A 144,179-nucleotide genomic window follows, 5' to 3' on the forward strand; every position below is an offset into this window, starting at 1 on the left:
GGAGTATAATTGGTTTACAATGGTTTTTTAGTTTCTGCTCTACAACAAAATGAATCAGTTATATATATATATATATATATATATATATATATACACATATGTTCCCATATCTCTTCCCTCTTGTGTCTCCCTCGCTCCCACCCTCCCTAGCCCACTCCTCCAGGCGACTCCAGGCGATCAGCACCGAGCTGATCTCCCTGTGCTATACGGCTGCAATGAACATTTTGGTACATGACTCTTTCTGAATTATGGTTTTCTAAGGGTATATGCCCAGTAGTGGGATTGCTGGGTCATATGGTATTTCTATTTGTCGTTTTATAAGGAACCTCCATACCGTGCTCCATAGTGGCTGTACCAATTCACATTCCCAGCAGCAGTGCAAGAGTGTTCCCTTTTCTCCACACCCTGTCCAGCATTTTTTGTTTCTAGTTTTTTTTGACGGCCATTCTGACTGGGGTGAGATGACATCACACTGTAGTTTTGATTGGCATTTCTCTCATGATTAATGATGTTGCGCATGCTTTCACGTGTTTGTTCGCAGTCTGTATGTCTTCTTTGTGGAAATGTCTATTTAGGTCTTCTGCCCATTTTTGGATTGGGTCGTTATTTTGTAATTGAGCTGCATGAGCTGCTTATAAATTTTGGAGATCAATCCTTTGTCAGTTGCTTCATTTGTAAATATTTTCTCCCCTTCTGAGGGTTGTACTTTGGTCTTGTTTATGGTTTCCTTTGCTGTGCAAAAGCTTTGAAGTTTCATTATGTCCCATTTGTTTATTTTTGGTTTTATTTCCATTTCTTTAGGAGGGGGTTCAAAAAGGATCTTGCTGTGATTTATGTCATAGAGTGTTCTGCCTATGTTTTCCTCTAAGAGTTTGATACTTTCTGTCCTTGCCTTTAGGTCTCTAAGCCAGTTTGAGCTTATTTTTGTGTGTGGTGTTAGAGAGTGATCTAATCTCGTACTTTTACACGTACCTGTCCAGTTTTCCCAGCACCACTTATTGAAGAGGCTGTCCTTTCTCCACTGTACATTCCTGCCTCCTTTATCAAAGAGAAGGTGACCGTATGTGTGTGGGTTTATCTCTGGGCTTTCTATCCTGTTCCATTGATCTATCTTTCTGTTTTTGTGCCAGTACCATACTGTTTTGATTACTGTAGCTTTGTAGTATGGTCTGAAGTCAGGGAGCCTGATTCCTCCAGTTCCGTTTTTCATTCTCAGGATTGCTTAGGCTATTCGGGGTCTTTTGTGTTTCCATACAAATTGTGAAATTTTTTGTTCTAGTTCTCTGAGAAATGCCAGTGGTAGTTTGAGGGGGATTGCATTGAATCTGAAGATTGCTTTGGGTAGTGGAGTCATTTTCACCACGTTGATTCTTCCAACCCAAGAACATGGTGTGTCTCTCCATCTATTTGTATCATCTTTAATTTCTTTCAGCAGTGTCATGATTTTCTGCATACAGGTCTTTTGTCTCCTTAGGTAGGTTTATTCCTAGATAGTTTATTCTTTTCGTTGCAGTGGTAAATGGGAGTGTTTTCCTGGTTTCCCTTTCAGATTTTTCATCATTAGGGTATAGGAATGCCAGAGATTTCTGTGCATTAATTTTCTATTCTGCTACTTGACCAAATTCATTGATTAGCTCTAGTAGTTTTCTGGTAGCATCTTTAGGATTCTCTATGTATAGTGTCATGTCATCTGCAAACAGTGACAGCTTTACTTCTTCATTTCCGATTTGGCTTCCTTTTATTTCCTTTTCTTCTCTGATTGCTGTGGCTATAACTTCCAAAACTGTGTTGACTAAGGGTGGTGAGGTTGGGCAACCTTGTCTTGCTCCTGATCTTAGTGGAAATGCTTTCAGTTTTTCACCGTTGAGGACGATGTTGGCTGTGGATTTGTCATATATGGCCTTTATCATGTTGAGGAAAGTTCCCTCTATGCCTACTTTCTGCAGGGTTTTTATCATACATGGATGTTGAATTTTGTCCAAAGCTTTCTCTGCATCTATTGAGATGATCCTATGGCTTTCCTCCTTCAGTTCATTAATATGGTGTATCACGTTGATTGATTTGCGTATATTGAAGAATTCTTGCATTCCTGGAATAAACCCCGCTTGATCATGGTGTATGATCCTTTTAATGTGCTGTTGGGTTGTCTTTGCTAGTATTCTGTTGAGGATTTTTGCATCTATGTTCACCAGTGATATTGGCCTGCAGTTTTCTTCCTTTGTGACATCCTTGTCTGGTTTCGGTATCAAGGTGATGGTGGCCTCGTAGAATGAGTTTGGGAGTGTTCCTCCCTCTGCTATATTTTGGAAGAGCTTGAGAAGGATAGGAGTTAGCTCTTCTCTAGGTGTTTGATAGAATTCGCCTGTGAAGCCGTCTGCTCCTGGGCTTTTGTTTGTTGGAAGATTTTTTAATCACAGTTTCAATTTCAGTGCTTGTGATTGGTCTGTTCATATTTTCTATTTCTTCCTCATTCAGTCTTGGCAGGCTGTGCATTTCTAAGAATTTGTCCGTTTCCTCCAGGTTGTCCATTTTATTGGCATAGAATTGCTTGTAGTAATCTCCCATGATCTTTTGTGTTTCTGCAGTGTCAGCTGTTACTTCTTTTTCATTTCTAATTCTATTGAGTTGAGTCTTCTCCCTTTTTTCCTTGATGAGTCTGGCTAATGGTTTATCAATTTTGTTTATCTTCTCAAAGAACCAGCTTTTAGCTTTTTTGATCTTTGCTATCGTTTCCTTCATTTCTTTTTCACGTATTTCTGATCTGATTTTTATGATCTCTTTCCTTCTGCTAACGTTGGGGCTTTTTTGTGTTTCTTTCTCTAATTGCTTTAGGTGCAAGGTGAGGCTGTTTATTCGAGATGTTTCCTGTTTCTTAAGGTTGGATTGTATGGCTATAAACTTCCCTCTTAGAACTGCTTTGGCTGCATCCCATAGGTTTTGGGTCGTCGTGTCTCCATTGTCATTTGTTTCTAGGTATTTTTTCATTTCCTCTTTGATTTCCTCAGTGATCACTTCGTTATTACGTAGTGTATTGTTTAGCCTCCGTGTGTTTGTATTTTGTACAGATCTTTTCCTGTAATTGATGTCTAGTCTCATAGCGTTGTGGTCGGAAAAGACACTTGATACAATTTCAATTTTCTTAAATTTACCAAGGCTTGATTTGTGACCCCAGCTATGATCTATCCCAGAGAATCTTCCATGAGCACATGAGAAAAATGTGTATTGTGTTGTTTTTGGATGGAATGTCCTATAAATATCAATTAAGTCCATCTTGTTTAATGTGTCATTTAAAGCTTGTGTTTCCTTATTTATTTTCACTTTGGATGATCTGTCCATTGGTGAAAGTGGCGTGTTGAAGTCCCCTACTATGAATGTGTTACTGTCGATTTCCCCTTTTATGGCTGTTAGTATTTGCCTTATGTTTTGAGGTGCTCCTATGTTGGGTGCATAAATAGTTACAATTTTATATCTTCTTCTTGGATCAATCCCTTGATCATTACGTAGTGTCCTTCTTTGTCGCATGCAACAGTCTTTATTTTAGAGTCTATTTTGTCTGATATGAGAATTGCTACTCCAGCTTTCTTTTGGTTTCCATTTGCATGGAATATCTTTTTCCATCCCCTTACTTTCAGTCTGTATGTGCCCCTCGGTCAGAAGTGGGTCTCTTGTAGACAGCATGTGTATGGGTCTTGTTTCGGTATCCATTCAGCCAATCTGTGTCTTTTGGTGGGAGCATTTAATCCATTTACATTTAAGGTAATTATCGATGTGTATGTCCCTGTTCCCATTTTCTTAATTGTTCGGGGTTCGTCATGGTAGGTCTTTTCCTTCTCTTTTGTTTCTTACCTAGAGAAGTTCCTTTAGCCTTTGTCGTAAAGCTGGGTTTTTGTTTTTCTTTTTTGCCTTTGAAATGGAAGTCTTTTATTCTTTAGGACTTTTGTTTTAAACATCTTTATTGGAGTATAATTGGTTTACAATGGTTTTTTAGTTTCTGCTCTACAACAAAATGAATCAGTTATATATATATATATATATATATATATATATATATATACACATATGTTCCCATATCTCTTCCCTCTTGTGTCTCCCTCGCTCCCACCCTCCCTAGCCCACTCCTCCAGGCGACTCCAGGCGATCAGCACCGAGCTGATCTCCCTGTGCTATACGGCTGCAATGAACATTTTGGTACATGACTCTTTGTGAATTATGGTTTTCTAAGGGTATATGCCCAGTAGTGGGATTGCTGGGTCATATGGTATTTCTATTTGTCGTTTTATAAGGAACCTCCATACCGTGCTCCATAGTGGCTGTACCAATTCACATTCCCAGCAGCAGTGCAAGAGTGTTCCCTTTTCTCCACACCCTGTCCAGCATTTTTTGTTTCTAGTTTTTTTTGACGACGGCCATTCTGACTGGGGTGAGATGACATCACACTGTAGTTTTGATTGGCATTTCTCTCATGATTAATGATGTTGCGCATGCTTTCACGTGTTTGTTCGCAGTCTGTATGTCTTCTTTGTGGAAATGTCTATTTAGGTCTTCTGCCCATTTTTGGATTGGGTCGTTATTTTGTAATTGAGCTGCATGAGCTGCTTATAAATTTTGGAGATCAATCCTTTGTCAGTTGCTTCATTTGTAAATATTTTCTCCCCTTCTGAGGGTTGTACTTTGGTCTTGTTTATGGTTTCCTTTGCTGTGCAAAAGCTTTGAAGTTTCATTATGTCCCATTTGTTTATTTTTGGTTTTATTTCCATTTCTTTAGGAGGGGGTTCAAAAAGGATCTTGCTGTGATTTATGTCATAGAGTGTTCTGCCTATGTTTTCCTCTAAGAGTTTGATACTTTCTGTCCTTGCCTTTAGGTCTCTAAGCCAGTTTGAGCTTATTTTTGTGTGTGGTGTTAGAGAGTGATCTAATCTCGTACTTTTACACGTACCTGTCCAGTTTTCCCAGCACCACTTATTGAAGAGGCTGTCCTTTCTCCACTGTACATTCCTGCCTCCTTTATCAAAGAGAAGGTGACCGTATGTGTGTGGGTTTATCTCTGGGCTTTCTATCCTGTTCCATTGATCTATCTTTCTGTTTTTGTGCCAGTACCATACTGTTTTGATTACTGTAGCTTTGTAGTATGGTCTGAAGTCAGGGAGCCTGATTCCTCCAGTTCCGTTTTTCATTCTCAGGATTGCTTAGGCTATTCGGGGTCTTTTGTGTTTCCATACAAATTGTGAAATTTTTTGTTCTAGTTCTCTGAGAAATGCCAGTGGTAGTTTGAGGGGGATTGCATTGAATCTGAAGATTGCTTTGGGTAGTAGAGTCATTTTCACCACGTTGATTCTTCCAACCCAAGAACATGGTGTGTCTCTCCATCTATTTGTATCATCTTTAATTTCTTTCAGCAGTGTCATGATTTTCTGCATACAGGTCTTTTGTCTCCTTAGGTAGGTTTATTCCTAGATAGTTTATTCTTTTTGTTGCAGTGGTAAATGGGAGTGTTTTCCTGGTTTCCCTTTCAGATTTTTCATCATTAGGGTATAGGAATGCCAGAGATTTCTGTGCATTAATTTTCTATTCTGCTACTTGACCAAATTCATTGATTAGCTCTAGTAGTTTTCTGGTAGCATCTTTAGGATTCTCTATGTATAGTGTCATGTCATCTGCAAACAGTGACAGCTTTACTTCTTCATTTCCGATTTGGCTTCCTTTTATTTCCTTTTCTTCTCTGATTGCTGTGGCTATAACTTCCAAAACTGTGTTGACTAAGGGTGGTGAGGTTGGGCAACCTTGTCTTGCTCCTGATCTTAGTGGAAATGCTTTCAGTTTTTCACCGTTGAGGACGATGTTGGCTGTGGATTTGTCATATATGGCCTTTATCATGTTGAGGAAAGTTCCCTCTATGCCTACTTTCTGCAGGGTTTTTATCATACATGGATGTTGAATTTTGTCCAAAGCTTTCTCTGCATCTATTGAGATGATCCTATGGCTTTCCTCCTTCAGTTCATTAATATGGTGTATCACGTTGATTGATTTGCGTATATTGAAGAATTCTTGCATTCCTGGAATAAACCCCGCTTGATCATGGTGTATGATCCTTTTAATGTGCTGTTGGGTTGTCTTTGCTAGTATTCTGTTGAGGATTTTTGCATCTATGTTCACCAGTGATATTGGCCTGCAGTTTTCTTCCTTTGTGACATCCTTGTCTGGTTTCGGTATCAAGGTGATGGTGGCCTCGTAGAATGAGTTTGGGAGTGTTCCTCCCTCTGCTATATTTTGGAAGAGCTTGAGAAGGATAGGAGTTAGCTCTTCTCTAGGTGTTTGATAGAATTCGCCTGTGAAGCCGTCTGCTCCTGGGCTTTTGTTTGTTGGAAGATTTTTTAATCACAGTTTCAATTTCAGTGCTTGTGATTGGTCTGTTCATATTTTCTATTTCTTCCTCATTCAGTCTTGGCAGGCTGTGCATTTCTAAGAATTTGTCCGTTTCCTCCAGGTTGTCCATTTTATTGGCATAGAATTGCTTGTAGTAATCTCCCATGATCTTTTGTGTTTCTGCAGTGTCAGCTGTTACTTCTTTTTCATTTCTAATTCTATTGAGTTGAGTCTTCTCCCTTTTTTCCTTGATGAGTCTGGCTAATGGTTTATCAATTTTGTTTATCTTCTCAAAGAACCAGCTTTTAGCTTTTTTGATCTTTGCTATCGTTTCCTTCATTTCTTTTTCACTTATTTCTGATCTGATTTTTATGATCTCTTTCCTTCTGCTAACGTTGGGGCTTTTTTGTGTTTCTTTCTCTAATTGCTTTAGGTGCAAGGTGAGGCTGTTTATTCGAGATGTTTCCTGTTTCTTAAGGTTGGATTGTATGGCTATAAACTTCCCTCTTAGAACTGCTTTGGCTGCATCCCATAGGTTTTGGGTCGTCGTGTCTCCATTGTCATTTGTTTCTAGGTATTTTTTCATTTCCTCTTTGATTTCCTCAGTGATCACTTCGTTATTACGTAGTGTATTGTTTAGCCTCCGTGTGTTTGTATTTTGTACAGATCTTTTCCTGTAATTGATGTCTAGTCTCATAGCGTTGTGGTCGGAAAAGACACTTGATACAATTTCAATTTTCTTAAATTTACCAAGGCTTGATTTGTAACTCAAGATACAGTCTGTCCTGGAGAATGTTCCATGAGCACTTGAGAAGAAAGTGTGTTCTGTTGTTTTTGGATGGCATGTCCTATAAATATCAATTAAGTCCATCTTGTTTAATGTGTCATTTATAGCTTGTGTTTCCTTATTTATTTTCATTTTGGATGACCTGTCCATTGGTGAAAGTGGCGTGTTGAAGTCCCCTACTATGAATGTGTTACTGTCGATTTCCCCTTTTATGGCTGTATTTGCCTTATGTTTTGAGGTGCTCCTATGTTGGGTGCATAGTTACAATTTTATATCTTCTTCTTGGATCAATCCCTTGATCATTACGTAGTGTCCTTCTTTGTCTCTTGTAATAGTCTATTTTAAAGTCTATTTTGTCTGATATGAGAATTGCTACTCCAGCTTTCTTTTGATTTCCATTTGCATGGAATGTTTTTCCATCCCCTCACTTTCAGTCTGTATGTGTCCCTAAGTCTATAGTGGGTCTCTGTAGACAGCATATATACAGGTTTTATTTTTGTATCCATTCTGGCAGTCTATGTCTTTTGGTTGGAGCATTTAACCCATTTACATTTAACGTAATTATTGATATCTGTGTTCCTATTAGCGTTTTCTTAATTGTTTTGGGTTTTTGTAGATCTTTTCCTTCTCTTGTGTTTCCTACCTAGAGAAGTTCCTTTAGCGTTTGTTGTAAAGCTAGCTTGGTGTTGCTGAATTCTCGTAACTTTTGCTTGTCTGTAAAGGTTATTATTTCTCTGTCAAGTCTGAATGAGATCCTTGCTGTGTAGTCTTGGTTGTAGGTTTTTCCCTTTCATCACTTTAAATTATGTCCCGCCATTCCCTTCTGGCTTGCAGAGTTTCTGCTGAAAGATCAGCTATTAAGCTTATGGGGATTCCCTTGTATGTTATTTGTTGCTTTTCCCTTGCTGCTTTTAGTATTCTTTCTTTATATTTAATTTTTGATAGTTTGATTAATATGTCTTTTGTTTCTCCTTGGATTTATCCTGTATGGGACTCTCTATGCTTCCTGGACTTGATTATTTCCTTTCCCATATTAGGGAAGTTTTCAACTATAATCTCTTCGAATATTTTCTCAGGCCCTTTCTTTTTCTTCTTCTTCTGGGATCCCTATAATTGGAATGATGGTGCGTTTAATGTTGTCCCAGCGGCCTCTGAGACTGTCCTCAATTCTTTTCATTCTTTTTTCTTTATTCTGCTCTGTGGTAGTTATTTCCACTATTTTTATCTTCCAGGTCACTTTTCCATTCTTCTCCCTCAGTTATTCTGCTATTGATTCCTTATAGAGAATTTTTAATTTCATCTATTGTGTTGTCATCGTTGTTTGTTTGCTCTTCAGTTCTTCTGGGTCCTTGTTGAACATTTCTTGTATTTTCTCCATTCTATTTCCAAGATTTTGGATCATCTTTACTATCATTACTCTGAATTCTTTTTAAGGTAGACTGCCTATTTCCTCTTTGTTAGGTCTGGTGGGTTTTTCCTTGCTCCTTCATCTGCTGCAACCCGATTTTAAATATTCTCTTTGCCTAGAGGCCCTGGGGATTTTTACCCCCTCTTCATATGTAAAGTCTAATGGTTTTACTAGGATATGTCTTGAAACTGACCAATCTGGATCCAAGCCTACTCAGACTTTTATTTCTGGAAACATTTCTGGGATTATAGGTTTAGGTATTTGTCCTGTTCCATTATTTTGTTTTTCTTCTTCAGGGACTCTGATTATTCATATATTGGTTCTTCTCTGAGTGTCCTCTATGTCCATCACTTTCTCTCTCATCCTTTTTGCTTACTATTTTTATTTTCACTCTTAGCCTTTCATACTTTTTGTCAACGTTTTTAAATAAATCTTCAGTTGAACCTATTCTCGAGTAATTTCACCTTCACGATGACTTTGTCTTTATTCCTCAAATTCGTTCCTGAGTTCATTTAACTGTTTTCTACCTTCCTGTTTCATTTTTGGTTATTTCTGTTGTGGTTTTTCTTATTTCTCATTTGAGGTTTTTTTCCATATCATATACAGAAATTTTGTTTAAGGGTATTTATTCCTTTTGGAATGTGTGTTAGAGTTTTATTTTGCTTAACATTTCATTTATTGGGGGATAATTTTCATCAGCTGAAATATTTCCTCATTTTAATTTTATAGCTTTGCATAGATACTATTTTCTGTTCACTTTGTGCTTTTGAATTTTTAAAAAATAATTTTAAACTTACAAATACGTTTTCAGTCTTTCCTTTTCCTCTATAAGCTCCATAATTTACAGGAATACAGACTTATTTGGTAGAATGTCCCTCAATTTAAAGTTTGCGTGATGTTTCCTCATAATTAGATTCAGGTTGTGCTTTTTGTTTTTTGCAAAAAATGCCATAAAAGTGATGCCGTGTTCTCAGTGGATCCTATCAGAAGGCACATGATGTTGATTTGTTCCATTACTAGTGATGTTAATTATGTTTGGATTAGGTTGGTATCTACCAGGTTCCTTCACTGTAAAGTTAACTGTTTTCCTCTTTGTAACTGGTAAGTATTTTATGGAAAGATACTTTGAGACTATATGGTTTTGCTCACAAACTTTCACCTGCTAGTTTTAGCATCCACTGACAGTGATTCCCTAAATCGGTTATTACTAGCGACTAAACAGTGATTTTCTAATGTCATCATTCTTTCTATATTTTATAGCTGGCATTCTACCCTAAGGAGGAGCTTTGCCTTTTCCCTCATTGATTTATTCATATCAATACATACTGAACAAATAACACGTGTAATATATACTCCTAATTCTTGGGAGATATAGGTGCAAAGTATTTAGGTGGAAGGGTCATGATGTCTGCAGCTTACCCTCAAATGTTTCAGCAAAATAATAGTAATCATACATACACACACTCAAGGGTGTTAAAGCAAATGTGAAAAATGTTATGCTGTTCACCTAGATTGAATATTTAAGGAATATCACTGTACTATTTTGCAACTTTTTCACAGATCTGAATTTTTTCAAAATATAAGGTCCAAATATATATATAGCAATTTTAGTCAAGACACTGCCAAAACCTTCACAAATATTTGAAAATAAGTCAGCCTATAGATTTAATTTACTGCATTTGAATGTATTCAAAGTTTATTACCATTGTCTATAGATATTTAACACTAGCATCTGTGCAACAGTCCTCCGAGGCAGAGGGAGAACATGACACATAAATCTTATACACTAAGATAACAGTACCATGTTCGACACATTTGTTTGATTCAGTAAACCAAGCTTGACAAAGCAGCCAACTCAAGATAAATGATTCCAGTCTTAGGACATAAGTGAACTTACCATTTAAGGGAACATTACAAATAATATTAAAATGTTACGCAGACTTAACAGAAGTTCAGGATTTCCCCTATATGCTGACAGGTTCATCATGTAGAAACCTGTACATTACAGCACTTTGAGGTTTTAGCAAAGCATACATTACAGACACATTTGCCATACAGTGCAGTTTTATTGTGTAAGACATGAATAATAGTGCACTTAAATCCAAGAGTCACATTCAAATATATCAAGAGTACAATTCAAATGCATGGCTACTGAAGAAATACATACTCTTTTTTAATTTATTTTTTAAAATAACTAAGTTGTGCAAGCACAACACTGTCAGTGTAGATGATAATAGATCTATAAGGATTCTAAAAAGCAGAACTCAGGGTGTGTTTGTGTAGAATAATCCACCTCTCCAAAAATACATGCATTTGAAAAAGTGAAGCAAATGTCTTGGGCAGAGAGACACAGTGTTGCACAACTTGTTTTTATTACAAATCACAAATATATTTAATCTGTATACTCACAGATAAACAGAATGGCCATAGAAGACAGTAAGCTCTCATCATGAAGTATTTTCCACGACAATGGAGTGTCTGCAGTGAGCCCCGTTATTTTTCATTAATTAAGCAGAAACTACAGTTCTGCACTGCAGTTCAAAAATAGGACATTAGTTTATTTTAAAGGGAATTTAGATTACAAGTTCAGACTTTCTAAAACCTAGCCCTAGAGTTTCAGATGGTCTCTTCTGGGCTTTTGGTTTAAAGGAAGAAAATGCTGTGGACACTAGATTATAAGGACTGAGTGAAGGCAGAAGTCGTTTTATTCAAGAAAACAAAAATTAGCATTTCATACCATCTGAGAATAGATATTAATGTAGAAACCAGTCTTTTACTGTTTTTTGTTAAGATGGTGAATTACACAAAAATACTACCTATAATAACATATTGTACCAGCTCTGGAGGGGAAAGATCTGAGCCATGTTAAAGAATAAGAAATAATTAATCTCTGTTGTCCTGAGGTATACGATAAACCTGTATCAGAGGTACTGAATGAATGACTTCATTCATAAATTTCAAAGCTTCCAGAACCAGGGGACTAACTGTTCTAAATATTGCCCATTTTTGTCCAGGAAATACCTCTCTGATAAAGTGCTCCTAGTAGATTTATGTTGTTTTAATTCATTAAATCTGGATATGGGTAAATACCAAAACTGTGTCTCAGGTTAAGGTCTGATAGTAAGTGAACCTGATGACTCAGTTAAGACTGACAATTAAAACAGCTAATCTGGGGGCTTCCCTGGTGGCGCAGTGGTTGAGGGTCCACCTTCCAATGCAGGGGACGTGGGTTCATGCCCCAGTCCGGGAGGATCCCACATGCCGCGGGGGAGCTGGGCCCGTGGGCCGTGGCCGCTGGGCCTGCGTGTCTGGAGCCTGTGCTCTGCAGCGGGAGAGACCACAGCAGTGAGAGGCCTGCGTACCACAAAAAAAAAAAACAAAAAAAAAAACAAAACTGATCTTGAAACCAGATAACTTTAAGAGTTATATCTTTAAGCAGATTATTTTTAAATGCAGCAAAATATTCCCCGTTTTTCACTTCAAGAGACAATTACTGGTCAAATCTTTTCCATATATTGACTTTTTTATTTAACATAAATACTGACTGAATCAAAGACTAAATTTTCATCCTTTAAAATGAAAAGCAGTGACATATCACCTCTACAAAATCAGGCTTTAGAATTCAAAGAAAAGTTTTTAAATTCTCCATACGGATCTTAAATGACTATCTATTCTCTTCCAAAGTTTTCCCAAAAATCACTTTAAAAACTTGCTTCAAAGGCCTAAGTTTTCTTACAAATAAAACAAATTTATAGGTGTCTTAAATCTATAAGGTTTTATAATTTCTGCTTGTTTTCTTCCCATTTAATAAAATCAAAATGAAAAATTTCAAACTACTGAAAAGTCTTAGACCACCCAAAAAGTTTCAGCATTTTTATATAACAAACTATGTTCTTCTGATTTTTAAAAAATTATTAATTTAAATCTAAGGATCCCTGTACTGTAGTAATATTTTAAAAATATTCTTTGTGGGGCTTACTTTTTGCATTCCAAAAATGTAAACCAGCCTTCACAATAATGTACATGAACTTCATTATATCTCACTTTATTATTGGCTTGTAATGGGGTAATCTGCATGCTCACTAATTTGGCCATCATTCTTTTCATTGAAGTTTTTAAAGCCATATTTATCAAAGACAATTCTCCAAACTTAACCTTTAATAAGTAGCTTCTCATAAGTATATCCACTGTATTCTTTTCATCCAAGGGATGAGTAACTTAATAGTATTACTAAAAACCCTCTTCAAATTATATTGATAAAGCACTTGTCTTTGACAGAGTTCTCAGGTTTGTGGAAACCTTAGTATTTGTCTTATTAGATGACCCCTTTGAAATTGCATTGATACCAAAGTTTGTTTTTACACCCTGTAAACAGAACTGAGGTTTGGACAATCCCTAATTATAAATTAACACTAAAACACAAACTTGTCCAAACAGCTTATGATTGCTGTCTCAATAAGAGAAAAAAAGAAATTGAAACACTATGCTATTACTGTACTCTGGCTCACATATAAAATGTTCATCAGGAAGACAATTATAAGTTGATGGCATACAATTTCTCCGTGACCAAAGCTAATAAAAAATCCCTCCAAAGTTTCCACCCACAGAAGCCTTATGGCCAATTAATACTACCAGTGAGAGTCACTTCTAAAGAATCACTAAAAGAAAATCTCTATATGGTTTTCCTTATGGGGCCGTTAACTGAGAAGAAAAAGGTGCCTTCTTCAATTTTGAGGATCCATAAAATGCTGGGGTGTTTCCTCTTTTAAAAAATTAATACAGACATTTCACACAACACACAGATATCTACAGCAAGAAAGTACACCTTCTTTGCTCCTTGCCTTATTAGCCTTTAGGTGAGGGCTTTAAGGCCCCAAGATTCATAACTATAGCCAACAAAACAGGTCACAAATAAAACTGGGCTTAGAGGAGAAAGCAGACAAATTTACCAAAAGAGAGCTGTGTGGATTGCTGTCTAGCCTTTTGCTAAAAGTCTGAGGAAACAGAAAAAAAAAAAGTTTGGGCAGCTGGAGATAGAAAGTATTTGCCACTTTTTAAGGCTTCTGAATGTGGCCATAGATTTTGCTACAGTTGATTTTGAAGAATTAAAATTTTAACTCAATACATAGCCCTAAAGCAGGGTTCAGTTTTGCTGTGTTTTACAATGAAATGGTTATATATAGATGGGATAGAAACGGTATTAAAGATTGCCCTTCAACTATCCTTTTAAAGGAAAACTAGAATTGACAGTATCTGTTAAAACGACCTGTGCCACAAAACAAAAATGTATAAGGAAAGCACCAAACCACAAATTTTAGAATTACAGGCATAAACCAGCATAGCACATAAATATAGTCGTCATTGTTTCTGTAACATTGAAACATTTCAAATTGGCTTCTGAAGTTTAAAACATAGCTGCATCACGTTCATAAACTTTCACCTCCACTTAAATTATTATTTGCCTAACATATAATGGACAAATCAGCAGAATCAAGATAAATGTTCAAAAGGCTCAAGACAATAAGAAAATTTTAACCTTAGTATTAGTGAACTCTTAGAATATTTAAAAATAAAACAAAACATAATAAAACACATATATCCATACATAAACCAGTGCAATAAGAACTTCAGACAAGGGCAGTGCATCTCTGGTTTAAGGAAACCGTATTTGTAGCTTAATCATAACAAATTAACATCTATTCTAAATGATGGTTTAACATTACATCCAGCATTTGACACACATTTAACATGTGTGTCAAAACCCTGAAAAACCAATTCAACACTAAAGATACCTTATCAGTAACAAATTCCTACTTTATTTCTATATTGCACATATTTTAGTATCTGTTACAATAAATTTACTTCTTCTTAATGTAAATATCAGAGAACTATAGCTGTTGCCCTTTACGTAAAAATAATTTACCTTGAATAAATATTCAGCTTTTGTTTTCTTGACAAATCAGAATGAGGATGAATTCAGCTCTGTCAGTCCAAAACTGTTTTACAGAGAATGGCTTTTTTATGTGGCAAAGATATTGGAAATGGTATGTTAAACACAAAATTCTTCATTTATCAACCATTTCAGGTTTGAAAAATATTTCTATATTTGGAGTGCTTCAAAGTCTGATCCTTTTTTTAAACTAACAGATATTCCCTAAGAGATTAATCACATCCTTGACTGGTCTGGAGCACTGTTTGGAAAGTGGATGCAGAGAAAAGCTTAGGGTGAAATGGCATATAACACAAATGGCATTAAATAGGTCACTTGTTTCATGTAAAATAAAATGACTAGCACCTCCTTCCTGCTCCCAAAGTGAAGAGGCCTAACAGGCCACGTGAAACATGAATAATTATAGTAAGTTCCATTCATAAAGTTTTGAGGAGTCCATTATATTAGAAGGTTCTCACATCTAAAGCCTTAAGTTTAAGGCTACTGTGTGAAAGTGAACTGAAGGGCAAGGGAGAGAGAGATGAGATACCAGTCCTGACGGTCCTCCAAGGGCTGCAGGGAATCTGGAATTCAGGGACTCTCCTGCATCCCATCTTCAGTCTCCAGTTCTGCCAACTGCCGCCTAAGGATATTTACTTTTGCTTGTAATTCCTTGTTATATTCAATGATGTTAACCATTTCTTCATATGCTTCATCCAAATACTTGGAAGATCTGTTCCAACGCAGAAAAATACCTATTGAATCCACAAAAGGAAAACAGAAGGGAAAAAGATACAACGGATTAGCATTATAACTGTGGTTAATATATAATCCCATGCATTATAATCCTTCTCATTTTTTCACAATTCACAACTGTGTTTTATTATACTCTAAAATATACAACAATCTTGAGGTATTGAAAGAGTACAATTGAGTACAGTATTCAAGAAGTCACTATGAGGGAACCCCCATAAGGTTAACAGCTGATTTCTCAGCAGAAACTCTACAAGCCAGAAGGGAGTGGCATGACATACTTCAAGTGATGAAAGGGAAGAACCTACAACCAAGATTACTCTACCCAGCAAGGATCTCATTCAGATTCGATGGAGAAATCAAAAGCTTTACAGACAAGCAAAAGCTAAGAGAATTCAGCACCACCAAACCACCTCTACAACACATGGTAAAGGAACTTCTCTTAGTGGGAAATACAAGAGAAGAAAAGGATCTATGAAAAAGGAAGCCAAAACAATTAAGAAAATGGTCATAGGAACATACATATTGATAATTACCTTAAGCATGAATGGATTAAATGCTCCAACCAAAACACACAGGCTTGCCGAATGGATACAAAAACAAGACCCGTATATATGCTGTCTACAAGAGACCCACTTCAGACCTAGGGACACATACAGACTGAAAGTGAGGGGATGGAAAAAGATATTCCATGCAAATGGAAATCAAAAGAAAGCTGGAGTAGCTATACTCATATCACATAAAATAGACTGTAAAGTAAAGAATGTTACAAGACACAAGGAAGGACACTACATAATGATCAAGGGGTCAATCCAAGAAGAAGATATAACAATTATAAATCTATATGCACCCAACATAGGAGCACCTCAATACATAAGGCAACTGCTAACAGCTATAAAAGAGGAAATCGACAGTAACACAATAATAGTGGGGGACTTCTCACTTACACCAATGTAGAGATCATCCAAAATGAAAATACATATGGAAACAGAACCTTTAAATGACACAATAAACCAGATAGACTTAATTTATATTTATAGGACATTCCATGCAGAAACAGCAGATTACACTTTCTTCTCAAGTGTGCATGGAACATTCTCCAGGATAGATCACATCTTGGGTCACAAATCAAGCCTCAGTAAATTTAAGGAAATTGAAATCATATCAAGCATCTTTTCTGACACAACGCTATGAGATTAGAAATGAATTACAGGGAAAAAACTGTAAAAAACACAAACACATGGAAGCTAAACAATATGTTACTAAATAACCAAGAGATCACTGAAGAAATCAAAAAATACCTAGAGACAAATGACGATGAAAAGACGATGATCCAAAACCTATGGGATGCAGCAAAAGCAGTTCTAAGAGGGGAGTTTATAGCTATAAAAGCCTACCTCAAAAACAAGAAAAATCTCAAGTAAACAATGTAACCTTACACCTAAAGGAACTAGAGAAAGAAGAACAAACAAAACCCAAAGTTAGCAGAAAGAAAGAAATCATAAAGATCAGAACAGAAATAAATGAAATAGAAACAAAGAAAACAATAGCAAAGATCAATAAAACTAAAAGCTGGTTATTTTACAAGATAAACGAAATTGATAAACCATTAACCAGACTCATCAAGAAAAAGAGGGAGAGGCCTCAAATCAATAAAATTAGAAATGAAAAAGGAAAAGTTACAACAGACATCGCAGAAATACAAAGCATCCTAAGAGACTACTATAAGGAACACTATGCCAATAAAATGGACAACCTGGAAGAAATGGACAAATTCTTAGAAAGGTATAACCTTCCAAGACTGAACCAGGAAGAAACAGAAAACATGAACAGACCAATCACAAGTAATGAAATTAAAACTGTGATTAAAAATCTTCCAATAGGGCTTCCCTGGTGGCGCAGTGGTTGGGGGTCCGCCTGCCGATGCAGGGGATGCGGATTCAAGCCCCGGTCTGGGAGGGTGCCACGTGCCACGGAGTGGCTGGGCCCGTGGGCTGTGGCTGCTGGGCCTGCGCGTCCGGGGCCTGTGCTGCACGGCGGAGGGGCCGCAGCGGTGAGGCCCACGTACCACACACACAAAAAAATCTTCCAACAAACAAAAGTCAGGGACCAGATGGCTTCACAGGTGAATTCTATCAAACATTTAGAGAAGAGCTAACACCCATCCCTCTCAAACTCTTCCAAAATATTGCAGAGGATGGAACACTCCCAAACTCATTCTATGAGGCCACCATCACCCTGATACCCAAACCAGACAAAGATACTACAAAAAAAGAAAATTACAGACCAATATCACTGAGGAATATAGATGCAAAAATCCTCAAAACAATACTGGCAAACAGAATCCAACAACACATTAAAAGGATCAAACACCACGATCAAGTAGGATTTATCCCAGGGATGCCAGGATTCTTCAGTATATGCAAATCAATCAATGTGATACACCATATTAACAAACCAAAGGAGAAAAACCATATGATCATCTCAATAGATACAGAAAAAGCTTTTGACAAACTTCAACACCCATTTATGATAAAAACTCTCCAGAAGGTGGGCATAGAGGGAACCTACCTCAACATAATAAAGGCCATATATGACAAACCCAGAGCAAACATCATTCTCAAGGGTGAAAAACTGAAAGCATTTCCTCTAAGATCAGGATCAAGACAAGGATGTCCACTGTCACCATTATAATTCAACATAGTTTTGGAAGTCCTAGCCATGGCAATCAGAGAAGAAAAAGAAATACAAATGGGAAAAGAAGAAATAAAACTGTCACTGTTTGCAGATGACATGATACTATACATAGAGAATCGTAAAAAGGCCACCAGAAAACTACTAGAGCTAATCAATGAATTTGGTAAAGTTGCAGGATACAAAATTAATGCACAGAAATCTCTTGCATTCCTATACACTAATGATGAAAAATCTGAAAGAGAAATTATGGAAACACTCCCATTTACCACTGCAACAAAAAGAATAAAATATTTAGGAATAAACCTACCTGAGGAGACAAAAGACCTGTATGCAGAAAACTATAATACACTGATGAAAGAAATTAAAGATGATACAAACAGATGGAGAGATATACCATGTTCTCGGATTGGAAGAATCAATATTGTGAAAATGACTATACTACCCAAAGCAATCTACAGATTCAATGCAATCCCTATCAAATTACCAATGGCATTTTTTACAGAACTAGAAAAAATCATCTTAAAATTTATATGGAGAAACAAAAGACCCCGAAGAGCCAAAGCAGTCTTAAGGGAAAAAAAACAGAGCTGGAGGAATCAGACTCCCTGACTTCAGACTATACTACAAAGCTACAGTAATCAAGAAAATATGGTACTGGCACAAAAACAGAAATATAGATCAATGGAACAAGATACAAAGCCCAGAGATAAACCCACGTACCTATGGTCAACTAATCTATGACAAAGGAGGCAAAGATATACAATGGAGAAAAGACAGTCTCTTCAATAAGTGGTGCTGGGAAAACTGGACAGCTACATGTAAAAGAATGAAATTAGAGAACTCCCGAACACCATACACAAAAATATACTCAAAATGGATTCAAGCCCTAAATGTCAGACCAGACACTATAAAACTCTTAGCAGAAACACAGGAAGAACACTCTTTGACATAAATCACAGCAAGATCCTTTTTGACCCACCTCCTAGAGAAATGGAAATAAAAACAAAAATAAACAAATGGGACCTAATGAAACTTCAAAGCTTTTGCACAGCAAAGGAAAGCATAAACAAGACGAAAAGACAACCCTCAGAATGGGAGAAAATATTTGCAAACGAATTAAGGGACAAAGGATTAATCCCCAAAATATATAAACAGCTCATGCAGCTCAATATTAAAGAAATAAACAACTCAATCCAAAACTGGGCAGGCGACCTAAATAGACATTTCTCCAAAGAAGACATACAGATGGCCAAGAAGCACACGAAAAACGGCTCAACGTCACTAATTATTAGAGAAATGCAAATCAAAACTACAGTGAGGTATCACCTCACACCAGTTAGAATGGGCATCATAAGAAAATCTACAAACAACAAATGCTGGAAAGGGTGTGGAGAAAAGGGAACCCTCTTGCACTGTTGGTGGGAATATAAATTGATACAGCCACTATGGAGAACAGTACGGAGGTTCCTTTAAAAACTAAAAATAGAATTACCATATGATCCAGCAGTCCCACTACTGGGCATATACGCAGAGAAAACCATAATTCACAAAGACACATGCACCCCAATGTTCATTGCAGCACTATTTACAATAGCCAGGTCATGGAAGCAACCTAAGTGCCCATCGACAGACGAATGGATAAAGAAGTTGTGGTACATATATACAATGGAATATTACTCAGCCATAAAAAGGCACAAAATTGAGTCATTTGTTGAGATGTGGATGGATCTAGAGACTGTCATACAGAGTGAAGTAAGAGAAAAACAAATATCGTATATTAAAGCATGTATGTGGAACCTAGAAAAATGGTACAGATGAACCGGTTTGCAGGGCAGAAGTTGAGATACAGATGTAGAGAACAAACATATGGACACCAAGGGGGCAAAACCGTGGTGGGGTGGGGATGGTGGTGTGCTGAATTGGGAGATTTGGATTTACGTGTATACACTGATGTGTATAAAATTGATGACTAATAAGAGCCTGCAGTATAATAAAACAAACAAACAAAAAGACAACTAATACTAAACTTTCTTTATTTGTATGGAAATATGTTAATATAAATGTTTCAGACATTACATGAAATTTCTAAAAATCTTATATGTTCTGGTATAATGTTAAAAATCATAATTCTAGTTATTACCTTAAAATGTATATCTCAGAAATAACTAAATTTCCTTGTCAACTGCATTATTATGAACTTTCATCAAATCTTTAACCGTGGTCATTTTTAAGTCTTTTGTCATTTATAGACAGTTCTGGGTGTACTCTGATGCTTTTGCAAAAATGTCCCTATAAAAGGGTTTCATGTTCAGGGAATTCATGGAAAAGACTCTGACAAGTACAGGTTTCTGGTAACTGACTATACTGCTGAACTGAATGAATAAGCATTTTCAGAACTCTAATGAAAAACTGATGAATTCATAAAAGTGCTAACAAAGATCAATATGAAAAAAAATAATTACATGGGACTGAGTGAACTGATGAGGTTGATTATAATTTTTGTGACTTTGTTTGAATAAAAAAAATCCCAGAAGGGCTCAGAGGCAAAAAATATACGAATCAATTTTCACTGCAAAGTAAAGGAGATGTTACAGTGGAGGATTACTGGACTGAATGTCAATATTATGACATAGTATGAATGTGTATCGTGTTTGGTAATTGTAATCATTGTTGCTTTTGTTGTGGTCACCCATTTACAATGCTTGGTGTCAGTTTATTTATCTCTTGTAAAAATAAAATACAGTGTGTGTGTGTGAAAACAAAAGGAAGGAATAGTGCTACTAGTTGCAACCAGAATATACAGTGTTATCATGAATATTAAAAATTATACATGAATTCCATAAAGTTGTATCTGTTATGGTCTTTCAGAGATAAAAATTTCAAAATGCAGTCTAATATTATTAAGGCACTAAGTTAATCAAAATCTTTTTATATTACACAGAAACAAAACCTCTACTAAATACATTTCCTATAAGAAAAGAATATCATAATACCATTAAGAGGGGGATCACAATGGCAGAGAAAGAGAACATGAAGCTCACCTCCCCCCAAAAACACATCAAAAAAACATCTACATGTGGAACAATTCTCACAAAAAAGTAACTGGAAAGTGGCAGAAGAACTCCTATACAACTAAAGCTACAAGAAAGATCTCCACATAACCTAGTTGGAAGGGGAAAAAAATGGGCATCAGTTTGGGACTGGTGCCCCTGGGAGAAATCTGTATGGAAAAGAAGGTCCACATGGTGGACACTTGCCATGGGGAGGGAGCAGTTGGACTCAAAACCTGGGCATCCCAGACCTAGAGTCCTGCACAGAAGAGAAAAGCCCCCTAGCCTTCTGGGAAATCTGCTAAGACAGACAGAAGGGCTGGAGAAGCCTAGGCTCTACTCACAAGGAGTGCACACATACTGGTTTGCTAACAATCAGGGCAGAGAGAGCCCTGCTGCCTCACCACACTTCCCAATCTGAAGGGGTGAACACCCCATCTCCATTCAATCCACCCCACAGCTTCAAACGAGATCAGTGCAAAGATTCGATCTAGCTATGCAGAGATAGACTGGGGCACCTGAGGTGTGATCCAGGTGGAACCAGGGCAGAGCAGTGACAATGAAAGAGCAAAGAGGAATCCCTGTATCACATCCAACACAGGCTCTACACACCACAACACCAATCACACCCCCATCAAGGGTACAATGGCTAGCACGCCCTGAGGAAAGACACGGCTCGCATCCAAATCAAAACCAGCCCTCGCACCAATAATACTGGACACACACATTCTATACGTGAATGCTCCAACATAAAAACACCCCTTTGAGTCCACAGGACATAACTATTTCTCCTAAATTCATAGAGAAAGGGAAATTTAAGTTAAATGAAAAAGCAGAGGAACTACTTGAAATTGAAAGAACAAGAGAAATCCCCTGAAAGAATAATGAAAAAGACCTCATCAGTCTACTAGATCCCAAATTAAAAAGGAGGTAATAAAAATGCTAAAGGATTTAAGAAAGACTATTGATAGAAATGCAGATCACAGTAACAAGAAACTAAAAACTACAAAGATGAACCAAGCAAAATTAGTTCAATTTCTGAGATAAAAACCAATCTAGAAGCAATAAAAAGCAAACTAAATGACACAGAAGAGCAAATAAGTAACCTGGAAGATAGAATAATGGAAAACACCCCATCAGAAGAGCAGACAGAAAGACCAATAAAAAAAGAGAGAGAGCAACGTGTAAGATCTATGGAATAATACAGAGCATAATAGGAGTTCCAGAAGTAGGAGAGAGAGAAGGGGATTGAAAATATATTTGAAGAAATTATGGCTTAAAACTTCCCAAACCAAAAGAAGGAAACATGTCCAAATACAGGAAGCAGAGAGGGTCCCAAAAGATGAACCTAAACACACCCACATCAAGACATGTCATAATTAAAATGGCAAAAGTTTAAGATAAAGAGAGAATTCTAAAGTCAGCAAGAGATAAAGAGTCAATTACAAGGGAACCTTCATATGGCTATCATCTGTTTCTCTGCAGAAAGTCTGCAGGCCAGAAGGGAGTGGCATGATATATTCAAAGTCCTGAAAGGGAAAAAATCTGAAGCCTAGGATACTCTATCCAGCAAGATTTATCATTTAGAACAGAAGGAGAGAGAAAGAATTTCTCAGACAAGCAAAAACTAAAATAATTCAGCAATATTATATCTACCCTAAAAGAAATATTGAAGGGTCTTCTCTAAATTGAAAAGAAGAATCTATAGGAAAGGGAAAAACACAACAGGAAACGTAAATATATAAAAGGACTGAAGATCAAAAGAATTTTGTAAATATGGTTATAACCACAATTAACGCAAAAGGATAAGTGTGAAGCTATAAAATAGGACATCAAAATCACAAAATATGGGGGAGGGAAGTATAATAATGTAGATCTTTTAGAATGTGTTTGAACATATATGACTATCAGCGTAAAGCAAGAAGATATAATTATGGGTCAACATACTTGAACTCCATCGTAACCTCAAATCAAAAAGATACAAAAGATTCATAAAACCAAAAAGAAAAGAACTCAAGCATAGTACAAAAGAAAATCATTAAACCACAAAAGGAAAAAGAAGAAGGAATGAACAAAAAAGAACTACAGAAACAACTGGAAAACAAAGATTAAAATGACAATAAATACATACCTACCAATAATTACTTTAAATGTCAAAAGATTAAATGCTCTGATAAAAAGACTTAAAGTGGCAGGTTGGATAACAAAACAAGAGCCTACCATAGGCTGCCTACAAGAGACTAACTTCAGGGCAAAAGACACACACAGATGGAAAGGGAGGAATGGAAAAACATATTTCATGCAAATGGAAACAACAAGAAAGCAGTGGTAGCAATACTCATATCAGACAAGATAGACTTTAAGAAAAGGTCATAAAGAAAAAAAGAACTACACTCCAATAAAAATCAATTAAAAAACAAGAAAAAAGAAGCATATTATGTAATGATATGGGATAAATACAAGAAGAGGATATTATACTTGTTAACATACATGCACCCAACATGGGAGGACTTAAATATATAAAACAAATATTATCAGAGAAAGGGAGATATTGTCAGGAATATAATAATATTAGGAGACATTAGCACCCCACTGACATCAATGTATAGATCATCTAGATAGAAAATCAAAAAGGCAACAGAGGTCCTAAATGATACAATACAATTGGACTTAGTTGATATCTACAGGACATTACATCCAATTAAAAAAAAACAAAAAGAAAAAACAGAATATGCATTTTTTCAAGTCTGCATGGAATGTTCTTTAACATAGACCACATACTAGGCCACAAAACAAACCTCAACAAATTTAAGAGGATAGAAATTATTTAAAGATTATTTAAAGATTATTATCTTTTTTGACTACAACAGTATGAAACTAGAAATACACCACAGAAAGACAAATGAGAAAAGAAGGAACATGGAGAGCAAAAAACATGCTACTAAAAAACCTATGGGTCAATGATGAAATCAAAGAATAAATCAGAAAATACCTCAAGACAAAAAAAATGGAAATATAACCTTACAAAATCTATGGGATGCAGCAGAAGAAGTTCAATGAGGGAAGTTCACAGCAATACCAGCCTTCCTCACTAAACAAGGAAAACCCAAAATAAGTAACCTAATTTACCACCTGAAAGAATAGAAAAAGAAAAACAAAACCCAAAGTCAGCAGAAGGGAGGAAATAATAAAGATCAGAGAGGAATTAAATTAAATACAGTTCCAGAAAAACAATAGAAAAGATCAGTAAAACAAAGAGCTGGCTTTTTGAAAAGGCCAACAAAATTGACAAATCTCTAGCCAGGCTCACCCAGAAGAAAAGAGGGAGGACTCAAATAAAATAAGAAATGAAAGAGGAGAAACAACAATGAATACCACAGGAATACATAAAATCAAAAGAGAATACTATGAACAGTTACATGCCAACAAATTGGACAACTTGGAAAAGTTTCTAGAAATATACAGTCTGCCAAAACTGAGTCAAGATGAAATACATAATATGAATAGACGGACCACTGGAAGTGAAATACAATCTGTAATTTTAAAAAACTCCCTCCAAACCAAAGTCCAGGACTGGAAGGTTTCACTAGGGAATTCTACCAAACATACAAAGCAGAACTTAAACATATTCTTCTCAAATTATTACAAAAATTGAAGAGGAGGGAACACTCCCAAATTCATTCTGTGAAGCCACCATCACCCTGATACCAAAATCAGACAAAGACACTACCAAAAAAGAAAATTACAGGCCAATATCTCTGATGAATATAGATGCAAAATCCTCAACAAACTATTAGCAAACCTAATCTAACAATACATAAAAAGGATCATACACCATGATCAAGGTGGATTCATTCCAGGGGCACAAGGATGATTCAACATATGCAAATCAATCAATGTGATACACCACATTAACAAAATGAAAGATAAAAAACACATGACCCTCTCAACAGATGCACAAAAAGCACTTGACAAAATTTAACATCCATTCATGATAAAAAAAACTCTCACCAAAGTGGGTATAGGGGGGAAATATCTCAACATAATACAAGTCATTTACTATCTCAACATAATACAAGTCATTTACTGCAAACCTCCAGCCAAATGAATACTCAGTGGTGAAAATCTGAAAGCCTTCCCACTAAATCAGGAACAGGACACGGATGCCCACTCTCACCATGTTTATTCAACATAGTATTGGAAGTACTAATCACAGAAATCAGTCAAGAAAAAGAAATAAAACGTATCCAAATTGGAAGGGAAGAGGTAAAACTGGAACTAGCTGCAGACGACATGATACTCTATATGGAGAACCCTAACATCGCCTCACAAAAATGCTAGAACCCGTAAATGAACTCAGAAGCGTAGCAAGATACAAGATTAATATACAGTAACCTGTTGCATTTCCTTACACTAACAACACATCAGAAAGAGAAAGTAAAAACCAATCCCACAAGAGGGAGGGGATATGGGGATATATGCATGCATACGGCTGATTCACTTTGTTGTACAACAGAAACTAAGTACTATGAGGCAATTATACTCCAATAAAGATTTAAAAAATTTTTTAAATAAAGTAAAATCACATCAGAAAAAAGAAATAAAATACAAGGAATAAACTTAACCAAGGATGTAGAAGACCTATACACTGGAGAAACCCTAGATAAACTTGAATATGGGGGTGACAATTTAGTTACAACACCAAAGGCATGATCTATGAGAGAAACGATTGATAAGCTGGAATTCATTAAAATCAAAAACTGCTGCTGTGCAAAATGCATAGTCATGAAAATGAGAATACAAGCCACAGATGGGGAGGAATTATTTTCAAAAGATATATCTGATACTACAAATGAACTTATTTACAAAACAGAGGCAGAGTCACAGATGTAGAAAACAAACTTATGGTTACCAGGGGATAAAGGAAGAGAGGGATAAAACTGGGATATTGGGATTGACATATACACACTACTATATATAAAATAGATAACTAATAAGAACCTGCTGTATAGCCCAGGGAACTCTACTCAGTAGTCTATTATGGCCTATATAGGAAAAGAATCTAAAAAAAGGTGGATATATGTACAACTGATTCACTTTGTTGTACACCTGAAACTAACACAACATTTTAAATCAACTATAATCCAAAAAAAATTTTTTAAAGATATATCTGATAAAGGAATTTATCCAAGATATACAAAGAACTCTTAAAACTCAGAAATGAGAAAATAACTCAAATAAAAATGAGGAAAACATCTGTACAGACACCACACTAAAGACAATATACGGATGCAAAATAAGAATATGAAAAGATGCACAAAATCATATGTCAATAGGGATTTGCCCATTAAAGCAGATGGCTTCACTGTTGGATTCTTCCAAACATTTAAAGAATTAATACCAATCCCTTCCAAACTCTTCCAAAAAATAGAAGAGAAAGGGATACATCCTAACACATTTTATGAAGTCAGCATTACCCTGAAAACCAAGCCAGATAAAGTTATAATGAGAAAGTAAAGTTACAGATTCCCTATGTATATAGATGCAAATATATAGATGCAAATATACAGATCTATGTATATAGATACTGAAAAACTGAATCCAACGGCATATTAAAAGGATTATACATCATGACTAAGTGGGATTTATCCCAGGAATGCAAGGGTGGCTTAGGATAAAAAAATCAGTGTAATACATCACATCAATAGGAAAAAGGGAAAACACCACACGATCATCTCAATTGACACAGCAAAGACATCTGACAAAATCTAACACAGTTCCATGATAAAAACATTCAACACGTTAGGAATAGACAGCAGTTCCTCAATGCCCTTTTAATGAAAAATCCATACCTAATATCATACTTAAGGTTGAAAGACTGAAAGATCTCTCTCTAATATCAGGAACAAGACAAGGATGCTCACTTTAACCACTGCTATTCAACATTTTACTGGAAATTCTAGCATTTCAATTAGGTAAGCAAATAAATAAGAGGCATCCAGATTGGAAAGGAAGAAGTAAAATGATCTGTGTTTGAAGATGACATGAATTTATATGTAGAAATTCTAAAGATTAAACAAAAAGACTGTTAGAGCTAATAAAAGAATTCAGCAAAGTTACAGGATACAAATTCAACACACAAAAATTAGTTGCATTTCTATACATTGGCAATGAACAATCTGAAATGAATTTAATAAAACAATTCCATTTACAATGGCATAAAAATGAAAAAATACTTAGAAATAAATTTAACCAAGGAGGCTAAAGATTTTTACATTGATAACGATACAACACTGATGAAAGAAATTAAAGAAGATATAAATAAATAGAAAGAGATCCCATTTGCTGGAAGACTTAATACTGTTAAGATGAAAATCTATCAACAGATTCAAGATAATCCTATCAAAATCCAAATGGCAACTTTTTGCAGAAATAGAAAAATCCATCCTAAAAATCATATGGAATGTCAAGGGACCCGAAATAGTCAAAACAATCTTGAAAAAGAAGAACAAAGTTGGAGGACGCACACTTCCACATTTTAAAAATTATCCCAAAGCTATAGTAATCGCCAGAGTATTTTTGTGGCTTAAAGACAAAAATACAGACAAACTGAATCAAATACAGAGCCCAGAAATAAATTCTTGTATGTATGGGCAAATGATGTTTTACAATGATACCAAGACAGTGGGAGGAAAGGACAGTCTTTTCAAAAAGTGGTGGAACAAAAACTGAATATCCACATGCAAAAGAATAAATCTGACCCGTCTCTTACACAACACACAAAAGTTCAATCTTTGATAAATCAAATCCGGAGTTAAGAGCTAAAACTTTAAAACTCATAGACGATAACTGTGCAAAATCTTAATGACATTTAACTTGGCAATAATTTCTTGGATATCACACCAAAAGACCAGGCAACAAAAGAAAAAATCGATAAATCTGACCATCAAAATTAAAAACCTTTGTGTATCAAAAGACACTATCAAGAGAATGAAAAGACAAGCCACAGAATGGGGAAAATGTTTGAAATCATATATCTGATAAGAGTTCAATATTCAGAATATATACAGAAGTCCTACAACTCAACAACAGAAGACAAACAACCCAATTCAAATATGGACAAAGGGCTTGAATAGACAATTTTGCAAAGAAGATATACAGATGGTCAATAAGTACATGAAAAGACTTTCAAAGTCATTAGTCATTAGAGAAATGCAAATTATTACCACAACGAAATACCACTTCACATCCAGTTAGGATGGCTATAGTAAAAAACAGAAACAAACAAACAGAAAAGGAAGATAAGTGTTAGCACAGGTGTGGAGAAACTGAAACCCCAGTGCACTTGTAGTTGGAACGTAAGATGGTGCTGTGGAAAATGGTTTGGGGATTGCTCAAAAGTTTAATAAAGAGTATCACATGACCTGGCTGATAACTCCTAGGTATATATCCAAGAGAACTGAAAGCCAGGACTCAGATACTTCCACACCAATGTTCACTGCAGTATCATTCACAATAGCCAAAAGATGGAAACAACTCAACTGTCCATCGACAGAAACATGGCTTGAAGAGTTTCATCTCCAACATTACAAAGCAGAATATATAAGGGTGTGTGTGACTGACAGTTACTTTCAAAAGCACCACGGGGTGCTCAGATGCTTGGTTAAACATTATTTCTGGGTGTGCCTGTGAGGGTGTTTCCAGATGAGATTGTATTTGAGTCGACAGACTGAGTAAAGCAGATGGCCCTCCCTAATATGAGTGGACATCATCCAATCTGTTGAGGGCCTAACTGGAACAAAAAGGTGAGGAAAGGGAGGATTCACTCTCTCTGCCTGACCTCTTGAGCTTAGACATGTGTCTTCTCCTGGCCTCAGGCTGAGACTTACACCATCGGCTCTCTTCATTCTCAGGCCTTCAGACTGAGACTGGAACTATCCCCCAGCCTTCTTGGGCCTCCAGCTTACAGACAACAGAGCATAGGACTTCTCAGCTTCTATAATCATGTGAACCAAGTTCTTATGACAAATCGCTTTACAAATGTTGTTTTTGTTTCTCCAGATAAACCTGACTAACACAAGGGGGTTAGAAGCTGAAATATCTTATAAACTAGCACAGTCTATCCTTGGCTATTCTGCATCTGTGTCCATCCTTCTAGACGTAGTCGACCTTCCATTCAGCAGTAACAACTTTATCCTTTCATCTAACAATATATAGCTATTCTTCAAACAAGAAAAGATGCTGTTAGCTTCTACCTAAAACGGTGAGACAGAAAATCACTGTATATTCATTGTATCACTCTCTGGGCAACACTCATGGTATTCATTACTAGGAAATATTAATTATCCTTAAAATTAAGTAGAGTCTGACCTGAAACCTGAAATTGAAACTTTAACTACTATAAACAGTTTAGACTAGTAAGGTGAAAGGAGAAGAGAGAGAGAGAACACACAGACATCAATGAAGAAAATATGCATACTTGCTATAGTTGTCACTTTTGTAACTGATCATGAGTTTGCAGTTGGTATTTATAATTCCTTCTTCCACAACCAATTTCATGTTACCCTAACCTTCAAACCAAACATCAACCTATTGGGTTCTTTAGCTGAAGATCTGATCGTTAGATCTGTTGCCTTTTTGTTGTTGTTGTTAATTTTTAATTTTTGGCCGTGTGCGGAATGTGGGATCTTCATTCTCCGACCAGGGGTAGAACCTGCACCCCCTGCATTGGAAGCACAGAATCTTAACCACTAGGGCACCAGGGAAGTCCCGAATTTTCAATAAGTTTTAATAGTGAATGTTGTCAGAATAAGAGATAGCCCAGAGAATTCACTAGTCTGCAGGCATAATCCTTTCTGCTCTCATTGTATAATAACAATTCAATTTTACCTTGGTAATCAAAATCAGTCATTTCAACCAAAGAGTGAAACACTTTGCCTATTTAGTGGCATGAGAAGCCCAGGATGGGCAGGTGGAAGTCTTAATTTCCAACAGTGAAACTACTGCTATGTCCCTTGGGGGCATACTCCTCCTTTGGTAAATAAGATCGCTAACAAGCAGATCTCAAAGTTTTGGGGACGAGAAGCATGTGTATGAGTCCAAATTTCCCCTTTTATAAGGACACCAGTCATATTGGGTCAGGTCCCACACTAATGACCTCATCTTAACCTACCTAATTACAACTGCAATAACCCTATTACCAAATAAGATCTCATTTTGGGGGTTAGGACTTCAAGGGAATTTTGAGGGGAACACAGTTCAACACATAACCAATACCATGAGAGTAAATAACACATTCTATCCAGAGACAGCCAGAAATATTTACAGGCAAGGAAGGCAAATCTATATACAGAATATATGTCTATTTGAGTGATGACAAATTGCTTCCCCTTCCTTATAAAAGAGGTACAAGGTAATCAACCTGTTACCAGGTGGCAGGCTGGGCTGCCCAGACAAGGGTGTCATGCTAAGAGGTCTGCGTAAGATTTTGTCCTTGATATGTTAGGAAGTCAGAGTGGTGGTGCCCAACTGATCAGAGGGAGTCCATGTTGCTGAGTCTATGCAGAGCCTCCCTCCGACACCATGGCTACTTTATATCTATTTCCATTAAGTAAGAACAAGGATGCCTGAAGAAAAAGGCCAACCAATCCATAAGTTCTATGATCCATAGAATGTGTCAATTTGTCCACCTGATTACTGAAACATCCTCTGCAGTGGATGCCCTTCGGTGAACATTCACATCGGACAATAATATCCTCCTATTCTGTGCCTATTCTCAGAGGTCTAGTTAAATACTTCTTCCCCAGATTTCCTTGACACTGATGTTTCAATCTTGTTCTCTAAAATCCGCCCTGGCCAACCAGCCAAACCATTAGACACTGACCATGAATCCATGTAGATCTGTACTTCTGGCCACCTCTATATCAGCAAAGTGGGCAAATATCTCTTGATACTTGGGAAAATTTCTCCTCATAGGCCAATATTTTTCCTCCTCTGTTAACCTGTCATAAGGAATTGTTCAGTAGGCTAAAGGAGAGCTAAGGTAATGCAGCAGAAATGGGTGTCAAAGGGATCTGAAACACCTGCTCATGCATCTTTCTAGAGCCTTTTGAACCTTTCTAGTGCTCAAGCCCCATCTCAACACCATTCCACTTGAAGATGAATTGTGCTGGACACGCCCAACCTAACAGCTTGGTAAGTCAGATAACTCCCAGTTCATTACGGGTGCCTCAGCTTGCATGAATTCTTGATATCTATGGTCCATCTCAACCAGGGTTTAATAGCAAGCCCGAAGCTGTTTCTCAAAGGGAGAATGGTAGTCTGGAGAAGAGAGCCTTGCTTTGCTCCAATATACTAGGGTTCTGGATTGCGCTCTCCTATTGGAACTTGACAGAGGCTCCATATAGCATTCCTATTTGCTATATGCACCTCAAATATCACTATACCTGTAAATGGCAATGCAGCCTGCACTGTGTCCTGGACTTGCTGCAGATCCTTCTCTTACTCTTCTATCCACTCAGAACTAGCAGATTGATGGGATACCATACAGTAAATGGGTCTAAGCAGTATAGTCAAATGTGGTATACAATGCCCTCAGAATCCAGTATGGGGAACACAAAATAAAAAAGAATGAAGAAAAGGAACAGGCCTAAGAGACCTATAAGACACCATCAAGTGAACCAACGTATGGATTATAGGAGTCAAACAAAAAGAGAAAAGAGAGAAAGGAGCAGGAAGATTATTAGAAGAACTAAGGGCTGAAAACTTCCCAAATTTGAAGAAAGACATGAATCTTCAAATCCAAAAACCTCAAAAACATCCAAGTACTTTAAAGTCAAAGAGATCTACACCGAAACACACCATAATCAAACTACTGAAAGTCACAATGAGGGAATCTTAAAAGCAGTGAAAGAATTAACACATACAAGGGATCATCCTCAATAAGATTATCAACTGATCTCTCATCAGAATCCAGGGAGGCCAGAAGGCAATGGGATGATATATTTGTAATGTTGAAACGAAAAAGTCATCAACTAAGACTTCTATATTCAGAAAAACTGTCCTCCAAGAATCAGGGAGAAATTAAGATATAACCAGATTAAAAAAAAAAAACTCAGGGAGCTTGTTACCACTAGGACTGGTCTACAAGAAATAGTGAAAGAATTCATTTATGGTGAAATGAAACAACACTGGAAAATAACTTAAACTCATATGCAGAAATAAATGTCTTTGTTAAGTGTAAAAAATGAGTAGATACAAAAATCAATATTATTGTGTTTGGTTTGTATCTCCAACTTTTTATTTTCTAAAGGGTTTAAAAAACAAAGGCATAAAAAGTTATAAATCTATATTATTGGGCATACAGTGTATAAAGATAATTTGTGACATCAATAACATAAAAGGTAGGAGAGAGAGCTGCATAGGAATAGAGCTTTTGTACACTATTTCAGTTAATATCAATTCAAATTATAATGTTATAACCTTGGGTTGCTATATGTAATGGTCATTGTAACCACAAAGAAAACAGCTATAGAAATGGAAATGAGTAAATAAGGAAATCAAAAGTTGTCACTCCAAATAATGAGCTAAACACAGAGAAAGTAGTAATGGAGGAAATGAGGACAAAAAAAGCTGTAAGACATACAGAAAACAAACTGCAAAATGGCAGAAGTCCTGTCTTATCAGCAATTACTTTACATATAAGTAGATTAAATTTTCTAATAAACGGCAGGTAACAGCAGAACAAAGAACTTTTTTAATCCTAAAATTTTAAAGAAAAATATTAAAAAAACCATTATCTACTGGGTATGCAAGGTTGGCTGAACACTTGAAAATTAATGTAATTTATAACATCAACAACCTGAAGAAGAAAAAGTCACATAAAAATATCAGCAGATTCAGAAAAAGTATTTGACAAGACCAACCCCTATTCATGATAAAATCTCTCAACAAACAGACAGAGAACTTTCTCAAATTGATAAAGAACATCTACAAAATCTTACAGCTAACATTATACTTATTGGTGAAACACTGGAAGCTTTCCCACTAAGATCAGGAACAAGCAAGAATGTCCCTCATCACACCACTACTTTTCAACATCATATTGGAAGTCCTAGCTAAAACAATAAGATAAGAAAATGAAACAGGAGGTATACAGATTGAGAAGGAAGAAATAAAACTGTCTTAGTTTGAGCTGACATGATAACCTAGGCAAAAATTAAGAAAGAATTGACAACAACAACAAGACTGAAACAAAACACGTGGAACTTACAAGCAATTTTTACAGCAAGGTTGCAGGATACAAGATTGATGTTCAAAAGTCACTCATTTTCCTACATACCAGCAATGAACAAGTGGAACTTGAAATTCTAAACATGGATGCTTTGACATAAAAACACTGCTTAAAGTCCATGGTAGATAACTGTTTCTCCTAAATTCATAGAAAAAGGGATATTTCAGTAAAATGAAAAAGCAGAGGAACTACTCTCCATTAAAAGAACAAGAGAGAGGTCATAAGGAAGATGGCGGAAGAGTAAGATGCAGAGATCACCTTTCTCCGCACAGATACACCAGAAATACATCTACACGTGGAACAACTCCTACAGAACACCTACTGAACGCTGGCAGAAGACCTCAGACCTCCCAAAAGGCAAGAAAGCCCCCACGTACCTGGGTAGGGCAAAAGAAAAAAGAATAAACAGAGACAAAAGGATAGGGACGGGAACTGCACCAGTGGGAGGCAGCTGTGAAGGAGGAAACGTTTCCACATACTAGGAAGCCCCTTTGCGGGCTGAGACTGCAGGTGGCAGAGGGGAGAAGCTTCGGAGCCACTGAGGAGAGCACAGCGACAGGGGTGCTGGGGGCAAAGCAGAGAGATTCCCGCACAGAGGATCGGTGCCGACCAGCACTCACTAGCCCGAGAGGATTGTCTGCTCACCGACAGGGTGGGCGGGGCTGGGAGCTGAGGCTCGGGCTTCGGTCGGAGCGCAGGGAAAGGACTGGGGTTGGCGGCGTGAACACAGCCTGCAGGGGGTTAGTGCGCCACGGCTAGCTGGGAGGGAGTCCGGGGAAAAGTCTGGACCTGCCAAAGAGGCAAGAGACTTTTTCTTCCCTCTTTGTTTCCTGGTGCGTGAGGAGAGGGGATTAAGAGCACTGCTTAAAGGAGCTCCAGGGACGGGCGTGAGCCGTGGCTAAAAGCGCGGACCCCAGAGACGGGTATGAGACGCTAAGGCTGCTGCTGCTGCCACCAAGAAGCCTACGTGCGAGCACAGGTCACTATCCACACCCCTGTTCCGGGGAGCCTGTGCAGCCCGCCACTGCAAGGGTTCCGGGATCCAGGGACAACTTCCCCAGGAGAACGCACAGTGCGCCTCAGGCTGGTGCAACGTCATGCCGGCCTCTGCCGCCGCAGGCTCGCCCCACACTCCGTGCCCCTCCCTCCCCCAGCCTGAGTGAGCCAGAGTTCCCAAATCAGCGGCTCCTTTAACGCCGTCCTGTCTGAGAGAAGAACAGACGCCCTCCGGCGACTTACACGCAGAGGCGGGGCCAAATCCAAAGCTGAGCCCCTGGGAGCTGTAAGAACAGAGAAGAGAAAGGGAAATCGCTCCCAGCAGCCTCAGAAGCAGCAGATTAAAGCTCCACAACCAACTTGATGTACCCTGCACCTGTGGAATACGTGAATAGACAACGAATCATCCCAAATTGAGGAGGTGGACTTTGAGAGCAAGATTTATGATTTTTTGCCCTATTCCTTTTTTTCTGAGTGTGTATGTGTATGCTTCTGTGTGAGATTTTCTCTGTATAGCTTTACTTCTACCATTTGTCCTAGGGTTCTATACGTCTGTTTGTTTTTCTTGTTGTTGTTGTTTTCGTTTTTGTTTTTTTAAAAAAATGTTTTTTCTTAATATTTTTTATTTTAATAAGCTTATTTTATATTATTTTATCTTCTTTCTTTCTTTCATTCTTTCCTTCCTTCTTTCCCTTCTTTCTTTCTTTCTTACTACATTTTCTTCCTTTGATGCTAAGCTGTGTGGATGCAAGGCTCGTGGTGCTGCAGCCAGGAGTCAGTGCTGTGCCTCTGAGGTGGGAGAGCCAAATTCAGGACACTGGTCCACAAAAGACCTCCCAGCTCCACATAATATCAAATGGCGAAAATCTCCCAGAGATCTCCATCTCAACACCAGCAGCCAGCTTCACGCAACGACCAGCAAGCTACAGTGCTGGACATCCTATGCCAAACAACTAGCAAGACAGGAACACAACCCCACCCATTAGCAGAGAGGCTGCCTTAAATCATAATAAGTCCGCAGACACCCCAAAACACACCACCAGACGTGAACCTGCCCACCAGAAAGACAAGGTCCAGCCTCATCAACCAGAACACAGGCACTAGTCCCCTCCACCAGGAAGTATACACAGCCCACTGAACCAACGTTAGCCACTGGGGACAGACACCAAAAACAACGGGAACGGGCTTCCCTGGTGGCGCAGTTGTGGAGAGTCCACCTGACGATGCAGGAGACACAGGTTCGTGCCCCGGTCTGGGAAAATCCCACATGCCATGGAGCGGCTGAGCCCGTCAGCCATGGCCGCTGAGACTGTGTGTCCAGAGCCTGTGCTCCACAGCGGGAGAGGCCACAACAGTGACAGGCCCGCGTACCGCAAAAAAAAAAAAAAAAAAAGGTAAATACGAACCTGCAGCCTAAAAAAAGGAGACCTCAAACACAGTAAGATAAGCAAAATGAGAAGACAGAAAAACACACAGCAGATGTAGGAGCAAGATAAAAAACCACCAGACCTAAAAAATGAAGAGGAAATAGGCAGATTACCAGAAAAAGAATTCAGAATAATGATAGTAAAGATGATCCAAAATCTTGGAAATAGAATAGACAAAATGCAAGAAACATTTAACAAGGACCTAGAAGAACTAAAGATGAAACAAGCAACGATGAACAACACAATAAATGAAATTAAAAATACTCTACATGGGTTCAATAGCAGAATAACTGAGGCAGAAGAACGGACAAGTGACCTGGAAGATAAAATAGTGGAAATAAATACTGCAGAGCAGAATAAAGAAAAAAGAATGAAAAGAACTGAGGACAGTCTCAGAGACCTCTGCGACAACATTAAAAGCACCAACATTCCAATTAAACGGGTTCCAGAAGAAAAAGAGAAAAAGAAAGGGACTGAGAAAATATTTGAAGAGATTATAGTTGAAAACTTCCCTAATATGGAAAGGAAATAGTAAATCAAGTCCAGGGACCAGAGAGAGTCCCATACAGGATAAATCCAAAGAGAAATACGCCAAGACACATATTATTCAAACTGTCAAAAATTAATTACAAAGAAAACATATTGAAAGCAAGGGAAAAACAACAAATAACACACAAGGGAATCCCCATAAGGTTAACAGCTGATTTTCAGCAGAAACTCTGCAAGACAGAAGAGACTGGGAGGACATATTTAAATTGATGAAGGAGAAAAAACTGCAACCAAGATTGCTCTACCCAGCAAGGATCTCATTAAGATTTGATGGAGAAATTAAAACCTTTACACACAAGGAAAAGCTGAGAGAGTTCAGCACCACCAAACAAGCTTTACAACAAATGATAAAGAAACTTCTCTAGGCAAGAACTACAAGAAAAGGAAAAGACCTACAATAACGAAGCCAGAACAATTAAGAAAATGGGAAAGGAACGTACACATAGATAATTACCTTAAATGTAAATGGACTAAATGCTACCACCCAAAGACACAGATTGGCTGAATGGATACCGAAACAAGACCCATACACATGCTGTCTACAAAAGACCCACTTCAGACCCAGAGACACATACAGACTGAAAGTAAGACGATGGAAAAAGATATTCCATGCAAATGGAAACCAAAAGAAAGCTGGAGTAGCAATTCTCATATCAGACAAAATAGACTTTAAAATAAAGACTATTGCATGCGACAAAGAAGGACACTACGTAATGATCAAGGGATTGATCCAAGAAAAAGATATAACAATTGTAACTATTTATGCACCCAACATAGGAGCACCTCAAAACATAAGGCAAATACTAACAGCCATAAAAGGGGAAATCGACAGTAACACATTCATAGTAGGGGACTTCAACACGCCACTTTCACCAATGGACAGATCATCCAAAATGAAAATAAATAAGGAAACACAAGCTTTAAATGACACATTAAACAAGATGGACTTAATTGATATTTATAGGACATTCCATCCAAAAACAACACAATACACATTTTTCTCATCTGCTCATGGAAGATTCTCTGGGATAGATCATAGCTGGGGTCACAAATCAAACCTTGGTAAATTTAAGAAAATTGAAATTGTATCAAGTGTCTTTTCCGACCACAACGCTATGAGACTAGACATCAATTACAGGAAAAGATCTGTACAAAATACAAACACACGGAGGCTAAACAATACACTACGTAATAACGAAGTGATCACTGAGGAAATCAAAAAATACCTAGAAACAAATGACAATGGAGACACGACGACCCAAAACCTATGGGATGCAGCCAAAGCAGTTCTAAGAGGGAAGTTTACAGCCATACAATCCAACCTTAAGAAACAGGAAACATCTCGAATAAACAGCCTCACCTTGCACCTAAAGCAATTAGAGAAAGAAACACAAAAAAGCCCCAACGTTAGCAGAAGGAAAGAGATCATAAAAATCAGATCAGAAATACGTGAAAAAGAAATGAAGGAAACGATAGCAAAGATCAAAAAAACTAAAAGCTGGTTCTTTGAGAAGATAAACAAAATTGATAAACCATTAGCCAGACTCATCAAGAAGAAAAGGGAGAAGACTCAACCCAACAGAATTAGAAATGAAAAAGAAGTAACAGCTGACACTGCAGAAACACAAAAGATCATGGGAGATTACTACAAGCAATTCTATGCCAATAAAATGGACAACCTGGAGGAAACGGACAAATTCTTAGAAATGCACAGCCTGCCAAGACTGAATGAGGAAGAAATAGAAAATATGAACAGACCAATCACAAGCACTGAAATTGAAACTGATTAAAAAATCTTCCAACAAACAAAAGCCCAGGAGCAGACGGCTTCACAGGCGAATTCTATCAAACATCTAGAGAAGAGCTAACACCTATCCTTCTCAAGCTCCTCCAAAATATAGCAGAGGGAGGAACACTCCCAAACTCATTCTACGAGGCCACCATCACCTTGATACCGAAACCAGACAAGGATGTCACAAAGGAAGAAAACTACAGGCCAATATCACTGGTGAACATAGATGCAAAAATCCTCAACAGAATACTAGCAAAGACAATCCAACAGCACATTAAAAGGATCATACACCATGATCAAGCGGGGTTTATTCCAGGAATGCAAGAATTCTTCAATATACGCAAATCAATCAACGTGATACACCATATTAATGAACTGAAGGAGGAAAGCCATAGGATCATCTCAATAGATGCAGAGAAAGCTTTGGACAAAATTCAACATCCATGTATGATAAAAACCCTGCAGAAAGTAGGCATAGAGGGAACTTTCCTCAACATGATAAAGGCCATATATGACAAATCCACAGCCAACATCATCCTCAACGGTGAAAAACTGAAAGCATTTCCACTAAGATCAGGAACAAAACAAGGTTGCCCAACCTCACCACTCTTAGTCAACACAGTTTTGGAAGTTATAGCCACAGCAATCAGAGAAGAAAAGGAAATAAAAGAAAGCCAAATCGGAAATGAAGAAGTAAAGCTGTCACTGTTTGCAGATGACATGATACTATACATAGAGAATCCTAAAGATGCTACCAGAAAACTACTAGAGCTAATCAATGAATTTGGTCAAGTAGCAGAATAGAAAATTAATGCACAGAAATCTCTGGCATTCCTATACCCTAATGATGAAAAATCTGAAAGGGAAACCAGGAAAACACTCCCATTTACCACTGCAACAAAAAGAATAAACTATCTAGGAATAAACCTACCTAAGGAGACAAAAGACCTGTATGCAGAAAATCATGACACTGATGAAAGAAATTAAAGATGATACAAATAGATGGAGAGACACACCACGTTCTTCAGTTGGAAGAATCAACATTGTGAAAATGACTCTACTACCCAAAGCAATCTTCAGATTCAATGCAATCCCCATCAAACCACCACTGGCATTTCTCAGAGAACTATAACAAAAATTTTCACAATTTGTATGGAAACACAAAAGACCCCGAATAGCCTAAGCAATCCTGAGAATGAAAAACGGAACTGGAGGAATCAGGCTCCCTGACTTCAGACTATACTACAAAGCTACAGTAATCAAAACAGTATGGTACTGGCACAAAAACAGAAAGATCAATGGAACAGGATAGAAAGCCCAGAGATGAACCCACACACATATGGTCATCTTCTCTTTGATAAAGGAGGCAAGAATGTACAGTGGAGAAAGGACAGCCTCTTCAATAAGTGGTGCTGGGAAAACTGGACCGGTACGTGTAAAAGTATGAGATTAGATCACTCCCTAACACCACACACAAAAATAAGCTCAAACTGGCTTAGAGACCTAAAGGCAAGGGCAGAAAGTATCAAACTCTTAGAGGAAAACAGAGGCAGAACACTCTATGACATAAATCACAGCAAGATCCTTTTTGAACCCCCTCCTAAAGAAATGGAAATAAAACCAAAAATAAACAAATGGGACATAATGAAACTTCAAAGCTTTTCCACAGCAAAGGAAACCATAAACAAGACCAAAATACAACCCTAGGAGGGGAGAAAATATTTACAAATGGAGCAACTGACAAAGGATTGATCTCCAAAATTTATAGGCAGCTCATGCAGCTCAATTACAAAATAACGACCCAATCCAAAAATGGGCAGAAGACCTAAATAGACATTTCCACAAAGAAGACATACAGACTGCGAACAAACACGTGAAAGCATGCGCAACGTCATTAATCATGAGAGAAATGCCAATCAAAACTACAATGTGATGTCATCTCACACCAGTCAGAATGGCCGTCATCAAAAATAACTAGAAACAAAAAATGCTGTACAGGGTGTGGAGAAAAGGGAACACTCTTGCACTGCTGCTGGGAATGTGAACTGGTACAGCCACTATGGAGCACGGTATGGAGGTTCCTTATAAAACGACAAATAGAAATACCATATGACCCAGCAATCCCACTACTGGGCATATACCTTTAGAAAACCATAATTCAAAAAGACACATGCACCCCAATGTTCATTGCAGCACTATTTACAACAGCCAGGTCATGGAAGCAACCTAAATGCCCATCGACAGACGAATGGGTAAAGAAGATATGGTACATATACACAATGGAATATTACTCAGCCATAAAAAGGAATGAAACAACCTAAGTGTCCATCGTCGGATGAATGGATAAAGAAGACGTGGAACATATAAACAAGGGCATATTACTCAGCCAGAAAACGAAACGAAATTGAGCTACTTGTAATGAGGTGGATAGACCTAGAGTCTGTCATACAGACTCTATATGCACCCAACATAGGAGCACCTCAATACATGAGGCATCTGCTAACAGCTATAAAAGAGGAAACTGACAGTAACACAATAATAGTGGGGGACTTTAACACCTCACTTACACCAATAGACAGATAATCCAAACAGAAAATTAAAAAGGAAACACAAGCTTTAAATGACACAATAGACCAGATAGATTTAACTGATATTTATAGGATATTCCATCCAAAAACAGCAGATTACACTTTTTTCTCACGTGCACATGGAACATGCTCCAGGACAGATCACATCTTGGATCACAAATCAAGCCTCAGTAAATTTAGGAAAACTGAAATCATATCAAGCATCTTTTCTGACCACAATGCTATGAGATTAGAAATGAATTACAGGGGAAACAAACGTAAAACCACGAACACATGGAAGCTAAACAATACATTACTATATAGCCAAGAGATCACTGAATAAATCAAAACATACCTAGAGACAAATTACGAGAACATGACCATCCAAAACCTCTGTGAGGCAGCAAAAGCAGTTCTAAGAGGGAAGTTTATAGCAATACAAGCCTACCTCAAGAAACAAGAAAAATCTCAAGTAAACAATCTAACCTTACACCTAAAGGACCTAGAGAAAGAAGAACAAAAAAAACCCGAAGTTGGCAGAAGGAAAGAAATCCTAACGATCAGAGCAGAAATAAATGAAACAGAAACAAAGAAAACAATAGCAAAGATCAATAAAACTAAAAGCTGGTTCTTTTACAAGATAAACAAAATTGATAAACCATTAGCCAGACTCATCAAGAAAAAGAGGGAGAGAACTCAAATCAATAAAATTAGAAATGAAAAAGGAGAAGTTACAACAGACACCGCAGAAATACAAAGCATCCTAAGAGACTACTACAAGGAACACTATGCCAATAAAATGGACAACCTGGAAGAAGTGGACAAATTCTTAGAAAGGTATAACTTTCCAAGACTGAACCAGGAAGAAATAGAAAACATGAACAGACCAATCACGAGTAATGAAATTGCAACTGTGATTAAAATTCTTCCAACAGGGGCTTCCCTTGTAGCGCAGTGGTTGAGGGTCCGCCTGCCGATGCAGGGGACACGGGTTTGTGCCCCGATCCGGGAAGATACCACATGCTGCAGAGCGGCTAGGCTCGTGAGCCATGGCCACTAAGCCTGCGCATCCGGAGCCTGTGCTCTGCAATGGGAGAGGCCACAGCAGTGAGAGGCCCACGTACCGCAAAAAAGAAAAAAAAAAATCTTCCAACAAACAGAAGTCCAGGACCAGATGGCTTCACAAGTGAATTCTATCAAACATATAGAAAACAGCTTACACCCATCCTTTTCAAACTCTTCCAAAAAATTGCAGAGGAAGGAACACGCCGAAACTAATTCTATGAGGCCACCATCACCCTGATACCAAAACCAGACAGATACTACAAAAAAGAAAATTACAGACCAATATCACTGATAAATAAAGATGCAAAAATCCTCAACAAAATACTAGCAAACAGAATCCAGCAACAGATTAAAAGGATCATACACCATGATCAAGTGGGATTTATCCCAGGGATGCAAGGATTCTTCAATACAGGCAAATCAATCCATGTGATACACCATATTAACAAATTGAAGAAGCAAAACCATATGATCATCTCAATAGATGCAGGAAAAACTTTTGACAAAATTCAACACCAATTTATGATAAAAACTCTCCAGAAAGTGGGCACAGAGGGAACCTACCTCAACATAATAAAGGCCATATATGACAAACCCACAGCCAACATTGTCCTTAATGGTGAAAAACTGAAAGCATTTCCACTAAGATCAGGAACAAGACAAGGTTGCCCACTCTCACCACTCTTATTCAACACAGTTTTGGAAGTTTTAGCCACAACAATCATAGAAGAAAAGGAAATAAAAGGAATCCAAATCAGAAAATAAGAATTAAAGCTGTCACTATTTGCAGATGACATGATACTATACATAGAGAATTCTAAAGATGCTACCAGAAAACTACTAGAGCTCATCAATGAATATGGTAAAGTTACAGGATACAAAATTGATGCACAGAATTCTCTTGCATTCCTATACACTAATGATGAAAAATCTGAAAGAGAAATTAAGGAAACACTCCCACTTACCACTGCAACAAAAAGAATAAAATACCTAGGAGTAAACCTACCAAGGGAGACAAAAGACCTGTATGCAGAAAACTATAATACACTGATGAAAGAAATTAAAGATGATATAAACAAATGGAGAGATATACCATGTTCTTGGACTGGAAGAATCAACATTGTGAAAATGACTCTACCACCCAAAGCAATCTACAGATTCAATGGAATCACTATCAAATTACCAATGGCATTTTTTACAGAACCAGAACAAAAAAAATCTTAAAATTTATCTGGAGACACAAAAGACCCCAAATTGCCAAAGCAGTCTTGAGGGGAAAAAATGGAGCTGGAGGAATCAGACTCCCTGACTTCAGACTATACTACAAAGCTACAGAAATCAAGACAGTATGGTACTGGCACAAAAACAGAAAGATAGATCAATGGAACAGGATAGAAAGCCCAGAGATAAACCCACGTACATATGGTCACCTTCTCTTTGATAAAGGAGGCCAAAATATACAGCGGAGAAAAGACAGCCTCTTCAGTAAGTCATGCTGGGAAAATTGGACAGCTACATGTAAAAGAATGAAATTACAACACTCACTAACACCACACACAATAATAAACTCAAATTGGATTACAGATCTAAATGTAAGGCCAGAAACTATCAAACTCTTAGAGGAAAACATAGGAAGAAACTCTCTGACATAAATCACAGCAAGACCTTTTTTGAACCACCTCCTAGAGTAATGGAAATAAAAACAAACAAATGGAACCTAATGAAACTTAAAAGCTTTTGCACAGCAAAGGAAACTACAATGAAGATGAAAAGACAACCCTCAGAATGGGAGAAAATAGTTGCAAACGAATCAACGGACAAAGGATTAATCTCCAAAATATATAAACAGCTCATGCAGCTCAATTTTAAAGAAACAAACAACCCACTCAAAAAATGGGCAGAAGACCTAATTAGACATTTCTCCAAAGATGTACAGATGGCCAAGAAGCACATGAAAAGCTGCTCAACATCACTAATTATTAGAGAAATGCAATTCAGTACTACAATGAGGTATCACTTCACAGCAGTCAGAATGGGTATCATCAGAAAATCTTCAAGCAACAAAATGCTGGAGAGGGTGTGGAGAAAAGGGAACCCTCTTGCACTGTTGGTGGGAATGTAAATTGATACAGCCACTATGGAGAACAGTATGGAGGTTCCCTAAAAAACTAAAAATAGAATTACCATATGACCCAGAAATCCCACTACTGGGCATATACCCAGAGAAAACCATAATTCAAAAAGACACATGTACCCCAATGTTCACTGCAGCACTGTTTACAATAGCCAGGTCAGGGAAGCAACCTAAATGCCCATCAGCAGATGAACAGATAAAGAAGATGTGGTACATATACACAATGGAATATTACTCAGCCATAAAAAGGCACGAAATTGGGTCATTTGTTGAGACGTGGATGGGTCTAGAGACTGTCATACAGAGTGAAGTAAGTCAGGAAGAGAAAAACAAATATCGTATATTAACGCATATATGTGGAACCTAGAAAAATGGTACAGATGAACCAGTTTTCAGGGCAGAAATTGGGACACACATGTAGAGAAGAAACGTATGGACACCAAGGGGGGAAAGCAGTGGGAGTGGGGGTGGTGGTGGGATGAACTGGGAGATTGTGATTGACATGTCTACACTGATGTGTGTAAAATGGATGACTAATAAGAACCTGCTGTATGAAACAATAAAATTAAATTAAAAAAATTTTTTAAAGTCACTATGTACATGCTCATTAATTCTTCAAAAACCCCACAAAATTATGAAATAGATCAAAATCCTGTTCTCTGATATATTCAGGAATACAAACTGTACAATTACAATGGGATAAACTTTATAATTTCACAATACAAATCTTTCTTTAAACAATTACAGAACTTTATCCAGACCTGTAAGACCTACATGTGTGAAATCACTTTCACTGGAAAAGTGGCAGTTGCAGCAAAACAGAACTCCACAAACTGTTATTTAAGAGCCTAAACTTCAGCACTCTCTCTCTCTGTTACTTACGAGGCAGCTTTCCAATTCTGTAGGCAACTGCTTCTTTCCCCAAATAATAATTATCCTTTTATTATGGAGTAAAGACATTTTCTCCTCTACACAGATGTACGTTAATGATATCAGCCCAAAGTAACGGCTTAAAGATACTCAGGTCAGGAGGCACAAACACCTTCCAGGCTGCAAGAAGTCAGCAGCTGGCAAGTTCACAAAAGTTTTATGATTAGAATACTTTATATTAGAATACTTTCCATAAACCACATTAATTATGTTAATGAAATAAGCCAGTCACAAAAGGACTGCCATGCACCCTAGAGAGTCCTTCTGTAATGTGTCCAAATGCTAGATAGAAGACAGAAACACAGACTAAAGACTGACCTGTGTTGATTTTTCTATTAAATGAGCTTATTTTTAAAATCCTGTTCTTCAATACAGGAATTACTTAATATTAATGGTTAACTACAATGACTACAATGTAATTATAAACAGCAGAGAGACGTTTTAAGGCCAGAGTAGTGTCATTATACAATCCATATACTTTCCATGAGAATGTTTTACCTAACATAGGATTTCTTCCAGTTCTAAGTTGAGGAGGTACTAAACATACAGAGAAACCCCTTTCTTAATGGTGTAGGAGGAACTCATTCATATAACAAAAAAATTTTCTTCTATCACATAATCCCTAAACTGTCAATGAGGTTTGGTAAAAACAAGTTAAATCGTCCTTTAGGCCACTGGACTCCCAATTTTGGCTTTCCTCCCAACTAACTAGATTCTTGTTTCAGTTATTAAACATGACAGTGGCTTTTAGGTAAATTGTCTCAGAAGTCTTAAACAAGTAGTACAGCTGTAAACTCTCATTTAAGAGATCACCTGTCCTGCATCTGTGACTATCTAAACACTCAATAAGCAAGAAGTTCTGAGCAGCCCCAAATCCCCAAAGCACTAACGCTCAGACTCAGAGACCCTGGAGACTGAGGCCACTTTCCCACAATTCTAACTAGGGGACACCTCAACTGATAAGATTAGAAGCATAAACTGAGGGGGAGGAAGAAGCTAATGACAGATATGCCAAGCGGAACAAGCCGTGAAACTGATGGCCGGAGAAGTGATAGAAACAGGCTCGGTCTCAAAACAAGGAAGCAAAGCAACCTGAGACCCTTTTACACACAATGGGCAGTTTCCACACAAGAATTGCCCTTGAGACAATAATGTATTGGAACACAGTATACTAACTGACATTTATAGTACTTCAGTTTACCAAACAGCTATCATTCCTCTGTGTATGCCTTATATTGTTTAATATAAAGATGAATAAAAATGTACTTACTACCTACAAATTGGTTAAATAGAAATTAAATGGTATTTTATAGTCTTTGTTTAATGAATGGATAATATGTTTTAGATAGGTTTTGGTTATTTTTTTAAAAAACAAGCTTTAGTATTTAAGGAGATAAACTTCAAGAATCTGAAAAATTAATGCAGGTAAAACACGTTCTTTAGGGGGCTTCCCTGGTGGTGCAGCAGTTGAGAGTCTGCCTGCCAATGCAGGGGACACGGGTTCGTGCCCCGGTCCGGGAAGATCCCACATGCCGCAGAGCGGCTAGGCCCGTGAGCCACGGCCACTGAGCCTGCGCGTCCGGAACCTGTGCTCCGCAACGGGAGAGGCCACAACAGTGAGAGGCCCGAGTACCGCAAAAAAAAACAAAAAACACGTTCTTTAGAATAGACATGAAAATTAAGCCTGGATTACTGTTCCACACAAACAGGATATCTGTATTACTGCACTGATGGATGGCATTTATGTACGTTTTGTGGAATCTTACTAGAATGACTAGTTCATTACCCCTTCAACAGCCTTCAACAGAAGAATCTACCTAATGACTACTTAATAAAGCAAACAGAAACCATCTCCTAGGAGCTTAGAGTTTATACCTGTACCAACCACCTATCACTTTTTCTACACAAAAAGTAATGTACTTTTCCTCACACCCATTAGGATGGCCTATCAAAGGGGGGAAAAGCAGAAAATTACAAGCATTGATGAAGATGTGGAGAAACTGGAACCCTTGTTCATTGCTGGTGGGGTTGTAACATGATGCAGTCATTACGGAAAACAGAATTACCGTTCCTCAAAATACTGAACGTAGCATTACCATGTGATCCAGCAATTCCACTTCTGGGTACATACCCCAAAGAATGGAAAGCAGGGCCTCAAAGAGATGTTTGCATGCCTATGTGCCAAAACGTGGAGGCAACCCAAGAGCCCACTGACATAAGGATAAACAAAACGTCATGCACACACACAACAGAAAATTACTCAGCCTTAAAGAGGAAGGAGAGGGCTTCCCTGGTGGCGCAGTGGTTGAGAGTCCGCCTGCCAATGAAGGGAACACGGGTTCGTGCCCCAGTCCGGGAGGATCCCACATGCCGTGGAGCGGCTGGGCCTGTGAGCCATGGCCACTGAGCCTGTGCTCCGCAACGGGAGAGGCCACAACACTGAGAGGCCCGCGTACCGCAAAAAAAAAAAAAAAAAAAAAAAAAAAAAGAGGAAGGAGATCCTGTCCCATGCTACCACATGGATGAGCCTTGAGCACATTAATTATGTTAATGAAATAAGCCAGTCACAAAAGGACAAATACTGTATGGTTCCATTTATATGAGGTACCTGGAGTAGTCAAATCCAGAGACAGAAAGCAGAAGGGTGGTTGCCTGGGGCTGGAGAGGGGCACTGAGAAGTTGTTTATGGGTACAGAGTTTTAGATTTGCAGATGAAAAGTTGTGGAGACCTGTTTCACAGCAACATGATATACTTAACCATACTGAATTGCACACTCAAAGATGGTTAAGTTGGTAAATTTTGTGTTTTTGTCACAATAAAAAAAAAATGTACCTTCTTATCTTGAGAAAATATCCGATATAAACAGCAGTATCCATGTACTCATGTACCCACAGGCAGTCAAGAGAACATCCTAGACTATATTAATAAAAGGTTTGCGAAGGATGCGTGGCTTACCCTCCCACAGCTGAAGACTCTGTGGAGCAACCGAAGGCCAGATGACAAGATTGTTGGCTTCAAAGAGAGGGTTGGTGAACTTACTCAGTTCACTGGGCTGGTTGACCCAAGACCATAGAGACATCGTTTTCTGCTGTAGCTTCAACTTGCATCTGACCAAGAAAGAAAACTGCCATTAAAGCAATTAATTTATGACCATAGAGACATCGTTTTCTGCTCTAGCTTCAACTTACATCTGATCAAGAAAGAAAATTGCCATTAAAGCAATTAATTTATGACAACCACTATTAAATGCTCCTTCTAAGAGGACAATTTCTTTTCTCTTGTATGTTAGAAAGCAGAACACAAGACTTTTAGCAGAAGAACAAAATGTTGTAAAATTAAAATATTTGTCAGCATTTTTAACTGTCAACAACATCAAAACAAAGACTGTTTTGCAGGCTTCCAAAGCTGGCAACAAAGTTAATCCACCAAGAAGATATAATAATTATAAATATATATGTATGTTGCACCCGAGCCACAAAACATATGAAGCAAAAACTGACGTAATGGAACAGAGAAACAGACAATTCTCTAATATAGTTGAGGATTTCACTATCCCAATAACTAGACAGAAGATAAATAAGGAAATACAGGACTTGAACAAAATGTAAGACAAATATAGAAAACTCTACCCAACAGCAGAACACACATTCTTCTCAAGTGGACATGAAGCATTCTGCAGGCCAGACCACGTGGTAGGCCACAAAACAAAGCTCAATACATTTTAAAAGACTGAGATCATACAAAGCATCTTCTTCAACCACAAGGGAATGAAGTTAGAAATTGATAACAGAAGAAAAACTGGAAAATTCATAAGTATGTGGAATTATATAACACACTTTCAAACAACCAACGGTTTAAAGAAGACATCACAAAAGAAGTTATAAAATACTTACAAATGAATGAAAACAAAAACACAACATGCTAACACAACTCCAGTGAAAGTAATGCTCAGAGGGAAATTTATAGCAAGAACCTATGTTAAAAAGGAAAGATCTCAAATCAGTAATCTAACTTTATACCTTAAGGAACTAGACAAAGGAGAGCAAACTAAGCCAATGCTTGCAGAAGGAAGGAAAAACTAAGATTACAGAGGAGACAGACAAAATAACTTTGAAAAGATCAACAAAATTGTTCCTCTGGCTAGAATGACAAAGAAAAAGGAAGATGCAAATAACTAAAATCAAAAATGAAAATGGGACATTACTACTGACCTTACAGAAATAAAAAAGATTTTAAGAAAATACTATTAACTGCACACCAACAAATTAGATAATCTGGATGAAATGGACAAATTTCTATAAACACAAAAATTACCTAAACTGACTGAAGAAATAAAAAATCTCAACAGACCTATAACAAATAAGGAAATTGACTCAGTAACAAATAATCTCTCCACAAAGAAAAGTCTAGGACCAGATGGTTTCACTGGTAAATTCTATCAAATATAAAAGAAAAATGAACACCAATCCTTCTCAAACTCCCCAACAAATAGAAAAGGAATATTTCCTAACTCATTTTATGAAACTATTATCACCCTGATGCCAAAGCCAGACAATGATAAAAGAAAACTGTAATAGGCCAATGTCCCTTACAAACATAGATGCAAAAATTCTCAACAAACTACTAGCAAACCAAATACAACAGCATATTGAAAGGATTATATACCATGACCAAGTGAGATTTATCCTAAGTATACAAGAGTGGTTCAACATGAGAAAATCAATCAATGTAATACACCACATTAATAGAACAAAGGGAAAAAAACCACATGATCATTGCAATTAATGCAGAAAAAGCAGATAACAAAACATCTTTTCATGACAAAAACATTCAATAAATTAGGAATAGAAGGGAACTTCCTCAACATGGTAAAGGGTACTTATGAAAAAAAACACAGCTAACATCATACTCAACATTACACTCGTGAAAGACTGAAAGCTTTCTCCCTAAGATCAGGAATAGAACAAGAGTGCCTGCTTTCACCACTGCCATTCAATGCTGTACTGGAAATTCATTAGACATGAAAAAGAAAGAAAACACATCCAAAGTAGAAAGGAAGATGTACAATGATTTCTACTTGCAAATAACATGATCCTATGCATAGAAAATCCCAAAGAATCCACACACACACACACGAAGTACTAGAGCTAATAAATAAATTTGGCAAAACTGCAGGGTACAAGATAGACACACAAAAACAGTCATGTTTCTATATGCCAGCAGTGAATACTCCAAAAAAATTAAGAAAACAATTCCATTTACAACAGCATTCAAAATATTAAAATACCAAGAATAAATTTAACTGAAGAGGTAAAATATTTGTATACTGAGAACTATAAAATATTGCTGAAAGGAATTAAAGACCTAAATAAATGGAAAGACATCCCATGTTCATAGACTGGAAGGCAACACTGTTAAGGCAGTAATAACTACCCAAAGTGATCCACAGATTCCAATGCAATCTCTATCAAAATTTTCTTACAACTCAACAATAAAAAGACAAATAACCCAATGAAAAAATTGGCAAAGTATCCAAATAGATATTTGGATATCAAAGAAGTGATAACACAAATGCCCAACAAACACATGCAAAGCTGATCAATACCACTGGTCCATTAAGGAAATGTAAATCACTGTAATGAGATTTACACCACTTTACACCCACTAGGGTGACTAAGTCAAAAGGGCAGACAATAAAAAATGGTGGAGATGTGGAGAAACTGGAGCCCTCATACATTGCTGGTGGGAATGTAAAATGGTGCTGCCACTTTCTTTCACAGCTCCTCAAAATGTCAGTTACCATATGACCCACAATTCCACTCCTAGGTTTATATCTAAGATAAATGGATATATGTCCACAAAAAAACTTGTATACAAATGTTTAACACAGCATTATTTATGGTAGCCAAATGATGGAAACAACCCATTCTACAACATGGATGAACCTTGGAAATATGCTCAGTGAAAGAAGCCAATCATAAAAGACCACATATTGTATGATTCCATTTATATGAAATAGTCAAACAGGCAAATTTATAGACTAAGAGCAGATTTGTGGTTATCAGGGGCTAGGGGATGGAGGGAGGGAAAATGGATAGTGACTGGTAATCGATATGGGGTTTGTTTTGGAGGTGATGAAAATGTTCTAAAATTAGGTGCAGTGCTGGTTGCACAACTCTGAATATACCATTTTAAAAAATCACAATAAATACACTTTAAATGGCTGAATATTATGGTAAATGCATTATATCTCAATAAAGCTGTTTTTTAAAAATGTTACATTTTCCCTTTTAACTGAAGTCATCTTTTACCAAGAATTTTCAGTGGTTTTTAAAGATTTTTTAAAAATCTTTAAAGATTTTAAAAAAATCTTATTAGGCTAGCTAATACTCCAATCTCCCAAATTCACAGGGTTCAAGTAATTTCAGACTTTGTATTCATAACAAATCTTAAAAGTTCTTATTCTTTCGTATGTAATATTTAAAAGGGGAAAAAAGGATGGTCATTGCTTTCTCTTAGGTCATCTCTTCTAATTAAACTCTATTCTGACTAGCAGAATTCTAGAACAGAGATGAATAGAACCCTAAAGTCAGGAAGCATTAAACTTTTCATCTATTGTTAATAAGGAAAAAAATAGGAAAAAATTAATAATTATGTTCTATTTGGACTAACTACGTGTTACAGAATAGTTTCTGGGGTGGGAAGGGAAATATTAATGGCATCTCCATCACAAATCAATCCAAATCCTACTTTTTGGAAGTAGGCCTGTTCTTTTGGCATAAGTAATGAATTCAAGTGTAATAATATAAGTATAATCATTTCTAGAAAGTCAACTTAAAATGATACTAAAATACCCAAAGTAAATTTCATCAACTGAAAAAACTGAGGTACGATGTTCAAAGATTCATTTAAGCCTAAACTATGAATGAACAGCTCAGGGACAATCCCAACCACCAACCCATCTGAAGGTTTTCACAAAGGTTTGATTTTGTAATGCCAACATAATGTAATAGAGAAGAACAGATCTGGCTCCATACTGGATCTGTTTCTTTTACTCTAAACTTTGTATTCTACTGCTTTTGCTACAAGTTAATCACTAAAGGAATGTTGCTTATAGCTTAAAGAATACATAATGGCCCATCTGGGGAACCCTGTCCCCCATCCTGAGCAGTAAGCTAAAACACCTTTGTTTAGCTCCCAGGAAACATCCTGACCAGGGCCACCTGTGACGGACTGCAAGGAGGAAGAAATGAATGCATCCCCTCCAGAGTCTGGCAGGAACCAGGAAACATTTGCAACAACTTATCACCTTGTTTTTTTTTCTTTTTCTTTTTTAACTTTACCTCCTTACCTCCCCCTCTTTGTTTTATAAAAGAAACTAGCATCCAAACCCAGGCAAGATGGTTCTTTGGGACACTAGTCCACCATCTTCCCGGTCTGCTGGCTTTCTGAATAAAGTTGCTATTCCTTGCCCCAACACCTCGTCTCTCGATTTATTGGCTTGTCGTGCAGCAAGCAGTACAAGCTTGGACTCGGTACTAATAAGACATTTTATCTTGAGCAAGTTAGTCCTCTCCCAACTCCATATATTATCAGAGAAAACACTTAGAGCAAATACCCTTGGGATACAGGAGAAACAGTGCAAATTATAAACAAATCCATTAAATCAGTCAAACTGATCATATGAATCACGTGTGGCTGCAGTAACTATAGCCAAAGCACAGTGAGAAAACTGTGGTGACACAGAACTTTCTAGAGCAAATAGTTCTAAATTTTTCCCTACTTCTGAAGAATCTGTAAGAAACTCTAAAGTTGAAATATCTGCCAATTCAGCTTTAAGTAAAAAAACATGTATTGCTCTATGTTCTTGAATTTCAAACAGGTAAAGATGCAATAATTCTATTCTTTTATGAAAACTGTTAATTGTTTAAATTTATTATTCAACTAACTGATGCCAGGTACCAGCCCAGGGACAAACCCTGCCTCCCACCCAGAGGAAGCCTTTAGACTGTACCCAAATGAGAAGATTACCAGTTAAGCATCTTTAATGATCATTCTGATATGAATCTTCTAATTAAACCTATAAACTTGATGGTGTCTGGGTTATGAAGTAAGATCCTAACTCTGGGCCTGAGGACAGTTTCTTGGTATAAGAGAGAAAACTCTAGAGCAGGAGTAGGAAGACCTGTACTACAGCCATACTTTTGGTGACCAACAGGCTGTGTGCTTCCTGGACAAGTCATTCACTTCTCTGGATAATAACCTTCCTAATCTATCAAACTGCATGGAGGGTAGAATTGAATTATATGTTAAAGCTTCTTCCAGATGTAAGATACTATGCTCCTATATAAGGAGAATAACATTTTAATGGTTGCTCAATTATTCAAAGCTTTTTAATCAGTGTATGAACTAATTTTAATCAAATAGAACAAAATCCAGGATATGCTCTCACCTAGCATGTGACAGGCTCACAATAAATTAGGTAATTTAATTTATACTAACTGTAACCTCTTCCATCTTATAAATAACATTAATGTAGAATCAAATCCTGGTCTCTTTTAGGAAATGACCAAAACAGCTAAAAATAAAATGGCCCCCACGTGAGCAGGTACCTACCTTTCACTTTCATTGTTGCCCAGAAATGTTCCAAACTGTGAGGCATATGCATGCTCAAAGAGCATGATGAGGAGATTCTCATTAAATTCAAATGAACAAGGGAACTGACGAAGTATCTGCCACACACTGTCCAAGAAGAGAAGAAATACAGGCGACTCCCACTTCTGCTTACTATTACAATAGGCTGACTGTGCACAGCGCTGTTGGAATGGGTGACCAGCCTAAGAGAAAAGATGGAAATGCAGCAATCATATCCTAGTGAGATCACATTGTAGCGCATTATTAACAAATTTCACACAGTTGCAACAAAACTATTAAATGGAACATCATATAATTTGGGTGGCTGCTCTTTAATGATTTCTTGGTTTAAGACAATCTTCACCAACTAAGGAAAAAGACAAGATTTCCAAATACTTAACAAGGGTATATATACAGTTAGCCATAACGTCTGCAGTTGGTCTTGGAATATCAAATAGAAGAATACTGAACTTCAGTAATAATAAGCATAAATCTTTCTAGGTCTGTAAAATCTGGAGCAAAGTCAAAGAACATAAGCTCTTCAGGTATAAAACAGGACAGCTATCCCCTTCTATCCATCCAAAGCACTCTAGACTACTGTAAGCTAAGGAAGCCTCACCGCTAAATGCAGACAGATGTGGGGTTCTCATAGACAAACTTTTATCAGGTTACTCCTGATAGTAAGTCTTTAATTACATAAGAAAGTTACTGTCATGATTACATCTGTATGAATGCCTTTATATTAGAGACAAAGCTGTCTTTAGTTTCCCCCTCCCCCCAAAAAGAACCAGAAGAGTCTGTCATCTACTGACCAAAGGAAATTTCAGAATCATTTGGCTCTCTGGCCCACCCAGAACCTGAGTACTGACCTTATCCCCCCTTCTAGGTATTTCATATACATGCTTTATCTCTGGGTCCTCGTGCTACTTTATCTGACAAAGATAATGCCAGGAACATGAATGGGATTTTGATGCCCATGAAAATGGTAATATATAAACAAATCAATCATACTCATTTGTTTGTTTGCTATGCATCACAAGGAATGTAGCTGAATAAGATCTGCACCAAATATGTAGGATGGTCTGACTTAAACAGAGATAAAGGTCAGCTGTCAGGGTAGGTAGACATGGTAAACATAACAGCATTAACACATAATAAAGCTGAATTGTAACTAGAAGGGCCAGAAGTGATTTTCTCCAGAGATACTTCCTTTCAAGATATATCTAAACATTTGTTTTCAATCACAATTACACACTAAGTTACATGGTGTATATATATTTAAATTAACCTCTGGCCTGAAGGATTTCCATCTATTTTATGAGACCTTTATTTTAGCTGTCCTTCAGCATTATATAGGACAGCACTGTGTTGTGTCCTAGGGATAAACAGCTGAATCGGGTGGGCAAGGTTCCCTGAACTCAGAGAAGTCACTATATCTGAGTCTAGTTCAGGAAACAAGGTGTGAGGAAAATGGATCAATTTTTTCTGTGAAGGAAGTTAAGGTCCCAGAGTCTTCATGAAAGTAGAGATATTTAGCTGGATCTTACAGGATGAGAAGGATTTCACCTGGCTGAGGAAGACGACAGGACAGAGATGAGCAGAAGGTAGAAAGCACTAAAGCACATGCCTTGTACTTACAAGTCCCCACTCCTCCTTCCCCCCTTGTTTATGTCTTTTATCTCTAGCAAGACTAAGTTCTGTGAGACAAGACCATGTTTTACACATTCTTTGTGTTTCCCCTATAGGTAACAAGGTACAACTAATAACGTTTGTTAGGGGAATGAAGTGCCAAATGAGCAATATAAGCAAAGAGGGAGACAGAAATTGAGAGGCAGTAAAGATTACAGGCATTTATTAAGAGGAAGAGAGATTTACTGTCCCCCAGAAAATTAAACATCTGAATCAATCAGAATTTCATATATTATATCCATTCCCACAAACCAGGATCAAACATCAATTATGAGCAGTTCCTCTGTGGATAAAATAGCTTTTCTCACCTGAAGCCACTCTCTCTCTATCAAGGCCTCAAAGCCCTGGATGGTCCTGCTTCTTGGTTCCAAGATAATCTGGGCCAGGGAGGTAACCTGGAGTGTGGAATCAGTTCCTTCTGTTCCATGAATCAGTATGGATGCTCCTTCCCTGGTAGGAAAATTCAGAGGACAAATGGGACACTCCTGACATGGTCAACCAACTCTGTTAATAATAAACATTTCTTGAGTATAACAATAAACACTTCTTGAGTATAACAGTTGAAAGTCTTCTGCACTCTGCTCTGTCCAGTAGGTTTAGAGTCTAAATGAGGTACATGAAGACAGCTTCCCTTGGGGAAAATATAAAACTATAAGTCCCAAATTTCATAGGACAAGAACCCATTTACATTATAACAAATTTCATAAAACCGTTTCCTGAATGTTTTCTTCCTTTACAAAACCAGAAAGCAGACCTCATCACATTCACTAGATGCTGACCTTTTCTGCTTTAATATAGTTAACTAAAGCCTTTTCTCATCAAGCCTAGAAACACACAAAGTTATTTTTCTGTATCTCTCTGACCTTGATTCTACCTTTCCACCATCAGTTTACTGTAAGGATGCCTTCATAAACCATAATCAATCTGGGAAACAAGTCCTAAACCACACTTTGAGAAACATGAAAACAGAAAGAAAAATTTTTTAATATTATATATAAAAGTGTCAGGGGGTTTCCCTGGTGGCGCAGTGGTTGGGAGTCCGCCTGCCGATGCAGGGGACACGGGTTCGTGACCCGGTCTGGGAGGATCCCACATGCCACGAAGCGGCTGGGCCCGTGAGCCACGGCCGCTGAGCCTGCGCATCCGGAGCCTGTGCTCCACAACGGGAGAGGCCACAACAGTGAGAGGCCCGCGTACCGCAAAAAAACAACAACAAAAAAGTGTCAATCTAGGGACCACCCTGGTGGCACAGTGGTAAAGACTCCATGCTCCCAATGCAGGGGGCCCAGGTTCGATCCCTGGTCAGGGAACTAGATCCCACATGCATGCCACAACTAAGAGTTTGCATGCCACAACTATGGAGCCCACATGCTGCAACTAAGAAGCCAGCGACCCGCAACTAAGGAACCCATAAGCCACAATTAAGGAGTCCACGTGTTGCAACTAAGGAGCCAGCAAGCCACAACTAAGGAGCCCACAAGTCACAACTAAGGAGTCCGCCTGCTGCAAATAAGACCCAGCACAACCAAACAGACCGAGTGCAACCAAATAAATAAATTCCTTAGGGGGAAAAAAAGTATCAATCTAGAAAGTCAGTGGCAATGATACCACTATACACTCTGTAGGTGGTTCCGAGGACCCCATTATTCTAAAGAGTGGGAGGAAACACCAGAAACTAAACTACATTTTCTCCCCTCCCCTTCTTCTACCTCTTTTTATTGAAATGACAGTGAAGGAAATTGTGGAAAAAAGGAAAATAAGCTCACCACTTTCCCATAAAAGTTTTATGTTTGGCTACTATTAATTCTTTTCTCATGTACAGATATACTTTACATAGCTGTAACGAAAGGTAACTTATTATTTCCACTTTTATTATAAACATTTTCCCATGTTTCTATGTCATCTATAAAAGTACTGTATTAATGGTTACATAATATTCTATTAAGTGAAGAACTACAATTTACTTAATCCTATAGGTGGACATTCAGGTCACTGCCAATTTTTGTTACACTTTAGATGGTGTACTTAGCTTTTTGTCTTTTGCTGAATTATTCTAGAGTTCTTAATCCGAAAATAAGACTCCCTGATGTTCACCTATGGTTAAGTTAACAACCCCATTCTCAGGATGAAATCTAATGACTAGACTGAAGGGTACGAGCAAATGTTTTCAGGCTTTTGATATACATTAGATGTATATCCTAGTTATCTGTGGTATACTCTAAATTTAATTCAATTAATTTAAGGTCTATTTTTACATTTTGAGTGTTGTAAGGGCAGATTTTTATGGAGGTATAACTAATGAGCTAATATACATCAAAAAAGGGAACTCAAACATGGCAAAATAAACCAAAACCTTCAATCCTCCTAGGAGTGTGTAAGTCCCTGTTTGTTTAAGGTAGCCCAAACAAAACAAAGGTGGAGAGAGATAGAAAACACTGTTCTGCCCCTGGGATTACATTCACCTGCATCACCTCTTATTATGGCTGAAAACTCAGACAACGGTTATAAGGGTTTATGACAATTCATGTTTCATAAGCAAACAAAGCCTCTGTACTCATCATGTAAGGGGAAATATTTTTAACTTAGGTTAAAAAATCCCAAACCCTTGAGCTTCCCTGGTGGTGCAGTGGTTGAGAGTCCGCCTGCCGATGCAGGGGACACGGGTTCGTGCCCTGGTCCGGGAAGATCCCACATGCTGCGGAGCGGCTGGGCCCGTGAGCCATGGCCGCTGAGCCTGCGCGTCCGGAGCCTGTGCTCTGCAACGTGAGAGGCCACGGCAGTGAGAGGCCCGCATACCGCAAAAAGAAAAAAAAAAAACCCAAACCCTTACTATATACATCTCATCATTCTGTATTATTTATTTCTCTGCCACGGAACCTTGGTCTTTAACTCCCATATTTTATAAGATAAATGGGCTTCCCTTTTTTTTTTTCTTTTTTTTTTTTGGCTGCATCAGGCCTTAGTTGCGGCATGCAGAATCTTTTCTTTGTGGTGCGGGCTTCTCTCTAGTTGTGACGTGTTGGTTTTCTCTCTCTAGTTGTAGCACGCGGGCTCCAGAGTGAGTGGGCTCTGTAGCTCGCGGCACGTGGGCTCTTTCATTGAGGCACGCGAGTTCAGTAGCTGTGGCGTGTGGGCTTAGTTGCCCAGCAGCAAGTGGGATCTTCGTTCCTCGACTAGGGATCAAACCCGTGTCCCCTGCATAGGAAGGTGGATTCTTTACCACTGGACCACCAGAGAAGTCCCTACACCAGGAATCCCAGGGAATCCTGATTCATGGCACTTGGTGGCCCTGTGGTAAGTTGCTAACTCACCACATGATCTTAAGCAACCTGTTGTATTATCAATTGCTCATTATTTTTAAAATTACATATATATTTCCCTAATTTGGAAGTATCAATAAAACAAATTAAAATCTCAAAGAAAAGTGCCATCCAACTATGTGGTGACAACACTTCTACCTACCTACTGTTTCAGTGGGAATTCCCTTCTTAAAAAGGGCATTCTAACAGAGGGCAGACAGCAGAAGCAAGAAGAACTACAATCCTGCAGCCTGTGGAAGAAAAACCACATTCACAGAAAGATAGACAAGATGAAAAGGCAGACGGCTATGTACCAGATGAAGGAACAATATAAAACCCCAGAAAAACAACTAAATGGAGTGGAGATAGGCAGCCTTCCAGAAAAAGAATTCAGAATAATGATAGTGAAGATGATCCAGGACCTCGGAAAAAGAATGGAGGCAAAGATCAAGAACATGCAAGAAATCTTTAACAAAGACCTACAAGAATTAAAGAACAAACAAACAGAGATGAACAATACAATAACTGAAATGAAAACTACACTAGAAGGAATCAATAGCAGGATAACTGAGGCAGAAGAACGGATACGTGACCTGGAAGACAGAATGGTGGAATTTGCTGCTGTGGAACAGAATAAAGGAAAAAGAATGAAAAGAAATGAAGACAGCCTAAGAGACCTCTGGGACAACATTAAACACAACAACATTCGCATTATAGGGGTCCCAGAAGGAGAAGAGAGAGAGAAAGGACCCAAGAAAACATCTGAAGAGATTACAGTTGAAAACGTCCCTAACATGGGAAAAGAAATAGCAACCCAAGTCCAGGAAGCGCAGAGAGTCCCATACAGGATAAACCCAAGGAGAAACATGCCGAGACACATAGTTATCAAATTGGCAAAAATTAAAGACAAAGAAAAATTATTAAAAGCAGCAAGGGAAAACCGACAAATAACATACAAGGGAACTCCCATAAGGTTAACAGCTGATTTCTCAGCAGAAACTCTACAAGCCAGAAGGGAGTGGCATGACATACTTCAAGTGATGAAAGGGAAGAACCTACAACCAAGATTACTCTACCCAGCAAGGATCTCATTCAGATTCGATGGAGAAATCAAAAGCTTTACAGACAAGCAAAAGCTAAGAGAATTCAGCACCACTAAACCACCTCTACAACAAATGCTAAACGAACTTCTCTAAGTGGAAAATACAAGAAAAGGACCTACAAAAACAAACCCAAAACAATGAAGAAAATGGTCACAGGAACATACATATTGATAATTACCTTAAATGTGAATGGATTAAACGCTCCAACCAAAAGACACAGGCTTGCTGAATGGATACAAAAACAAGACCCATACATATGAAAGTGAGGGGATGGAAAAAGATATTCCATGCAAGTGGAAATCAAAAGAAAGCTGGAGTAGCTATACTCATATCAGATAAAGTATACTTTAAAGTAAAGAATGTTACAAGACACAAGGAAGGACACTACATAATGATCAAGGGGTCAATCCAAGAAGAAGATATAACAATTATAAATCTATATGCATCCAACATAGGAGCACCTCAATACATAAGGCAACTGCTAACAGCTATAAAAGAGGAAATCGACAGTACCACAATAATAGTGGGGGACTTTAACACCTCACTTACACCAATGGAGAGATCATCCAAAATGAAAATAAATAAGGAAACAGAAGCTTTAAATGACACAATAGACCAGATAGATTTAATTGATATTTATAGGACATCCCATCCAAAAACAGCAGATTACACTTTCTTCTCAAGTGCGCACAGAGCATTCTCCAGGATAGATCACCTCTTGGGTCACAAATCAAGCCTAAGTCAATTTAATAAAATTGAAATCATATCAAGCATCTTTTCTGACCACAACGCTATGAGATTAGAAATGAATTACAGGGAAAAAAATGTAAAAAACACAAACACATGGAGGCTAAAAACTACATTACTGGGAGGAAGATGGTGGAAGAGTAAGATGCAGAGATCACCTTCCTCCCCACAGATACACCAGAAATACATCTACACATGGAACAACTCCTACAGAACACCTACTGAACGCTAGCAGAAGACCTCAGACCTCCCAAACGGCAAGAAAATCCCCACGTACCTGGGTAAGGCAAAAGAAAAAAGAATAAACAGAGACAAAAGAATAGGGATGGGACCTGCACCAGTGGGAGGGAGCTGTGAAGGAGGAAAGGTTTCCACACACTAGGAAGCCCCTTCGCGGGCGGAGACTGCGGGTGGCAGAGGGGGAAAGCTTCGGAGCCGTGGAGGAGAGCACAGCAACAGGGGTGCGGAGGGCAAAGCGGAGAGATTCCCGCACAGAGGATCGGTGCCGACCGGCACTCACCAGCCCGAGAGGCTTGTCTGCTCACCCGCTGGGGCGGAGCGCAGGGAGAGGACTAGGGTTGGCGGCGTGAACACAGCCCGCAGGGGAGTTAGTGCACCACGGCTAGCTGGGAAGGGGTCCGCGAAAAGTCTGCAGGTGCCGAAGAGGCAAGAGACTTTTTCTTCCCTCTTTGTTTCCTGGTGTGCAAGGAGAGGGGATTAAGAGCGCTGCTTAAAGGAGCTCCAGAGACGGGTGCGAGCTGCGGCTAACAGCGCGGACCCCAGATATGGGCATGAGATGCTAAGGCTGCTGCGGCCACCACCAAGAAGCCTGTGTGCGAGCACAGGTCACTATCTACACCTCCCTTCCGGGGAGGTTGTGCAGCCCGCCACTGCCAGGTCCCGGGATCCAGGGACAACTTCCCCGGGAGAACGCACGGCACGCCTCAGGCTGGTGCAATGTCCCACAGGCCTTTGCCGTCGCAGGCTCGCCTGGCATCCGCACCCCTCCCTGCCCCCAGCCTGAGTGAGTCAGAGCCCCCGAGTCAGCTGCTCATTTCACCCCAGCCCGTCTGAGTGAAGAACAGACACCATCCAGCGACCTACACACAGAGGTGGGGCCAAATCCAAAGCTGAGCCCCAGGAGCTGTGCGAACACAGAAGAGAAAGGGAAATCTCTCACAGCAGCCTCAGGAGCAATAGATTAAAACTCCACAATCAACTTGATGTACCCTGCATCTGTGGAATGCCTGAATAGACAATGAATCATCCCATATTGAGGAGGTGGACTTTGAGAACAAGATTTATTATTGTTTCCTCTTTTCCTCTTTCTGTGAGTGTGTATGATTCTGTGTGAGATTTTGTCTGTATAGCTTTGCTTCCACCATTTGTCCTAGGGTTCTATACGTCCTTTTTTTTTTTTAATTTTTAAAAAAACTTTTTTCTTAATAATTATTTATTTTAATAACTTTATTTTATCTTATGTTATTTTTCTTTCTTTCTTATTTCTTTCTTTCGTTTCCTTCCTCCCTCCCTCCCTTCCTTTCTTTCTTTCTGCTTTTTCTCACTTTCATTCTGAGCTGTGTGGATAAAAGGCTCTTGGTGCTGCAGCCAGATGTCAGTGCTGTGCCTCTGAGGTGGGAGAGCCAACTTCAGGACACTGGTCAACAAGAAACCTCCCAGCTCCACATAATATCAAATGGCGAAAATCTCCCAGAGATCTCCATCTCAACACCAGCACCCAGCTTCACTCAACGACCAGCAAGCTACAGTACTGAACATCCTATGCCAAACAACTAGCAAGACAGGAACACAACCCCACCCATTAGCAGAGAGGCTGCCTAAAATAATAGTAAGTCCACAGACACCCCAAAACACACCACCAGACATGGACCTTCCCACCAGAAACACAAAATCCAGCCTCATCCACCAGAACACAGGCAAGAGTCCCCTCCACCAGGAAGCCTACACAACCCACTGAACCAACCTTAGCCACTGGGGACAGACACCAAAAACAACGGGAACAACAAACGTGCAGCCTGCAAAAAGGAAACCTGAAACACAGTAAAATGAGCAAAATGAGAAGACAAAAAAACACACAGCAGATAAAGGAGCAAGATAAAAACCCACCTGACCTAACACATGAGGAGGAAACAGGCAGTCTACCTGAAAAAGAATTCAGAATAATGATAGTAAAGATGATCCAAAATCTTGGAAATAGAATAGACAAAATGCAAGAAACATTTAACAAGGACCTAGAAGAACTAAAGATGAAACAAGCAATGATGAACAACACAATAAATGAAATTAAAAATACTCTAGATGGGATCAACAGCAGAATAACTGAGGCAGAAGAACGGATAAGTGACCTGGAAGATAAAATAGTGGAAATAACGACTGCAGAGCAGAATAAAGAAAAAAGAATGAAAAGAACTGAGGACAGTCTCAGAGACCTCTGGGACGACATTAAACACACCAACATTCCGATTATAGGGGTTCCAAAAGAAGAAGAGAAAAAGAAAAGGACTGAGAAAATATTTGAAGAGGTTATAGTTGAAAACTTCCCTAATATGGGAAACGAAACAGTTAATCAAGTCTAGGAAGCACAGAGAATCCCATACAAGAAAAATCCAAGGAGAAACACGCCAAGGCACATATTAATCAAACTAACAAAAATTAAATTAAATACAAAGAAAACATATTAAAAACAGCAAGGAAAAAACAACAAATAACACACAAGGGAATCCCCATAAGGTTAACAGCTGATCTTTCAGCAGAAACTCTGAAAGCCAGAAGGGACTGGCAGGACATATTTAAAGTGATGAAGGAGAAAAACCTAAAACCAAGATTACTCTACCCAGCAAGGATCTCATTCAGATTTGATGGAGAAATTAAAAACCTTTACAGACAAGCAAAAGCTGAGAGAGTTCAGCACCACAAAACAAGCTTTACAACAAATGCTAAAGGAACTTCCCTAGGCAAGAAACACAAGAGAAGGAAAAGACGTACAATAACAAACCCCAAACAATTGAGAAAATGGGAATAGGAACATACATATCGATAATTACCTTAAATGTAAATGGATTAAATGCACCCACCAAGAGACACAGACTGGCTGAATGGATAGAAAAACAAGACCCATATATATGTTGTCTACAAGAGACCCACTTCCAACCTAGAGACACATACAGACTGAAAGTGAGGGGATGGAAAAAGATATTCCATGCAAAAGAAAACCAAAAGAAAGCTGGAGTAGCAATTCTCATATCAGACAAAACAGACTTTAAAATAAAGACTATTAGAAGAGACAAAGAAGGACACTACATAATGATCAAGGGATCGATCCAAGAAGAAGATATAACAATTGTAAATATTTAGGCACCCAACATAGAAGCACCTCAATACATAAAGATAATACTAACAGCCATAAAAGAGGAAATCAACAGTAACACATTCATACTAGGAAACTTTGACGCGCCACTTTCAGCAATGGACACATCATGAAAAATGAAAATAAATAAGGAAACACAAGCTTTAAATGATACATTAAACAAGATAGACGTTACTGATATTTATAGGACATTCTATCCAAAAACAACAGAATACACATTTTTCTCAAGTGCTCATGCAACATTCTCCAGAATAGATCGTATCTTGGGTCACAAGTCAAGCCCTGGTAAATTTAAGAAAATTGAAATTGTTTCAAGTACCTTTTCCGACCACAAGGCTATGACTCTAGATATCAATTACAGGAAAAGATCTGTACAAAATACAAACACGTGGAGGCTAAACAATACACTACTTAATAACGAAGTGATCACTGAAGAAATCAAAGAGGAAATCAAAAAACACCTAGAGACGAATGACAATGGAGACACGACGACCCCAAACCTATGGGATGCAGCAAAAGCAGTTCTAAGAGGCAAGTTTATAGCAATACAATCCTACCTTAAGAAACAGAAAGCATCTCAAATAAACAACCTAACCTCGCACCTAAAGCAATTTTAAAGAGAAAGAAGAACAAGAAAACCCCAAAGTTAGCAGAAGGAAAGAAATCATAAACATCAGATCAGAAATAAATGAAAAAGAAATGAAGGAAACGATAGCAAAGATCAATAAAGCTAAAAGCTGCTTCTTTGAGTAGACAAAATTGATAAACCATTACCAGACTCATCAAGAAAAAAAGGGAGAAGACTCAAATCAATAGAATTAGAAATGAAAAAGGAGAAGTAACAACTGACAGTGCAGAAATACAAAAGATCATGAGAGATTACTACAAGGAACTCTATGCCAATAAAATGGACAACCTGGAAGAAATGGACAAATTCTTAGGAATGCACAACCTGCCAAGACTGAATCGGGAAAAACAGAAAATACGAACAGACCAATCACAAGCACTGAAATGGAAACTGTGATTAAAAATCTTCCAACAAACAAAAGCCCAGGACCAGACGGCTTTACAGGCGACTTCTATCAAACATTTAGAGAAGAGCTAACACCTATCCTTCTCAAACTCTTCCAAAATATAGCAGAGGGAGGAACACTCCCGAATTCATTCTACAAGGCCACCGTCACCTTGATACCAAAACCAGACAAGGATGTCACAAAGAAAGAAAACTACATGCCAATATCCCTGATGAACACAGACGCAAAAATCCCCAACAAAATACTAGCAAACAAAGTCCAACAGCACATTAAAAGGATCATACACCATGATCAAATGGGGTTTATTCCAGGAATGCAAGGATTCTTCAGTATACGCAAAACAATCAATGTGATAAACCGTATTAACAAACTGAAGGAGAAAAACCATACGATCATCTCAGTAGATGCAGAGAAAGCTTTCGACAAAATTCAAAACCCATTTATGATAAAAGCCCTGCAGGAAGTAGGCATAGAGGGAACTTTCCTCAACATAATAAAGGTCATATATCACAAACCCACAGCCAACATCATCCACAATGGTGAAAAAATGAAAGCATTTCCAGTAAGATCAGGAACAAGACAAGGTTGCCCACTCTCACCACTCTTACTCAACATAGTTTTGGAAGTTTTAGCCACAGCAATCAGAGAAGAAAAGGAAATAAAAGGAATCCAAATCGGAAAAGAAGAAGTAAAGCTGTCACTGTTTGCAGATGACATGGTACTATACACAGCGAATCCTAAAGATGCTACCGGAAAACTACCAGAGCTATTCAATGAATTTGGTAAAGTAGCAGGATACAAAATTAATGCACAGAAATCTCTGGCATTCCTATACACCAATGATGAAAAACCTGAAAGTGAAATCAAGAAAACACTCCCATTTACCACTGCAGCAAAAAGAATAAAATATCTAGGAATAAACCTACCTAAGGAGACAAAAGACCTGTATGCAGAAAATTACAAGACACTGATGAAAGAAATTAAAGACGATACAAATAGATGGAGAGATATACCATGTTCTTGGATGGGAAGAATCAACATTGTGAAAAGGACTCTACTACCCAAAGCAATCTACAGATTCAATGCAATCCCTATCAAACTACCACTGGCATTTTTCACAGAACTAGAACAAAAACTTTCACAATTTGTATGGAAACACAAAAGACCCCGAAGAGCCGAAGCAACCTTGAGAATGAAAAACGGAGCTGGAGGAATCAGGCTCCCTGACTTCAGACTACACTATAAAGCTACAGTAATCAAGACAGTATGGTACTGGCACAAAAACGGAAAGATAGATCCATGGAACAGGACAGAAAGCCCAGAGATAAACCCACGCACATATGGTCACCTTATCTTTGATAAAGGAGGCAGGAATGTACAGTGGAGAAAGGACAGCCTCTTCAATAAGTGGTGCTGGGAAAACTGGACAGGTACATGTAAAAGTATGAGATTAGATCACTCCCTCCACCATACACAAATATAAGCTCAAAATGGATTGAAGACCTAAATGTAAGGCCAGAAACTATCAAACTCTTAGAGGAAAACATAGGCAGAACACTCTATGACATAAATCACAGCAAGATCCTTTTTGACCCACCTCCTAGAGAAATGGAAATAAAAACAAAAATAAACAAATGGGACCTAATGAAACTTCAAAGCTTTTGCACAGCAAAGGAAACCACAAACAAGACCAAAAGACAAACCTCACAAGGGGAGAAAATATTTGCAAATGAAGCAACTGACAAAGGATTAATCTCCAAAACTTATAAGCAGCTCAGGCAGCTCAATAACAAAAAATCAAACAACCCAATCCAAAAATGGGCAGAAGACCGAAATAGACATTTCTCCAAAGAAGATATACAGACTGCCAACAAACACATGAAAGAATGCTCAACTTCCTTAATCATTATGCAAATCAAATGCAAATCAAAACTACAATAAGATATCATCTCGCACCAGTCAGAATGGCCATCATCAAAAAATCTAGAAACAATAAGTGCTGGAGAGGGTGTGGAGAAAAGGGAAGCCTCTTGCACTGTTGGTGGGAATGTAAATTGATACAGCCACTGTGGAGAACAGTATGGAGGTTCCTTAAAAAACTACAAATAGAACTACCATGTGACCTGGCAATCCCACTACTGGGCATATACCCTCAGAACACCATAATTGAAAAAGAGTCATGTACCAAAATGTTCATTGCAGCTCTACTTACAATAGCCCGGACTGGAAACAACCTAAGTGTCCATCATCGGAAGAATGGATAAAGAAGATGTGGCACATGTATGCAATGGAATATTACTCAGCCATAAAAAGACACGAAATTGAGCTATTTGTAATGAGGTGGATAGACCTAGAGTCTGTCATACGGAGTGAAGTATGTCAGAAAGAGAAAGACAAATACCGTATGCTAGCGCATATATATATATGGAATTTAAGAAGGAAAAAAAAATGTCACGAAGAAGCTAGGGGTGAGACAGGAATAAAGACACAGACCTACTAGAGAATGGACCTGAGGATATGGGGAGGGGGAAGGGTGAGCTGTGACAAAGAGAGAGGCACGGACTAGAGAATGGACCTGAGGATATGGGGAGGGGGAAGGGTGAGCTGTGACAAAGAGAGAGGCACGGACATATATACACTACCAAACGTAAGGTAGATAGCTAGTGGGAAGCAGCCGCATAGCACAGGGAGATCAGCTCGGTTCTTTCTGACCGCCTGGAGGGGTGGGATAGGGAGGGTGGGAGGGAGGGAGACGCAAGACGGAAGAGATATGGGAACATATGTATATGTATAACTGATTCACTTTGTTATAAAGTGGAAAGTAACACACCACTGTAAAGCAACTATGCTCCAATAAAGTTTAAAAAAAACGAACAATACGTTACTAAATAACCAAGAGATCACTGAAGAAATCACAGAGGGAATCATACATACCTAGAGACAAAAGACAATGAAAACACGATGATTCAAAACGTATGGGATGCAGAAAAAGCAGTCCTAAGAGGGAAGTTTACAGCTATACAAGCCTACCTTAAGAAACAAGAAAAACCTCAAAAAATCTAACCTTTCACCTAAAGGAACTAGAGAAAGAAGAACAAACAAAACCCAAAGGTAGCAGAAGGAAAGAAATCATAAACATCAGAGCAGAAATAAATGAAGTAGAAACAAAGAAAACAACAGCAGAGATCAATAAAACTAAAAGCTGGTTCTTTTACAAGATAAACACAATTGATAAACCATTAGCCAGACTCATCAAGAAAAAGAGGGAGAGGACTCAAATCAATAAAATTAGAAATGAAAAAGGAGAAGTTACAACAGACACCGCAGAAATACAAAGCATCCTAAGAGACTACTACAAGCAACTCTATGCCAATAAAATGGACAACCTGGAAGAATTGGACAAATTCTTAGAAAGGTATAACTTTCCAGGCCTGAACCAGGAAGAAATAGAAAATATGAACAGACCAATCACAAGTAATGAAATTGAAAGTGTGATTAAAAATCTTCCAACAAACAAAAGTCCAGGAGCAGATGGCTTCACAGGTGAATTGTCAAACATTTAGAGAAGAGCTAACAGCCATCCTCCTCAAACTCTTCCAAAAAACTGCAGAGGAAGGAACACCCCGAAACTCATTCTAAGAGACCACCATCACCCTGATTCCAAAACCAGAAAAAGATACTACAAAGATAGAAAATTACAGACCACTATCACTGATGAATATAGATGCAAAAATCCTCAACAAAATACTAGCAAACAGAATCCAACAACACACTGAAGGGATCATGCTCCGTGATCAAGTGGGATTTATCCCAGGGATGCAAGGATTCTTCAATATACGCAAGTCAATCAATGTGATACACCATATTAACAAATTGAAGAAGAAAAACCATATGATCATCTCAATAGATGCAGAAAAAGCTTTTTACAAAATTCAGCATCCATTTATGATAAAAACTCTCCAGAAAGTGGGCATAGAGGGAACGTACCTCAACATAATAAAGGCCATATATGACAAACCCACAGGAAACATCATTCTGAATGGTGAAAAACTGAAAGAATTTCCTCTAAGATGAGGAACAAGACAAGGATGTCCACTCTCGCCACTCTTATTCAACATAGTTTTGGAAGTTCTAGCCACGGCAATCAGAGAAGAAAGGGAAATAAAAGGAATAAAAAATTGGAAAAGAAGTGAAACTGTCATTGTTTGCAGATGACATGATAGTATACATAGAGAATCCTAAAGATGCTACCAGAAAACTACTAGAGCTAATCAATGAATATGGTAAAGTTACAGGATACAAAATTAATGCACAGAAATCTCTTGCATTCCTATACACTAATGATGAAAACCCTGAAAGAGAAATTAAGGAAACACTCCTATTTACCACTGCAACAAAAAGAATAAAATACCTAGGAATAAACCTACCTAGGGAGACAAAAGACCTGTATGCAGAAACCTATAAGACACTGATGAAAGAAATTTAAGATGATACCAACAGATGGAGAGATATACCATGTTCTTGGATTGGAAGAATCAATATTGTGAAAATGACTATACTACCCAAAGCAATCTACAGATTCAATGCAATCCCTATCAAATTACCAATGGCATTTTTTACGGAACTGGAACAAATAATTTTAAAATGTGTATGGAAACACAAAAAGCCCCAAATAGCCAAAGCAGTTGAGGGAAAAAAACGGAGCTGGAGGAATCAGACTCCCTGACTTCAGACTGTAGTACAAAGCTACAGTAATCAAGACAATATGGTACTGGCACAAAAACAAAAACACAGATCAATGGAACAAGATAGAAATCCCAGAGATAAACCCACACACCTATGGTCAACTAATCTATGACAAAGGAGACAAAGATAGACAATGGAGAAAAGACAGTCTCTTCAATGAGTGGTGCTGGGAAAACTGGACAGCTACATGTAAAAGAATGAAATTAGAACAGTCCCTAACACCATACACAAAAATAAACTCAAAATGGATTAGAGACTTAATGTAAGACCGGACACTATAAAACTCTTAGAGGAAAACATAGGAAGAACACTCTTTGACATAAATCACAGCAAGATCTTTTTTGATCCACCTCCTAGAGTAATGGAAATAAAAACAAAAATAAACAAATGGGACTGAGTGAAACTTAAAAAGCTTTTGCACAGCAAAGGAAACCATAAACAAGACGAAAAGAGAACCCTCAGAATACGAGAAAATATTTGCAAACGAATCAACGGACAAAGGATTAATCTCCAAAATATATAAGCAGCTCATGCAGCTCAATATTAAAGAAACAAACAACCCACTCAAAAAATGGGCAGAAGACCTAAATAGACATTTCTCCAAAGAAGATGTACAGATGGCCAAGAAGCACGTGAAAAGCTGCTCAACATCACTAATTATTAGAGAAATGCAAATGAAAACTACAATGAGGTATCACCTCACAGCAGTCAAAATAGGTATCATCAGAAAATCTACAAACAACAAATGCTGGAGAGGGTGTGGAGAATAGGGAACCCTCTTGCACTGTTGGTGGGAATGTAAATTGATACAGCCACTACAGAGAACAGTATGGAGGTTCCTTAAAAAACTAAAAATAGAATTACCATATGACCCAGCAATCCCACTACTGGGTATATACCCAGAGAAAACCATAATTCAAAAAGACACATGCACCCCAATGTTCATTGCAGCACTATTTACAACAGCCAGGTCATGGAAGCAACCTAAATGCCCATCGACAGACAAATGGATAAAGAAGATATGGTACATATACACAATGGAATATTACTCAGCCATAAAAAGGAATGAAATTGAGTCATTTGTTGAGACGTGGATGGATCTAGAGACTGTCATACAGAGTGAAGTAAGTCAGATAGAGAAAAACAAATATCGTATATTAATGCATGTATGTGGAACCTAGAAAAATGGTACAGATGAGCCGGTTTGCAGGGCAGAAGTTGAGACACAGATGTAGAGAACAAACGTATGGACACCAAGGGGGGAAAACCGCGGGGGGTTGGGAATGGTGGTGTGCTGAATTGGGAGATTGGGATTGACATGTATACACTGATGTGTATAAAATTGATGACTAATAAGAACCTGCTGTATAAAAAAACAAAACAAAAAACTAATACTAAAGTTTGTTTGGGTTATTTGTATGGAAATATGTTAATATAAATGTTTCAGACATTACATGAAATTTCTAAAAATCTTATATGTTCTGGTATAATGTTAAAAATCATAATTCTAGTTATTACCTTAAAATGTACATCTCAGAAATAACTAAATTTCCTTGTCAATTGCATTATTATGAACTTTCATCCAATCTTTAACCGTGGTCATTTTTAAGTCTTCTGTCATTTACAGACAGTTCTGGGTGTACTCTGATGCTTTTTCAAAAATGTTCCTGTAAAAGGGTTTCATCTTCAAGGAATTCATGGAAGAGACTCTGACAAGTACAGGTTTCTGGTAACTGACTATACTTCTGAACTGAATGAATAAGCATTTTCAGAACTCTAATGGAAAACTGATGAATTCATAAAAGTGCTAACAAAAGACCAAGATGAAAAAAAAATTACATGGGACTGAGTGAACTGATGAGGATGATTATAATTTTTGTGACTTTGTGTTTGAATAAAAAAGAAAAAATGTTAATACAAAAAGGTAAATGATCTGTAATGTGCTTGGAAGCGTCAAAAAGTAGACGAATTAATGGATAGATCAGATGAATAAATGGAAAGAGACGTCATAAAAAAAAAGAACAATGCATGTATGAAAACGGGATCCTAACATCATCATTAATTAAATTGTTCCATCATACCTAAGAATGCATGCTACTGTCTATGTAAATTTTTTGTAGTCAATATCCTTTTTTCAAAGCTGAGAACAATTGAATCTTCTTGATGACTTAAGGAAATAACAAAAGTAGGCATTTTCTTCTCGGGTTTGATAATTTAGCCAGTTCTCTTGCCAGTATCTGTAAATGTGTGGTCGACATATTAACAATTGCTGTCCTGATTATATTGTCTGATTATACTGTCTAATTAATGTTGAATCTAAAATTTTTACTTACAGAGCTTCATATAGTACTAAAACGTCTACCTCAAGCCCAAGTCACAGCTTCTGGCTTGTCACTTATGACATGTCTTTGTGGAAATATTACAATTAACCCCTCAGTGTGCTGGAAAAACTGGACAGATACATGTAAAAGAATGAAATTAGAACATTCTCTAACACCATATACAAAAATAAACTCAAAATGGATTAAAAAACTAAATATAAGACCAGATACTATAAAACTCTTGGAGGAAAACATAGGCAGAACACTCTTTGACGTAAATCACAGCAATATCTTTTTCAATCCACCTCCTACATTAATGAAGATAAAAACAAACTGACACAGCAGTGTAAAGCAACTATACTCCAATAAATAAATAAATAAATAAATAAACAAATGGGACCGAATAAACTTAAAAGTGGGACTTCCCTGGTGGCACAGTTGATAGGGATCTGCCTGCCAATGCAGGGGACATGGGTTCAATCCCTGGTCCGAGAAGATCCCACATGCTGCAGAGCAACTAAGCCCATGCGCAACTACTGAGCCTGCGCTCTGGAGCCTGTGAGCCACAACTACTGAAGCCCGCGTGCCTAGAGCCCGTGCTCCACAACAAGAGAAGCTACCGCAATGAGAAGCCTGCACACTGCAATGAAGAGTAGCCCCTGCTCGCCACAACTGGAGAAAGTCTATGTGCAGCAACGAAGACCCAACGCAGCCAGAAAAAAAAAAACTTAAAAGCTTTTGCACAGCAAAGGAAACCATAAACAAAATGAAAAGAAAACCCACAGAATGGGAGAAAACATTTGCAAACGAAGCAACTGACAAGGGATTAATCTCCAAAATATACAAACATATGATGCAGAAAACAACCCAATCAAAAAATGGGCAGAAGATATAAACAGACATTTCTCCAAAGACATGCAGATGGCCAAAAGCACATGAAAAGTTGCTCAACATCGCTAATAGAGAAATGCAAATCAAAACTACTGAGGTATCCCATCACACCATTCAGAATGGCCATCATCAAAAAGTCTACAAACAATAAATGCTGGAGAGGGTGTGGGGAAAAGGGAACCTTCCTACACTATTGGTGGGAATGTAAACTGACATAGCCACTATGGAAAACAGTATGGAGGTTCCTCAAAAAGCTAAAAATAGATCTACCATATGATCCAGCAATCCCACTCCTGGGCATATATCTGGAGAAGACCATACTTCGAAAAGATACATGCACCTCAGTGTTCATTGCAGCACTGTTTACAATAGCCAAGACATGGAAGCAACCTAAAGGTCCATCGATAGATGAATGGATAAAGAAGATGTGGCACATGTGCACAATGGAATACTATTCGGCCATGAAAAGGAACGAAATCGGGTCCTTTGTAGAGATGTAGATGGATCTAGAGACTGTCATACAGAGTGAAGTAAGGCAGAAAGAGAAAAACAAATATAGTATATTAACTCATATATGTGGATCCTAGAAAAATGGTACAGATGAACTGGTTTGCAGGGCAGAAATTGAGACACAGATGTAGAGAACAAATGTACGGACACCAAGGGGGGAAAGTGGCGGGGGTGGTGGTGGTGGTGGTGTGATGAGTTGGGAGATTGGGATTGACACGTATACACTGATGGGGATAAAATCAATGAAAAAAGAATGAAATAATGCCTTTTGCAGCAACATGGATGGACCTAGAGATGATCATACTAAGTGAAGTCAGACAGAGAAAGACAAATATCAAATCATATCACTTATATGTGGAATCTAAAAAAATGATACAAATGAACTTATTTACAAAACAGAAACTGACTCACAGACTTAGAAAACAGACCTATGGGTTACCAAAGGGAAAGGAGGGGAAGGGATAAATTAGGAGGTTGGGATTAACCTATACACACTACTATATATAAAATAGATAATCAGCAAGGACCTACTGTAGAGCACAGGGAACTCTACTCAATACTCTGTAATCATCTATATGGGAAATGAATCTGAAAAAGAATAGATATATGTATATGTATAACTGAATCATTTTGCTGTACACCTGAAACTAATACAACACTGTAAATCAAATATACTTCAATTAATTAAAAAAAGGAATTAACCACTTAGGAGTATAAAATAATTTTATGACTCTAGAAAGTTTTATTTTGTAATTATTTTCATATTTCTTTTTTAAATTGTTTAGAAATGAATAACAAAATATGTTTCCCCCTCCAAAAGTTTAGCTTTAATATGATATCAATGTTTTTTCTGGCAGACAAATAGATTATTTTAAATAACTCAGTTGATAGGAAGATATCTTTGGAAGTTTTCCTTGTGTACATATATTAGCCCCTGGGAATTAAATACTGGTGTCAGGGCTAGGTTTAGAATTTGACCCAAAATAAGCATGCAAAATGCTTGCACAAAAAGAAAAATCCCTCTGATAAACTGAAAAACATAAAATCAGTAACTACCAGTGAAATTATCTGTTGTTCTTCTTGGTTATAAGTATTTCTCATTTTATTCAGAGATGTATGTTTTTGTTGATGAAATTGTTGGTGTGCAAACATTTAAAAATTAATCCCCCAAAAGGCAACTGGGGTCACATCTATCCTATTTTAAAACAGCAGCCTAGATTTTTTTTTAATATAGAAGGATAATGTATCAAAATATTTCGTGTTCCATCTTGCACAAGAGTGGGGCAAGTTTTCACGCTTTCCTATAGAAAAAGTTGTTAGCATATATTAATGTGCTCCCAGAGTCTTCCTTCAGCTTTCTGAAGCAAATAAGGAGACCCTTCTGAAACAACCAAGGGATGGGCATTTTTCTCTCTAAAATAGATTTGCTCTCCCAGCTAAAAGTTTGTATGTTAACCATCCCTGATGTTACTTAAACCAAAAACAACAACAAACAAACAAAATAGCATAGAAAATACCAGAGCAGAACAACAGCCATTTAAAGATCCAGGAAATGATCCAGAGACATACACTCAGGGGTCTATCTGTGTTATTCCTTAATTATTTCTTACAAAAAGGTTGGAATCTCAGCACTGCCACTTGGGCTGTAATCAGTACAACTCAGGCAACTTACTCTGATTTTATTTTTCCTTATCTATAGAGGTAGGGTAATAATACATAACAATTGTTTGGAAGCTTAAATGAAATTATATATGTAGGGCTTCCCTAGTGGCGCAGTGGTTGAGAGTCTGCCTGCCGATGCAGGGGACACGGTTTTGTGCCCCGGTCTGGGAAGATCCCACATGCCGCGGAGCGGCTGGGTCTGTGAGCCATGGCCGCTAAGCCTGTGCGTCCGGAGCCTGTGCTCCGCAACAGGAGAGGCCACAACAGTGAGAGGCCTGCATACCGCAAAAAAAAAAAAAAAAAAAATCTGGTTTTCAGAAAACCTCCTTTCAGTCTTTGTCCCGTCTGCTTTCAAGTGGAGTAACTGATGCCTTATCGAGGAGACATCTATTCTCTGTGGAAGCTAATGAAGACATTAGAGTAGAGATGGACCAAGACAAGGACTTAGCCAGCTCTTCTAGGGCCTGTTGCAGCATCCTGTGTGAATGCAGATCGGGGTTCTAATTGAAATTCATGTTTATGTGGGTTCATTTTTAAGCAAAGTGTTCTCTGTCTTTGAATTGGCTGCTAGGAAGTTCAGCACCGCCCTCCACCCCATCTTTGCAAGCGTATAACATTTTGAAACGACTTCCCCTGGTGGTGCAGTGGTTAAGAATCCACCTGCCAATGCAGGGGACACGGGTTTGAGCCCTGGTCCCGGAAGATCCCACATGCTGCAGAGCAACTAATCCTGTGCGCCACAACTACTGAGCCTGCGTGCCACAACTACTGAAGCCCACACGCCTAGAGCCTGTACTCTGCAACAAAAGAAGCCACCACAATGAGAAGCCCACGCACTGCAATGAAGAGAAGGCCCCACTTGCGGCAATTAGAGAAAGCCCGCATGCAGCAACGAAGACCCGACGCGGCCCTAAATAAATAGATAAATTTATTTTTTAAAAAAAAAACAGGTTTAAAATGAAAAAGTAAATGAAAAGGGCATTCTAACCTTCTGCAACAACTTATACCAATCCTTCTGCCCCTGTTCAAGTCTTCTGCCTCAAGTCTCGAGGATTAGCAACTTTCAACTGAGTGAATAAGCTAAAATCACTTCATATACTTCACATCACTACCATCCGGTTTTCCTTGAGATCCAGATATAACTGCACATATCAAGTAGTCTGTAACAAGATAGCTGAGACATTAGAAAGGATCACTTACTGTGTAACAAAATTACATGTTTCCTTTCATTGCTATTTCAAAAGTTCCTTGAAGGCCAAGTTTGGCCCTCTGAGGAGAAATAAGAAAACTTATTTTCATTCTTTTTCAGTCTAAGAAAAGGAAAATTGGTAGATTCACATTTTAAGGATTTTTATAGGAAAAAATAGGTCCTTTAATACTTAAAAAATTTTTGTCATGGAAGACATGTATATGTACATGGCTCACATTCATTCAACAAACATTATCAATTAAATGCCAGACTCTACACACATACTTCACTGACACTGAATGGCACTGACTATCTTCTATAGTTATTTGTAAAATGATGTAAACATAAGATACAGACAGGCATGAACAGTAACATAATGCACAACCACAGGTCTGGATGGAAGCGAAGTCTTGTTGGTGTGAGTGGCCCACTCTATAACCTGGAGATGCACTTTACCTGTCGAGACACTGAGCTGCCAGACAGGCAGTTGTCAGAATCTCCTTGATGTGAGTCAGCCAGTTGGAGGCCTCCAATCTACTGAGCCATCGGTCCATGTTATGTGTTTGGTCATTACAAGCTTCCACGAGTTTGATTAAGCTCTCCTGAAGAATGTGATACCTTTCAAAAACAAGAAAAAGTTAAAAAGAAGAAAGAAAGAAAACAGAACATAGAACAATGAAGGAAGAAACCAAATCAAAAACTCAGCCTCCCATATATATCCAAGGGCAAAAGCAGCTACAAATACTATAAAAATATTTACCTTGCTATATAATAACTTATAGGGTTAAAGACTGAAAAACTAATATTTAAACATGAGTGTGAAATGCTTAAAATGCCTGCGATGGTAAACTCTTCCTCAACTGAACAGATTAAACCCAGTTTGCATAACTGAATTATCTGACTGAGAAGAGGGCCACAGCACTGCTTTTTGTGACAGGTCACAAAACAGCATCACTAACATCTGTGTCCCGTTCCCACAGAATCAACTCTGGACACCTGTGCTGTCACAGCAGGGATGCCCAAGGCCAGCTCAGATCCCATTGTTTTATTAACTCTAACTCCTACCCACTCACCCACCCAGAAGCAATTATAAACCACTAATTGCAAGCATAAAGGAGATGATATAGGTAGAGGAAACAAGGTGTGAAAATAAGTGTGTATCAGGGAAATTAAATGTCTAAGTCTTTTTGACTTAGGAAAATATAATTATGTGTAGCATATCTTTTCAGTAAGTTTGGTGACTGCTGATCTACAAGTAGAGGAGCAGACCTCATGGTGATGAAATTTCAGAGCTAACAGAGAAAAAATGCTATCTGATCAAAACTCACTTCTGAGCATCCACCATAAGTTTTCTGCTTATCTTATAAAACACAAGGACAGGGCTTCCCTGGTGGCGCAGTGGTTGAGAGTCCGCCTGCCGATGCAGGGGACACGGGTTCGTGCCCCGGTTCGGGAAGATCCCACATGCCGCAGAGCGGCTGGGCCCGTGAGCCATGGCTGCTGAGCCTGTGCGTCCGGAGCCTGTGCTCCGCAGCGGGAGAGGCCACAACAGTGAGAGGACCACGTATCGCAAAAAAACCCAAAAAACACAAGGACAGGATATCCAGCCAATTTTTGACTCAAGTTAATATGAAGGTTCATTTGAAAACTTGTGATTTTTGAACAGCTAAGGGCTCACCCACTCTAAATATATTCAAATAAGAGTCCAGTACTGTCTCCCAAATCTTTTACCTCTCAATGGACTTATGAATCCGCCTCCACTGGGGATAATGAGCTTCTTGTTCAAAGCCGCCTCCTTTGGCTCTAGCTTGCTGAGCTACGTTTAGAGGTCGGGTGTCAATGATGTAGCCACGCTTTCCTGCCCTGAGGGTAGCATTTATCAGCTTCTCATCTTCTTTGCACCGTCTCCCATTTGTGCCAGTGAGTGGCTGACCACTTCGCATAATAACCTACAAGGACAATAGAGTCTGAAATTTAACAGTAGCTGCTTTTTAAAGTTTCTGAAAGCAGAAATGAATTAGCTACATTAAGAGTATCTCAAAAAACAATTCTATAAAGAGTAATGTACCACAGTGTTCATTGCAGCTGTATTTACAATAGCCAGGACATGGAAGCAACCTAAGTGTCCACTGACAGATGAATGGATAAAGAAGATGTGGCACATATATACAATGCAATATTACTCAGCCATAAAAAGAAACGAAACTGAGTTATTTGTAGTGAGGTGGAATCTAAAGAAAATGGTCATGATGAACCTAGGTGGGGGCTTCCCTGGTGGCGCAGTGGTTGAGAATCTGCCTGCTAATGCAGGGGACATGGGTTCGAGCCCTGGTCTGGGAAGATCCCACATGCTGCGGAGCAACTAGGCCCGTGAGCCACAACTACTGAGCCTGCGCGTCTGGAGCCTGTGCTCCTCGACAAGAGAGGCTGCGATAGTGAGAGGCCCGTGCACCACGATGAAGAGTGGCCCTCGCTTGCCACAACTAGAGAAAGTCCTCACACAGAAACGAAGACCCAACACAGCCCAAAATAAATAAATAAATTTATAAATAAATAAATAAATAAAGACTCCTGTTCTCTGTTTAAAAAAGAAAGAACCTAGGGGCATGAAGGGAATAAAGACGCAGACCTACTAGAGAATGGACTTGAGGATGCAGGGAGGGGGAAGGGTAAGCTGGGACGAAGTGAGAGAGTGGCATGGACATATATACACTACCAAATGTAAAACCAATAGCTAGTGGGAAGAAGCCACATAGCACAGGGAGATCAGCTCGGTGCTCTGTGACCACCTAGAGGGGTGGGATAAGGAGGGTGGGAGGGAGACGCAAGAGGGAGGGGATATGGGGATATAAGTTATACGTATAGCTGATTCACTTTATTATACAGCAGAAACTAACACACCATTGTGAAGCAATTATACTCCAATAAAGATGTTTAAAAGAATAAAAAAATTGTGTGTCACTTCGGAGATGAATTTGATCCTGAAACAAAGAAATGTTTCTATGTATTGACAATAGTTAATCATTGTAAAACAAAAACAAGACTTGCACTTTTACACGATTTTTCTTCCTACTATCTCAAAATACTTTCACATAATAAATTATAGTTCCTCTTTAAGATCAAATATTACAAGTCATTTAGTCAGTGAATTAATTATCCAGCAGATCTGGGCCTGTAATTAAGATAATGATAACAGCCTACACACCAGGAAACTTTGGCTTCAACTACATAAACTTAGGGTTGGCAGGTTTTATCAAGAATTATAAAGAGAAAAGGCACCGATGGTAAAATAAAAAAAATTTATGTACTATTATTCTTGTTTTGGGAATCACTTTCAATATCTTGAAAACTACTTATTTATTCTTTATTCTCCAGTGGCCTTCTTCCAGTATTCCAGGACTTAACCACTTGACTCCAAAGACCAAAAACTACATACATCGAAGTCAGCTTTTGAAACTTTTCTCAAGAAATCAATATCTGTTATACTGATCTATTCCCTGGCGAATGGTTTAGAATTATTTCAAGCTCGTCCCATAATACAGGGGTTCCCAAACCCCAGGCCGCAGACCGGTACCAGCCCACAGCCTGTTAGGAACCAGGCCGCAGAGTAGGAGGTGAGTGGTAGGCGGGCGAGCGAAGCTTCATCTGCCGCTACCCATCACCCGCATTACCGCCTGAGCCACCCCCCACCCTTTCAGTGGAAAAACTGTCTTCCATGAAGAGTCCCTGGTGCCAAAAAGGTTGGGGACCAGTGCCATAATACACACTGTTGTTATCTTAACTACCCTGAAATTTAACATAAGGAAGGTCATCCAGAGGATGACAATGGCTAACTCTCAGACTGCACTTACCATGTAACTGGACGCAATAATATATTTTATGAGTTGTTAAAATGCTTTATGGTGAACCCTAGTGAAGAGAAATACTGCTGAGCAGGCAAGATAGGTGACCTGATTTCTAGAAATCCCTTTATCCTAAATATCTACACTTGACTTACTACCAGGGGAAAAAGGAAAATGGAAGATAGCTGTAACTTACCCACTCATTTACTATTGGATTCAAAATGAGAAGCAGAGTTTACTGACAAAGAGAAAATAAGAGGAGAGAAATAAACTTCGAAAATATTTAGGAAACGAACATACAGTGAGCACTTGCCTATTCAATTCCTGACTCCTGTGTTTACTTAAGTTGTGACTAATGACATGTGTCACTCCTTTCCCTTCTGAAAATAAAAACGTCTGTTCAATTTACCTTTCACAGGAAAATCTGGTGAGAATAATTAAAATAAAGTATCATACCATTATTCCGGTCAGAGAAATTTATTTTTCTACCTAAGAGTGTTCATTTTAAGTATAAACTAAACATTAGCTCCCTTTGTACTGAGTCCTAAAGATACACTTCTTTGGGCTTTTCTAAGGTTAAGCAGCATCATGGAAAGAATTCAAAGTCATGTCCTGATCACAGAAAACACTCTACTCCTGATTCCCTAAAGCTTAAATAACAGAAGTCCCAGCGGGAGAGACTAATCACTTCAATGAACAGGTACACAGAAAAGGGGAACATTTCTAAGCACCTCAAACCAAGTCTTCCAGTCGATTAAGCAGTAGTATTTATTGTTCACTTACCATTCCATTTTTTTTATGATAATAGCTGAGTACTGGGAAGCGTCCTCCATGTCGAAACGTAGCTACCTTCCGAAGAGCTTCATCATCGATGGCTTTGGGTACTATGACAATTGGTGGGTAAGAGGGGCAAACAGCAAATTCCTTATTGACATAGCTTAACCTCCATTCACTGGTCTGAAAAACACAAAATACTTCAAAGCTAAGCAAGTATCTCAATGTCACAAAATAATCTGAAAACTTTTAAAGCTTAGAGATCAATTTTCATACAGTGAAGAAGCCATCTCACAGGAATTTAATAGAAGTATACCTAGCCCATACTTAAATACTTCCACAGAAAAGGAGCTCCACTCTTCAGAGCCAGCTTCCTACAGTGCTAGGTATCCCTAGTTCCTAGAAAGTTCTTCCTCCTATTGAGCAAAACTTATTGCTCTGTAACTTCCTCTATTGTTGTTTACTGTGATTTCAGTACAAGTTCCCCATTTCACACGACATCTTATGGAATATATGAAAGAGTTGTTTCTCCCTTAGTCTTCTATTCTCCAAGTTAAATATATTAAGTATATTTATGAATATCAGGGCCAACATCATCTCATTCCTTCTTGTCTTGGTACCATTTACTTTGTTAATGGTACTCTTAAAGTACAGCAACAGGAAGACTAAAACTCCAGATGATGCTTAACCAGAACAGAACACTGCTAAGACTTACATCAAACCCCTTGCTCATTTCTGTTACTTAAAAAAGGAGAAAAATGAGGAAAGACTGTTAACATCTCTCTTAAAGCAATAACAACTTAATACTAAGAAAGATTATACTTAGAAGTCAATGAAATAATTTCAAACTCAGTATGCTAAGAACCAAAAGTACACAACATAAAACTATCAAATGACAAATTATTTCTAATATCAAAAATGAAAATCACTTAAAGACTGTAAAAAGCTTTGCACAGCAAAAAACAAACAAACAAACAAAATTATGTGTATGTAAATTTCAATATGTTCCTATAAATCAGAGTTGCCCTAACATGCTGGCCATGGCTTGTAGTATCAGGAGGATAAACCAAAGCATGTTTGATAAATGTATTTTTTTAAAAAATCCTTTTACAAGATACAATACCATATTTTTTAATTAAATTTGTTCACTGTTCAGTTATTCACATTACTAATTTAAAAGACAGTTTCTAAAAAATTATTTTTTAAAAAGGAAGTTACCTGTTTCCTGCTCACACATCATCTAATTCCCTTTCCCCAGAAGCAACCATTTTCAACTCTTTCAGCTGTTTTTTGTTTTTTTTTTAATTTTTGGCTATTTTTCACAATTAGGTATTACTTACTGATTTCCTACTCCAGAGAATGCTATGATTCTTCATTGACCTGCAATGCCACTTCTGTCAAATATTAACTTTCCACACGTTGGCCTCTCTATTCTGTCCCACTTGTCTAGCTGCAGCAAGTCCATCCATGGCTTTTAGAATAAACTTTGTATTTAGTAGGCTAAGTCTCCTAGAATCCTCTTCCCTCCTTCTTGCTCTTCAAGAGAAACTTGGTTCCCCTTGATCCTTTGCTCTTTCATGTAACTTTTATCAAATTCCACTTAAAAACCCACTGGTGTTTTAATAAGACGGCACTGACTTTATAGATTGATTTGGAGACATCTTTATAATATTTAATATCCTTGTCTATGAGCATAGTGTCCCTCCACTTTTCAAAGCTTTCTTAATTTTTCAATAAAGTTTTAAAATTCTCTCAATAAACATCTTTCATATCTTTTCTTAGATATACTCCTAGGAACATTATATTTTTACGGCATTTTAGTTGTATGTCTTCAAAATTATGTTTGGTGTAGAGAAATGCCTACAATTTCAAGATTCTTTCAGTTTCCTATGTAGAGAAGCATATAATCAACAACTAAGAGCAGGGACTTCCCTGGTGGTCCAATGGTTAAGACTTTGCGCTCCCAATGCAGGGGGGCAGGTTTAACCCCTGATCAGGGAATTAAGATCCCACGTACTGCGTGGCCAAAAAAACCCAACTAATAGCAATTTTGCTTCTTTCATTTCAATCCTAATACCTTTTATTTTTCCTTCTTGTCTTCCTGAGTCAGCTATGAGTAGCAATGGCAGGCATCTTTGTCAAACGAAAGATTTGCTTTTCGTGTATTTTTGTTTTTGTAGCTACCCTGTATCAGATTAAATAAATTCCTTTCAAATCCAACTCTGCTAAGAGCTTTTATCATAAGTAGATGTTTAATTTTATCAAATTGTTTTTTTTCTCTTCTAATTTTGTTTCACCATGTATGTAATTTGTCTTTTCTCTTTGGTTAATTTTGTGATATTCTCTTTGCCTTGCTGTTCGATAGCTGAACTCAATACATCTAAGTAAAAATTTCCTTTTGATTATCCTACATGGTGTTTGCTGGGATACCCTTGTGCATCTTTGCAGTCCATACCTTCCCCTCCACACCCAATACTAGGAAATCACTAATCTGCTTTCGGTCACTTTTAGTGTCTTATCTAAGAAATCTTTGCCTAATCTATGGTCATAAATATTTTCTCCTGTGTTTTCTTCAAGAAATTGTATACCTTTAGCTCTTATGTTTTGGTCTATAATATATTTTGAGTTAATTTTTGTGGATGGAAGTAAAGGTCTAGATCTATCTTTTATCAGTCCAATTGTTCTTACCTATAGAATTGTCTAGGCACCTTTGGCAAAAATTGACCACAAATGGGAGAGTTTATCTCTAGACCCTCTATCTTGTTCCATGGATTTATATATCTATCCTTAAGCCAATATACCACGTTCTCTTGATTACTGTAACGTGATAGTAAAACTTGAAATCAAGTAATGTAAATAATTTAGCTATTTCTTTTTCAAAGTTGTTTTGGCTATTCTAGTAACTCTGCAGTTCCATATAAATTTCCGGATAATCTTGGCAATTTCTACAAAGACATCTATTGGAATTTTGATAGGAGTTGCACTGAATCAATAAATCAATTTGGAGAGAATTAGCATCTTAATGAGAGGTCAGCAAACTATAGTCCACAAGCCAAATCCAGGCCCCTGCTTGTTTTTGTAAATGCAGGCATACCTCAGAGACATTGCAGTTTGGTTCCAGACCACTGCAATTAAGTGAATATTGCAACAAAGCAAGTCACAAATTTTTTGCTTTCCCAATGCATGTAAGTTATGTTTACACTATACTGTAGTCTATTAAGTGTGCAACATCAATATGTCTTAAAAAAATAAAATGTACATACCTTAATTTTAAAATATTTTGTTGCTAAAAAATGCTAACCATCATCTGAGCCTTTAGCAAGTCATCATCTTTCTGCTGGTGGAGGATTTGAAGTATTTTCAGAATTACCAAAATGCAACAGAGACATGAAGTAAGCAAATGCTGTTGGAAAAATGGCACTGAAAGACTTGCTTGACATAGGATTGCCACAAACCTTCAATTTGTAAAGAACACAATATCTGAAAAGCACAATAAGATGAAAATGCAATAAAATGAGGTATGCCTGTAAGATACTATTGGAACACAGCACCACCCATTCATTGATATATTATCTATTGCTGTTTTCATGCTGTAACAGCAGAGTGGAGCAGCTACAACAAAGATTTCATGACCCCCAAAGCCTAAAGTATTTACTATTGGGTCCTTTACATAACTCAGCCCATTACTGACTGATCTTAACCGTACTGTCTTCCAATCCACGAACATGTGTTTCTCCTTTTATTTAGATGTCCTTTAACTTCTCTCAGCAATGTTTTGTGTTTTCCAGTGTATAGATCCTGCCCTTTTGTTAAATGTATTACTAAGTATTTTATTCATTTTAAGGTTGCTTATTGCCAGTTAGATTTTGTACACTTGTACCGAGCAACCTTGCTAAACTTATTAGTTCTAGTTATTTTGTTCATTTCTGCTCTTATTTTTATCATTTCATTCTTTCAAGTTACTTTGCTCATTTTTTTCCCCAGTTTCTTAAGTTGGAGCTTAAGTTGGTGATTTTAGACCTTTCTTCTTGTTTTATATTAGCACTTTAACATTATAAGTTTCTCTCTAAACATTGCTTTAGCTATATTCTACAAATTTTGATATTATCATTCAGTTCAAAATATTTCCTAATTTCCTTTCTGATTTCATCTTTGAGTTACAGATTATTTACAAGCATTTTGTTTAATTTAGAAATACTCTGGGTATTCCTCGATACCTTAGTGTTAACTGATTTCTAATATAATTACTTTGTGATCGGGGATTATATACTGTATGGTTTCAATCCTTTTAAATTTATTGATATTTATTTAATAGCCCAGCGTATATTCTCTCTTAGAAAACATACCATGTGCTCTTGCATGTTGTTTATTGTGCAAAAGTTGGGAAGTAGCATTCAATGAATATCAGAGAGTGTTGTTCAGATTCTCTGTCTCTACTTGTTTTGTTGTTGTTTTGTTTTAGTTTAGTTGTTCTATTACTTGCTGAGAGGGCAGTTTAAACAATCTACAATCATCACAGAATTGCTTATTTCTTCATTTCCATCAATTTTGGCTATCCGGCATAAATATTTATTTTTATATATAAATCATTATGTTGTCCTGATGAATTTTATTATTATGGAATGACCCTCTTTATTTGATAACATTCTGTGTCTTGAAGTTTTTTTTTTTAATCTGGAATTAATAAAGCTACTTCTTTTTTATACTTATTATTTTCATGGCACATTTTCCCCACCCATTTATTTTCAATCTGTCTCTTTATATTCAAAATGCATCTCCTGTACACAGCAATATTTGCATCTTACTTTTTTCTTCTTCTTTTTTTGGCCACACAACGCAGCTTGAGGGATCTCAGTTCCCCAACCAGGGACCTAACCCGAGCCCTCAGCAGTGAAAGCCTTGGAATCCTAACCACTAGGCCACCAGGGAACTCCCTTGCTTTTTTCTTTAATTCATTCTGACAGTCTCTGCCTTTTAATTGGAGCATTTAGCTCACCAATATTAAATATCGATACAGCTGGATTTTAGTCTAGCATTTATTTTCTGTTTGCCCCTTCAGTTTTTATTGCTGTTTCTTCTTTCCCACTTTCTTTTGATTTAAATACTTTTTAGAATTGCACTTTAATGTATTAATCTTTTAATTTTACCTCTTAACATTTTTAAGAAGTGACTGCTTAAGACAATGGTTCGCAGCTAGGGGTGATTTTGCCCCAAGAGAACATCTGTCAATGACTGAAGACTACTGGGGTTGGAGGAGAAGAATGCTACTGGCATCTAGTGGCAGGCCAGGGATACTGCCAAACATCCTACAATGCACAGGACAGCTTCTCACAACAAAGAATTATCTAGCCCAAATGTCAACAGTGCCAAGTTCGAGAAACTCTGCTTTAGGGATTATAATATATATTGTTAATTTAAATATTAGCCCACATTACATAATATGTAAAAACCTTGAAGCTGTACTGATCTATATCCATTCAGCCACACCACACCCAGTCATTTTTAATGACATAGTTTCCATACGTAATATGTCTACATATACTATAAACACCACAAAGGCAATGCCATAGTTTGTTTTTGTTTTTTTAATAAATTTATTTATATATTTATTTATTTTTGGCTGCATTGGGTCTTCGTTGCTGTGTGCGGGCTCCTCACTGTGGTGGCTTCTCTTGTTGTGGAGCACAGGCTTCTGTAGTTGTGGCACGCGGGCTCAGTAGTTGTGGCTCGCAGGCTCTAGAGCGCAGGTTCAGTAGTTGTGGTGCACGGGCTTAGCTGTTCCGCGGCATGTGGGATCTTGCCGGACCAGGGCTCGAACCCGTGTCCCCTGCACTGGCAGGCAGATTCTTAACCACTGTGCCACCAGGGAAGCCCCCAATGCCATAGTTTTTGCTTTAAGTAGTCATACATATTTTAATGACACTAAAAAGAAAAAAAATAGCTTGTTTTATTTACCTAGAATTTACCATTTCCAATATTCTTCAATCATTTTGAGTATTCAGGTTTCCCGCTGGTATTATTTCCCTTCAGTCTGAAGAACTTCCTTTAACATTTCTTATAGTGAAGGTCTCTTGGTGACAAATTCTTAGCTTCTTTTTATCCGAAAATGTTGTCTCACCTTCCTCCTTGAAAGATACTTTCACCAGATACAGAATTCAGGGTTGATCCTTTCAACACTTTAAAAGTCTTGTCTTCTAGTCACCATGATTTCTGATGAATAGTCCACGGTCATTTGAATCGTCTCTGTGTATGTAATGTGTTGTTTTTATCTGGCAGCTTTCAAGATCTTCATGTTATCATGGTTCATTGACAGTCTGACTATGATGTGCCTAGCATGATTTTCTTCATACTTATCCGGAGTTTGGGGCTTGCTGAGTTTTTTGAATTCAGAATATTCACCAAATTTTTAGTTTCTGAACATTATTTCTTTAAATATTTTTTCTACCTATTCTGTCTATTCTCTCCTGGATCTGTAATTATATATATACTAGATATTTTGATATTGTTCCACATATTCTTGAGGCTCTGTTTATTTTTCCATAATTTCTCTTCTCTCTTTATTTCTCCAAATAATTTCTATTGCTCTAATTTCAATTTTACTGTTTCTGTCCTCTGTCATTTAGCCTAGTGAATATTTTATTTCAGATACAAATTTTTCAAAAAATGCTGAGTTCCATTTGACTCTTCTTAATGTTCTCTATTTCTCTGCTGAGGTTTCCTGTCTTTTCTCTCATTTTAAGCATAGTCTCCTTTATGGAAAATGGGGCAGTTTAAACAGCTGCTCGAAAGATCTTGTATGATCACTTGAACATCTGAGTCATCTGGGGGTTGGCAATTGCTGATTGTCTTTTGTTTTTTGCAAAGAGCCCAGCTTTTTGTGTTACTAAAGAAGTTTAGTTCAGTCAAAAAGACCAAAGCCCATGTCATCATCAGACTTCAGATTCTTCTTTCTTTGCTTCCACTTACTCTCCTCAGCTGGGGCAGCACTGGGGGAGGGGGCAGGACCTCCTGCTGGGGCAGCACCAGCTGCTGGGGCAGGTCCACCTGCCCCCACATTGCAGATGAGGCTCCCGATGCTGACACTGGCCAAAGCCTTTGCAAACAAGCCTGGCCAGAAAGGTTCGACATTTACACCTGCTGCTTTAATGAAGGCATTGATCTTATCCTCCATGACCGTCACCTCAGTAGTGCAGGATGAGGGCCAAGTAGATGCAGGCGAGCTCCGAGACGGAGGCCATGGTGTGGGTGAGTGCTAGCCAGGTGCTGCCAGGAGCGATGCTAGTCACCGGATGAAGTGAGGGCTGCACCCCAATGCGGCCTTAGCTTCCTCAGAAGGACCAAGCACCTTAGCGGCAGCTGAGGAAAGGGAGCTGATTGTCTTTTTTCTTAAGAACGGGTCATAATATCCTGGCTTAACTTTGGACTGTATCCTGGACATTGTGAATGTCCAGAAACTGAATTCTATTACACACCTTTGAAGAGTGTTATGCTTCTGTTTTACAAGGAAACGGCTTGTTCAGACTTAAACTGCAAACTCTGTAACATCTCAGGTGCATGCATGGCAGCTCAGACCTTAGCTCTGACTGCTCCCAGTCTCTCCCATGCAATCATGGGTCAAGATTCAGCCAGAGATTCAGGGTTATATACAGAATCAAGGTTCCCCTCCTCTGGCTCTCTGGTTCCCCAAGCCCTTCCTCCCACCAGAGAGAAAGCGGGCTTTTCACCAGAATGTTAGCTGTCCTATACCATCAATGCCATAATTTCACTGACCTCAGGACAAGGCCTGCAAAATAGGAAATTCACTCTGTCATTCACTTCCTCTAAGTTTTGACTCCCCTCTAAAATATGCTGATTTCTGTTCACTTACCAGAGCCTCCAAGTAGTAGTTTTCTGTATTTTATTCATAGTTTGTCATTGTATATCTGCAGGAGGTCTTGTCAGATAGAAGCTACTCAACCATTACCTAATCATCATCTTTGTTGTATATAATTTCTGAAGTAGTAGACTGGGGGAGTACTGATATACTATATATGTGTATTTCATCAAAGTATCTGAAATAATATTTCATGATATTCTAGAATAAAAGCATGTTAAAAGGGGAGGAACTCTTAAAGATCATTTGTCCAATACTTTCATCGTGTAGACTTGGAAACTGAGTCCCAGAAAGTCAAGCAGCCAACATATCTGGGATGCAACATAAGATATCTTGATAGCTAGTTTTAGTACTCTGTCTTCTCAATACCATACATCTCTTTTGGATATAATAGAGAAGAAGGGACTGGCTAATACTATTTAGAAAGTTTTTTAGATGGTCAAAAAACCTTACTCAACGAATACTGACTGATTAAGTGATATACGTCTACCTGGCAGAGGATTCCAAAGATATATAGAAGGCCTTATTGTCCTTTTGTCCTATCCTGCATAAATGCACACATTCTTATATTCATTCGCTCAACAAATATCTACTGCTTGCCAATCATGTGCTAAGAATACAGTAGATACCCTGAGAAAACCATAATTCAAAAAGAGTCATGTACCACAATGTTCATTGCAGCTCTACTTACAATAGCCAGGACATGGAAACAACCTAAGTGTCCATCAACAGATGAATGGATAAAGAAGATGTAGCACATATATACAATGGAATATTACTCAACCATAAAAAGAAACGAAATTGAGTTATTTGTAGTGAGGTGCATGGACCTAGAGTCTGTCATACAGAGTGAAGTAAGTCAGAAACAGAAAAACAAATACTGTATGCTAACACATATATATGGAATCTAAAAAAAAAAAAATGGTTCTGAGGAACCTAGGGGCAGGACAGGAATAAAGATGCAGACGTAGAGAATGGACTTGAGGACACAGGGAGGGGGAAGGGTAAGCTGGGACGAAGTGAGAGAGTGGCATGGACTTATATATACTACCAAATGTAAAATAGATAGCTAGTGGGAAGCAGCTGCATAGCACAGGGAGATCAGCTCGGGGCTTTGTGACCACCTAGAGGGGTAGGATAGGGAGGGTGGGAGGGAGATGCAAGAGGGAGGAGGTATGGAGATATACGTATATGTACAGTTGATTCACTTTGTTATAAAGCAGAAACTAACACACCATTGTAAAGCAATTATACTCCAATAAAGATGTTAAAAAAAAGAACACAGTAGAGAATAAGAATGACATGTATGTTTCCCACCATCCTAAAGTTTATATTCTAGCAGCTTGTATCCTAGACCAGAAGAGAGACAATAAACAAACAATGAATAAGAAGCTTTCACATTAGTGACCCCCTCCTTGAAGCTCGCTCTTCCCTTGGCTTTTTCCTCCACTCATCCCTTACATGGTTCATCCTTGGCCCCCTACTTACTTTAGATGCTTTCCCTCAGCAATATCAACTTCTCCCCATGGTTCCCACAATGTATACGTTGATTATGCTCAATATTTCATTTTTAACACAGATCTCTCAAATAAGCTCTAAACTATCTCTTGTACATATTCAATGACATGTACCACACAGGCCCTTTGAATTTGCCATCCCCACAACTGAACTCAGCTCATTCCCTGTCAAACACATTTCTCTTTCTGTCTTTCCCATTTCAATGGTAAAACCTAGATGCCACTGCCTGTTTTACCTCTCACATCCAGGGAGTGGGTCACCAACTCCTTTTAATTCCACTTCCTGAATCCTTCTGCACTGTACTCGCTCTGCTACTGATCCAACCATCTACTTTATGTTATTACAGTATCCGATTAAGCATTTTCTCAGCATTTTGCAACAGAACTGACTTTCTATAACACAGATCTAATAATTTCATTTCCCCTGTGTCTTGTGGAAATGTTGTCAGCACTTATTTTATTGTATTCAATTACTTAGATAATTATTAGACTTTGAACAATTAGAAGGAAGGGACCATGCTTTGCTTATCTAAAATTTCCATAATCTAGCAATAGTAAGCAAATACCTCAAATCAAGGCATTAAAGATGTTCTCATTAAATTTTTGGATTACAAAATTTGCAGGAATTTAAAACAGAAATTCAAATATACAAATTGCTTAAATAAGTAGCTAACCCCAAAAGGAAATGCCTACGAGGAAAAAAATGTTGAATATAAGAATGAATGAATGGACAAACAAACAAAAAGGCAAGGAGGATCCCTTAACAACACATGTATAAGGATGAAGGAATTTTAGTTTATTTCATTAGTAATTTAATTCTGAAAAAGGCCAATGCAAATTTGGGGTACAGTAAAGTATCAGTAATAGTTCCAATCTACGCTAAATGTTACGGGTACCATGTTTTAAGAGAATCAATGACAAACTGAAGGCCTTGCTGAGGAAAGCAGCCAGAACAGGGTGGGGCCCTGAGTTCAGTACTATGGGAAAAGGCTGAAATAAATACTGATATTTAATCTGTAGAAGAGGAAACTTAATGGGGACATAAAAGTTCTTAATTTGAAGAACAATTCATAGTAGAGGAATAAGACAACCTGAAAAACACAAGACAACATCAGAAACATGGGGTCTAAGTACAGGGGAACTTCAGCTTGGTATTAGGACTGTTCCCATCTGGGACGTTACTGTGTGATTTTGCAAATTCTCTTGCACTAGAGATTTCAAGCAGAAGCTGGACAACCACAGCATGGATGTCTTAGCACAGAGGATTTCTGCACAGAATAGGAGACTGATTTGAACGTTGGCTTGTTGAATGTAGACTTAGACTGGTTCACTTATGGCACCTAACTACAAGATAAATCATGAGCAAGTCATTTATACAGACGTTTCTGGATAACCAAGAAAATCATCCAGACATCTCCCTTCCAGATCAAACTGTGACTGCCGTTTTCCACCTCGGAAGTAACTAAGGATTCCTCTAAGGTAGCTGTTAGCTAGTAGTTAATGAATACAAAAGTCTGCATCATGCATTTGAGAATGCTTACTATGCAGTTTTTAATGTTATAAAGACCCTGAATATAAATGTAAATACAGGTAGATATCCACAAACTATATAAAAATGCTCCATACAGGCGGGGGCAGCGTGAATTGGCGAATGAATCAAGGGAACTGCAAGGAATTCAGTATAGCTGGGGTAGGAAGCTAGAGAGCCGTGTGGATGAAAGGCTCTTGGTGCTGCAGCCAGGAGTCAGTGCTGTGCCTCTGAGGTGGGAGAGCCAACTTCAGGACACTGGTCCACAAGAGACCTCTCAGCACCACATAATATCAAACAGTGAAAATCTCCCAGAGATCTCCATCTCAACACCAACACCCAGCTTCACTCAACGACTTTAACAAGCTACAGTGCCGGACACCCTATGCCAAACTACTAGCAAGACAGGAACACAACCCCACCCATTAGCAGAGAGGCTGCCTAAAATAATAGTAAGTCCACAGACACCCCAAAACACACCACCAGATGTGGACCTGCCCACCAGAAAGACAAGATCCAGCCTCATCCACCAGAACACAGGCAAGAGTCCCCTCCACCAGGAAGCCTACACAACCCACTGAACCAACCTTAGCCACTGGGGACAGACACCAAAAACAACGGGAACTACGAACCTGCAGCCTGCAAAAAGGAGACTGCAAACACAGTAAGATAAGCAAAATGAGAAGACAGAAAACACACCGCAGATGAAGGAGCAAGGAAAAAACCCACCAGACCTAACAAATGAAGAGGAAATAGGCAGTGTACCTGAAAAAGAATTCAGAATAATGATAGTAAAGAGGATCTAAAATCTTGGAAACAGAATAGAGAAAATGCAAGAAACATTTAACAAGGACCTAGAAGAACTAAAGCTGAAACAAGCAACGATGAACAACACAATAAAATAAATTAAAAATACTCCAGACGGGATCAATAGCAGAATAACTGAGGCAGAAGAACGGATAAGTGACCTGGAAGATAAAATACTGCAAATAACTACTGCAGAGCAGAATAAAAAGAATGAAAAGAACTGAGGACAGTCTCAGAGACCTCTGGGACAACATTAAACGCAGCAACATTCCAATTATAGGGGTTCCAGAAGAAGAAGAGAAAAAGAAAGGGACTGAGAAAATATTTGAAGAGGTTATAGTTGAAAACTTCCCTAATATGGGAAACGAAATAGTTAATCAAGTCCAGGAAGCACAGAGAGTCCCATACAGGATAAATCCAAGGAGAAACACGCCAAGACACATATTAATCAAACTATCAAAAACTAAACACAAACAAAACATATTAAAAGCAGCAAGGGAAAAACAACAAATAACACACAAGGGAATCCCCATAAGGTTAACAGCTGATCTTTCAGCAGAAACTCTGAAAGCCAGAAGGGACTGGCAGGACATATTTAAAGTGATGAAGAAGAAACTACAACAAAGATTACTCTACCCAGCAAGGATCTCATTCAGATTTAATGGAGAAATTAAAACCTTTACAGACAAGCAAAAGCTGAGAGAGTTCAGCACCACCAAACCACCTTTACAACAAATGCTAAAGGAACTTCTTTAGGCAAGAAACACAAGAGAAGGAAAAGACCTATAATAACAAGCCCAAAACAATTAAGAAAATGGGAATAGGAACAAACATATCGATAAATACCTTAAATGTAAATGGATTAAATGCTCCCACCAAAAGACACAGACTGGCTGAATGGATACAAAAACAAGACCCATATATATGTTGTCTACGAGAGACCCACTTCAGACCTAGAGACACATACAGACTGAAAGTGAGGAGATGGAAAAAGATATTCCATGCAAATGGAAACCAAAAGAAAGCTGGAGTAGCAATTCTCATATCAGACAAAATAGACTTTAAAATAAAGACTATTAGAAGAGACAAAGAAGGACACTACATAATGATCAAGGGATCGATCCAAGAAGAAGATATAACAACTGTAAATATTTATGCACCCAACATAGGAGCACCTCAATACATAAGGCAAATACTAACAGCCATAAAAGGGGAAATCGACAGTAACACATTCATAGTAGGGGGCTTTAACACTCCCCTTTCACCAATGGACAGATCATCCAAAATGAAAATAAATAAGGAAACACAAGCTTTAAATGATACATTAAACAAGGTGGACTTAATTGATATTTATAGGACATTCATCCAAAAACAACAGAATACACATTTTTCTCAAGTGCTCATGGAACATTCTCCAGGATAGATCATATCTTGGGTCACCAATCAAGCCTTGGTAAATTTAAGAAAATTGAAATTGTATCAAGTATCTTTTCTGACCATAACGCTATGAGACTAGATATCAATTACAGGAAAAGATCTGTTAAAAATACAAACACATGGAGGCTAAACAATACACAATAACGAAGTGATCACTGAGGAAATCAAAGAGGAAATCAAAAAATACCTAGAAACAAATGACAATGGAGACACGACGACCCAAAACCTATGGGATGCCGCAAAAGCAGTTCTAAGAGGGACGTTTATAGCAATACAATTCTACCTTAAGAAACAGGAAACATCTTGAATAAACAAGCTAACCTTGTACCTAAAGCAATTAGAGAAAGAAGAACCAAAAAACTCCAAAGTTAGCAGAAGGAAAGAAATCATAAACATCAGATCAGGAATAAATGAAAAAGAAATGAAGGAAACGATAGCAAAGATCAATAAAACTAAAAGCTGGTTCTTTGAGAAGATAAACAAAATTGATAATCCATTAGCCAGACTCATCAAGATAAAAACGGAGGGGCTTCCCTGGTGGCACAGTCATTGAGAGTCTGCCTGCCGATGCGGGGGAAGGCGGGTTCATGCCCTGGTCCGGGAGGATCCCACATGCCGCGGAGTGGCAGGACCCGTGAGCCATGGACGCTGGGCCTGCGCATCCAGAGCCTTTGCTCTGCAGTGGGAGAGGACACAATGGTGAGAAGCCCGCATACCGCAAAAAAAAAAGGAAAAAGGGAGAAGACTCAAATCAATAGAATTAGAAATGAAAAAGGAGAAGTAACAACTGACACTGCAGAAATACAAAAGATCATGAGAGATTACTACAAGCAATTCTATGCCAATAAAATGGACAACCTGGAAGAAATGGACAAACTCTTAGAAATGCACAACCTGCCAAGAATGAATCAGGAAAAAACAGAAAATATGAAGAGACCAATCACAAGCACTGAAATGGAAACTGTGATTAAATATCTTCCAACAAACAAAAGCCTAGGACCAGATGGCTTCACAGGCGAATTCTATCAAACATTTAGAGAAGAGCTAACACCTATCCTTCTCAAACTCTTCCAAAATACAGCAGAGGGAGGAACACTCCCTAACTCATTCTACAAGGCCACCATCACCCTGATACCAAAACCAGACAAGGATGTCACAAAGAAAGAAAACTACAGGCTAATATCACTGATGAACATAGATGCAAAAGTCCTCAACAAAATACTAGCGAACAGAATCCAACAGCACATTAAAAGGATCATACACCATGATCAAGTGGGATTTATTCCAGGAATGCAAGGATTCTTCAATATATGCAAATCAATCAACGTGATACACCATATTAACAAATTGAAGGAGAAAAACCATATGATCATCTCAATAGATGCAGAGAAAGCTTTCGACAAAATTAAAAACCCATTTATGATAAAAACCTTGCAGAAAGTAGGCATAGAGGGAACTTTCCTCAACATAATAAAGGCCATATATGACAAACCCACAGCCAGCATCGTCCTCAATGGAGAAAAACTGAAAGCATTTCCACTAAGATCAGGAACAAGACAAGGTTGACCACTCTAACCACTCTTTTTTTTTTTTTTTTTAAAGATGATGCTGGGGGTAGGAGTTTATTAATTAATCAATTTATTTTTGCTGTGTTGGGTCTTCGTTTCTGTGCGAGGGCTTTCTCTAGTTGTGGCAAGTGGGGGCCACTCTTCATCATGGTGCGCAGGTCTCTCACTATCGCGGCTTCTCTTGTTGCGGAGCACAGGCTCCAGACGCGCAGGCTCAGTAGTTGTGGCTCACGGGCCTAGTTGCTCTGCAGCATGTGGGATCCTGCAAGACCAGGGCTCGAACCTGTGTCTCCTGCATTAGCAGGCAGATTCTCAACCACTGCACCACCAGGGAAGCCCTTCACCACTCTTATTCAACATAGTTTTGGAAGTTTTAGCCCCAGCAATCAGAGAAGAAAAGGAAATAAAAGGAATCCAAATCAGAAAAGAAGAAGTAAAGCTGTCACTGTTTGCAGATGACATGATACTATACATAGAGAATCCTAAAGACGCGACCAGAAAACTACTAGAGCTAATCAATGAATCTGGTAAAGTAGCAGGATACAAAATTAATGCACAGAAATCTCTGGCATTCCTATACACTAATGATGAAATATCTGAAAGTGAAATCAAGAAAACACTCCCATTTACCACTGCAGCAAAAAGAATAAAATATCTAGGAATAAACCTGCCTAAGGAGACAAAAGATCTGTATGCAGAAAATTATAAGACACTGATGAAAGAAATTAAAGATGATACAAATAGATGGAGAGATATACCATGTTCTTGGATGGAAAGAATCAACACTGTGAAAAAGACTCTACTACCCAAAGCAATCTACAGATTCAATGCAATCCCTATCAAACTACCACTGGCATTTTTCACAGAACTAGAACAAAAACTTTCACAATTTGTATGGAAACACAAAAGACCCCGAATAGCCAAAGCAATCTTGAGAACGAAAAACGGAGCTGGAGGAATCAGGCTCCTTGACTTCAGGCTATACTACAAAGCTACAGTAATCAAGACAGTATGGTACTGGCACAAAAACCGAAAGATAGATCAATGGAACAGGATAGAAAGCCCAGAGATAAACCCACGCACATATGGTCACCTTACCTTTGATAAAGGAGGCAGGAATGTACAGTGGAGAAAGGACAGCCTCTTCAATAAGTGGTGCTGGGAAAACTGGACAGCTACATGTAAAAGTATGAGATTAGATCACTACCTAACACCATACACAAAAATAAGCTCAAAATGGATTAAAGACCTAAATGTAAGGCCAGAAACTATCAAACTCTTAGAGGAAAACATAGGCAGAACACTCTAGGACATAAATCACAGCAAGATCCTTTTTGACCCACCTCCTAGAGAAATAGAAATAAAAACAAAAATAAACAAATGGGACCTAATGAAACTTCAAAGCTTTTGCACAACAAAGGAAACCATAAACAAGAACAAAGACAACCCTCAGAATTGGAGAAAATATTTGCAAATGAAGCAATTGACAAAGGATTAATCTCCAAAATTTATAAGCAGCTCATGCAGCTCAATAACAAAAAAACAAACAACCCAATCCAATAATGGGCAGAAGACCGAAATAGACATTTCTCCAAAGAAGATATACAGACTGTCAACCAATACATGAAAGAATGCTGTACATCATTAATCATTAGAGAAACGCAAATCAAAAGTACAATGAGATATCATCTCACACCAGTCCGAATGGCCATCATCAAAAAATCTAGAAATAATAAATGCTGGAGAGGGTGTGGAGAAAAGGGAACCCTCTTGCACTGCTGGTGGGAATGTGAATTCGTACAGCCACTATGGAGAACAGTATGGAGGTTTCTTAAAAAACTACAAATAGAACTACCATATGACCCAGCAATCCCCACTACTGGGCATATACCCTGAGAGAACCATAATTGAAAAAGTCATGTACCAAAATGTTCACTGCAGCTCTATTTACAATAGCCCGGAGTGGAAACAACCTAAGTGTCCATCATCAGATGAATGGATAAAGATGTGGCACATATACACAATGGAATATTACTCAGCCATAAATAGAAACGAATTTGAGCTATTTGTAATGAGGTGGAGGGACCTAGAGTCTGTCATACAGAGTGAAGTAAGTCAGAAAGAGAAAGACAAATACCATATGCTAATACATATATATGGAATTTAAGGAAAAAAAATGTCATGAAGAACCTAGGGGTAAGACAGCAATAAAGACACAGACCTACTAGAGAGTGGACTTGAGGATATGGGAAGGGGAAAGGGTAAGATGGGACGAAGTGAGAGAGTGGCATGGACATATATACACTACCAAATGTAAAATAGCTAGCTAGTGTGAAGCAGCCGCAGAGCACAGGGAGATCAGCTCGGTGCTTTGTGACCACCTGGATGGGTGGGATGGGTGGGATGGGAGGGTGGGAGGAAGGGAGACGCAAGAGGGAAGAGATATGGGAACATATGTATATGTATAACTGATTCACTTTGTTATAAAGCAGAAACTAACACACCATTGTAAAGCAATTATACTCCAATAAAGATGTGAAAAAAAAAAATGCTCCATACACAAGAATGTAAAATTCCCCTTCCTTTCTCACTTTGCTGCTATGGACATCTTTGTTCTTTAAACTACATGGCACCGTGGTCCCTACTTCTTGATCCTCCTAGGACCCATTTACAGAGGTATGCTGGAAAAAGAAAAGAAGTAAAAAGAAAAAACAACAAAAAAAAAACACTTTTTTTTTTTTTTTAAGACCAACAGCTTCTATTTATTGGACAATTGCAGCTTCTTTCCTAATGAGATACAGTCCATTCCTTTTTTCGGGTATTTGTACATTTCAGCCAGTTAAGGGAGAAGGGGAGGGAACACTCAATGACAGACTCAGATGTTTCTTTTTTGGTGAAAGCAAAAAACCTTTATAAACAACATCCCACTCCTAAGTAAAAGTGGGATAGAAAAACCTTGATGGTTTTTAATCTGGCATTTATGTATATCTTCTCATTCCATATGTACAGGTTATTTGGGTACTATTACCATCCACTGGCAGAATACTTAACAGGAAAAACAAGTATCAGGATGGAAAAAGTATTAACAAAAGCTAAGAAAAAAATGGCTTCAGGAGGGTGGGCAGCAGTAGAAGCAGAAAGTGTGCAGGAAGGTCCTGCCAATCTTCCAATCTTCCAGAAAGAGCAGTGGATCTAGTACACTGGTCTTAGTAACCCAAATTATAAAATCACAAAAATCATGCCACAAAAACAAATTGATACATGGTTCTCTAGTGCTCTCCTAGATACACAGTGGGTTCAACAGACTTTTGGGAGATGGCTCAGAACCTAATTACTGTATATAAAGCTGTTTTCAGGACTATCTTTATGAAGATCTTAATGTTTTATCAGTAAATCCACTAGAAGAAAAATTACTTAAGCTGCAGCACTGGGAACAAATTATGCAAATCTCTGAACGGCAAAGGCTGCAGCACTAATAGCTAATAGATACTTCTTTTAGGCATGGATAAGTCAACTGCACCTTATTACTCGTCAAAGGGAAGTGACCATTTTCACAAGTAAAGTGCTGGGTTATTTCTCATTACCCATAGTTCTCTCAAAAGTTACTCACAGCTGAAGAGTAGAGTTCAAACTCTTGCTCAGGAAGGAAAGAATGCCAGCCATCTTCTATCACTTCAAACATGGGCCGGTAAAAGAAAGGGTACATCAGAGTGATGGAGTCCAGGGTAGACAATGCCTAGGGGAAAAAAAGAAATAAAAAAGAAAATTGGAACATATCACAATTTTAAACACTTTCTAATTGCCAAATTGGTATTAAATATGGCCTAATAATGATGGACACCCAATATATTTCTCTAACATGGTATTTATCACTAGATACAATTATACCTTACTGAGGCTAATTACCATGCTTTCAGCCTCTAACTAAGTTTCTGGCACATAACATACACTCAATTAGCATTTGCTGAATGAACAAAAGAACAAAACAATGTGCACACCTACTCAGGAGAAAAATGAAAAAACTCCTTCTTGAGACCATTTAATAAGCCCTAATAAAAAGGTCCAAATATTTCTGGGGATCAGAGAATAGGTTTTGGTTAGTCAGTAAGGCCTTGGCTCAAAATCCAGTTATTAACCATACAGAAACATACGTAAATTATTTAAAATCAGTGTGTGTAAGCAACTGTAAAAAAGCTTAGTAGCCAAAGAGTCAGAAGGGAGTCAGACGGCTGGACTCAAATTCCAGATGCCAATGCAAGCGTGTTTAAGTAATGTAGCCACTCTGCGCCTCGCTTCCCCTAGCTGTAAAGTAGCGGAAATAGCCTCATAGGGCTACCTCTTAGGGCTGTTGGGAGCATTAGGAGGGAAAATGTATGTAACAGGGCTAGAACAGTGCCTGGCACATAATAAACTCTAAAATAATTTTAGCTGTTACATGTTCCACATCACCTCCGTCGATGTGAAATTTCCTCCCTTCCTAGAGTGATATGGTCAGGTATCCTCATACCTTTATGCTACACTGACCCAAAACCGGGGCAATAACTCTGTGGTCCCAAAATGAGCCTATTGCCATCTGAAGCACTTGAATTCTGGTGACACCACCAGGGAAACCTGACTAGATGGAGGAACTGAGAAACGGAACATCACCTGGCAGTTTCATCTTCTGACAGGGGAGTTTTAGAAAGCATTTCTGTGAGCGGGGAAAAAAAGCAGCAAAATCAATTAGCATAATTCAAACTGCAGTAATTTTGGAGACACTCAGCTGGAGGCGGAGAAGAGGACCCAACATCATGCTAACATCCCCAAGCTCTCAGAATAAAGCTACCTCCTTTTAGGTCAGTAGAAGCTTTATTTTATTTATTTAATTTTTAAATTTTATTATTTTATTATTTAAAAGATATTCTTCGCAATATTAAAAAAATTTTTTCAGCTTTACTGTGGTATAAATTGACAGCTTTATTAAACTGTAAGATATTTCATGTACAAAGTGATGATTTGATACACATGCACATCGCAAAAGGATTTTCCCCCATCGAGTTAATTAACACATCCATCACCTCACATATCTACCTTCTGTTGTTGTTTATGAAAACATTTAAGTTCTACTCTCTTAGCAAACTTCAATTACATAATACAGTGTTATCAACTATAGTCCATGTTACACATTAGATTCTCAAACCTTATCTCATAAACACCTGTAACTTTTACCAACCTCTCCCTATTTCACCCACCTCCAGCCCCTGGAAACCACTTTTCTACTCCCTGTTTCTATATTTGCTTTTTTTTATTTTTTAGATTCCACATATAATTGATACCATGCAGTATTTGTCTTTCTCTGTCTGGCTTATTTCACTTAACACAACGCCCTTCAGTTTCATCCATGTTCTTGCAAATGGCAGGACTGCTATCTTTTTTTTTTGCGGTATGCGGGCCTCTCACTGTTGTGCCCTCTCCCGTTGCGGAGCACAGGCTCCGGACGCGCAGGCTCAACGGCCATGGCTCACGGGCCCAGCCACTCCATGGCATGTGGGATCTTCCAGGACTGGGGCATGAACCCGTGTCCCCTGCATCAGTAGGCAGACTCTCAACCACTGCGCCACCAGGGAAGCCCAGGACTGCTTTCTTTTTTAAGGCTGAATAATATTCCTCTGTGTGTGTGTGTGTGTGTGTGTGTGTGTGTGTGTGTGTGTGTTTCCCTATTCATTCATCCATCAACAGACACTTAGGTTGTTTCTATACCTTGGCTATTATGAATAATGCTGCAGTGAACATGGGAGTACAGATATCTCTTTAAGACAATGATTTTGTTTCCTTCGGATATATACTGAGAAGTGGGATTGCTGGATCATACAGTAGTTCTATTTTTAATTCCTTGAGGAACCTCCATACTGTATTCCATTGTGATCGGTACAACCACTATTTTATTTTATTTTATTTTATTTTATTTTATTTTATTTTGCTGTACGCGGGCCTCTCACCTCTGCGGCCTCTCCCGCCACGGAGCACAGGCTCCGGACGCGCAGGCCCAGCAGCCATGGCTCACGGGCCCAGCCGCTCCGTGGCACGTGGGATCCTCCCGGACCGGGGCGCGAACCCGTATCCCCTGTATCGGCAGGCGGACTCTCAACCACTGCACCACCAGGGAAGCCCACAACCATTATTTTAAATGCATGTCAGCAACCATTCTGGCAGGCAATAAGCACTCAGGCTCAGACTTGTCGTGATTACATTTCATGTCACTAGAGACAGAACTTTTCCTTTAAACACATTAATGCTCAAAGAACTGAAGTCATTTCAACCCTAAAAGGCCATTGAAACTATATAGAAAATAAGATTCACCTGACTTCCTGTGATAATTTAGAAAACCAAGCACTTGCCAGTTATTCTTCCAATGGGATTCTATTTATGGCAACAGAATATATTTGGGTATATGGATTTTGATAACAAAGAATAGTTCAACCGTGCTTTATAAGAAATGCACTGGTCTTCCCTGGTGGCGCAGTGGTTGATAATCTGCCTGCTAATGCAGGGGACACAGGTTCGAGCCCTGGTCTGGGAGGATCCCACATGCCGCGGAGCAACTAGGCCCATGAGTCACAACTACTGAGCCTGCGCGTCCACAGCCTGCGCTCCACAACAAGAGAGGCCGCGATAGTGAGAGGCCCGTGCACTGCGATGAAGAGTGGCCCTTGCTTGCCACAACTAGAGAAAGCCCTCGCACAGGAACGAAGACCCAACACAGCAAAAATAAATTAATTAATTAATAAACTCCTACCCCCAACATCTTCTTTAAAAAAAAAAGAAAAGAAATGCACTCATTACTACCAAATTATGTCAAGATGTATAGAAGAAGGGAGGGAAACTGGATGCCAGGAAAAGGCGAGAGCCCAAGTACACCATGTGTACTTACTATGTTGTTAAAACAAGGTCAAATTACTTACTGCTTCTTTTCAGCCGTAAGGCTTCTACATAATCAGTCAGTTTCTACAGAGCTTTAGGTAATACGTGCAGCTAAATAAACTGATTACTGTCAGATGCCAAGAAGTTAAGTAAATGCAATCAGCAAGTGGGGTAATAGGCTTTGCCTTGTTTCTTCACCACAGGCAACTTCACTAACACCCACCATCTATCTTACAAGTTATAAAAGGGATAAGAAAAAAAAAATGTGGACAGCTCAGTGAAAATCCCACCCCACAACTGAAAAAAAACACATGCTCAACTGAAGTGGGTGAGTAGCATTCCCTAGCCCAAACAGCAGGACAGCATTTCCCTTTAACAGCCTAGAAGCCACAGTGCGTTTCTCACTCATGTCAGCAAATTCAGCCAAATCAACATTACTGTGTTATTTCCAAATGATGAATATGTAAGACAAACAGTTCAGCTCATCTTCTCATTTCCTTAAGTAAAATTTAGCAAAAGCAGAAAGAAAAATGCTACATGCCATTTTCTCAGTACCACAACAGTGGTTCCTCTGTTTCTCTATTTTTGTTTAAAAGCCAAATGAGATCCTACAGATTTAAGCCTTTCTGCCCCCTTTAACAGTTAAGCCAATAGCATTTATTTTGCATACAAACTCCAGATCAGTCACTCAAAGACAGAAGGAAAAAAAAATCAGTGTGTCTCTATAATTACCTAGAAAATATTGTAAACATAAAGTTAATTGCTATAATTTAGTGGCAATGATTTAAAATAAAGCAACTTAAAATCTGAGGGTATACCAAAATCGTTTAAAATGGGAAAGAAAACAGTGTGAGCTCTTCAATTTAAATATTAAATTATCCAAGTAAAATTTCTATTATTTTTAATCTGAACAGATATTCAATATCATTTCTGTAAATATAAAATACATCCTGTCTTAAGCAAACATAATTATGGAAATTCAGATTTACTAAAAACAAACAAGACTACAATCATTGTTGATAATTACTTGCTTTACAAAAGAAATAACGTTTTTAAAGTCTCAGCATTTATTTACACACAATGGAATATTATTCAGCCTTAAAAGGGAAGGAATTCCTGTCACATGCTACAACATCCATAAACCCAGAAGAATAAGCAGCATTAAAAACTGTAAGTCAATAAAATCTTTTTACATTCCTATAACAATGACTGAGGGTGAGGCTCTTCCATTCAGTCTTCAATATTTGAGTCACAAACATGACTAAATATCTAAAAGAAACATATAGGGGCAGGAAAGGAATAAAGACTCAGACGTAGAGAATGGACTTGAGGACACAGGGACGGGGAAGGGTAAGCTGGGACGAAGTGAGAGAGTGGCATGGACTTATATATACTACCAAATGTAAAATAGATAGCTAGTGGGAAGCAGTCGCATAGCACAGGGAGATCAGCTCGGTGCTCTGTGACCACCTAGAGGGGTGGGATAGGGAGGGTGGGAGGGAGACGCAAGAGGGAGGAGATATGGGATATATTTATATGTATAGCTGATTCACTTTGTTATAAAGCAGAAACTAACACACCATTGTAAAGCAATTATACTCCAATAAACAAAGATGTTAAAAAAAAAAAACATAAGAGCCACAGTGAAGCAGAAAATAAGGTTCCTTTTAATGATTATTTATTTTCATCACATTTTGCATCCAAAATACTTACCTCAATGGAACTGGCTATATTCAAACATTCCTCCATTCCAGGGATATCCAACTGAATAATTCGAAAATCCTTACATTTTATGATGATGGTACCCAGTGGTCCCACAAACCTATAAAAAATTATAAATTATGCTTAGGGACCTATATACTCCCAACTCAAAGTGTATGACTATTTCTTTAAAAAGAGGAGGCTATAACCGCCGCCTACACAGGCAGGCCTTCTTTTATTGCACTTCACTTTACTGAGCACCGCAGATATTGAGTTTTTTAAAGACTGAATGTTTGTGGCAACCCTGTGTCCAGCAAGTCTATCAGCACCATTTTTCCAACAGCATTTGCTCACTTCATCTCTCTGCATCACATTTCGGTAATTCTTACAATATTTCAAACTTTATTATTATTATTGTTGTTGTTATTATGTTTGTTATGGTGATCTGTGATCAATGATCTTTGATGTTACTATTTTAATTGTTTTGGGGCACCAGTAACCATGCCCATATACTACAGTGAACTTAACTGATAAATGTGTGTCCTCTGCCCCACCAACTGCTGTTTCCCCATCTCTCTCTCTCTCCTCAGGCCCCCCTATTCCCTTAGACACAAAAATATTGAAATTAAGCCAATTAATTACTCTATAATGCCCTCTAAGAGCTCAAGTAAAAGGAAGAGTCACACATCTCACTTTAACATCAAAAGCTAAAAAGGATTAAGCTTAGTGAGGAAGTCGAGACAGGCCAAAAGTTATACCTCTTATGACAAATAGGTAGCAAGGTGTGAATGCAAAGGAAAAGTCCTTGAAGGAAATTAAAAGTGTTACTCCAGGGCTTCCCTGGTGGCGCAGTGGTTGAGAGTCCGCCTGCCGATGCAGGGGACACGGGTTCGTGCCCCGGTCCAGAAAGATCCCACATGCCGCGGAGCGGCTAGGCCCGTGAGCCATGGCCGCTGAGCCTGCACGTCTGGAGCCTGTGCTCCGCAACGGGAGAGGCCACAACAGTGAGAGGCCCGCGAACCGCACCCACCCCCCCAAAAAAAAAAAAAAAGTGTTACTCCAGTGAACACATGAATGATAAGAAAGCAAAACAGCCTAATTGCTGATATGAAGAAAGTTTTAGTGGGCTGGATAGAAGATCAACCAGCCACAACATTCCCGTAAATCAAAGCCTAATCCAGAGCAAGGCCCTAACTCTAATTCTCTGAAGGCAGAGAGGCAAGAAACCTATGAAAGAAAAGTCTGAAGCTAGCACAAGTTGGTTCATGAGATTTAAGGAAAGAAGCCATCTCCATAACATAAAAGTAAAAGCAAAGCAGCAAGTGCTGATGTAGAAGAAGCAGCAAGTTATCCAGGAGATCTAGCTAAGATAATTCATGAAGGCAGCTGCACTAAACAACAGATTTTCAAGGTAGACAAAGCCTTATATTGGAAGGAGATGCCATCTGAGAACTTCCGTAGCTAGAGAGGAGAAGTCAGTGCCTGGCTTCAAAGATTCTAAGGACAGACGGACCCTCTTGTTAGGGGATAATGTGGCTAGTGGCTTTAAGCTGAAACCAATGCTCATATACCATTCCCAAATTCCTAGGGCCCTTAAGAATTATGTTAAATCTACTCTGCCTGTGCTCTATAAATGGAACAACAAAGCCTGGATGACAACACATCTGTTTACAACATGGTTTAAGTATTTTAAGCTCACTGTTGAGACCTATTGTTCAGAAAGATTCCTTTCAAAATATTACTGCTCATTGACAATGCACGTGATCACCCATTATCTGATGGAGATGTACAATGACATTAATGTTGTTTTCATGCCTGTTAACACAATGCCCATTCTGCAGACCATGGATCAAGGAGTAATTTTGACTTTCAAATCTTATTATTTAAGAAATATATTTCAGGGACTTCCCTGGTGGCACAGTGGTTAAGAATCCACCTGCCAATGCAGGGGACAAGGGTTCGAGCCCTGGTCCGGGAAGATCCCACATGCTGCGGAGCAACTAAGCCCGTGAGCCACAACTACTGAGCCTGCGTGCCACAACTACTGAAGCCCATATGCCTAGAGCCCGTGCTCCGCAACAAGAGAAGCCACCGCAATGAGAAGCCCGCGCACCGCAACGAAGAGTAGCCCCCACTTGCCACAACTAGAGAAAGCCCACACGCAGCAACAAAGACCCGACGCAGCCAAATATTAATTAATTAATTGGTTAATTTTTTTAAAAAAGAAACAGATTTCAAAAGGCTATAGCTGCAATACGTAGTGATTCTTCTGATAGAACGGGGCAAAGTAAATTGAAACTTTCTGGAAAGGATTCACCATTCTAGATGCCATTAAGAATATCTATGATTCATGGGAAGCGGTCAAAATGTTAACATTAACAGGAGTTTGGAAGAAGTTGATTCCAACCCTCAAGGATAATGTTGAGGGGTTCAAGATTTCAGTGGAGGAAGTCACTGCAGATGTGGTGGAAATAGCAAGAGAACTAGAATTAGAAGTGGAGTCTGAAGGTGTGAATGAACTGCTGTAGTCTCATGATAAAACTTGAATGGATAAGGAGTTGAACAAAGTGTTTTCTTGAAATGGAATCTACACCTGATGAAGATTGTTGAAATGACAACAAAGGATTTAGAATATTACATAAACTTAGTTGATAAAGCAGCAAGAGGGTTTGAAAGGGTTTACTGATTTTGAAAGAAGTTCTACTGTGCGAAAAATGCTATCAAACAGCATCACATGCTACAGAGAGATCGTTCTTGAAAGGAATCAATGCGGCAAACTTCACTGCTGTCTTATTTTAAGAAATTTTCACAGCCACCTCAACCTTCAGCACCCATCACCCTGATCAGTCAGCATTCATCAGCACTGAGGCAAGACCCTCCACCAGCAAAAAGATTACAACTCACTGAAGGCTCAGATGATGATCAGCGTTTTTTAGCAATAAAGCATTTTTTAATTAAGGTATGTACACTGTTGTTTTAGATATAATGCTACTGCACACTTAATAAACTACAGTATAGTGTATAATAACTTTTACATGCATTGGGAAACCAAAAAATTCATGTGACTTGCTTTATTGCCATATCGGCTTTACTGAGGTGGTCTGGAACTAAACCTGCAATACCTCTGCCGTGTGCCTGTATTCAACTTTCTTCTCCCCTAGTAATCTAATTAAGGAAGAATCAAGCCTGCATCATTAAAATGTGAGCCACAAATAATTTTAAATATATGTATTTAAATTTTTTTTCAAATATATAAAGTAATTCATGCTAGGCCAATTCATTTAATGGAGATTATTAGGGGTCTTACTGCAAATAATAGGAAAAACAGATCTGTAATTAATGTATTAAGTGTTTGTGTAGAGATATTTCCAAAGCATAGAAAAACAGTTCATTTCAGATTTTACTTACTTCCAAACTTACAACAGTTGATTTGAAAAATAAGTATCTTTTGTTCAGTCTTTAAAACCTATTAACTTGCAATATCTATTCTAAGTCAAGGAAAACTTCAGAGTAAATGCCACGTGTAATCATAAATTTTGTATCAGTAAGTTTTGAACAAATTTAATTTTACCTTAGTTGGGATTTTTGTCTTCCTTTTCTTGTTGTTTTTTTTTTTTGTCTGCACTTGCTGATAGCTCTGATTTTTCTTTTGCTTTGCCACTGACTGCCCCAATTCTTTCCCATTAATACTTCTGAGTATTCCCTAAACTAAGAATTCTTAGATTGATCTAAAGCAGATAATTTTATTTATACTGTGCCTAGCTTAGGAAAACGACTCTTACAGCTACTCTTCCCAAATTCTGCTTCAACTGTAAATACCCCCATGCCCAACATCACTGCACTGTGAATTTGGATAAGCAAAAATTATCAACATGGGTCAAATCCTAGCAAAGAAAATTCCACCAGATATCCACAACTAAACAACACAGTGGAATGCCTCTTATGAAATGTATTTTGAAAACTCATACTCTTGGCACTTCCACTTCTGGCAAAAGTGGAATAACAGAGACCAGATTTACCCTCCTACCTGAAACAATCAAAATAACTGGGCAAAATATAAGGAAAGACTGTTTTCAAGACACTGAACATCAGACAACAAAGAACAGAGCTCTCTGGGAGATGGGTGAGTTCAGTGACTGCCCCAATTTACTGTTTTGAGATTTTCCAAGTTATAGTGAAGGGAGAGGAAAACTGGGTGGGGTTGAGAGTCTGAGGAGACCACCTACGTTAGGAAAGAAGGAAATTAATGAAGAAAATTTGGGTCTCAAGTTAGTGACCTCAGATTCCACTATACTAGAAATAGAACAGCAAGATAAATCCAAAGCAGAGAAAATTAAATAAAGATAAAAAGAAAAAAAATTAATGAAATAAGAGAAGATTCTAGGGAAAAACAATGAAAGCAAAAATGACTCTTTCAAAAGATCAATAAAAGTGATAAAATTCTAGCCAGACTGATCAGGAATAAAGAAAGTCACAATTTACCGATGTCAGAAATGAGAGAGGTTACAATCACTACAGACTCCACAGACATTAAAAAATAATAAGGGAATATTAGGAACAATTTTATGCCAATAAATTCAACAAGGTAAATGATATAGACAAATTCCTCAGAAGATACAAACTACTAAAGATCATTCAAGAATAAATAACCTGGTTAGAGCTATATCTACTAAATAAACTGAAATTTTCAATAAAATCTTCCCCACAAAGAAAACTCCAGTCCTGGGTGGCTTCACTGATGAATTCTATAAAACATTTAAGGAAAAAATACTATTAAGTCAAGACACACTCTTCCAGAAAACTGAGAAGAGGCAATTACTTCTCAATTCACACCTAAAGTCCAGCATTTCCCAAATACAAAACCCAAAAACATTACAAGAAAACTACAAATATCCCTCATAGACATAGATGTAAAATTTCTAAACAAAACATTAGCAAATTAAATCCAACAATATATAAAAAGGATAATGTATCACGAGCAAATGGGGTTTATCCCCAAAATGCAAGGGTGGTTTAACAAAGTAATTTACCATATTAACAAACTGAAAAAGAAAAACAATATGCTTATCTCGATAGATATAGAAAAAGCATTGACAAAATCCAACAGCTATTCATGATTTTAAAATGAAACAAAACAACCCAACTCTCAGCAAACTAGGAACAGAAGTGAACTTCTTCCACCTGATAAGAGCATTTACAAAAACTAAAAAACTAAAAAACTCTACCACTAATAGCATACTTAATGAGAAAGACTGAATGCTTTCTCACTAAGATCAGAAATAATACAAGGATGTTCCCTCTCACCACTTCTACTCAACATTGTACTGGACTTCCCTGGTGGCGCAATGGTTAAGAATCTGCCTGCCAATGCAGGGGACATGGGTTTGAGCCCTGGTCCAGGAAGATCCCACATGATGCAGGGCAACTAAGCCCAGGCGCCACAACTACTGAGCCTGCGCTCTAGAGTCCGTGAGCCACAACTACTGAGCCCGTGCCCCACAACGAAGAGTAGTCCCCACTTGCTGTAACTAGAGAAAGCCCATGCACAGCAACGAAGACTGAATGCAACCAAAAATAAAATAAATTAAAATTTTAATAAATGATTAATAACAACCAAGTAACTGGAAACTGAAATTTGGAAAATATCACTTGAAATAGCATAAAAAAATATGAAATACATAGAGGAAATTCTGACAAAAGATGTGAAAGACCTGTGAGTGAAAACTATAAAACATGGCTGAAAGAAATTTGAGACCTAAATAAGATAATGGAGAGAGAGATTTGTTCGTAAGTCAGAAGACTCAATATTATGATATCCTATGTTAATTCTCATCAAGTTCACTTATCAACAGGTTCACCACAATTCTCACAACAGGCCTTTCTTAAAAAGAAACTGACAAGCTGATTCTAAAATTCATATGGAGGAATTCCCTGGCGGTCCAGTGGTTAGGATGCCATGCTTTCACGGATGAGGGTGCGGGTTCAATCCCTGGTCGGGGAAGGTCCTGCAAGCTGCACGGCACAGCCAAAAATAAATAAATAAATAAATATTTTAAAAATTCATATGGAAATGCAAATGACCTCAAATAACCAAAACAACTTGGAATAAGAACAAAATCAGACAGCTAACACTATATAATTTAAAGACTTAATATAAAAATAAAGACTGTGGCAGCAATGGCATCAAATAGATCAATGGAATAGAGCAGAAAGTCTAGAAATATATTCACTTATATATGGACAAAGGTGTGCAAAGACAATTCATTGAAGAAAAGGCAGACTTTTCAAGAAATGGTGCTACAACAATCAGATACCTATATGAAAAAAAGAATTTGGATCTATACATGAACCATATACAAAACTAACTAAAAATGGATCATATAGCTAAACCTAAAACTATAAAACTTCTAGAAGAAAACATGGGAGAAAATCTTTGTGACCTTTGGTTAGGCAAAGATTTCTTAGCTATCACAACCCCAGTCTATAAAAGAGCTAATAAACTGTATGTCTTCAAAATTTTAAATGCTTGCTCTCTGAAAGACACAGTTAAAGAGAATAAAAAGACAAGCCACAGACTGAGAGAAAACATTTGCAAATCTTATATTTTATAAAAGACTTGTATCAGAATATACTTAGAAAAAAAAAAACCCTCAAAACTTAACAAGGGAAAGGATTCTGGAAGACAGTGGAATCAGAAGCATTAGGAATCTGTCTTCCCACCTAGATAACAATTGCACTGGCAGAATTTCTTTGCTGTACCTATTTTGGAACTCTGATGTCTATTAAAGGCTTGCAACTTCCAGGGAAAGACTTGGATAATAAATTGCAGTTAACTTTGGATATGTTCAGCTCTTAGCAAAATAGCAGCTACCCATTCCCCACCCCCACCCAAGTGACAGGCAGCTGTGTGTATGTTCCTGGAGCAGCTTGCACACAGCTTATAGGAGCCAGGGTGGGCAGACAGGACCCTGTCCTCCAAATATCAGGGGTCTGTGCTGTGATTGTAGATTGCTGATTCTGATCACAGAGGTGCAAAGAGGCAGGCAGCCATTGTTGCAATTCCTCCCACTGTTGCAAGCTGCCTCCAGCCCCCAGTCAGTGACTTTCAGTGGATTTACAGGGTCAGCTCTCTTCCCACTCCTCTTCATTTTTCACTTTTCCCCTTTCAGGAACCAGACATTAAAGATCAGGACATTTGAAAACAACTGTATATATAGGAAAATTAGGAAGTGACTGTGACTACACATACCCAGGCTCAGAAAAGACTTGAGAAAGCCTTAAGTTTACACCTCAGGCTGATCCTTGGCATATAGACATCCTACAGCAGTCAAAAAAGCAAAAATAATAGACAAAAGAAACCCCCCAAAACAGCAAACCCCGGGGAAGAGGGAGAATCTGTTTTCCAGAGTTACCACATTATTAGATCTAAATGTCCAGTGTTGAGCAAAGAAAAAAAAAAAATCACAAGGCAGAGAAATTATCAGGAAAGCATGGCCCATTCAAAAGGTAAAAAATAAACAGAAACTGTCCCTGAAAAAGACTTGATGGAAGATGATATCTTAGACAAAGACTTTAACAGTCTTAAAGATGCTCAAAGAACTAAAGGAAGGTATGGAGAAAGTCAAGAATATAATGTGTGAACAAAACAGAAATATCAATAAAGAGATAGAAAACATAAAAAAAAAAAAAGAAATTCTGGAGCTGAAAAGTATAAGAACTGAAATCAAAAATTCACAAGAGGGATTCAAAAGCAGATTCTCAGAAAGCAGAAGAAAGAATCAGCAAACTTAAAGACAGGACAATGGAAGTTATCAAGTCTGAGAAACAGAAAGAAAAAAAGATTAAAGAAAAGTGACCTGTGAGGTACCAACAAGCAGACCAACACACACACAGTGGGAGTCCCAGAAAGAGAAGAGAGAAAGAAAAGGGCAGAGAGGATATTTGAGAAAATAATGGCTGAAAATTTCCCAAATTTGATGAAAGACATGACTATAAACATCCAAAAACCTCAATGAATTCAAAGTAAGATTAACTCAAAGAGACCCACACCAGGAACTCAAAAACTCTGCAGCTAGAAGACAGTGGGCTGATATATTCAAAGTGCTGAAAGGAAAAACTGTCAACTAAAATCTGATATCCAGCAAAACTGTCCTTCAAAACTGAGGGAGAAATTAAGATATTCCCAGATAAACAAAAGCTGTGGGAGCTTGTGAGCACTAGACCTGCTCTGCAAGAAATACTCATGGGAATCCTGCAAGGTGAAATGAGAGGACACTAGGCAGTAACTCGAAGCTGAATGAAGAAATAAATATCTCAAAAAGGTAAAATAAAAGGCAATTATAAAAGCTAGTATTGGGACTTGCCTGGTAGCGCAGTGGTAAGAATCCGCCTGCCAATACAGGGGACATGGGTTCAAGCCCTGGTCTGGGAAGATCCCACATGCCGCAGAGCAACTAAGCCCGTGTGCCACAACTACTGAGCCTGTGTTCTAGAGCCTGCGAGCCACAACTACTGAGTCCACGTGCCACAACTACTGAAGCCCACACACCTAGAGCCCGTGCAACAAAGAGAAGCCACCACAATGAAAAGCCCACACACCGCAATGAAGAGTAGCCCCCACTCGCCACAACTAGAGAAAGCCCACGTGCAGCAACGAAGACCCAACACAGCCAAAAATAAATAAAGTTATTTTTTTAAAAATCTAGTATTATTGTAACAATGGTTTGTAAACGCACATTTTATTTTCTACATCATTTAAGAGACTAATACATTTAAAAGAATTATTAGATTATGTTTTCAGGCCCAAATACATAAAAATGTAATTTTATGACATCAATGGAAAGCAGTGGGGACAGAGCTATAAAGGAGTAGAGTTTTTGTATGTTTTTGAAGTTAAGCTGGTATAAACTCAAATTAGAGTATTATAACTTTAGGATGTTAAATTTAATCCCCATGGTAACCACAAAGAAAACAGCTACAGAATATACACAACAGTAAATGAGAAAAAATTTTAAACATTTCATCACAATAAAATCAACTGTGCAAAAGAAGACAATAATGAAGGAAATGAGGGACAGAAAAGCTTTAAGGCATATAGAGAACAAACAGCACAATGACAGAAGTAAGTCCCTCCTTACCAATAATTACTTTAAATGTAAACGGATTAAACTGTCAAAGGAGAGACATTGGCAGAATGGATAAAAACATATGATCCGGGCTTCCCTGGTGGCACAGTGGTTGAGAGTCCGCCTGCCGATGCAGGGGACACGGGTTCGTGCCCCGGTCCAGGAAGATCCCACATGCTGCGGAGCGGCTAGGCCCGTGAGCCATGGTCACTGAGCCTGCATGTCCGGAGCCTGTGCTCCGCAACGGGAGAGGCCACAACAATGAGAGGTCCGCGTACCGCAAACAAACAAAAAAAAAAAAACATATGATCCAACTATAGTCTGTCTCACAGGAGACTCACTTGAGATCCAAAGACACAAGTTGAAATTGAAGGGATGGAGGAAAAAGATATTCCAAGCAAACAGTAACCAAAAGACAGCAAAGAAGGTTTTACTAGTATTAGACAAAATAGTCTATAAATCAAAAATGGTTATGAGAGACAAAGGACATTATCTATTAATAAAAGGTTCAACACAGCAAGAAGGTGTAACAATTATAAACATTTACACATCCTACGACAATCAAAATATTTGAAGCAAAATCTGACCGAAGTGAAAGGAGAAATAGACAGTTCTACAATAATAGTTGGAGACTTTAATACCCCACCAAACAGATATACATATGGAAACAGAGGACTTAATACAATAAACTAACTAGACCTAACAGACATAAACACGCTACCCAACAACAATAGGATACACATTCTTCTCAAGTACACATGGAACAATTTTCAGGATAGACTGTATGTTAGGCCACAAATCAAGTCTCGACAGATTTAAAAAGACAGATATAGAGACCTCCCTGGCAGTCCAGTGGTTAAGACTCTGAGCTTCCACTGCAGGGGGTATGGGTTAGATCCCTGGTATGGGAACTAAGATCCCGCATACCGCTAGGTGCAGCCAAAAAAAAAAAAAAAAAAAAAAAAGAAGATATCATACAAAGTATCTTCTCTGACCACATGGGATGAAGTTAGAAATCAGTAACAAAAGTAAAATTGAGAAATTCACCAAATTATGGAAATTAATACACTTTTAAACAACCAATGGATCAAAGAAGAAATCACAAGGGAAATTATAAAACACAGACCAAAAAAGTGACATTACAAAACTTACGGGGCACAGCAAAAGCTGTATATATTATATATACATATATATAAAATCACCTGATATATGATAAATCAGTCAAGGATGGGTTGTTAGATGATGGTTTTAGGAAAACTAGCTTGCTACATGAAGAAAAACAAAGTTGGATTCTTATCCCACTTGAAACAAAGGTAGAATCCAAATGAATTAAAGACATAAAAATGAAGGGTAAAACTATAAAGCTAATATGGAAGAAAAGTAGGAGAATATCCTAGTAATTTTGGGATAAGGAAGGACTTCTTAAGACTTAAAAAGCACAAACCATAAAGTATCAATGAATTTTGTATTAAAATTAGGACTTCTGTTCCACAAAGGGCACCACACAAAAGTTAACAAATGGGTGAGAGATATGGAGAAGATATCTGCAATGTCTAAGCAAAGAATTAATACCTAGAGAGTATATAAGGAACTGGTGCCAAAAAAAAAAAAAAAAAATCACCAGATAAAGAAACACCAAGGGGGGCTTCCCTGGTGGCGCAGTGGTTGAGAGTCCGCCTGCCGATGCAGGGGACACGGGTTCGTGCCCCGGTCCAGGAAGATCCCACATGCCGCGCAGCGGCTGGGCCCGTGAGCCATGGCCGCTGAGCCTGCGCGTCCGGAGCCTGTGCTCCGCAACAGGAGAGGGTCCGGAGCCTGTGCTCCGCAACGGGAGAGGCCACAACAGTGAGAGGCCCGCACACCACAAAAAAAAAAAAAAGAAGAAGAAAAGAAAGAAAGAAACACCAAGGAAATTCACAGGCAATCCACAGAAAGGGGAAAAATTTTTTAATGATTTGCTAACAAATCACTGCCCTTCTACAATCCATTTTCTGCCAGCTACCAGAATCATCTTCTAGAAGTCTAGCGATTGCTACTTCCACGCTTTCAACTCTCCAAGGCTTCCCATGAAAACCATCCCAATGGCGTAACAGGCCCTACACCATCTGGCCCCTGCTTATCCCTCCAACCACGTTTCTGACGTCTCCCTAGTCCCCCCCTAGCTTCTACCCCGTGCTCACTGCCCTCCTGCCACACCTGCCTCTTTGTTCTTCCTCCTACAAGCCAGGCATGGTCCTGTCTCAAGTCTCTGCCTTTGCATTCCCTTTGGCTGGAACGCTCCTTCCTCCAATATTCACACTGCAGGCTTCCTCCCTTCATTAATTCAAACGTCACTTGTCTTCTTGAACTGACTCCAGGCACTCTCTATCCTAACATCTTCCTTTATTTTCCTTCCTGGCATTTATTACCTGACGTCGTTATATATTTATTTGTTGACTTATGCGAATGTCCATCTCCTCCACTAGTACATAAGCTCCTCATCTGTCTTAGTCACCACCGCATCTGCACAGCCCAGACAGAGCTCAGCATATAGGAGCCACATGGAAGTAACTCTTTTGAAAGCAACAACTCAACAAACTCTGATCTGACCATTAGCTAGCTAGCTCTTTCCATTACATCATGCTGCTTCCCAGGAAAAAGATAAATGTGTACAGTCTGTCATTTCTCCCCTAACAGATTAAAAAGTGCTTATCTTAAATACTTGGTTTAGCCCAACCAGGCCCAGCATGTAGTAAATGCTAGGTAAATACGATGAAATGAGAGAGTGAAAAGCAACCACAGAAAGAGGTAAGGAAGAAAGAAAAGAGCTGGTGGCATGAAGAAACTCTAATTTGTATTCTACGGCACACTGACCATTCAGTGGTTAATCCTTTTATTTCCTATGTGCCTATCTGCCCATGCCACAGTTTTGAAGGAGATAAAAATTAACCAAATTTGTGTCCTGGCTTCAAGGAGCTAACATATACGTAACTATCAAAATACAGATTGTAAAATATACTTATGAAAGAGGTATAATTAAAGAGCTATAGGATTTCAAGGTGAGGGGAATTACTTCTCATTGTGGGATTAACAGAAGAACCTGTGAAAGGGGTGGCAGAGTGAAATGGTTAAACTGAATATTGCTAGATAAGTAACAGCTGAAAACTTTTACACAGGAGAAGGTGATCTCAGGAATCTAATAGGAGCCCTCTGCTTGAAAAAATAAATTTACCACCACTTCACCCGTTTTGTTTAACTTCTACTATTACAAAGTATTTTCTTTTAAGGCATAACCTCTCTAGGAATCTTCTTAATACTGTACCCAAATTCTCTTGAGAGGTAATAGAAAAAACTGTTGTCATTCATTTATACTTTAGTGTTCACTGGATAACCAATTTACCTTCTTCTGGCTAGAGTAAGTACAAAGCCATTGGGGAAATGATAATTCTGACTGCAAAGGAAGTATAACTTTTTGTCTCTAAGGCACTACCCTGGAAAGACAGAGTCTGGGGTGCAAATTAAGAGGTTAATTAATTAATACCTTTGTTTAAGAGCCTACTCTGTCCTTTCCAAAAGCCAAACAGAGTAAAAATAAATAAAAGACATTATAATCTCCCATAATGGGAAGTCTTAAATTGATGACCCAGAAGGTAAGAAATAAGGAGAAATATGATAAACTGAACATTTTTGAGAGGAGGGGAAAAGGTTTTGTGGAATTTAGACACTACATACTAAAGTCTACATACTCGAAAGTGGCAAGTAAAGACTTTACCTAAATCACATTCAATCACAACTTCATAAACCTTGATGGACAATTAACATTCAGGGAATATGATGGTGCAAGGAAAAGAAATTTTAAAAGAAAACGTTGCATATCCCCCCACATGGTGTTATGTACCAAAAATGATAATCACGATAACAACCACGTGATAACCCAGCCAAACTGAATGGAAACCAGGGATCTCATTTGGATGGTTTCCTGCTTTCTAAAACTCAAATCCTCAATCTAGGCCAGAGGGGGCTCGATCTGCTAGCTGGTTGGGCGATGGGACGCGTTTCCGCAGACCTGCACCTGAGGACCCCAGGTTCCCCGCGGAATAAGGGGTGGGATAGGCACTCACCGCTTGTCGATGGCGTCGATGTTTGAATGGAGGAGCCACAGCTCCTCCGTGTTGTCCTGCCGGGAGGACAGGATCAGGTGGTGGCCAGTAAGACACAAGGTCCCCTCGACGGCCGGGTAGAAAGGCCGGTGCAGCACCACATTGTCCACCCGTGGCGTCTTAATCAGCTCCGCAAACTCCATGTTCCCCAGCGGCCGGAACCAGGGGACTGCCGAGTCCCGGAGGAGCGAGACGGTTACGCCGCCGCTGGGCTGAAGGGAATGCCCAGGCGCTGGGCAGGCAGGAGGGGCGGGGACGCGGGCGGGGAGGTCGTGCCCCGCCCCAGGCTGGGGTGGGCGCGGCGAGGCCTGTGGCCAGCGTCACAGGCCCCGGGAAAGCCGGAGCTGGACCGGGGCTGGGCCAGGCCGGGCGTCGCTCACTCACCGCTCTGTTCCCCCAGGCCCAGGACTCGGGCAGAGAGAACGCTCCGCGACAGGCCCAGCCGCCACCGCCGCCACCTGGGGACCCGGCCTCGGGGTGGGCCGGCTGAGGGAACAAGAAGGAAGCCGACCCAGGGGCACTTTCCACGTCCGAGACGCTACAGACTCCTAGTGGAAGTAGCTACTCGCAGCCGAAGCCTAAAGCAACTCCGGGCGGAAGCGGCGGGCTCGAAACTCGGAAGACAGGGGAGTCCGATCCGGAAGTCGGTCCCCGCCTAGGTCCGATGAGAATGCTTCCGGAAACACAGCGGGAATCGAAGATTTGTGTTCCTAGCAGGAAAAAGCTCTACCTGCAAGCCAACCGCCGCACCCGCCACCCCTACAAACATTCCGTTTGAAAAAAAAAAAAGTAAAAAACAAAACAAAACAAAAAAACATTCCGTTTGAGAAAAGGCTGGGGAAAAAGGGACGACGAAAAGAGATCCCTGACCTGCCTCCCTCCACTTGAGCAGTAATCCCTCTTCAGAGCGTGGGGCTGCCGTAACTTTTGGCGATTTTTATCCATTGGCCGTGAAGAGATGACTCATGGGATTGAGGCGGTGATTGTGACCACACAGAAGCGCCAGGTGTAAGGGAGGGGCACGGCCGGACGCCGCAGACGCCCAGAGGGCGAGCGCCAAGGTGCTGTGACCTGGAACAAGAAAGAGGAAAAGCATACAAACATCTATGAAAGGGACCTAGGTAGAAATACGTACAGTGCACCGAAGAGGAAGTGACCAGTCCTATGCTTTGCGGAAACTCAAGTGACGCGCTAAAACACAGTTTATGTAGCAGAACTGGCTTCAGTCTAGGTCTATGAAATTCAAGGAATTGGGCCTTGGTCACCACCGCACGGCCTTCCCATTAAATACAATCCAACTGAACTACTTCCAGACACCTTAACTATGCCAGAAATTTACCTGGTGTCGCCCTCCCCTTTTAAAGTAACATTTTCATACTAAAATAGGGCATTAGAGGGGAAATATGCAAGGGTTTAAGACCCGGTCTACTGTCACTTCATTAACCTTTGAAATCTTCACCATCTAGAACCTTAAGAACAGCGACTTGGCTTAATTCTCAGAGCAAAGACAAAATAAATTGCCTGAATTCTCATCAGATCACCCAACACGTGTCCCTGCTTCTGTCCTTGTCCTTCCTAAAACGTTTTCTTTCTTAAAACAAAGCCCTTTTTGAGATTGTTACAGCTGAGAGCCCAGTTTTATGTTGATTGTCTACAATAGAAAAACAAGAACCATCAGAGAAGAAAGAATGAGCGGAAACGATTTATAAAGTTTTGTTTTTAATTTTGGAATTTTTCTTTTTTTTTTTTTTTTAGCGTTACGCGGGGCCTCTCACTGCAGTGGTCTCTCCCGTTGCGGAGTACAGGCTCCGGACGCGCAGGCTCAGCGGCCATGGCTCACGGGCCCAGCCACTCCGCTCTGACCGGGGCACGAACCCGCGTCCCCTGCATCGGCAGGCGGACTCTCAACCACTGCGCCACCAGGAAAGCCCTAATTTTGGAATTTTTGTTGTCCTTCCACCATGTGGTTCATTATAACAATTACCAATTGTGTAGGGGAGAATTGACTTCTAGAATGAAGAATTAGGGAATGTTTTATGGAGAAGGTATCATTTGAGAGGAGGACCTTGAAGGATGAGTTAAGATTTACACCCTGAATGAAGTTTAGCCTAGGTAGCTGTCCAGTTTAATGATGTCTTCTAAAGGTAGAGAAAAAATTCTTCAGAAATGTCATGACCTTTTTCTTTTAATTTTCCTGGAAAAAAAAAAAAGCCTATGAAAAGACCATTGTGTCATTACATTTTTAAATGGTTAATATTCCATAAAGGCATAAACTCTTTTTGCCAATGAGAAAAAAATTGTCAATATCATGTTGGGTTGTTATAATGAAATGCCAGAAACTATTAGAAATTTGCATCTTCTCTGGATTGAAACTCCAAGCATAGAAAGCCCTTGAGATCTGAAGAAAACATACATTCAATAGTAAAGAAGAAAGGAGGTGGGCAGCACAATAGCTTAACTTACCACATGAACAGTAGATGGCAGTAGAGTTCAACAGTAATGGGATAGGCTTTCATTCTATTAAAATAATTAAGTGAAGCTGTAGTCAAACAAGTTATTACCCCAGCTGCCCGGATATAAGGGTCTCAGAGGATTCTGATAAACCAAATAAGATGATGTCATTTATAATGTATATAAAACACTCAGCACCTGACAGATATTGTCATCATTTCATGTGTAATAAATGGCACTGACGTGTAAACATCTAGATGTTATTCTATCAACTAGTCAACTAGCATGTATTAACTGCCTACCTGGTCATCGCCACTGTGGGGAATGGAAACAATAGATCTGACACGGCCCTTGCCCGCAAAGAGTAATAGCTAATTTGCGGAGGCCAACACACCCCACATAAGGAATGAATAAAATAAGAGAGTAAGTGCTAAATTATGAAGTACAGATTTACGTTCCTGGTTTTGTGTTTCTCCATCAGGCCTTGAGGAGTTAGCAGAAATGAAGGTATTTTGAAAACAGTAGGTCAACGATTGCCAAAAGTAGCAGGAGCATCTCAGGTGGAGAAGACAGTGCCTCTATGTGCCATCGATGAGCAGCTATTCTCCATGTACTTTGTAATTATGTGTTGACTGTAGGCATCTGAGACGAACTGATAACCTTGTGCTGTGCCTTTCTTGTGTTCTCTATTCCCTTCACCCTCCACGCAAGTCAGTCACTAAACTGTTGCTCATATCTTCTAACAGCTCTTGAATTCCTCCACTTCTCTCCATCCCCAGGGCCACCGCCATAGCTTGTACCATCATTTCTCACCTACTGTTACTTGAGAGGAGAAGCCTCTCAGTTGGTCACCTTTCTTCTAGAGAGGTTCTCCTCCAACCCACTTTCCACTTGGCAGTTAAAGCCCTCTTTCCTGCTCCAAATTGCTTTTTTCTTCTCTTAACTTGTAAGTCCCTTTGTGATTTAGCCCCTTTGTGATCAGCATCCTAGACCTCATCTCTCCTCCTCTCTACTCAACACAACAGTCCCCAACCCCCATTTTCATGCCAACCATCCTTAAATAGCTTGCTGTATCCTTTTGAGATTTTGCACCCATTCAGAACCTTGCTACCAAGTGGAAGTGTAGAACAGGCACCAGCGTCATCAGCATTCCCTGGGAACTTCATTAGAAATGTTCTGTTCCAGAGCTACTGAATCAGAATCCACTTTAACAAGACTCCTAGACGATTTTTGTGCACATGAAATCTGACTGTTCTTTCTGCCTGGTATATACTCATCTCACTCCCAGTACCTTGTCTCTGACCTGCTAATGCCTATCATCCTTCAGATTTCATCTCAGATGTCACTACTTCTGGGAAGCCTTCTCTGACTTCCCCTCCAAAACTATGGGCTCCATGTTATAAATGTTCCACAGCACTATGTAATAATAATAGTAATAACAGTTCGCATTTTTGCGTGTTTACTCTGTGTTCCAGACATTGTGATAAATGCTTTACAAGCGTTGGCTCATGTAGTCCCTCCACAATTCTTTGAGGTTGGTTAGTATTCTCCTTTTACTGATGAGGAAACGGGGGCCCAGAGATCTTAATAATGTTTCCAAGGTCAGACAGCAATAAGTGGTGGAAGCAGGATTCGGAATCAAGGAGTCAAGTGCGGACTCTGTGCTCTTCATCACCGTGCTACATGGCCACCCAGGAGATCTGAGCCCACCTTGGTCACTCTCTCTGATTTCCCCTCTTCAGCTGTCTTGAAATAGACTCCTTATGCGTCCATAACAACATTCCACTAGACAGGAAGCTCCTTGAGAGGAAGGACCATTTCTTGATTGCAATAGGCCCAGCATCTAGCTTAGTGCCAATACATAGTAGCCACTCAATGTATATTTGTTGAATACATACTCTGTATTTTACTTAACATATTCCACCCTGACCTCTCCTCCACCCCCCAATCTGAGTAACTTTAGATAATACTGTGGATGCTTAAAGCGGTATTTTGATGAGAGCAGGAGGAAGGTGGTGTTATACTGTTCCCGCCTTGCAGACGAGGAAATTAAAGCAGATGAATGACTTCCCAGGGACGACGATATCTATCATCTCTTATGTTTAGTCACTGTTTTACAATTTACATGTTTTCTAATATTCGGTCACATATGGCTCTCAGTACCCTGGCGAAGCAGATAGGAGAGTGGTCCCAGCTCAGAGAAGAATGGAGGCTCAAAGGATGCCGACGTCCTTTCAATGACAAACCAAGCAGAGAAGCAGAAACCCAAAGGCAACAATTCTGAGTCCCAAACCCAGGCCTTTGCTAAATTAAATTAGACTCACTTGGCATTGCTTTCATCTGTTAAGATTCTGAAATGTGGGTGTTGGGAGAAGACAGCCATTCTTAAGTAAGAAAAGGAGGGCTGAGGTTTCACTGCACACAGCAACGAAAGGAAGCCTCCGGTGACAGTGATATGGTCCGTAGGTCTGTGTTCAGATACTACATTCTAATAGCCACATTCCTGTGCCTCAATCACTGAGCTGCTTCATTTTTTTAGACCAATCAGAAGCACAGGAACCCAGCGCTTTAGAAAAAAGTGGCAAACTGGAAGGAAGAGGAGCTGATTTATTTTATTGCACATAAAATAAATCAGCCCAAACAGAATTGCTTGAAACAACACCCAGTAGTTGATAGCTAGAGCTGGAGTAGTGGGAAGGGGGATGGGAGGGGGAGTGAGAGCTGCCCAGTCATCTGTTTCTGTGGTCTCAGGCTCTCTCCCTGTGGTCTCCTTGGGAGTTGATTCTGTATTCCTGCTAGTACAGTTGTAATAGTGAAGAATAAATCTGACTCCATATTAGCTCTGTTTCTTTTACTTTAATCTTTGTATTCTATTGCTTTTGCCACAAGTTAGAATGTTGCCCATACCCTGAAATATACAGGAGAGCCCATTCTGAAGGCTCTGACCTTTAAAGGTGTACACTTTTCTATTCGTATAGAGATAAAAAGTTGTAGAACAGAGAGTAACGTTTGTCTTGTCGAGGTTTACAGGAACATGGTGATCAACCTACAGCGACAGCTCCAAGAACAGAGGATTCCGACACCAAGAAGTTTGCAGCAATCAACCATACCTCCTCCCCTTTGAGTATAAGAGAAGCCCGAATTTTAACTGGGGAAAGATGGTTCTTTGGGACACTCGTCCACCATCATCTTGGTCTGCTGGCTTTTCTAATAAAGTTGATATTCCTTGCCCCAACACCTCGTCTCTCGATTTATTGGCCTGTCATGAGGCCATCAATTCGAGCTTGGACCCGGTAACACAGCGGCCTTAGCACAGGCGGGCTGCATACATGGCAGCTGAAGGTCAAGAGTGAATATTCCCAAGAGCAAATCAGAGCTGCATCAACTTTTATGACCCAGACTCGGATGTCACATAATGTCATTTCCACTGCCCTCTGTGGATCTTAAACAGTCACAAAATCCACTCAGTTTCGAAGCGAGAGGACACGGATCCCATCTCTCAATAGGAGCGGTGTCAGAAAACGTCTGCCACAGGGGTGCAGTTGATAGTGGGAAACACATATGTATGAACTCAACTCCCCTTGTGCACACGGGCAGCTGGAAGGAGGAATAAAGAGAATATTTGGAAAGAGAGAACACTCCGATAAAGTGCTTTTCTGCTCATAGCCATAATGAAGTGAACTAAGAATCTGCAATTACATATAATTGGATATCATTAAAAGAAAGAGACACGTCTAAAATTAAGGCATAATTAAGAAGTAGAAAAATGTACTAGGTGGGAATGTTAACAATGCAAATTCAGTGAATACTGTTGGGGTTTATTTTATTGTCACTGAACCTAAATAGAGATCAAGGTCCAATAAAGTAGGGAAGCAAGTCTGCTCTCAGCTCTTTAAGTCACACTTCCCTAGCCTCCCATTCCTTCTTTCCCCACACGATTTAGGGGAAGCTTTGTACACAAGTTTAAGTGCGACATATAGTTTTGTTTTCAACGCTTTAATTTGTTTAATAGACTATGATACCTGTTCCAATATCCCTTCCTGTCGTCCCTAACTTTCCTTCCTTTGCCTTTACTCCACTGTCTTTTCCTTTCTCATCTTATTCTGCTTTTCTCTCCCCAATCTTTCTTCTCAGAGATGACCACCTTAAGAAGACCTGCAAGTATCACCCCCAAAGATGACTCAGTAATTACAAAAAGAGCAGCATGTCTTTATACTGGAGAGATCTGGTGGTCACCACCATGACCAAGCATTAACAGTGCGACACCCAGACATTCTGTGCCTCCTGATGAAAGGCAAGGTCAGGTTCACAGCATCACCTGGGACATGTTCTTGCCAGACACACTTAACTCAAATCTAAAGGAAAACATCAGACACATCCCCAGGGTGGAATATTCTACAAGGCAATTGCCCTGGATTCTCCTAAAAATTCAGTGCCACAGAAAACAAAAGCAAAAGGCAAGAGAACCATCCCAGATTCAGAGGTGAAAGGGATATAACAACCAAATGCAAGGCAGAAAACTCGATTAACTCCCGATCCAAAGAAAAAATTACTGCGAAAGGCATTTTGGGGGGAGTGAGAATATGGAATTTATACTAGATGATATTATTGAGTTAATGTTAGTTTTCTTAGGTGGGATAATGATTATGTGGTTGTGCAGGAAAATGTCCTTTTTCTCAAGAAATGTGTGCTGAAATATTTTAAAGACGAAGTGTACGTATACATACATGTATATAGATACATATGTACATACACATGAAGTATGTACACACACACACAGGATGAAAATGTCATTTTTCTCAAGAAATACATGCTGAAATATTTAAAGATGAAGTGTACGTATACATGCATGTATATATATACATATAGATACATATACACATACACATGAAGTATGTACACACACACAGGATGAAAATGTGACATTTATTTATTATTGATAATTGGTTAATGTGGGTGAGGGGTTTAAGAGTGTGTAGTATACCGTTTTTCCAACTTTTCTATACCTGGAAATTTTTTCAAAGTTAAGATTGAAAAAAAATCAAAATAAAAAAAAACCAACCAATTATGACACGCTGAAATAGAATGGGCAATAAGGCAAGTTCTGGCATTTGACAGCTAAACACAAGAACACACTTGGAACTGTGGTTTAGCATCATGTGTGGTCTGGAGTGGCCTGGATTGGCGATTCAATTTTAATGTGCCCTGACCCAGGGAAGCATAATTGCTGATCTTTCTGAGGAGGTCTAGATTCCTAAAGCTCACCAAAGACCAAAAGACTTGGCAACAGTTAACTACTGCTGTGAGCTTTATTGTTTCATTGTAAGGGATTACTTGTAGGAATTCAAATATGAGTTGTTAAATCATACATTCATAATTTAAAGCCCACACAATGTAATCTCTTCATCAGTCAGAACTCCTCTACATCTGACAATTTCAAATCCCCAAATCCAACTTCTGACAACAGTTTCCTTTACATGACTTTCACTCACACTAAATCTGCCCTGCTCAGGTTGACTTCAAGTCTCTACTAGCATTACTTAGTGTCACTTCCTTCCCTGCCCAGGCCCCATCCACTGGTCAATAATTTCCACCACACTGTCCAGCAGCCTTAACTCCACCTGCATGAAGGAAAGGACTGCGTTTCCTTTATCTTTGTAGCTCCAGCGATGGGCATGCAATAAATATTTGACAAATACATCTGAATGAAATTGAATTTTCTAATCCAACCCTCTCATTTCACAGATGAGGAAATTAAGCTCAGAGATTTGAAATCACTGATCTAAGATCACATGGCTAGTTAGTGGCAGATTGGGGACTAAAATCCATTTTCATTTTTTCTTCCAGTTTTATTGAGATGTAATTGATTTACAGCACTATTAGAAGTTCAGTTGTGCAGCATAATGATTTGACTTACATACATCATGAAGTAAGTACCACAATAAGTTTAGTGAACATCCATCATCTCATATAGATACAAAATCAAAGAAATAAAGAAATATTTTCCCAAGGGCTTCCCTGGTGGCGCAGTGGTTGAGAGTCCGCCTGCCGATGCAGGGGACACGGGTTCGTGCCCCAGTCCGGGAAGATCCCACATGCCGCGGAGCGGCTGGGCCCATGAGCCATGGCCGCTGAGCCTGCGTGTCCGGAGCCTGTGCTCCGCAACGGGAGAGGCCACAACAGTGAGAGGCCCACGTACTGCAAAAAAAAAAAAAAAAGAAAGAAATATTTTCCCTTGTGATGAGGACTCTTAGGATTTATTCTCTTAACAACTTTTATATGTCACATACAGCAGTGTTAATTATATTTATCATGTTATACATTATATTCCTAGTACTTACTTATCTTATAACTGGGAGTTTATACCTTCTGACCACCTTCATCCAATTCCTCTTCCCCCACCCCCACCTCTGATAACCACTAATCGGATTTCTTTTTCTGTGAGTTTGTTTGTTTCTTTTGTTTTGAAGTATAATTGGTCTGCAGCACTACATTAGTTCCAGTTACACAACATAGTGATTCGATATTTCTGTACATTTCAAGATGATCACCATGATAAGTCCTGTTACTCTATTTCACCATACAGAGATATTGCATAGTTATTGACTATATTCCCCACCCTGTATGTTTCATATCCATGACTCATCTATTTCGCAACTGGAAGTTTGTACTTCCTAACCTCCCTCACTTATTTCTTTCCTCCCCTACTCCCCTCCCCTCCGGCATGTTTGTTCTCTGTATCTATAACTCTGTTTCTGTTTTGTTATGTTTGTTCATTTGCTTTGTTTTTTAGATTCCACATATAAGTGAAATCATACAGTATTTGTCTTTCTCTGTCTGACTTATTTCACTTAGCATAATACCCTTTAGGTCCATCCATGTTCTTGCAAATGGCAGAATTTCATTCTTTTTTACAGCTGAGTAATATTCCATTGTATAGATATACCACATCTTCTTCATCCATTCATCTGTTGATGGACACTTAGGTTGCCTCTGTGTCTTGGCAATTGTAAATAATGCTGCAAAATCCATTTTCTTTTAACTTTCTGGTCAATGTTCTTTCTACTGCCAATGCTTTCTTTGCCATCACTTATTTAATCTAGTTTAGTTGTTATTTTTTGAGATAAGATAAATGAGGAATAGGGAAAGAATGAAGAACAAATTTGTCTACAAATACCAAATAATGAACCAGGATATATCTCCCACAGTCTGGCCTCTGGGTCTGTGTTTCCTCCAATCCCTCATCCCCAGGGGAGTAGAGGTATATGTGACAAGAGACAGGAAAGAAGTTCTCTCCTCTGCTGGTTTTCTGCTGCATTTTAATCAGTTCCTCCCTGACAAAAAGTCTCTTGTCCCTTGATTCACTTTGACTTTTTCTCCTTGGTTTCAGTGTGTGTGTGTGTGTGTGTGTGTGTGTGTGTGTGTCCCTCAGGTTTTCACTTTTAAGGAGCAATGAACATCTATTTTTCTGAACTCTCAATTTGAGACCATCTCCTGTCCTAAGACTTAAGAGGACATTCTGGGGCTTCCCTGGTGGCGCAGTGGTTGAGAATCTGCCTGCCAATACAGGGGACATGGGTTCGAGCCCTGGTCTGGGAAGATCCCACATGCCGCGGAGCACTAAGGCCATGAGCCACAACTACTGAGCCTGCGCATCTGGAGCCTGCGCTCCGCAACAAGAGAGGTCGTGACAGTGAGAGGCCCGCGCACCGCGATGAAGAGTGGCCCCCCCTTGATGCAATGAGAGAAAGCCCTCGCACAGAAACGAAGACCCAATACAGCCAAAAATAAATAAATAATTTTTTTTTAAAAAAGAGGAAATTCTGTCATCATCAGTATCAAAGATAAACAAAACCAGATACTAGTTAAAGTGGTATGGGCAGATTTTAATCAGTAATATAGTATTGCAATAGGGAAGAGGGTCCAGAGTGAATTGAACTTTGATTTGTTCAAAGGTGACTGGGTGTTTTAAAGGGAGAATGAGATTACTTCCTTAATTTCTCTTTCTAATATTTCATTGTTAGTGTAAGGTCGGATCTTAACAAACGGCACCGCGAAACAGAGGAAAGCTTCAAGTGAGCTTTATTAGGGAGCGCTCCCGGGCGAGGTTCACTGGTCCGAGAGAAAGGGGCCAGAGAAGTCGCACCCGGGAGACGGTTGGGCAAGATTTTATAGGGGAAGAAGGGAAAGGGGTGTGGTGAATCTGGGAGGGCGCAGGGTATTCCTTCTTTGGTGGTCTTTTCGGGTTTCCTGGGGGACCGTTAGTCCCGCCCCTCGAAAGGCGGGAAGGCTGGGCTGGGTTCAAAGTCCCCAGGTCAGTTCCTGGAACTGGGTGGTCCGGAATGTCTCCAGGGCAGTTTCTGGAACTGGGTGGTCCGGAGAATTTCGGTCTGATGCAACCTGTGAATCTGATTGTGTTCCCCTGCCTCGGGCCAGTTGGCCTTACAGTTACTGTATAGAAATGCAACAGATTTCTGTATACTAATTTTGTATTCTGCAACTTTATCAAATTCATTGATGAGCTCTAGTAGCTTTCTGGTAGCATCTTTAGGATTTTCTATGTATAGTATCACGTCATCTGCAAACAGTGACAGTGTTACTTCTTCCTTTCCAATTCTAATCAGGCTCAGCCTTGGCTGCTAATAACTGCAAACCTTTAGCATAAGTGACTTCATCCACTTGCCTCTCCTTATCCCACACACATTAAAAGCCTTGAGGGGCTTCCCTCCCTGGTGGCGCAGTGGTTGGGAGTCCGCCTGCCAATGCAGGGGACGCGGGTTCGTGCCCCAGTCCGCGAAGATCCCACGTGCCGCGGAGCGGCTGGGCCTGTGAGCCATGGCCGCTGAGCCTGCGCGTCCGGAGCCTGTGCTCTGCAACCGGACAGGCCACAGCAGTGAGAGGCCCGCGTACCGCAAAAAAAAAATAAAAATAAAAATAAAATTTTAAAAGCCTTGAATAACACTAACATGATCTCTAACAGCTCAAGGCCACAGCCCTAGGATGAACCTAGTCACCTTGAAGCACTTGCCTGAAAAACCTCAAACCTACCAAAAGAATTTACTATTTGTTCTACCCAACACCTGACAATAGGCCCTGACCTGACTTAACAGAACATTTACTAAAAAGGGCCTGCAACTGTGAACACTTCCTCTGTCCCTTTGAGATGTATATGTATCTCCTACAACTCAGGAGTGTCTTTGTCAAGGACCTGAAAGCCATTCCTTTGAAATGCAATCCTCAGGAAGGATAGGGCCCCTGTCTGCCAGTCTGTGGGAGGATACAATCCTAACTTGATAGTAATTGCCATCTAACAGACACAGTGGCCTGATGGCTGAACTGTGTCCCCCAAAATTCATATTTTGAAGTTCTAACCCCCAGGACCTCAGAATGTGACTGTCTGTAGAGACAGGGTCTTTCAAGAGATGATTAATGCTAAATAAGGTCTTTAGGGTGGCCCTAATCCGATATGTCTAAAGCCTTTATAAGAAGAGAATATTAGGGACTTCCCTGGCCATCCAGTGGTTAAGACTCCAGGCTTCCAATGCAAGGGGCACGGGTTCAATCCCTGGTCGGGGAGGTAAGATCCCACATGCTGTGAGGAACGGCTGAAAATTTTTAAAAATAAAGAGAGAGAGAATATTAGGACACAGACACACAGAGGGGAGGCCATGTGAAGACATGGGGAGAAGACAGCCGTCTACAAGCCCCAGAGAGAGGTCTCAGGAGAAACCAACCCTCTGACACGTTGATCTTGGACTTCCAGCCTCCAGAGCTGCGAGAAAATAAGTTTCTGTTGTTTAAGTCTCTCTGTCTGTGGTACTTTGTTATGGCAGCCCTAGCAAATTAATGTAGATGGTCTTCTATTTATTTTTTTTAAAAAACCTGTAAAACCCAAAGATTAAGAAATAATTGACACGGGCGCTTCCCGGGTGGCACAGTGGTTGAGAATCCGCCTGCCAATGCAGGGGACACGGGTTGAAGCCCTGGTCCGGGAAGATCCCACATGCCACAGAGCAACTAAGCCCATGTGCCACAACTACTGAGCCTGCACTCTAGAGCCCGCGAACCACAACGACTGAGCCCACGTGCCACAACTGCTGAGCCTATGTGCCTAGAGCCCGTGCTCCACAACAAGAGAAGCCACCACAATGAGAAACCCACGACTGCAGCAAAGAGTAGCCCCGCTCACCACAACTAGAGAAAAGCCTGTGCTCAGCAACGAAGACCCAACACAGCCAAAATTAAATAAATAAATTTATTTTAAAAAAAGAAGAGGGGCTTCCCTGGTGGCGCAGTGGTTGAGAGTCCGCCTGCCAGTGCAGGGGACACAGGTTCATGCCCCGGTCCGGGAAGATCCCACATGCTGCGGAGCGGCTGGGCCTGTGAGCCATGGCCGCTGAGCCTGCGTGTCCGGAGCCTGTGCTCTGCAACGGGAGAGGCTGCAGCCATGAGAGGCCCTAAAAAAAAAAAAAAAAAAAAAAGAAGAAGAAGAAGAAAGAAAGAATTGACACAGTCAACCCAGGCAACTCTGGTCTCCCTCACTCCTCCATCGTGGTTCTTTAAGTGATGCTGTAGCAGAAACTAGTCGAGGCATCCCCATTATGTTAACCCTCATTCAGCCTTTATTCTTTCTGCTCATTCAACTGGTCTTCTACAGATGTTTTTACCCCCCTCTCTTTCTTGCTTAATTGCACTCTGAAAATGATTGCCCTCTAGCTAAAATTGTATTATGCACCTGATGTTTACTTCTCCAAGACAACACTCCCTAACACTCCTTTGTGAGCATCCTTCATTCCAGAAAGAAGGTCATGGAATGATAACCTCGAGGACCACCAGAACCTGTTCTGTAAACACCTGACACCAGCCCTAATGATCTCAATGTCTCCAGGAGGAAAGAAAAATGCAAGACTACATCAGCCCCAATCCTTATCTACAGCCTCATTTTTCACCCTGAAACTATAAGACCCCTTCCTATTTCCCAGGAAGGGGGGCACAGTCTTGAGGGTGCTGGCCTTCTGTGGCCCCCTTTGCCTGGCAAAGTAATAAAGCTACTCTTGTCTACTCCTCCAACAGTGAAGGTGGGGCGAAGGTAGTCACTGAACATTTACTATGTGCCCAGCCCTTGTACACTGTGTATGTTTCCTACGGCTGCTGTAATGCATTACCACACACTTAGTGGCTTAAAACAACACACATTTAAAGCAGCACAGTGGTGCAGTGGAAGCATGCTGGGCCCATAACCCAGAGGTTGATGGATTGAAACCATCCTCTGCTATGAGGTTTTACGCTTGCTTCCTTTTCTCTAAACTTTTGTCCAACTAGGGTATGAGCACAAAAACCCAATCAATTTCTAGATCTTCCAATGCAGTATATATATACAAAGGAATATTACTCAGCCTTAAAAAAGAATGAAATAATGCCATTTGCAGCAACATGGATGGACCTAGACATTACCATACTAAGTGAAGTAAATCAGACAGAGAAAGACAAATATACAATACCACTTACATGTGGAACCTAAAAAAAATGATACAAATGAACTTATTTACAAAACAGAGACAGACGCACAGACATAGAAAACAAATTTATGGTTACCAAAGGGGAGGGGTGAGGAATAAATTAGGAGTTTGGGATTAACATATACACACTACTATGTATAAAATAGATAATCAACAAGGACCTACTGTATAGCACAGGGAACTCTACTCAATATTCTGTAATATCCTAAATGGGAAAAGAATCTGGAAAACAATAGGTGTATGTATATGTATAACTGAATCACTCTGCTATATACCTGAAACTAACACAACATTGTAAATCAACTATATCCAACATAAATTTAAAACGTTTCAAAAAGACAAATGCTCTATGATATAAGCAAGGTGGAGATCAATGTTTTAAAAAGACAAATGCTTTACAATACCAGCAAGGTGGAGATAAATAAACACAGGGATCTTCTGAGTAGAGAGTCAGAAAATAAGAAAAGGGATATCCAGGCTTCACTGCAGGAAAAAAGAGAAAATAGAACATTGGAACTTCCATCACAAAGATGTAACTTAATTATAATATTTACATTGTAATAAAGTGTCCTAAAAAAGGAGAGAAAGCAAACTTTTCTATTCCAATCAAAGGTTAGGAAGGTCTTCCAAAGTCGGACGTTTTCATTGTTAAACAGAACGTAGTCTTCATTTAGTGTTTTCTCATTTCTAAAAAGGCTGTGCATTGTAATTTAAATCTTTCTATATCAAAACAATCTTTAAGTTCTAGAAAATGGCTTATTTATTTATATATTTACATATATTATATTTTATACATTTGATATTTCAAAGAGTTGGAACGGTTCCTCACAGTTGGTAGGAATGGGATTCATCCTGGGTTCTGAGTTTCTGTATTTAGATGGGGTTGCATTTACAAATCAACTATTAACACTTAATCTCTTATTAGCAATCTCAGATTACTTTTATCTGGACCCAAATCCTAAAATCCACCCACCATCCTAATCACCCATCTTTATTTAGGTCCCACCATCCTGGAAGAGTCAGGTATAAAAGAGTGAACGGTAAATAGTAGATCCTCAGTGATGAAGCTCACTGGGGAAAAGCTGGTGTATGAGAGCAGGGGAAATGCAGTGAATAAAGCACTATAAAAAAGAATAAGGGTCATTTTGAACCTTTTGTATCAAAAGGAGTCAGGGCTGGGGTGGGTAGCAGACATTAACCAAAGGTATGAAAGCAATCTGTTAATTACTTGATATTTGCTTTGCCCCTAAAGTTGAACTCACCAGAGTTCCTAACACACTCATTGAGTGCCATTTTCCATTATACCTTCCTTTTATGCTGTTTGAATCTACAGGAAAAAAAATTTAACCCTATCTCAAACTAATCACAAAAATAAGTTCTAGCTGAAATAAAGCTCTAAGCGTAAAAAAAGAAAAACCCACAAAATTATTGCCTTCCATTTTTAGCAATATGGCAGACTACAAACCCTAACAACACTTTGTGTGAAACACCTATGATTGTCTAACTGTTTTTAAAAAGCAAGTATTTTAAAATATTTTTTTAAAAACCGGACATATTATTAAATGTATAGCTGGCCTAGCAAAAAAGTAAAAGAAAATTCTCAAAGGCCAAAAATAATGGAAATCATGAATTCAGTGATGTGAGAGCAAGGATCAGAAGCAGTTACTGTTCAAGGAACATCTGGGGGCCTGGAGTTTCCATTTAATAATTTGGTTGAGGGAAAAGGAGACAAAGTCTAGTGCCTACACAGGTGGTAAGTCTACCATCTGGAGACCTTCATTATTTGGGACCCTGAAAGCCACATTTCATTCAGTAATCCAGGAAAAAATCCTTCCTCTCTTAAGGAGATAGTAAGGAAACTTGTCTCTTTTTTTTTTTTTTTTTTTTTTTATTTATTTTTGGCTTTGGTCTTTGTTGTTGCGCCCGGTCTTTCTCCAGTTGCGGCGAGCAGTGGCGACTCTTCGTTGCGGTGCGCGGGCTTCTCACTGTGGTGGCTTCTCTTGTTGCAGAGCACAGTCTCTAGGCGTGCGGGCTTCAGTAGTGTGGCTCACGGGCTTAGTTGCTCCGCGGCATGTGGGATCTTCCCAGACCACGGCTCGAATCCGCGTCCCCTGCATTGGCAGGCAGATTCTTAACCACTTCACCACCAGGGAAGCCCAGAAACTTGTCTCTCTTGACCTTACCTCTGAGTGATGGGGAGACAAATATATTTAAGAGTTTGCACTTCACCCTCACACAGGTTTAGGGCCAGAAGGTATACTGTCTGAGAATCCTGGGAACACCAAACTGATAATTTAGTTTTAAGACATCCTGGATTGCTCATATGTCAGGTGCCTGAAAAAGCAAATGTAAATATTTGCTCAAAGAATACACCTCCGACTCAAGTCAAAGAAATGTTACAGATGGTTTCCATGGGACACAATCTCACAATGACAATTTATAAGACACAAGAGGAAACAAGTCACAATAGCAGGAGTTAGGAGAAAGAGGAAACAGTAGAAACATTCACAAAAGGCTGAAGATATTGGAAAAGAAAGTAAAGTAAATATTTTAATATGTTTATAGAAATAAAAGGAGGTATTAGAAGTATGACCTTAGAATATCAAATAAGAATGAATTTTGCAAGCTTTACAAGCAATAACTTAGATCTGTTGTAATCTGTACTTAACAATTAGTGCCCAGATAACTACAGAGTATCTACTCAATTGGCTACAAAGACATGCTAAGATCTGGCCACAAAGTCTTATTTAATGCTTAGACCAATATAACATTTTATATGCACTCACCTTAGCAAACAACCTCATGCAAACAACCGAATTCTGCATTAAAAATCCTTCCCCCAAGATCCTCATGGAATCTGTTATTTGACTGTCTGCTATACATACCATAAAATTTTGACAAGGCTCGATTCTGTTGCCCCTTTGTTTTAAACATTTTTGGAGGTCCAACAGAGATCACCCAGAGCTTGCCCCTCAATTCTGGACCAGTGGACATTTTGGCAGCATGAGAAAAGGTCTCTGTGCCTCTTAACCTTCTCACCTGAGAGACCATCACTAACTGGAGAGTCCAAGTTGTTGCAGTGATTGGGAACCATTCAGTTATATCACTTGTCAAAACTCTTACAGGTGGCCATGAGATTGTTGAAGCTGAATGGTGAGTAGATGACAGTTCATCAGATACTGTTTCTACTTTGTATGCATTTGAAAACTTCCAGAAAGACTGAAAAAATAGATTCTGCTGCATCTATAGAACACTTCTCTCAACAACACCAAACTGTACATTCTTCATAAATGCACATGGAATATTCTCCAGGATATACTGTATGTTATAACATAAAACAGGCCTTAATAAAGTTAAAATGATTAAAATAAACAAGTATGTTCTCTGACCATAATGGAATTAAATTAGAAATCAATAACAGAAAGTAATTTGGGAAATTCACAAATATGTGAAAATTAAATAACATAATCCTAAATAACCAATAGATCAAAGTATAAATAAAAATGAAAATTTTAAAATATTTTGATACGAATGAAAATGGAGATACAGCTAAGGCAGTGTCTGTAGGAAAATATATAGCTATAAATGTCTATATGAAAAAAGAACAGATCTCAAATCAATAACCTAACCTTCCATCCTAAGACACTGGAGGAAGAAAGCAAGCTAAAACTGAAGCAAGAAGGAGGAAGGAAATAATAAATATTACAGCAGAAATTAAAGAAATCAAGAAGACAGAAACAATAGAGAAAAATCAATAAAACCGAAAGTTGGTTATTTTACAAGATCTACAAAATTAACAAAAATTGACAAAGAAAAACAGAGAGAATATTCAAATTGCTAAGATCAGAATGAAAGAGTGGATATTACTACCAACCTTACATAAATAAAAAGGATTATAAAGAAAAACTATGAACAATTGTATGCCGATATATTAGATAACTTATATGAAATGGGCAAGTTCTTAGAAAGACACAGAGTGCTGAAAATGACTCAAGAGAAAATTTAAAAATTTGAATAGACCCATATCAAATAAAGAGATTAAATTAGTAATCAAAAAACTACCCACAAAGAAAAGCTAAAGCCCAGATAGTTTCACTGGTCAATTCTACCAAACATTTAAGAAAGAATTAATACCACATCTTCACAAACTCTTCCAAAAAATACAATAGAATACTTTCCAACTCATTCTGTGAGGCCAGCATTACCCTGATACCAAAATCAAACAAAGACATCACAAGAAAAGAAAACTACAGACGAAATTCCTTTGTGACTATCAATGCAAAAATGCACCCTCAACAAAATGCTAGCAAACCAAATCTAGCAACATATAAAAAGAATTACACACCATGACCACGTAGGATTTATCTGAGGAATGCAAGGTTGGTTTAACACCTGGAAGTCAATTAATGTAATACACAATGTCAATAGAATAAAAAACAAAACCCAAATGATTATCTCAATAGATGCAGAAAAAGTTTTTGACAAGATCCAACACCCTTTCTTTTCTTTCTTATTTTTTAATAAATTTATTTATTTTATTTATTTTATTTTTGGCTGTGTTGGGTCTTTGTTGCCGCGCACAGGCTTTTCTCTGGTTGCAGCAAGCAGGGGCTACTCTTCGCTGCAGTGCACAGGCTTCTCATTGTGGTGGCTTCTCTTGTGGAGCACAGGCTGTATGCATGTGGGCTTCAGTAGTTGTGGCTCACGGGCTCTAGAGTGCAGGCTCAGTAGTTGTGGCGCACAGGCTTAGTTGCCCTGCGGCATGCGGGATCTTCCTGGACCAGGGCTCAAACCCATGTCCCCTGCATTGGCAGGTGGATTCTTAACCACTGTGCCACCAGGGAGGCCCCAACACCCTTTCTTGATGAAAAAAAAACCACGACAAAAAACAAACAAACAAAACCACTCAACAAACTACACAAAGAAACTTCCTCAACCTGATAAAGGGCATCTGTGGAAAACCCACAGCTAACATCATACTTAATGGCTCCAACAGATCAGGAATAATATAAAGTGCTCTTGCCACTTCTATTCAACATTGTTCAATGAAAGGTTCTAGTAAGGCAATTAGGTAATAAAACAAAATAAAATCATCCAGATTAGAAAGGAAGAAATAAAATTACATCTGTTTATACTTGACATAATCTCGTATAGAGAAAATCCTAGAGAATTCACACACACACACACACACAACCCCACAACTATTAGAACTAATAAACAAGTTCACCAGGATTGTAGGATATAAGATCAAACACACAAAAATCTTTTGTATTTCTATATGCTTGCCATGAACAATCTGAAAATAAAATAAACAATTCCATTTACAATAGCATCAAAAAATACTTAGGAATAAATTGAACAAAAGAAGTATAAAATTTGTATTCTGAAAGCTGTAAAACATTGCTGAAAGAAATTTTTAAAGATCTAAACAAATAGAAAGAATCTCATGTTCATGGATTGAGAGCTTTAATATTGTTAAAAAGGCAACATTCCCCAAAGTGATCAGGTTCAACGTAATCCCTATTGAAATCCCAGCTAGCTTCTTTGTAGAAATTGCCAATCTGGTTATAAAACTTATATGGAAATGCAAGGGACTCAGAATAATGAAGACAATCTTGGAAAAGAAGAACAAAGTTGGAGGGTTCACACTTCCTAAATTCAAATGTTACTGCAAAGCAACTGTTATCAAGACAGTGTGATATTGGCACAAGGATAGATATACAGATCAATGGAGTAGAACTGAGAGTCCAAAGCTAAACTCATGTGTCTATGGTGAATTGATTTTCAACAAGGGTGCCAAGACCATTCAGTGGGGAAAAATATACATTCATTTATTTATTTATTTATGGCCACACACGGCATGTGGGATCTTAATTCCCTGACCAGGGATCGAACCTGCTCCCCCTGCATTGGAAGCATGGAGTTTTAACCACTGGACCACCAGGGAAGTGCCCAAGAATATTCTTTTAAACAAACAGTGCTAGAACAACTGGATAGACAAATGCAAAAGAATGAAGTTGGACACTTACCTCACACCATATACAAAAATTAACTCAAAATGAATCACAGACCTGAATGGAAAAAACTAAAATTATAAAACCCTTAGAAGAAAATATAGAAGCAGAACTTCATGATGTTGGATCTGGAAATGGATTCTTAGATATGACATGAAGAACATGAGCAACAACAATGAAATATAGATAAATTATGAGGCAGGAGATAGATGGGCCCCAGGCCGAACAGCTGGAGTTTGTCCCCTGTGGACAGAAACTCCATAACAACAGGATAATTGAGAGAGGAGGCTGGGCCTTGCCCAGATAAAAGATAAGAGACCACATATTTCTCATTCTCAAAGTCAAGGAGACCTTTCTGTCTATAAAGGTCCTTGGAGGTCAAAAGGGGAGTGATGTCAAGCTACCCATAGGCCTCTTCGCTGGAATCCATCTTGGGTGAGAGATGCATGTGCACACATGGGAAGGTCCTGAAATATACCAAATACGGACTCAGAACCTGTCAAATCAAAATGATTGGCCAAAGGAAATCTGGAAGAAATGCCCATATAAGTGATTGAAACTACCACGAGGGCACAACTCTCTGAGTCCGCCCGTGTGTCTATCCACACATACTGTACTCTTTTTCCTCCTAATAAACACTTTACTTGTTTCACTACTTTCCATCTTTGTGGGAATTCTTTTCTGCAAAGCTGAAGGGCCAGGGCCTTGTCACTGGCCAGTGGTCTAGTGGCTAGGATTCAGTGCTTTCACTGCCGTGGCCCGACCTCTATCTCTGGCCGAGAACCAAAACCCTGCTTCAAGCCACTGCAGGCTGAGGCCACCTGAGATCAATTGGACCTCATCAGAATTAAATACTTTTGTGCTATAAGGGACACTATCAAGAAATTTAACAGACAAGCCACAGAATGGAAGAAAATATTAGCAAGCCATGTATTTGATAAGGGATTATATGCAGAATATATTTTTAAAAACCTTTTACCAATAAAGAATAAAAAGACAATCCAATTTAAAATGATCAAGGATCTGAAAAATATCACTTCTCCAAAGATACAGAAATGGCCAAGAAGCACATAAAAATATGCTTGAAATCAGATAAATGTAAATCAAAACCACGATGAGATAATACTTAAGATGGCTAGAGTCAAAAAGTCAGATAATAAGTGTGAGGATATAGAGAAATTAGAATCTTCATACGTTTCTGGTTGGAATGTAAAATGGTACAACCACTTTGGAAAACATCCTGGCAGTTTCCCAGAAAGCTAAACACAGAGTTACCATTTGACCCTACAATCCACTCCTACAGAAATGAAAACATATATCCACACAAAAACTTGTATAAGAGTGTTTATAGCAGCAATATTCATACTAGCCAAAAAGGTGGAAACCCAAATGTCCATCAGCTAATGAATGGATAAACAAAATGCGGTACATCCATATGTCGACTGAAAAAAAACTGCACAACCTAAAAGTTGAGAATTATGTTTTATTTGGCGGACTTTCTGAGGACTCAAGCCCGGGAGGCAGCCTCTCATATGGCTCTGAGGGACTGTTCCAAAGAGGTAAGGGGGGGAGCCAGGACATATAGGGGATTTTGCAACAAAAACCAGGTGGTCGGAACATCAAAAGATGACAGTTAATTAAAGAAAACCAGACATCCCAAGTTAATGAATTGTATGGGAAGATGCAAGAGTCTGGGCTCACTGAAACCATTCCTTTGATATGCACCTTGCACCTTAGCTATCTAGGGCAAGTCTCCTGTTCTTTCCTACCCTGAGTCCCCTCAGGGCTCACCGTAGCAGGCAGCTTTAGCGGCTGATGGCTTGATGGCTGCAGCACCTTTTGTTTTGCTGATACGACAGGCGCATTCTTAGTCCACACGTCGGGTAGGATAGGATATTGTTTAGCCATAAAGAGGAATGAAGTACTGATACACGCTACAACATGGATAAACCTTCAAAACACCATACTAAGCCAAAGTCACCAAAGACCACATATTATGTGATTCCATTTATAATTTGCAAGCAGCTTTTAGCAGGAAAGAGCTTTTGGCAGAAAAGAGGTCTCTGCAGGAGGCACCCCTTTGTCTTGTCACTAATCTTAAACCAGACACCCCCATGCCCTACTCATCTCTGGCCCTAGCACAGCTTTCCAATCTGTTGATTACGCAATACTTCGTCTAACTTGTTGGTTATCTCCGTAGATCAAAGAAGTAGAAATGAAGAATAAGGATGTAACAGATGACCAGATCTCTTCTCTAGCTTCCCATTCAGTAATCTCGCAGGGAAACTGTGTGAACAAGACAGCATCTAAAGAAATATCATGAGGAATCGACAAGCCTGCACTGAAGCCTGCACACAGCGGGGTATGAAGAGGACTCTGACCCCCTATGTCAATGATTAACTGATATTACTTCCCTATTTCCCTTTAAAAGCTTTCATGGCTGAGCAGAATCTTGAGAGGTGGTTTGGGGGGGTGTTGAGTCCACCATCTCCCCAGATTGCCAGCATTCTCATTAAAAGCACCTTTCTTTCTACCAACATCTGTGAGTATTGATTTTGTAAGCGGCAAGCAGCGGGACCCGATTCGGTAACAAAAAGTCCAGAATAGAGAAACCTATAGAGACAGGAAATAATTTTGGTGGTTGCTTAGAGCCAGGGGTATAGGAGGACTTGGAGGCGATCGCTAAAGGATGTGGAATTTCTTTTCTGAGGTGGTAAAAATGTTCTAAAATCGATCATGGTGATGGTAGCACAGCTCTGTGAATATACTAAAACCCAGCGAACCGTACAGTTTAAATGAGTGATTTGTGTGGCATGTGAATTATATCTCAACAAAACTGTTATGAGGAGAGGGAGAGAGAGAGAAAAGCTTCTGGTAAGGGCAGAGAAGCAAATTAATGTAGGGTTAATGCTTAATCTGCATTAAGCCATGTTTCAGAGAATATGGTCTAAACCTCCATGTCCAGTAGAAATTTCAGAGATGATGGAAATATTCTGTGCTCTCCACTAACCACACATGACTACTGAGCAACTGAAATGTGTCTAGAGAGACTAAGGAACCGAATTTTCAAATCTGTATATGTTGGCACGATGGGTTGTTCTCTTCTAAGGAAACAAATCTCTCACCAAAGAAACTCCTGATTTTTACATGATCATACATTATGCGAAAGATTCTTACAACTAATCAGAAAAATGCAACCAGTGTACCAGTTAGCCCATACAGAAGGCCATGGCCTTCATAGGGATAACTTCATAAGACCAAAGTAATTGAATTCCAAGAGGCATTTGAATTTAAAGGTGTGAAAATGCCCAAAGTCCAGAAGGTGCCTTAAGTCACATCAGGAACTACTGTTCCGCCTAGAGCTACTCCCGTCCCCCTTACCATGCCTCCTGCTATGGACTGAATGTGTCACCCAAATTCCCATGTTGTGTTCTAACGCCCAGTGTGATGGTATGAGAAGGTGGGCCTTTGGAAGGTGATTAGGTCCTGAGGGTGAAGCTTTCAAGAATGGGATTAGTGCTCTTATAAAAGAGACCCCAGAGAACACCCAAGTTTCTTCCACCACATGAGGTCACAGCAAAAAGGCACTGGCCATGAACCAGAAGGAGGGCCCTCACCTGACCAGGTTGCCACCCTGATCTTGGACTTCCAGCTTGCAGAAATATGTGCAGTAAGTGTCTGTTGTTTATAAGCCACCCAGTCTGTGGTACCTTGTTATAGCAGCCCGAATGGACTAAGATACCACACAAAGGAAATGTCCCTCACCAACCTCTATAACTGTGACAGGAAATCAGGCTCTGATCCAACAACACCCTTTCTCAAAAATTGCTTACACAGATGGGTCTCTGCTGTCAACTAACACATACCCGTTGGAAGCCCACCTTTAGTGAAAGAACAAGTTGTAATCTATAAGCCTTGGTCATGAGCAGAGTTGGGAGCTATTTTTTAAATCTAATTAAGAGCCCTTAAATTAAAAAAAAAGTTTGTATTAAATTTATAAAACCTACAATACTAGTCAATCCATGCTGTACCAGATGTGTGAACAAATTCCAAATTACACCCCTACTACAGCTCCCAGAATTGTTCAGAAATGCACGTGGGAATCTCCTGGATAGCCTGTCTCCCCAGAGCATTAGCAAGTGCAGCGGGAAAGTCTTTCAAATTCAATACAGCTCCTATTTTGGTGGTTTCTGGGAGTTACAAAGAACATAAATAAACAAGATAAAGACTCACAAAGACTCCCCAAAGAGCAAAAACGTTGAAGAAATTATGTCAAAACACCTAACGCTTTAAACATGCTGGCCCTTTAAGAAAGGCTCTTCAGCCATGAAAAATAAAATGTCCAATTTCCGGGAGAGAGTCAAGCTGCAAATTATGTACTGTAACCACCTATATGTGTATTTCAAACAGTTTAAAGAAATCGGTCTTCTAGAAACTGAAGCATCCAATAGTTTCCTTTTTGGAAAGGGAAATCTCCAATAAGAAGACTTAAAAAGTTAACATAGTTATTAAAAGATGGATCAAAAGGTATATTTTTTCAAAGCAATGTGAATATACTTAACATCTATAGCTGTACACTTAAAAATCGTTAACATGGTTTTTAAAAAGGTATATATTACCTAACTAGTAAAAATTTTTAAAAATTTAAAAATAATGTCTAAATAAGTCATTAATAAAAGTGTAAAAAATATTCCTGTCGGCTTCCGTGGTGGCGCAGTGGTTGAGAGTCCGCCTGTCGATGAAGGGAATACGGGTTCCTGCCCCGGTCCGGAAGAGGCCACAGCAGTGAGAGGCCCGCGTACCGTGGGAAAAAAAAAAAAAAATTCCTGTTTTCTAATACTAAACCATTTCTCTCTAAAAAGTGTTTGGATCAGAAAAGGAAAAATGCCAGATTAGTTTAATAACATAGCAGTTCCTGTTGATAAATTACAAGGAATAAATAAATGCAAATTAGCATTTGGTCAACAACTACTCATCAGATAATGATTCCACAAACTCCTTTCTGTGTTCACATTTTAAGTAACATAAGAGTTTTAACATTACTTAGTAAAAATAAGTACAAGAAAATGATATAAAAATCTACATTTCAAGTTCACTTAGTACTCCTAATCAATTATGAATTTTCATTTTAAAAAGTTATACACCTGGATTTCCCTGGTGGCGCGGTGGTTGAGAGTCCGCCTGCCGATGCAGGGGATACGGGTTCGTGCCCCGGTCTGGGAAGATCCCACATGCCGCGGAGCGGCTGGGCCCGTGAGCCATGGCCGCTGAGCCTGTGCGTCTGGAGCCTGTGCTCTGCAACGGGAGAGGCTGCAACAGTGAGAGGCCCGCGTACCGCAAAAAAAAAAAAAAAAAAAAAAGTTATACATCTTCTCTCTGATTTTATCACAGTGTGCAATTTAATTTAAAGATAACTGTCTATGCAAGACTTTGAAATTATTATCCTACCACAAGCTTAACTAAATAGAATATCCTAAATTCCTTACAGTTATCAGGTTATCATTTCTTACATGAAATATTTAAGACTGTAAATATAAGCATGAGTATTTAATGACAGTTACAACAACTAATGGCTTCATGTAAAACCCTGCAAATTATGTGAACCTATGGAATCACTCCATTTCTGTCTGCCTGGATAAGTTTTCAAGTGTTGTATTTCTCTGACAAATTTTTAATAATAACAGTGATTATATTTTTTAAATGTCAACTAAAATACATTTCCTAAGATCCCTAATTGACCTGAGACCTTTAAGTGCCAACTGAGGAAATTGGGGAGTAATCGCTGCGTATCTGGAAATTTTCCAAAGAAAGAATTTTAAATTTATAAGTAAAGAGAAAGTAAAGTACATGCTCATGTGGTTTTGGCTTATGTATTCTTGTCATATAAACACATATATCTTTGTGACACTCATGAAGATAGTAAAAATCGATTATAAACATTGCCTAATAATATGCTAGGTAAGATGGATTATGTGGATAAAATTAGAGTTTCAAAGGGTTAAATAATGTTGGCCTTTAAACATTGTTTGGGTACAAGGCCATTAGGAGCAAGGCATGGAGAAACCCTGGGGAGTAAGATGTGATGGCCCCTCAGAGCCTGCAGGGAGGGGTCCCTGCCGCTGCAGTGGCAGTGGCGCAGCACCTGTACTGGTCTAGCCCTGGGGCCTCTCAGGGGAGCGTGGCGTCCACCCGGAGCACGGTACCCACTTCGTCACAATGAATGAGTTAGCGGCACGCGGCTGATCCAGCCGAGGACTGCGCGCTCCCAGCCGCGCGCTGGCTCCTGTGCCCCGCGGTGACACGTGATGCACTGTGCGCTATGCCTACCGCATACCCTGGGGTGTGCTCGGGCTTCTTGAAAGGTCTGCTAAAGTTTGTACAGACTCGAATTCAGCTCTTGGATACTCCCCACTTTATGCAAATTCCTAATGGTGGTGGTAATATTACCTTCAGACGTCTATTAGGCTAGGGCTCCCCCTGGTGGTACAGTGGTTAAGAATCTGCCTGACAACGCAGGGGACACAGGTCCGGGAAGATCCTACATGCCGCAGAGCAACTAAGGCTGCGAGCCACAACTACTGAGCGCACGTGCCACAACTACTGAAGCCTGTGCGCCTAAAGCCTGTGCTCTGCAAAAAGAGGAGCCTGCACTCCGCAACAAAGAGTAGCCCCCGCTCGCCGCAACTAGAGAAAGCCCGCGCACAGCAACGAAGACCCAGTGCAGCAAAAAATAATAAATAAATAAAAATAAATAAATTTATTTTAAAAATAAAGTCCACAGTTTACATTAGAGGTCACTCTTTGTGTTGTACCGTCTATGGGTACAACACAACATATGACATATGTCCATCATTATTGTATAATACAGAATAGTTTCGTTGCCCTAAAAACTCCCTTCCTCTACTTTTTAGTTTAGTTTTAATTGCTCTTTCCAAGATTTAGCCCCAAATTGAGAACCTGTCGAGTTTTTTTGGAATTCCCACCATCTTTGATTTTTCCCAAAATGGCCACTAGGTGGCGCCTAGACAATT

The 144,179-nt window shown here is 38.9% G+C and overlaps 1 protein-coding gene and 1 pseudogene across 1 annotated transcript; both read right to left on the reverse strand.

Annotated features, from left to right (window-relative positions):
- Nucleotides 1–10,604: 10,604 nt before the first annotated feature.
- Nucleotides 10,605–118,177, reverse strand: MTMR9 (myotubularin related protein 9). The gene is made up of 10 exons (XM_022594924.3): nucleotides 117,126–118,177; nucleotides 103,913–104,021; nucleotides 98,910–99,035; nucleotides 80,579–80,752; nucleotides 77,685–77,902; nucleotides 76,410–76,571; nucleotides 55,372–55,513; nucleotides 53,357–53,577; nucleotides 47,696–47,847; nucleotides 10,605–15,242 (listed from the first exon to the last, which is right to left on the reverse strand). Exons 1-10 carry the CDS (start codon nucleotides 117,305–117,307, stop codon nucleotides 15,079–15,081), a joined length of 1,650 nt encoding a protein of 549 aa, XP_022450632.2. The 5' UTR covers nucleotides 117,308–118,177; the 3' UTR covers nucleotides 10,605–15,078.
- LOC149748849 (large ribosomal subunit protein P1 pseudogene) lies at nucleotides 84,056–98,903 on the reverse strand (annotated as a pseudogene).
- Nucleotides 118,178–144,179: the final 26,002 nt, after the last annotated feature.

Source organism: Delphinapterus leucas, chromosome 6 (genome assembly GCF_059928025.1).
Source record: "Delphinapterus leucas isolate spDelLeu-1000000601 "Yukka" chromosome 6, BTC_Dleu_Yukka2, whole genome shotgun sequence".
In the NCBI taxonomy this organism is placed as follows: domain Eukaryota; kingdom Metazoa; phylum Chordata; class Mammalia; order Artiodactyla; family Monodontidae; genus Delphinapterus; species Delphinapterus leucas.

Excerpts from the sequence above, each read along its gene's own strand:
- MTMR9 (XM_022594924.3), bottom strand. The coding sequence starts at position 117,307 with ATGGAGTTTGCGGAGCTGATTAAGACGCCACGGGTGGACAATGTGGTG. Across the intron at positions 99,036-103,912 it reads ATATAGCCAGTTCCATTGAG|GCATTGTCTACCCTGGACTC; the intron begins GTAAGTATTTTG and ends TTTTTCCCCTAG. Across the intron at positions 53,578-55,371 it reads TAGAGAGAGAGTGGCTTCAG|GCTGGTCACCCATTCCAACA; the intron begins GTGAGAAAAGCT and ends CTTTTCTCTTAG.